At 38.2% G+C, this 121,836-nt stretch overlaps 5 protein-coding genes across 10 annotated transcripts; 3 read left to right on the top strand and 2 right to left on the bottom strand.

Moving 5' to 3' along the window:
* Positions 1-16,014: 16,014 nt before the first annotated feature.
* On the top strand, positions 16,015-24,300 carry LOC124172240. The gene is made up of 3 exons (XM_046551658.1): positions 16,015-16,229; positions 19,904-21,367; positions 23,393-24,300. The coding sequence occupies exons 2-3, from the start codon at positions 20,051-20,053 to the stop codon at positions 23,396-23,398; spliced, it is 1,323 nt and encodes a 440-aa protein (XP_046407614.1). The 5' UTR covers positions 16,015-16,229; positions 19,904-20,050; the 3' UTR covers positions 23,399-24,300.
* Positions 24,301-30,959: 6,659 nt separating this feature from the next.
* LOC124172193 (zinc finger protein 271-like) lies at positions 30,960-82,213 on the bottom strand. 3 transcript variants are annotated; one of them, XM_046551611.1, is made up of 8 exons: positions 81,825-82,213; positions 81,584-81,721; positions 76,548-76,718; positions 74,946-75,065; positions 64,672-64,803; positions 58,655-58,792; positions 52,656-52,728; positions 30,960-35,079 (listed from the first exon to the last, which is right to left on the bottom strand). In XM_046551611.1, exons 1-8 carry the CDS (start codon positions 81,990-81,992, stop codon positions 32,861-32,863), a joined length of 3,159 nt encoding a protein of 1,052 aa, XP_046407567.1. In that variant the 5' UTR covers positions 81,993-82,213; the 3' UTR covers positions 30,960-32,860. The 3 variants fall into 3 exon arrangements, with proteins under 3 accessions (XP_046407567.1, XP_046407569.1, XP_046407568.1); XM_046551613.1 differs by having other exon boundaries at positions 58,655-58,780; XM_046551612.1 differs by having other exon boundaries at positions 76,548-76,715.
* On the top strand, positions 68,233-69,499 carry LOC124172195 (putative nuclease HARBI1). Its single transcript, XM_046551616.1, has 3 exons — positions 68,233-68,603; positions 68,704-68,995; positions 69,360-69,499. The coding sequence occupies exons 1-3, from the start codon at positions 68,413-68,415 to the stop codon at positions 69,390-69,392; spliced, it is 516 nt and encodes a 171-aa protein (XP_046407572.1). The 5' UTR covers positions 68,233-68,412; the 3' UTR covers positions 69,393-69,499.
* Positions 70,942-74,302, bottom strand: LOC124172194. Of its 2 annotated transcripts, XM_046551615.1 has the most exons (4): positions 73,883-74,302; positions 72,985-73,267; positions 72,297-72,625; positions 70,942-71,102 (listed from the first exon to the last, which is right to left on the bottom strand). In XM_046551615.1, exons 2-4 carry the CDS (start codon positions 73,223-73,225, stop codon positions 71,082-71,084), a joined length of 591 nt encoding a protein of 196 aa, XP_046407571.1. In that variant the 5' UTR covers positions 73,226-73,267; positions 73,883-74,302; the 3' UTR covers positions 70,942-71,081. The 2 variants fall into 2 exon arrangements, with proteins under 2 accessions (XP_046407571.1, XP_046407570.1); XM_046551614.1 differs by having other exon boundaries at positions 70,942-72,625.
* Positions 82,214-82,751: 538 nt separating the features above from the next.
* On the top strand, positions 82,752-117,057 carry LOC124172355 (zinc finger protein 271-like). 3 transcript variants are annotated; one of them, XM_046551800.1, is made up of 8 exons: positions 82,752-83,122; positions 83,226-83,363; positions 88,810-88,977; positions 90,468-90,587; positions 94,692-94,823; positions 97,259-97,384; positions 102,014-102,086; positions 113,286-117,057. In XM_046551800.1, the coding sequence occupies exons 1-8, from the start codon at positions 82,955-82,957 to the stop codon at positions 114,815-114,817; spliced, it is 2,457 nt and encodes an 818-aa protein (XP_046407756.1). In that variant the 5' UTR covers positions 82,752-82,954; the 3' UTR covers positions 114,818-117,057. The 3 variants fall into 3 exon arrangements, with proteins under 3 accessions (XP_046407756.1, XP_046407755.1, XP_046407757.1); XM_046551799.1 differs by having other exon boundaries at positions 97,247-97,384; XM_046551801.1 differs by lacking the exon at positions 97,259-97,384.
* The last annotated feature ends 4,779 nt before the right edge of the window (positions 117,058-121,836 follow it).

Raw genomic sequence — 121,836 nt, 5'->3', positions numbered from 1 at the left:
ACCAGGATGAGGAGATCCCTGGGACGGACTGAATGCTTCGATGTTATAATATCATAATGATATTTTGGTTTTCAAATTACTTACTTAACATAGAATTTGTGCACTGTACCTTTCCATTTCAAGGAATGCATAACAACATGGCTGTTTGCTTTTCAATGTAAATTTCCCCCTTGGGCACTATCACTTGAACATTTTTGAGAGGATTAGGATGTATTCGTAACTTTCATTCTGTGTGCTTAATTTGTTGCAATTTTGTTCCATTGCCATTGATTCTGCTGACGCTTCCAGCATGCATTACTTTACATGTATTCTGCATTATTATTTTAAACTTTGCCTAATGATGAGAGCATGCAGACTGCCCATATACATAATGTTATTCAATTTCCCCCTTGGGCACTATCACTTGATCATTTGAGAGAGGATTAGAATGTATTCGTAACCTTCATTCTGTGTACTTAATTTGTTGCACTTGTGTTGCAATTTTGTTCCATTGCCATTGATTCTGCTGACGCTTCCAGCATGTATTACTTTACATGTATTCTGCATTATTATTTTAAACTTTGCCTAATGATGAGAGCATGCAGACTGCCCATATACATAATGTTATTCAATTTCCCCCTTGGGTGCTATCACTTGATCATTTGAGAGAGGATTAGAATGTATTCGTAACCTTCATTCTGTGTGCTTAATTTGTTGCAATTTTGTTCCATTGCCATTGATTCTGCTGACGCTTCCAGCATGCATTACTTTACATGTATTCTGCATTATTATTTTAAACTTTGCCTAATGATGAGAGCATGCAGACTGCCCATATACATAATGTTATTCAATTTCCCCCTTGGGCACTATCACTTGATCATTTGAGAGAGGATTAGAATGTATTCGTAACCTTCATTCTGTGTACTTAATTTGTTGCACTTGTGTTGCAATTTTGTTCCATTGCCATTGATTCTGCTGACGCTTCTAGCATGCATTACTTTACATGTATTCTGCATTATTATTTTAAACTTTGCCTAATGATGAGAGCATGCAGACTGCCCATATACATAATGTTATTCAATTTCCCCCTTGGGTGCTATCACTTGATCATTTGAGAGAGGATTAGAATGTATTCGTAACCTTCATTCTGTGTGCTTAATTTGTTGCAATTTTGTTCCATTGCCATTGATTCTGCTGACGCTTCCAGCATGCATTACTTTACATGTATTCTGCATTATTATTTTAAACTTTGCCTAATGATGAGAGCATGCAGACTGCCCATATACATAATGTTATTCAATTTCCCCCTTGGGTGCTATCACTTGATCATTTGAGAGAGGATTAGAATGTATTCGTAACCTTCATTCTGTGTGCTTAATTTGTTGCAATTTTGTTCCATTGCCATTGATTCTGCTGACGCTTCCAGCATGCATTACTTTACATGTATTCTGCATTATTATTTTAAACTTTGCCTAATGATGAGAGCATGCAGACTGCCCATATACATAATGTTATTCAATTTCCCCCTTGGGTGCTATCACTTGATCATTTGAGAGAGGATTAGAATGTATTCGTAACCTTCATTCTGTGTGCTTAATTTGTTGCAATTTTGTTCCATTGCCATTGATTCTGCTGACGCTTCCAGCATGCATTACTTTACATGTATTCTGCATTATTATTTTAAACTTTGCCTAATGATGAGAGCATGCAGACTGCCCATATACATAATGTTATTCAATTTCCCCCTTGGGTACTTTCACTTGATCATTTGAGAGAGGATTAGAATGTATTCATAACCTTCATTCTGTGTGCTTAATTTGTTGCAATTTTGTTCCCTTGCTATCGATTCTGCTGATGCTTCCAGCATGCATTACTTACAAGTAGTCTGTATTATAATTTTTGACTTTGCCTATTGATGAGAGAATAAAGTCTGCTGATGTAAATAATGCTATTATCTTCTTTTCGGAAATGGAATACATTATGTATATGACAGAAGAATTGAATTTGTAACATTGTGTATTTGGAAATGATGGAACCTTGTCTGTTTGTGCAATTACTATGTGATTATTCCCTTGTTGTCCATCCCTTTGTATCCATTGTGTGGTATGCATTTTTGTTGTCCATTCAATAAAAAGTTGTTGGAAGTGTATTTTGAGATTTTTTTCCACCGTCCTTCGCTGCTTTCTAAATATTTTAAGTGGACTGTTCATATTTTACCGAGAGGGAAGCTATTCTTTTGTAGGAGTGTGTTTAAGTGATTTATTTAGAGTCAGAGCTTGAAGTGTATTAATGCAGTAGGGTGCTGGTGTTGCAATGCAATGTTTGTAGCTAGTCCATAGCATAACGGCTTTCTCGTTTACAGCTTGCCAAGATATGTTTTCAACTAGGTGTACTTCCCCGTGGTCGCGGTTGTGCAGTTTTTCCGGATCTTTTCATAAATCGTTTGTTTTTATGTCAATCCCCAAAAGCGATTTCATCGTTCATTTTTAGGTCTGAGTAATCATCCATGTTGTGCTCTTCGACATGTCTACGCGTTCGGCCAGGTAACTAATGCAATATCTAGAAGCATTAGGTATGTATGATAGAGTATCCTTATAAAGTAATCGGCAAATATAAGCTCCATTCGGTACGCGATTGAAGCGCCACTAACGCATTTCTACAGCGCTGCAAGTCGGTGTTAGCTGCGCTGCCGCAGCAACTAAACGGCGCTGCTGCAGCAGTTCAGCAGCGCTCGTGATGCCCCTCCGTAACGCTGCCGCAGCTGTTCTGCAGCGCTGCAGTGGCGCTCTAGCAGCGCGTGTGACATTCAAAAAACGGAAATTTGAAGGTTGCTGGCGCGCGTCGGCAGCGCGTGGGCACCGTCTGCAGCGCTACGATGTAGCGCTGCTGCTGCGCTTCAGCAGCTATTTATGTTTACAGGGTGGGTTCCAAGTCAGCAATGCATGGAGACCAATATTGAAGTCCCTTATATACAATAATAATGGCGGGAAAAGCACAACACGCGTGAACCAATAAGGTTACACCTGACCACGGATGGGGGTGCATATATACTGGACAAATATTAAAGAAAGGCATTCGGAAGATCCCCTGAGGATGATCAGCAAGTCGCTGATCGAAACGTCGGGAGACATGGATAAAATCAACCCGTGGAAGACCCGAGAAACTTTTCCGCAACATGGATATTGTTGCCGCATTTAATTCGTTAATATTCAGAGTTGAGCTTCGTTCAAAATTTGATGATTCTCAGAATAAAACGAGGAATTCAATTTGAAGTGTGAAATTTACGTTCAAGCAACAATTAAAAAGATAAAGATATTTATTTCACTGCCCCAAAATATTACAACATATGTCATACATTAACAGTGAAATTAGACACCCATTAAGATGAGTCTTGATTAGGGGTTGCCATTACATACAAATAAGGCAATGCTCGGCAGTACATTTTATATTAACTTTTAAACAAAAGTGGCTCTTCTATGAGTCCTCCATAGAAACATTTGTCCATGTGCATGTATACAACCTTGAAAACATACAAAATACGATTAGAATACAGTAATAGGAAAATTAACATGAAATGAAATTATAATAAATTTTGTAACAAAATAAGTTTAAGCAATTAAACGAACCATATATCCATATAGTTATTTCATATAAAAAAGCATGATTGACCGCAAACCAATGCCGCTGGTAGGTTAATGTCAAGGTTCTCCACAATGTGTGTAAAGGTAAAAAGATGGATTTTCTTGAGCAGTTACAAATTTTAAGAGCATGTCGAAACAAAAATGTAAGGGTGGTTAACGACCTTTTGTACCCCTCACACTCCTCCCATTTATTATCAGTCCTGCTGGACTCAGCAAGTTAACCCGCTGACCTTGAGGAAACTATTCCTCGTTAGCTTTTCCCCTCCCACCATCACCACCTCCTCCCTGTCTTAACCCCCCTCTCCCTAAGGTATATGTAAGCTCGCAAAATTTTTGTATATTCACCTTGATAATGACAGTGTGTACTGCCAAAACCTGGGTCGGTATTAAAAGCTCTTGTGGAACATACAAAAGTGTATTTTCATTATGTTTGCCGCTGGTAGGGTTATAAACTCCAAAAGGAGGGAGCACAACTACCCTCAGAGTCCGAGATAGTGCGGAGTCTCCGCTAGGAAGGGTCGAAAAAGGTTGGTGTTCCGAATGTGTGATTATCCGCGAGACCCTTCTTAACCCTTAGGCTACGGGAACGTTTTTGAACGGTCTGGATGGTGAATGCGTGAAAAACTTCTTTCAACGTTTCACCAGATTTTCTTACAACTGGCAGCCTTTCCATGAGATTTTATTGCCGTTCTTTCCGCAGTTGCTTAACCCTTTCGAGACGGCGGAGTTTTCGCCTTAGCATGACTGCTATACTGAGCCCCAAGAGACCCTTCTTTCTCGTGGTACGGAGCATTTTTGGAGGGCATTCGTTAAGCAGGGTCTCGTTGAACCTTTTTAGACCCCTCCACGCTGGGACTTTGCATTATCTCGGACTCCGAGAGTAGTTGTGCTCCCTCCTTTCCGGGTTTACGACAATACCTGCGGCATTGGTTCGCGGTGAACTTATGTATTGCTTATATGTATTTGGCACATGGATAATTGTTGCTTGCACGTAAATTGCAGACTTCGAGTTGAATTCCCCATTTTTTCATTGTTGAATTTTAAACGAAGTTCTAAGGCCATTATTAACGCATTTAATGGAGTAACAATTTCCATGTTAATTTTTATACATAACTCGAGATATAAGTTAATATTTATCGTAGAATTTCGTTTAAAAATTGCAAACGCTGCTCAAAAGACAAATAATTCAATTGTTAGTTTATTTTTCTTGAGAAATGAACAAATATTTATTCCGAAACCTGACTGGATAAACCATTGTATGACCGCTGTCCCTTACCGCTAAGAGGGGTTATAAAAGAGGAGGGGTTCAGGTACTTGCTCCCGGATTCCAAGGGTAAATGCTAAACCCCGCAATGTTGGGTCCCGAGACAAAGACGACGTAAACCCGCGACCATCCTAACAGGGGGAGAGCTAGAAAACTTATATATACGGCTTCCGTTATCCTGGCCAGGAAATGTCACACGTAAATATACGCCCGTCGTCTCCCGGGTCAGGAAACGTCCTCACGTATATATACGTGTATAGTAGGGAAAAGGTTAAACTCGGCCCAACCAGAGAGCACAAAGGCATCTTTCGAGGACTGGGCACCCTCACCACGAGGAGCCCTACCCGGATTATCCCTTCTCCGAGAGAGTAAGAGCTCCATGCTCCCCGCAGCGCATTCGCGATGAAAACAATTCCAACGAATCCTTGAATTTCGTAGGAATTTATTGACTTTGCCACTGTCCATTAGCCGGGGTAGTGGCATAATTATGGGGGGTTAGGGATATATATCTCCCCCAAAACCTCAGAAAAATAACAAAAATATTTAAATCTATTGACTATTTTTGACATATAATAACTGCATCAGCTTTAAGTTCAATTTTTAGAGCTAAAATGTTGTAAAATGTGTTTCCTGGCATGTCATTTTTCTAAAATTTTCCCAGATTTTCCCAGAGGAGGGACTCGCCATCCCAGACCATCCCATCCCTCCAGGCATATACCTTGTCACGCCAGTTAGCCGGGGAAACTTATTTGAAAGCATTGGCCTCTCTTTCTTAAACTATCGGTGGTGGGTCTTCCATCACTGCATAATTACCAAGGACATTATATACGTAGTCTGTCGTCAGGTGGTAAGGTGGGCAGTCCCGGATTATGAGGGTCCACTGTCTGCTAGACACACGCCCGAGGTCGACGGAAAAATATCTTTCCCGATCATGTCCCGCACACAGTGGCAGCAAAAGTTTGACGCTTCCGCAGTTGAAGGGTTAACGAATGTCCTGCAAAAATACTCCGTATGAAGGGAACGGAAGAATCTCTTGGGGCTCAGTTCAACAGACATGCAAAGGAGAGAATTCCACCGTCCCAAAAGGGATAACAATATTCACCGTCTAGCCCTTCCTTCCAATCTAATGCCTAGTCTACAATGGGATATTATACGCAAGGAAACCAAAATGCTATTTCAAAATTAACATAAACCGTATGAAAGATGATTGTGGGCTATTCCACAATAGGGCATTATACGCAGTGCTGGTAGGTGATCGATTTAAGGTAACTGGATCACTTGCAACGATTACTTTTAACGATATGTAATTTTAATTTCTAATTTACTCCTTATAATTACAGAGGAATAGTTACTATCGTTGTGATCGTTACTTGCCCGTAAACAACGATTACTTTAACTGATTTAATTTACCTAGTCCTACAGATAACTACGAGTGCCTGAGTACCATAATTTGCTTGCATAGTTTCAGCCACTCCTGTGTTGTTGCCTACTTATGTGTCGAGGGACTTCAGGGCATAAGGCTCGTTAGATTTATTTCCGCACGGGCGAAAACTAATTATGTGAAAAGAGGGCAATACTAATAGGGTGGTTTCCTATTATTTTATTATTGCCTAAATCGAAAGATTATTACTCTTGGAGTGCGCATTTCATGCTCTTATATTTTCGAATGACGATATCTATTTTTCGCGATTAAATGAAAAGTGAAAAACAATAGGGTGGTTTCCTATTATTTTTTAATTGCATAAATCGAAAGATTATTATTCCTTGAGTGCGCATTTAACGCTCTTATATTTTAGAATGACGATATCTATTTTTCGCGATTAAACGAAAAGTGAAAATTTTCAAGCGTGCAAAAACGTTACGGCTAAGTATCAATGCTGGGAAAAGCCCGTGTGACGTCATTCTGGTTCTGGCTGCCGGTGTGTGAGGCCACCTTGGTGCGAGGCTGTGAGCACCACTACGATACAGGCTGCCAGCAGGTAGCAGAGTGCCCTGCTAGCAGGTAGCGCTTGGCTTAAATAATGTTCCTTATCACCCAATGAAACGAAGGAAACTTTCCGAACTTGGGCAATTTTAATAGGTGACTATTATTATATATTATTAAATAATGTTCATTATCACCCTATGAAACGAAGGAAACTTTCCGAACTTGGGAAATTTTAATAGGTGACTATTAGGACATGTTTCCTTGAGGTCTGTGCCTCATGCGTGCATTGGTAATCTTAGACGATGTAAAACTTCTATCTACTCGTATAGAAACTAGGTCCTTGTGACATCACGTGGAGTGGCATCGCATGGGCGCCAATCTGGCATTTTTCAAACGAGGATAAAATTGACCGTTGCCATTCGTCTAAACCAGTATTTCTAAAACCAAATAATTTGTATATTATGTATATGAAATATGGGTATGAAATGAATATGAATATATTATGAAACGTTTTAGATAAATTCAAGAGTAGTGTCTTTTCTAACGAAGTTAACCATATCTTACGGATGCCAACATACTGCGGAATATCAGATCATATAAACAAAATAAGAGAGATAGATTGTAGAACAGACAGATTCAGAATGTCATTTTTCCCACGATCAATAAGAGATTCTAACGGCAGCGTTAGAACTCATAAATAGATTGCATGACTTGTGGTGTAGCCAACTAACCTATGTAAAACTTAATTCTTGTTTCTTAATGTTATTATTATTTCTAACAGCACATGGTAGTTAAATTTGTTAGCATGCGTAACGTTTTTAGTACTGTGTGGATGCGTGTTTGAGTCCAATTGCATGCTGGTGATTGATCACCCCCTGCAAAACACCCTAGAGGTGGCTCGCAGGGTATTATGTAGATGTAGATGAATGCACTGTTGGTGGATAAGGAATCGCAATCAATGCATTTCGTTTTCTTTGATGAAGGAAACCACCCTATCGAACGTATCCTTCAAAGACTCTCATTCGTTTCAGACATAATTGCCCCCGCTCATTGTTGTCGCAGGCGCCTGCTGAAAGCATTGAGGCAAGGCGGTGATTTTGCGGTGGACCGTCTGCGGGTGACGTCATCGCTCATCTACGCTCTCCACTCTGGCCCCAACACCATTCTCAGGGACACCTTCCTCAAGGTCACCAGCGTCGTCACGCCAGACGACCCACGATACGACATCTTCCTCAAGATGGCGGCCGAAGGACCAGCCGACGCCAGCGAAGAGAGAAAGACCTGCGACAATGTGGCTTGATACAACGTCAAATTACATTGAAAAATGACAGTTCAATACGCTTATCTTATAACAGTATTACCACTTATTCTTGAGATACATGGGAGTACCCAGCGGAGGGGAAACTGCCCCCCCTAGAAAATGCACATTGATCGAAGATCCAAGATGTAATTAACTTGGAGCTAATAACTTCATGAAATTATACGTAACTACTTTCTTCATCGATTTGTCATGCGTATAAATGGGCAAGTTTCTTAACATATTCAACGCAGGACTGATTTTTATGGAAGTCTTTAGAATCAGCAGGAAATTTTTTTTGTTTAGTTTGTGTTTACTACAGTTTGTTGAGCATTTTTATATATGATTTGAGCAATATTTTTAATTATTTTTGCAAAAATTGGCACCAAGTCAATTGACAATTTCCGTATTCCAATATCGCCTGGCAGAAAAAATGAGGGTTTTGACTATATTTCAGGAATAATACAAATGTATAAACCTTCAAAAATTCCTTAAAATTTCTGTTTCATTAACCTTTTCTGTGCAAAAAAGTCAAAACCTGAATGAGAACAGCTAGTTGCCCCCCTAGTTTTTATTCTGGGTAAGCCTTTGTTACGATATATGTAGATTAAATTGACATTTGGCCGACCTGTCCTTATTTGCAGTTTTAATTTGAAACACAGAAAATTACAGTATAGCATACATATCAGCACCTATGCAAGGTTAATTCGAATTGATGATATCATCATCCAAATGCAACTATTTTCACTCATCAGTATTAAAAGTGTTCGTTATGTCATCACATTCTGTATCCAGCCGGAGAAAGTGGTGTAGGGATTAAAGATGCCTTGAAACTTGCGTAATACCCGGTAGATGGTACTGAAGTGTTGAAGCCAGTAGCGTAGCCAGAGAGGGGGGCCGGGGGTCTGGACCAACTCCCCGAAATATAAAAATATAATTATTATCCTTCATAGAAGAAAACAGAATATTGAAAAATCACTAATTTAAAAAGTACTTCTTTCAGAAATGAAGTTTTTTCGATTATGAAGAGTGTTGAAATTAGTTTAAAACCCATTACTTAATTAACCCTTTTTAAAAAAAATTCCCCCTAGTTTTGGACCCCCCCCCAACAAAATTCCAGGCTACCCCACTGGTTGAAGCGTGTTGCGTGTGAAAACCATAGTGAAAAGTAAAAAGGCCATCCATTAAATTTAGTGGCTGATAGACAAGGCCGTAGCCAGAAAATATTTTCAGGGGGTTTATGGAATAGTAGACAAACATACAATTATTTTTATAAGTTAAATAAAATAGCGAATACAGCTAAATATACATATTTATTATAAACCCTTGCAGGAAAATATAAAAATATTATTATAAAATTGAATTTAGCCTTCTAGCTTTTTTTGCAGCGAACAAATGAATTAACTACTCAGGTTCGATGTCAATTCTGCGGTCCCTCAGGAGGCTCATAAGTCACTCATCTCTCTACTAATTCACAGCACTATTATTTCACACACTGCACTACAACTACACACACTGCACCTACAAATTTGCTTAGATAATTATTGACTTAAGTCGCATTGAACTACTAGATGTCCTTGCACCACATTGTAGTATCGTCGTGGGAGCACCAAGCGAGCATAAAGTATCTAGTTAATTTTTTTTCATTTCGGGGGGGGGGATCAAGGGGATTTGTCCCCCCCCCTGGCTACGGCCTTGCAGATAGATATGGGGGGGGCTGAACGGAGCGCCCCACATTGCGGGGCCCAAGGGTCAAGTACATAACTAAGGGGGAGCAAGCCATGGTCTAGGGGGTGGCAAACCAAGTTGTGATATTAGTTTATGAGATTATTAACTTGAAAAAATAGTTTGTTTTAGTCACGTATCTTTTACTAATACATAACATTTTTTGTGGGTTTAAAGGAAATTTGTTGCATGCTTTCGTTTCAATCCAGTACTGATTTTGCTTTAAGACTTTTGCGATCTTTGCTTCTAGGGGGGCAGCTGCCCCCCCTGTCCCTCGCTGGGTACGACCATTGCGGGGCCGCCTGAATTGCCGAACATTGTTGAACCACAATTGTAACATTTAATATTATAAGATGGCATTATTTTGTATATGTGCACAAGCAGTTTAAATAAAAATTTCGTAAACTTTGCATGCTATTTGATTATTTTTCAGTACGATAAAATATAGGTAGCAAAAGATATCTTTGGCTTCCTAAACGCCTCGTTAGGATTACGATTGTCCGAGCGATCGTCCTAACGATAGTTGGCCGAACTAGCAGTGTGAATGCATGTCCTTACAATTTAGTTAATGCAGTTCCTAACGTTGCCACTTTACGATGGTAAGACGCTGGGAGACCGGAAAAGGAAGCGACAAGAGAAAGACGAAAAGTTCGCGAAGCTCTCTTAGTTGTATTTTTTCATGGATTTGTCCTTGGAAGGAAGAATATTGGCGGAAGAAAAATTATTCGGTAAATACACGTTGAACAAAGTAATATCTTTACCCTGCATACCTCAACAGCTTTGCTAACCAACAATTTCTCGTTCACATTAGATGTCAGCACTAGAGGGCAGCACAGGTTTTAACCATCGTCGTGTGAATGCACGATAGTTCCAACGATTCCTGGAACGATTGTTATTTGAACGAGGCAATATTTTTGGCTACCTACACCCCTTGAGTTTTTTCTGTACCCATTACTGATTCAAGAGCAATGGATTTCCACAAAGTGACGGCTATGTGATTATGAAATTTAGCACTGACGCAAATTCTGAATACATGATACTTGATAGCTTTGGTGCAGCTTGCTTGGGCCAATAGAATTTCACGGAAATGTGAAATTTAAATATTCGCCTCAAAATAACGATAAAAAATGGACCGTATTCTGAATAGGAGAGAGAGAGAGAGCCCCGACGTCCACCTACCTTTCACTGCATGCCTTCCCACGTATACCACGATGATTTGTGACGCGGTCCTTGTCACACCACGTAATGCACCGTACTGCTTCATCCACACGACTACACTAACTTGTGAGTCAGTTGAACTCCCTTGCATGGGAGCAAATCCATGGGAGCAATAGGGTGGTTTCCTATTATTTCTTTATTGCATTGATCAAAAGATTATTACTCCTTGAGTACGCATTTCAGGCTCTAAGATTTTTTAATGATAATATATATTTTTCGCAATTAAGTTAAAAGTGAAAATATTCAAGTGCGCGAAAATGCGATGGCTAAGTAGGAATGCTGGGAAAACACCGTGTGACGCATTTCTGGTTCCAGCTGTCACCGTGTGAGGTGACCTTGGGGCGAGGCTTTGAGAGCTGATACGATGCAGGCTGCCAGCAGGTAGCGGATTACCTTTCTAAAGGTAGCGCTTGGCTTATATCAGTATTATGTTTACCCTATCAAACGAACGAAACTTTCCGAGCTTAGGTAATTTCAATGGCTGATAATTAAGAGATGTCTCCCTGAGCTCTGTGCCTCATGAATGCATTGGTAATCTCTGGCCATGTAAAACTCCTGACTACTCGTATAGAATCAAGGTCCCTGTGACGTCACGTGGAGTGGCATCGCATGGGCGCCAATCTGGCCTTTTTCAAATGAGGATAAAATTTGGCCCTTGCCATTCGTCTAAACCGGTATTTCTAAAACCAAATCATTTTTATTTTATGAATACACTAATGGTGGGTAACGAATCGCAATCAATGCATTTTGTTTTCGTAGATGAAGGAAACTACCCTATTATGTGATAGACCGACACCTAGCGGCCTCTCTCTCAATTATTACCAAATACAGATTTTCATTTCCCTTCTGCATCAAAATGACACAATTCTTTACCATAGTCGGTTGAAAGGTACTTAACCCGTTACTTCCCAAGCGGGTCGTTTAAGACCCTTCACTCAATACACTGTAGTAAAGTGAGTGTAGTGTGATCACCCAGCGTGCACCTATATTAATAACTTTCATGTCTAAATAAAGAGAATATTATTTTGCAGAAATTGCTCCATTTTGTTTTAAATCTTAAATATGGGATGACCTGTCGGACCCTTATGCCCCCCCAGAATAAATTTTGAATCCGCCCCTGTTAGCATGTATTAATTCTCTCCTGGTCCATCGCATATCATAGTATTATTCCCTCTAAAATAGGTAAGTTCTCAATTTGCAGGGCAAAGAGGGTGATCGTTCAATTTCTGAATTCATCTGAAGATGAGGGCACTGTCCAAACTTATCTGTGATACCAACATGGAAACATAATGTGGGGCTGCAGGCTGTCGCAAAAAATCATTATTTTTAATTTCAAAATCGTCAATGGGATTTTCCAGTGATCACCCAGAATGCACCAGAACTAATGGTTGCTCTACTCTGGTCATTCCTGAACCATCTGTGTGTACTGATTCAGGTTGTGATATAATAAGCAATGAAAGAGGATACTGTTAGCAATATTTAACACTAGCATGCCCCACCAATCCTTACACTCTATTATGCCTGAGTGGGTCAATTCGACCCAACATGACCATTTGCATATTTTACCCAAAATATTAAATTCCTTCCTAGTTTATTTATTAATATTGTCTATAATGCATTTATGAGGGTAGTAGAAAATTAAATTAGACGAAAAATATTATAATTGTAGTCGTTCAACAATTTCTATGGTGTTCAGGGAAACTAGCTTCCAAAAATTTGTGAACACCTATCACTTTTCCTCGGATGGGTTTGGGAGGTACACTGAATGATTGCAATTAATTGTATCAGTATTCTGTACCAAAACCTGTGTATCATTACAATTAATGGTATCAGGTTAAAAAAAAAATTACAGTAACATTTTGACAAAATATCAGCAATACAAAATATATATAAAACACACCGTTACATTGAATACAAAGGAAATGTAGAGAGGCTTCAAATGGATTATTTGATAGTCTGGGTTAAAATGAGCCATCTGGGTATGGCAGGTATAAGTGATGAGAAAGCATGGATAAAAATAACAATATTAATATCAGGCATAACTTTTGCACAGTGGTAAACCAGACTAAATAATTCAAAGTCATGAAATATGAGTCAAAGTCCTTTCAAAATAATCAACATAAATACTCTCTATTCGAGAATCCAGACCTAAGAGATGCCACCTATCGGCCAACTTTGAAAGAAGAGCTTTGAGGGAACCAACAGAGGCTAGGCATTTACCGCAGGTTGATCAAGCATTGTTATTGTTCACTATTTTCTGATTTCCTTATTTTTTTGTGGACATTAAGCTATCATTATGTCGTAAGCAATATATTTTATCCATTAATATTGTGTATGAGGATTATAAGTTGCTTTTCATTGCTACAATGCGTCACTGTACTGTGACGTTCATAATAAAGAAACCACGTTGCGAAATGATAGGCATTGTAGGGTGTATTCAGTTTTCTCTGGATAAATTTTTAGTACCAAGCTTTGATAACTTTGTAAGTATGGTATTTTATGCATTTGTATATCAGTGTGAGGTTTTTTAAATCTGGCAAATCTTAAAGGAATTCCTAGATGGGTCAATTTGACCCAGCCAGGAATTCTAGTGTGAAGAATATTTCTGGAGTGCAACAGTGTACTTGCCGGTCTCAATTTTCTTCCTCCTGGGAACTGGGGGAAGTTCATGCAACAAAAATGAACTATCATCATCAGTTGATGACACTTCCACAGGAAATGCCTTTTTCTTTGGGTAGACAACACTTATTTTATGCAGGAGAGCTTGCCTTCTTGCCTCAAAGGCGTAACGAGGTTTCCGAGCTTGCCCCAGCTTTCCAATGCACTTCTCATACTCCTTGGCGCCTCTTCGTATGCATCTAAAGAAAGGACGCAATGAAAACACTTAAAAGAGATTTTGATAAAGGTTCGTATAAAATTTTCCAGATTGATTTTCCAGGGGGTATTTGAGGGAAGGTTATAAAGAAAAAAAAACCATTTAATTGAAAGAAACCTGTTAATTCAGTTATTGTATCTATGGACATGAAGTACATGTATGCAACAATCTGAGTGAAAGGCTTCCTTTTTCAGAATCGCCAAACTCTAAACAAATAGGCGATTCCTCTGCACAGTCCAATCAAGATAAATCTACAGAAATAGGGAAATTGCATAGTTTTTATAAACAGTATGCTGATATAAATAAGATAAATCTTCAGAAAAAGTCAACCTTTTGGGTAGACTCAAGCATTAACTTAAGGTTTGATTAATTGAGCAGTATATAATTCCAAACAAATCGAAAGAAAAAGTGAACCTTATACGTACATTCATTGATTTAATCAATTCCTCAGATATAAGATTCAAAAGAAATCGGCAAAAATGTCAACCTTATTGGTAGACTCGTAGAACTTTGAAATTCCTCAGTATAAGATTCAAAACAAATCGAAAGAAAGAGTCAACCTTTTTGTTAGACTCTCACGGTTTTATCATTTCCTCGGCATAAAATGCAGAAAAAATCGACAGTGTCATCCATTTCGGTTGACTCAAATGCTAACTTAAGATATGGCTATTATCTCATGTTTATGATTCAACAAATGTACACTCACTATATATACTGAACTACCACTAATACTAAAATGTAACAATAATGTTGGATGATTCCTTTGGAGGAAATTGTAAAAAAAATCCACAGAAAGAGTCTACCTTTCAGGAATACTCAAATGTAAACTATGATTTAGGATAATTTTCTTTGCAGGATACTGTAAAAAAAATACTCAGAAAGGTAGTAAATTTTGCATACCTTTTTAGTATTCCTTTTTAGTGCGGTACGCGATTATGCAAAGCAGTCCCCCTGAATTTGTACAAGGAAAACAAGTGAGTGGTCGTATGCGCATCATAACACTCGCCCTTATTTCAACTTTTAGTTGTATATCAACTGTTTATTTTTCTAAGGTTTAGGGCACAGTCGTGACACACAATGTTAAAAAGTGTAGACAGCGTAGCGTAGCGGACGACGCGGCTGGAGCCACTACAGCGCATTCTGCGGGCGTTTTCCGTAAACTAGCACCCTCCCCTACCGTACCCCCTCCCCTCCAGTCCCCATTCCACTTTTATTCTTGCTTTGCGTGTTGCATACGGTAGGGATACTATGCGGGATATCATTTAAATAAAATCACAACATGTGCAAAGCAAATGCCCATTTATTTTATAAAAGTTCACATAAAAAGTCACTCACCTGCAAAATACAATGATTTGAATTAGTAAATAAATAAACACTATACACAGGATGGCGAAAGCCTGACAAGAATCTCTCCATGCCTCACTTGTGTACGCATAAGTCCTCGTACCCACACACACAGCGAACTATAATTCCTCAGTGTCATCACAAATTACGGGATAAGAACACCACAAAGAAAATTCCTTTACCAGTGGCCACTTCACTGCACTGAATATGAGATTGTTGAAAAACAGAAATTGGTAAGCAAAATCAAGATCACTATACAAGCGTTAATGGGCTGAATATACGTGACTTTTCGAAAATATAACGTTGTCAACCACTTCACACACCACACGCAGGCTTGAAAACTTGATGTAGAGAGAATTAAGTTAAAATAGAATCAACAACTACATACAAACAACGCCTAAAACCGTACATCGCGATAACACAAGATCTAACCGGTCCACAGTAAGTAGATGTTTTCCTAACGATCAAAACTTTCGAAATGAGGAGACGAAATTTCATTGGCCGATTCATGATTGGTCGATGGGTGAGACAGAGGAAGCACACATATTTCATATTTCCTATTTATTATTAAAGATACCAACTGAGTTACATTACACAAGTTATGAAATAATTTTTTACGCAATAATATTTATTAATCAAAACTATCTTGCGAAACGATAGCGTTAGTTCAAGAAAACGCCCGTCAAGCTGTTGTGTCGCACGCTGTCAACAGTTCGCCCGCCTTGTGCCTAAGCCCTGGTTTAGGGTAGGGAAACATGTGGAGTAAACCGATTTGCTAGCTAGCTCGTGGACAATTCTTGCATCTCCAACTCCTGAACATCCAACGCATTTCCTGTCTGGCGTTGGATATGCGATCATTGTCTGAGAGCTGCTCTGCATAGGAGTGTTCGCATTCCTTTCGTTGCTGATTGCCTTCTTCAACCCTCAATCCATGTTAATTGGATCTGCATCGTATCTGAGTGAGTGATCATTTTCATGTTATTGTTTCAGTGTAAGGAAATATGTATGCACAATGTCTTAGAGTTTTAGGACTATTAAGTATGTGGTGTCATCAACACTTACACTTCCTCTCCAAGAAATTTAGTTTTTGTTTTCTCTTGCTTTTCATCGCAATTGCTTCGTTCATGCGTGAATATATGTGCACTCGGTGGGAGAAGCTACTTCATTGTAGCAAATTAATCATTTTATTACGAATCGTATTGGCTTTATAGTGATTATTTTGTATGCATATACTGGTTTTCATTCCAGATTTTAAGACTTACGGCCACTTGTTGCGAGGACTTACCTTGTGGGAAACGTGCGCTACTGGCATAATTAAGTCTTATATTCAATTCGTAATTTTTCAGCTCGTTCACCCCACTTATATTCAGTTATAGGTGTGTAACAATAATAAATCATAAATTCGCAGTAATGAATTAAAACACTTTTTATGATAATGATCAGTCATATGGTATAAAGATTTGACCTGACGAAGGTAGCATTTTATGAATGGTTAAATTTTAAAGGTTATGGGAATTCGTGTAGGTGGGTAATCCGTCGATAAAGGGTGGGTAAAAACATGGCGTTAATGTAAGTACAGTTATCAGACCTTCGTTGGCAGTCACCTGTATTATTTGAAACTGATTATTCTCTTTCTAATAATGTTGGTTTTTGTTATTTTCTGGCATTTATTTAATACCTATGCTCTTGCCTCGACTTTCTCTTATGAACTGTGAAGGTATCCGTGCTTGTCAATGCAGTGTGTTGCCCCTATATTTATCAACATGGCGATACTAATTCCCATTGCCCGATGACAAACGTGCGGAAACGGACAAAAAACAGCCAGCCTACAAAACGGGAGGTAAAAAGTGACAAGCCGCAATTAATACCCGTCTCCTCATTTAATTGGTTCTCCTGTACAAAACTGTAGCCATTCCCATGTGGAAAAATTTCTGGTCCAGTTCTGGAGCAGTAAACTTTTCCACATGGGATGGGCGTACCCAGAATCAAAACTATGTGGATGGGGCAAAACTAGCTGTGGCCGTTCAAAGTTGTAACTGTTTTGCACAGAAAAAGGTTAATAAAACCAAAATTTCAAGGAATTCGTGGCAGCAATCGGTTACTTTTTTATATTTATTTGCTACAAAAAAATAATGACTTTTATTTGTTCCGATTAATTCCGATCAATTATTTTTCTTCCAAAGGAAACTTTGTTCATGACTTCTGTTTTGAACTAAATTTATTTTCGCTTTAAGGGGGGTTAGTTGCCCCATCCCTCAGCAGGGTACGCCTATGAGTGTAGCAAAGGAAAAGCAGGCATTGAAATGGAACATATAATGCCATGTCCCCCAAACTCCCTGAGACACTTTCACGCAATCGGCCCATGATTCGCATGACTGGGCCATGACAAGCAACAAGGTAACAGCTGGTAGCCGAGGAAGATTAACCAGGGTGCAAAGCATGCAGGTGGGCACTGCTGGCCCATACTGCCAATATATTGTCATTTGCAATCCCGGTTGTTGATTGCAATGAATTTCTTGTTTTTTTTCTACCCAGTTTGTTTAATTGATTCTTGGAATTGAATATCAAAATGTGCGTCAGGTGTACAGCTAGGAATAAAGGCTAGGGGGGTTTCTGGTGTAACTAATGTTGGGGGTATGGCATAGCCACATACCAGGGTAGGCAGGAGGTGTGAGGGCCCTCCGCCATAAAAACTAAAGAGAAATGATTCAAATTTGTGAGTTTTGCGGCATTCTGAGAGATATTTTTTTATCCTTACACGATTCCATAATTAATATTAATCCAATTAATTGAAATAGATTAAACTTTAAAATTTCTCTGAGCTCTGGGGAGGGGGGGGGGGTTTCATCCCCCAAAACCCCCCCCTCTCGCTGTTCCACTACTGTACATTGTGCTGTATTTGTATTTTCTTATTATACTGTTTTTAAAAGGGAAACATGTTCATGATTAGGGCCATAAAGGAAGTTCAGAATCTATATATTTCATCTAATATAGCTTGTTTCTTATTTTTTTTCTGCTTAAAATACAGTTACGCTGTATTTCCTCTAGTTGAGTTAGAATTGGAGATTATTATGAAATACTCAGTAATATTTTAAATTTATTACATGTCGTCGAAGTCACATTCCGTCAAATATGTGCTAAGTGCTAAGTCTAGGTTTCTAACTAAAGATTTGGTTAGATGAGGATGTTGGAAACTATCCACAAGATAGGGCTGTAATTTATGAGTTTCTGAGGTGATTTGTTATTGGGTATTTTCTCTTGTCCACAGTGTATAAACAGTCCTGTTTAGATGGCTGTGTATCACGTGTTTATTTTGCTACTTACGACTTTTACATTGAATTACTAATGAAATAAAGATTAGTATGCCTTGATGGCATTTCAGTCATGGTTCATTTCTACATCTAAATTAGTCTTCTTACCATTGCTCAAAAGACATATCACAGCTCTAGCTGCAGTTACTATATTCATGGAATTTTAACTGTGCCACTACTGTACTGTAGTTTATTTAACTGGTAATAGGCATTTGCAATGATTGTCCTTCTATTTCTACCTTAATGCTTTTTGGGTCAAATTAAGTGGTTATTCAACATTATTTTTGCAGCAATACATTCTAAAATAACTTGCCTGAACCTTGATATTCTCAAAGGGGGTATTATCGTGAAGTTCTTGTAGTTTTGTCTTCTGGATGAAGAGCATGTGGATCTTCCTACTTGCACTTTCTGTTATTTCTTAGTTTGTTATTAAGTGCATCATCTCACCCACTTGGTGCCTCAGCTTGGTGTGATGTTAAAAGTCTTTTATCATCTTGTGTTGGGACAACCTGTAGGTGAAGGTGATGCTCCCTCATTGGGTTGACTTTTTTAGTAATGGCCTGAGGCAGTTCTTTAAACAATCTTCCTACTAGGTTTTGTCAATTATTTAGCCAAATTATATAATTCCCTGTCAAAACTAGTTTTACATTTATAACCGAGGCACATTGCTGCTGATTATCCAAGATGAGATTTCTCTGCTGTATTAAGAATTGACAGGGTAATGGTGTGGGTTAAGTTTGTCAGAAGTTGAAGGATCACTCCTACCGTACCGGCATCAAACAGTTAGCAAAATCAATATACTTCTCTCTGCATATAAAATAAATCATCTTATTCCATTGGTGCAACTGCTACACTCAATGAGGTAGGTACGTCAATTTTTCCCTCGGCTGAGGGGTCCAATTTGAACCATATATGTAATTTTTATTTTAAGAGATAAAAAATATGATCTAGACTGCAAAAATGTTCGTTAATTAATTATTCCTCAAAAGCAGCAGTCAAACTTTTTAAGAGACTTGAGGTTTTTCAGCCAAGGTATTGATTTACCTTAATTCTTTTTAGTATGAGTTCTCTGTGTTTATTACAAATATGTAGTACAGTTCTTTCAAGTTTAATCATGAATCAATGGTAAGTTTTTAAAGAATTCTCTTACAAGTGAACCCCAAATAACTGTTGCACTTAAAGTTTTCTTTTGTCAGTTGAACTAAATTAAGCCTTTATTCCTAGTTGTTTCTCATGTCATGCACAAGCCAGTTTGCTTGTTTTGGCACCAATGCTGATAACTTCTGAGGTAATAATTTGTTTTTCATTTTGTTTCCTTGCAGCCAACATTTCATCCTTTCGTGCCCATTGTGAGATACTACTTTGTTTCTCCTTGCTGACCATCAAAGCCATTCCTCATTTCCATTGGCAACTTACTGTCATCTGAACAGAACAAACTTTTACAATTATTGCTTCATGGTTTTGCAATAATGGCAAACTACGTTGGTGCTAGCAACAATGAGGAGTTTGTCGAGGAGAGGCTCTTGAATGGATTGTTCACTGGTTCATTACTCCAGCATAAAGAGCTGCTGGACAGTCTGAAAGACGTGGATGCCATGGTAATAAAGCAGAGTACTCTTTTGCATGTTGGAGTGAGATTTGGTAAGGCGGATTGGGTGGAAGAGCTTCTGGCAAGAGGGGCGGCCCCAGGCCTAAAGGATGAGAGTCAATTGAATGCACTATCTTCAGCAGAGGAGATGGTTCGACAGTTTCCCGAGGACCTTGACCGATCGCAAGTTCTTAAGTTGGTGAGATTGGTACACCGGAGAGACCAGGTGCTGAGGCGTCACCTTGAATTATCTTACAGTAAGGGTACTACCCGCACAACATCCGTGACTGGGCAAGATCGGGATATTGCATATCTGAAGTCCTCTATGGACGCCTTGCGGCAAGAGATGAAGTCTCTTGTGTGTCAGCTGACCTCCTCCTTGGAGGAACTCAGGGGGCGGGCATGTGGACGTGATGAACTGAGTTGTATAGAAGAGGCAGTGCTCTCAACTGCAGAGGAGGTGATGTCAATGAAGTTTGGCCCAGGAGGGAGGTCTGTGGTGAGTCAGCTTTCGTCTGATCTGGCCAAAGCTAGGCAGGAATGCGTGGATGCCATGATGTGCAAGACTGAGATAGTATACGGCGATGGAGTAGAGTTTATGCGTAGGTTGTATGAGAGACTGTATGATGAAGACGAGTGCACTGCTTGTGTATTGAAGTATCTGAGTGGGGATGACAGGGTGAAGGTTTTGGTGGACTGTGAGTTTAGTCGCATCGGAAGGATGAAGGATAAGGTTGTGGACTTGGGTGGGACTCAGAGGAAAGGGAATGATTGGTATTCGTTTTGTGATTTGGGGACTGATACTGTTTATTTAGGAGCAGAGATTTGTTCGGGTTACAGTGAGAAGGAGGAAGGCGCCAAGTTAGCTCGGGCCTTATCCCAGTTATCTCTGAAGCTGGTGTTTTGCAACGGGGGGAGACCATATGGGCAGGATGCAGAACAGGAGTGTGAGTGGTTGAGGGCTCTATTGGAGGTGGAGGAGGAGAGTAAGAGGGGAAGGGAATTACATCGGTGGATCATTTATGCATTGAATCAGAAGACGCAGTTTGCGAGGGTATGTCACCTTGCAGCCGCAGTACCTGGGATTATCACATTTCATGGATCAACGGCAGGAAGAGCTATTCTGCAGGAACAGGCCCGTCTCCTCTTCTCAGTCTACGCTAAGTATGTGGTACCAGCGCTGCTAGTTAAGGCAAGAGTGAGTTTTTTTTCTATTTCTTTCTCCTTCCTGTATTTTCATTAAATATCTAGTATTCCATATTTGTCGCCTATTTTGTTTTGAGAAATTTCAGTTTCAAATAACCCTTTCGCTGCTGTTCAATCTCTGAAAACCTTCTCCTCGCATGCGGCAAAAAGGTTAAAATGCGTTTTATGGACCCATGGAGCAGGTACTTCAATAATGGGCACGGTACACCCTCCAAAGGTTCGCTGATCCGGGACCCTATCCTCGACGAGCTCACCCACGCAGGACCGTCTCATCGACCCTACCAGTGGGGGTCGAAAAGTGACCGATCTGACTGCAATTTGAAAATCAATCCGATCATCAAAAAATGATTGCTTGCATCGTACTCCTGCCAATGGAGCAATCAAGTACATCTTTGAACCATGTTTCCGCGATGAAAAATAACGGTTTTATAAACTTTGCTAAAAACTTGGCTGTGGGCCACCGGAAAATGGCCAATTTAGCAAAGTTAACAAATTAGTTATTTTTCATCGCAGAAACACGGTTCAAAGACGTATTTGATTGGCAGGAGTGCGATGAAAACAATCATTTTTGATGATCGGATTGATTGATTTTCAAATTGCAGTCATAGTGGTCACTTTTCGGGAGGTAGGCCCCCCTGGTAGGGTTGATGAGACGGTCCTGCGTGGGTGAGCAGGTCCAGGAAAGGGTCCTGGATTAGGGACCCGTCGAAGTGCTTTTGGGAAAGAGCATGGAGGAAGAAAAAGTACGTTCACAGCAGTGGAAGGGCTAAATCAAAACATTCAATGCATTTTATGAAGCCATTGTTCATGAGCCATCAAATCATTAATTTATAGAATTTATATAGAATTTCAGTTTGGATAACAGCAAGCGTGAGTAACAATTTATTTTCCCAAGGTGCTACTTTTTGCCCATTCAGTGGCGGGTAGAGAGGGGGTTAATGGGGGTGCACGCCCCTTCCCTGCAGGTCCGCCCGTCTTTCAGAACATTGCAAAACCACAATTGTAACTTTTTATATCATACGATGGCATTGTCTTTCACATGTGTGTAATCACTTTAAATAAAATTTTCTTGTTCTTTGCCTGAGACTTGATCATCTTTTATTACGGTAAAAGTAAAGGCACCTCAAGATATATTTGTTGTGTCCCCCCTTGAGTTTTTTCTGTATCTGCTACAGCCTTCATGTGAGATCTATAACAAGTCGAAAATGAGAAGGAGACTTTGTTGATTTCCACTGATTTATTTCGTCCCCACGACATGTTTCGAACCATAGAGGTCATCTATGGTTTTAAACATGTCGTACAGACGAAACAAATCAGTGGATATCAACAAAGTCTCCTTCTCATTTTTGAGTATTAACTTCTATATATTTGAGCCTAATAAAATTGAACGAACCATAGCAAGTATTCCTTTCCCATGTGTAGGCCTCTTGTTTTGTCCTCCAGTTGATGTCGAATGCTCTTTGAATCCTGAAAATGGTCCATTGATTTTATGTATTTGCGTTGTAATGAAGTAAAATCTCTGACTGAAAATAGAAATAACTTTTCATTGTTTTATTTGAAAGTGTGATTAAGTAGTTTAAAATTGTTTTAATTTTACCGTATTTCATATCAAAATTGTTATTGACACATTGAATTTCTTCATATTCTGTGTTTGAAAAATTCTTACAAAAAATGTGTGATGGATATAATAAATTCAATGATATCAAAAGATTAAGACGCCAAAAATTCAAATCCATTACACAATCTCTTGAATGTAAATTCTTTATAGTTTTGCAAGTGTCATTGTTTTCCTTGACTCACCAAATCAATGATTCTTGTCACAATGTAGGTTGGTTTTAAGATAGTTTACATCTGTTTGTGTGATTTTAGCTATAGAAGTTTTGTTAGTTGGGCAGATACCTAATCGCACAATGGAAATGGACCTCATATTAATATTTTAATCGCGCATTTTAATTTTATATTCGGTTGTAATTGCATTATTTCTCTCAAGGTGATATCCATTTTTTTCTTCTTTCAGAGATGAAGGCAACCTGACGTAATTTTGACGATACATTGGGGCAATTCCTGAAGAGGATTATTTTATTCATATTCATCAGTTTTTTCATCAAGCCCCTCAGTGTATTGTAAAAGGCTTGGGTTTACCGTATTACTCTCATGTGTTAAGTAATTGTCACACTTTTTATTTATTTTATGCCTGCCGTGAGGAACTGCTTTCATATTTTGTAATCACATTGAAAGGTACATGCTGTAACTATTTTCTGCATCAAAAATTTAATTCTGCAAGTCTTTCAGCGCATTTGCATGCATTTTATCATAGATTTTCCTGTCATTCACTGTTTCATTCTTTAATCTAATTTGATTGATGCATTTTGTCATTGTGAAAATTATTTACATAGAGCTAGAGAACATATAGGTAGAGAAATATCTTCTAGGTTTTCGTTAAATATGCTGCTGGAATATTTGTATTTTTGAATAGTTTCTATTTTATATCTATCTATATATTTTCTTGCAACCACTGTTTGTTGCACAAACAGTGGTTGCAAGAAACACAGCATCCGGCTTAGTAATGAAATTTTATTCAATATGTAACCGAAAGCCCTTATATCTATAAATCCATTTGCTGCTATTTTCTGATTGCCAGGTTTACTCTTGATGATCTTATCTTCGAATAGCCTTTCTGTGAAAATTGATTTCCTTAACGTCATTTCTATGGTTTCACTTGGAAAATGCAATTGCAAGCTTTTGCAGTTGTTCTTTGATGCTGTCAGTTATAATCTTTGTGGAAAATTTTGTTTTTGAAGGATGAATATGTTGTAAGAGCTGATCTGTATTTTTAATCCCTGACTATAAATTTGATTTTGTATTCTTTCAGTGATTTTTTCTGTAGGCGTTTGAAAGATTGGAAATAAAGTGCATTTTTTCACATTTTGGAGTATAATTAAGTCATTTTAGACAGTTATCCTCTTTTAATTCCAATATTTATGCCAGCTTAATCCAATTTTGTCTATAAAGCTGTCTGCTCTTTATCAGATTATCTGTATCATTCGTGTAATAGAGAAGCATTGCCTTCATGCAGGCATTCATACTTTCAGCATTATCCTTTTTCTCGTTAATCAGTTGACCAAAAAGAATATCCTCAAGTCCTTTTTTGTAACCAACTGTGAATTTCACCTAACTCATATGTACAAAGACATTGTATTCCAGTAAAAGATATAGTGAATGTAATGGTTTTGCATGGTAATACTATGCAGTATATCATTTGAAGCTATTTGCATCTTATGCTTTTGTGATATCTTCACTCTTTGGGAACTGCGAACAGTTACAACTGGAAGGAGATGGTAACACTAGTTCTGAATGAATAATTAGCTCTTGATGCTAACAATAAGTAACTCTAACAACCAATGCAGCCCAAAAAGCAAGTTTGATGACCTTTATTCTGAAGGACGGCAGTAGGCAAAGTTCGTTGGTTGGTATGTGTTTGCAAAAATATCCAGGTATCTACAGTGGAACTTGGTTATAACGTCATCAAAGGGACCAGAAGATTTTAAACGTTATATCCCAGTGACGATATAAAAATATCAGCGTTAATTTTTAGTGACACCACAGCTTGACATTGCACAAACAAAACACAACTAACGATGTATAAGATAACTGTCAACATACGCGATGCTCACCCGGAGGTAGGTAGTGATGTGACTTATGATCTACCGTAACTAACAAAACAAACAATACAATATGGTGTGCCAGTGTCAGTGACCTTGTAGAATGTAGGGGTAAAGGGATAAGACCCAGGTATGCGGGACAGCCCCCGCTCCCTCCAGACACCAATTAGACAAAAGAGTTGCATCCCATCACCAGCTCAACGTCCAGCTTGTGACCTGTTATTGCTTCTGATGTTTCTACACATGGTTTCTACGAACTTTGGGACATAATACAATCACACTACCACTTTTGCAACCTAAGAATCGCAAAATTTTTACGCTATACCCGTGCATCGCAATATTTGTTGACGATATAAACGGGTTTTCGTGCAACATAAAATGTTCAATTTTGGCTGGTCCGTATAAAATGTGAAGTTAAACCCAAGTTGACGTTACAGCCAATGCCGTTACACCCAAGTTCCACTGTAGTTCCTCTGGGTATTAAAGGAAGTTAACCATTGATCCAGCCCTCGACCTAATTAACCCTGAGGCTGTGGGAACGTTTTTGAATTGCCTGCATGGTGGGTGCGGGAAAAACATTTTTCAACGTTTGACCAGATTTTCTTACCACTGGCAGCCTTTCCTTAACCTTTTCCCTACTAAAGACGTAAATATGTGTGTGTCAGTTTCTTGACCTGGAATACAAAAGCCGTATATTTCCGTCCGAGATTTTCCTGATCACGAGAACGAAGGCCGTATATATACAGTTTCCAGCTCTCCCCCTTTTATGACGGTCGCGGGTGTACGGTGTCTTTGTTTCGGGACTCAACACTGCGGGGCTTAGGATTCACCCTCGGAATCCGGGTGCAGGTACCCGGACCCCTCTTCTTTTATTACCCCTCTTAGCGGTAAGGGGGAGTGGTCATTCAATTTTTAATCCAGTCAGTTTTCGACATCAATATTTGTTCATTGCTCATAAAAAATTAACTAAATATTGAATTATATGTCTTTTGAGCAGCCTTTACAAATTTAAAACGAAATTCTACGACATATATTAACTTATATCTCGAGTTATGTATAAACATCAGCATTGAAATTGTTGCCGCATTAAATGCATTAATATTGACATTAGAACTCCCTTTAAAATTTGACAATACTCAGAAAAAATGAGGAATTCAATTCAAAGTCTGCAATTTACGTGCAAGCAGCAGTTATCCATTTGCTAAATACATATAAGCAATACATAAGTTGACCGCGAACCAATGCCGCAGGTATGGTCGTAAACCCGGAAAGGAGGGAGCACAACTACTGCCGGAGTCTGAGATAATGCGAAGTCCCTGCGTGGAGGGGTCGAAAAAGGTTCAGCGAGACCCTCCTTGACGAATGTCCTCCAAAAATGCTCCGTACCACGAGAAAGAAGAGTCTCTTGGGGCTCAGTACAGCAGTCACGCTAAGACGAAAACTCCGCCTTCTCTAAAGGGTTAAGGTTTTATGACGAAATCCACGGCTTTTTCTAGGTGTTTTCACGGTAGAAAAAATTCACGGCTTATTCACGGTTTCAAGATTTCCACGGTTGAGTGGGAACCCTAGCCAGTTAAAACAAGTATGTAGAGGACTTAACTGGAATTGACCTCACTGCACGTTGCTTATATCCTAATGATACGGCTTCCTAGCACGACACGGATGTATGCGTGTGTTGCGGGAATTACACTAGGCTTTGTTTACAAATACAAATATAAGTATTTTTGTGTACAAATGTTTCTTCTGTGATATCCATACATGTAAAATGACTTTTGGTGAAATTTCAGCTATGGCTACTCCATTCGGAATACCAAGGTGGATCAAAATAGTCCTAAAGATGCTTATCGACCAAGTGAAATGGATGAGACCAAGTGAAATGGATGAGGAATTCCTATGAAGAGAGGGAGAGAAGGGAAACCTCGCAGAAACCTTGATTGGCCGACACAACAACATTATCAGCCATATCTTGAAGTATAATGGCATAATAAATACAATTAATTGTCAAGGGTCAAGTGAATGGGAAGAACAGAAACGGAAAACCTCGAATAAAATATACGGATTACGTTATAAAGGATGTGGAAGAAAAGAAATGCGTAGATACGAAAAGATAACTTAAAGATCCGTCTCGAAAGGATTAAGGGAATACATTCCCTTGGTTTACGGCCTGGGAAAGACCCGAAAAGTTCTCCTCTTACAACCTCCCCACTTTAAAACTTGCGAGACGGCAGAGTTTTCGTCTTAGCATGACTGCTGTACTGAGCCCCAAGAGACTCTTCTTTCTCGTGGTACGGAGCATTTTTGGAGGGCATTCATTAAGAAGGGTCTCGATGAACCTTTTTCAACCACTCCACGTACGGAATTCGCATTATCTCGGACTCTGAGAGTAGTTGCGCTCCCTCTTTTCCAGGTTTACGACCATACCTGCGATATTGGTTCGCGGTCAACTTATGTATTGCTTATATGTATTTATCAAATGGATAACTGTTGCTTGCACGTAAATTACAGACTTTAAATTGAATTCCTCATTTTTATCTGAGCATTGTCAAATTTTAAACGAATTTCTGAGGTCATTATTAACGCATTTAACGCAGCAACAATTTCCATGTTGATGTTTATACATAACTGGAGATATAAGTTAATATATGTCGTAGAATTTCGTTTAAAAATTGTAAACTCTGCTCAAAAGACAAATAATTCAATTCTTAGTGTATATTTCTTGAGAAATGAACAAATATTTATTTCGAAAATTCACTGTATAAACAATTGAATAACCGCTGTCCCTCATCGCTGAGAGGGGTAATAAAAGACGAGGGGTCCGGGTACCTGCTCCCGGATTCCGAGGGGTAATCCTAAACCCCGAAGTGTTGGGTCCCGAGACAAAGATGACGTAAACCCGCGACCGTCCTAAAAGGGGGAGAGCTAGAAAACGTACATATACGGCTTTCGATCTCCTGGCTAGGAAAATCTAACACGTAAATATACAGCCGTCGTCAACCGGGTCAGGAAACGTCCACACGTATATATACGTGTACAGTAGGGAAAAGGCTAAACCTTCTCTCCCCTCCTCTACAGTTTACTCCCCACCTCCCTCTAGTTCGTGCGTCGTGTATTTTAGATGAAGGATCAATGCACTTCTCACCAGTATATGAAGCGTCGAAACCATGGTAGTGTGTTAATAAAAATTGTGGTAGAACAAAATAATTAACAATTTTTCATTAGATTTAAGTATTGGTGGTGCATGCGAATATTATGGTAACCGCGTCTATTATACTAGGATTGGCATTTCCTTTATTTTTCACGGTGTTTCGTGGAGGAAACGCATTTTTGGAGAAAGGAATTAATGTGGGAGGTGACTTGACATAATGCGAAGGTCACCATTTTTGCTGTTGATCTTGTCACAGTATTATGGGGCTAGAATAATTTAAAGAGAAATTTGGAAAGAACTCCTTATAACAGACATAAAAGCCACAGAGATGCAAGCAAGCCTGCCTTGGACCAAGAAAAGTTAGCCGTGGGGAAGGGTAGGGGTGCATTTCGAAAACATTTTGGCTAAGTGCTCCTTTGCCAGGCACTTTTGGAACTTTTAATTCAAATGATCACCGAGAGTGCCTCATTTATACGAGTGCTTCATGCATAGGAGTGATCTATGAAAATATACTCGTTTATAATGGCATGCTTTACCTATCACTTTTATGTTCATTGAGGAGCTTCAGGTACTTTTTGTTAACTATGTCTACTTTACGCTAAGTATTGTGGCTGTTCATATGTTTGACTTCAGTTTTCCAAAAGTTATGATGTTTAATGATGGGATACAATAAAAAATCAGTAATAATTGTCAGCATTTGTTCATGAAGAGGTTTTTTTGCTTAAGATACATTTTAAGAGTGCCTGTGGAACAAAAATATTCAAGAATTCCTTTTTTTATAAGTTTTTGAGCATAACAAATTATAATGAGAAGTCTTACATCTCTGATAAAATGACTTATATAACTGCGGGAGATGTCAAGGAAAATGTTATGAAGTAAATGTTCCCTCCAATATTAGATGATTTTCAATTGAATAAGAAATAGAAACTATCATACAGTGAAAATTATGTCTTCAATTTCATTACTTGAGAATCATAATTGTCATTTGTTTCAGAAATATGCCTGTGATCATTAAATAGGCTTAAATTACTTCCAATCTTATATGTTGGTGATTATTCATGTTAGCAATTTATTCCTTTTTATACAGATTTTTAACTCTTTAAAAAGACATGCTTAGAAAACACTTGATATTTGGTCTGCTGTTGTTAAATGGTAGTTGGCCATTCACGCAAGTGTGACACTGAAATGCCTGTTGCGTTTCTTATAAATACATTATTTAACACCACTTCTAAAACCTATCCAAAAACTCAACATGAAAATCATTCATGCGATCTTTGGCTTGGGACTTCTCATGCTATGCAATATTATTTGTTGAAGGGTTGATGCAAAATATTATATTCCAGAAAGAATTAACTGGAATCAGTCCTAGCCATGCATAAGCACTCAAGTAAGGTTACAAATTTCCCATTTAATTATCCTTCATGCAGAGTAGGTACTTATATCAACTGATTAAATACCAATCAACGAGACATATTCACCATCGCATTCTTGGAAATTCATGTGAAAATGAAATTCCCAAAATTTCTCAGTGCAAACAATTTTAAGCTCTAGCAATATCCGGTCATACTTTCTTAACCGATACAGATTGCAGATACCAAAATTTCTTTCAATGTTGTATTAAAACAGATCAGGCACATGGATACAGGAAGATTAACACATATCGGAAATCAAGTGGTTGAGTTGTAGCACTATCTCTGTCAATCAATCAATTGATATTTAAGAGAAAATGAACTGGTGACACAGTGCTGAAATTTTTTAAAGAAAGTTTAGAAAGTAACTAGAAAATCAATTGAATTTTGACCATCATCTTTGAATGGAAACTTTTGAAAACAGATAAATAAGAACAAAAATGCAATTATGTTACTTCAAATTGGAAAAGTTACACAAATTTATTTAATTAGCAAAATCAGTTATATGCCTTTTATTGTGAACTAATAGTACTTTATTCTTAGCATAGGGACAATATTTTGTTTATTTCCACCAAGCAATCATGGTTAATGCCAGGCAAATTCAGAACCAATATAAAACCAGACACGAAAATTGAAAAGAGACCTTGAAGAATGCACCTTTGATGGAAAAAAAGGCAGGCCTTCAATAAAAAAATAAGGCAAGCCGGCTGTTTGACTCTTAACTTCTATCCTGGGCATATCCTTCTGCTGCCACAATCCTTCAATACATTCATCCTTACATACATTTCAAAAATAATAATAATAATAATAATATTTATTCCACTTATTCGTAAGTTACAAAGAGCATGTAAATAAAACAATAAAGTAGAATATAGGTACGATGTGATCCTGAATTGGAGGAACCATCGTAACTAAAAGCAACAGCTGGTGCTGATTTATGACCATATAAAATATAAGAGGAAAAAAAAGTTTGATATTCAAACATGCATGTGTTAAGTTCAGCAGCGTAGGGAAAAAATTAAAATACAAAATAAAACATGTATTTCAATGAGATTACAGAATATTTTAGAAAAAAAATTGTAGGAATGATAACTTTACGCAATGAACATACAAAAAAAATGACAAATTAAAATTATCAAGATTACACAACAACTTTTTAACGATTGTTCAATATTTTCATTCTCTTGGGATAGGAAATGCTTTAATTAGCAAGAAACTAAGCCATAGAGTTTTGACTCAGTACCTAAACTGGGCGGGAACATAACACTTTCAGTGCAAGGAAAGTGTATGTACGTTTGAAGGCTTCATTTTGGGGCTTAGGTATACAAACCGTTCCCGAACCTCATAGAGACATATTTTTTACCGGAGTTTACTAGAATATTCAATCTGTTTTGCTCTGTTTTACACACAAATAGAGAACGTCATGAGTACCTCAAATGAAAAAAAATCACTTTAGTCAAAAAACATTTTGTTTTCGGAAAAGAGGCAACGAGAACTCAGTTTTACACTGCCCTTGTGAGTTTCTTTAGGCAATCTGCCAAGGATGAATATGAGGAAGGTAGGCTCCTTCCCAGCAAGAAATGCCATATTGCAGTCTTGATTCAACTAGAGCACAATATACAGAACAACCTATTTTTTGGAAATAAATAACTTAATATATGGAATTTCCTTGAAATCAATCGCATTTCCAATTACATTTTATTGACATTATTTCCAGGTAATATTTTCATCAAAAGTTATCCCAGATTAACTCACAAAGTGAATTTGCTCAATTTCAAAAAGATGTCGAACAGGTTTTTTTTCGTGTCACACTTGAGACATCTGTAGTAAACGCTCCATTTTTTCGAATAATTTATTTTTTACTTAAATGTAACATATTTTATTCATTTGCTTGACACTAATAATATGAATTAAATTTTTTTTTAAATTTCCATCACATTCTATTTGTTTTTGTAAGTATTCATCACTCATATCGTGCAATATGAAAACCAAAGCTGTATTATCCACAAAGGAAGTTAATTTAACATTGAATATTCCAGTTTTGAAATTGTTTACATGTATAAGAAAAAGAACAGTCTCCAAGATCGATCTCGAGGATAGTCCAGAAGGAAGTGATGTTTAATGTCCATAAAAGTCACGTATTTTCTCATTCTGGGTTCTCCCACTGAAGTTACTCAGGTACCATTTAGTAACGACTCCTCTCATTCCAGCTTGCAATAATCTTTTCAATAACAATGACTCGTCTATGCAAGTTTCGTAATGTTTACGTATTACAAAACTGCAACTTTCTAATTATTGTTGAGTGCATCAGACATAGCAGAACAGCCTTAAAATTGCACTTTTACCTTTCAAGAATCCCAATTTCACAGGGATAAGTAGTTATTGGTGTTAATGAAATGAAAGAGCTGAATTTAATTTTTTTCCACGACTTTTGAGAAGACCGGCAACAGTGATATGGGTATATAATTGCTAGCATTAGTTTTACCACCTATTTTGGAAATTGGCACTGCAATACCTGTTTGTTTTCGAAATTCACACTTTATCATACTCAAGTTTGTTATCGGTGTGAGAAAAACGGTACAATACGATCATTTACCTTAATAATATTGATACTGTTTTTATCATGACCCATTGAATTTTTATGCTTCATTTCTTCAATAATTCTACCAACCACTTGAACGGCAGTTGGAAAGAAGTACAATGACTGGGCCTCACCGCAGTTGGAAATCACAGCTTATAATGACTTTGAATGCAAATATTAAAATATTTGGTTCACTTGTTGGTCTTTGAAGAGCTTCACTGAAATGATTGTTGATTTCACTAACTGTCTGGAGTGCAAAATACAAAAAAATGACTTGGTACGATTCCCATGGTATCATGGGAGATGACTCATCATCCCAATAGGTACTTAATCATTATTCAGTCTTCATTGCGAAGGTAAGAATAAGCTAATCTAATCTCACTACAGATTTGCAATCGCTTCATTTAGAACAACTTTGACATTTAAATGGATAATCTTTCCAATGACCAAACATGTTAAGTGCACGGAGGTGGCCCATTTGGGGAAAGCCATACAACTTACGTAGCACAAATATTGTTTATCACTTGTGAGTGCTCATGTGGCGGTTGGGATTTGAACTAACAGTAATAAACTTGGTGCTTACTCTGAATGAATTATGTTTCACAACTGTACGTGCACACTTGCAGTGGTCAAGGCCATTCCTTGCAGTAAAGTACTTGCTGGAGACCCTGTATAGAAATGATTTATCTCATTTATGTACACCCATGTGACGGCTAAGGTGAGAATTAGCAGCAAAAGACTTGCAACAAATGTCACATTGATAAGGTTTTTCTCCTGTGTGTAATCGCATGTGAATGGACAGAGAAGAACTCCGAGCGAAAGATTTTTTGCAGGTTTGGCACGAATATGGTTTCTCTCCCGTGTGTACACGCATGTGAACCTTCAGGGAACTACCTTGAGCGAAGCACCGGCTGCATACGTTACATTTAAAAGGCTTTTCCCCTGTGTGCGTCCGCATGTGACATATGAGATTACCACTGCAAGCAAAAGATCGTTCGCAGATTCTGCATGAGTGAGGTTTCTCTCCCGTGTGAGTTCGGATGTGCATTCGGAGAGCACCTTTCGCAGCGAAAGATTTTTTGCAGATACTGCACTCATAAGGTTTTTCTCCCGTGTGCGTTCGTAAGTGTCTAACCCGTTCTTTACTGCAACTGAAGGATTTGCTGCACATATTGCAGGCATAAGGCTTCTCTCCTGTGTGAATGCGTACGTGTTTTACTAAGTCGGTCTTTGCAGAGAAAGACTTTTCACAATGATAGCACGAATAAGGCCTTTCTCCCGTGTGTGTTCGGATGTGAATTTTAAGATTACATTTATCAGAGAAAGATTTTTCGCACATTCTGCATGCGTAAGGTTTCTCTCCCGTGTGAGTTCGCATGTGAGTTTTGAGAGCACTTCCATAAGTGAAAGATTTTTGGCATATTTGGCACGTATTGGGCATCTCTCCCGTGCCTACACATTCATGACCATTCATGTGACCAATACCATTGAAGGACCTGCTGCATACGTTGTACATAAATGGCTTTTCCCCTGTGTGTGTCCGTAAGTGACTTTTGAGATTACTACTGCAAGTAAAAGATCGGTTGCAGATACTGCATGAATGGGGTTTCTCTCCCGTGTGAGTTCTCATGTGACTTCGGAGAGAACTTTTGTCAGTGAAAGATTTTTTGCAGATACTGCACTCATAAGGTTTTTCCCCCGTGTGTAATCGTATGTGGGTCTTGAGAGTGCATTTCCTGGTGAAAGATTTTTTGCAGATTCTGCATGAAAAAGGTCGCTCTCCCGTGTGTCTTCGCATGTGTTTAACCAAGGAATGCTTATGAGAGGAGGAATAACTGCACACATCACAGATATAAGGCCTTCCTTCCGTGTGTGTGCGTAAATGTCTTACTAAGTGGCTCTTATTCACGAAAGACTTCTTACACTCATTGCATGAATAAGATGTCTCTGCCATGTGTATACGCTTGTGTTTGGTGAGGTCCTTTCTCCGAGGAAAGGACAAAGTGCACACGATGCATGAATATGACTCCTCTTTTCTTCTCACACCCACGCGATTACAAAGGTTTCTATCGCATGATGACTTTGAGGATGAACTCTGTAAAGTTGACTTCTCTTCTACAGTAATACTTCTTCTCACTCGCCTCATTTTTTTCTCATCCCCTTTTCTGCCAGTGGTTTCCTTGAGAGGCCGATTTCCTTTTTTTCTCAGCCCCAGTCTATCTCTCGGACCCCTATTTAAAGTCTTGGAGGTAGTGGGCTCACAGGAACTATAACTACTTCCGCTTGATTGAAGGTTTTTTAAAGACACATCTCCTCCCACTGATGATTTCTCTTCAGCGTCCAAATTATCACCATTCAAATGAATTTTCATGTGTTTGATTAAGTCATTTTTGTTGTTAAATACATCTCCGCAGTTGAAGCAATGATATGAACTTTCGTTTGACTTGCAACTATTCTCAGGATTTTTGATCAAGCAATTGTTTATCTCTTCATTGTCTCCCATGACAATCTCACAGCCACTTGTGTCATTTCCCCTGATTATGATTGACCTGAGGTTATGAGTGGTGTTTGATGCATCACGACCACCTCTATCCCCGACAAATGTCAATGTCGCTCCGCCTCCCTTGCTTCTAAGTGATTCGATGTATTTTGTATTGCATTGTCTATAATCAGGAATTGAGCTATTTGTTTTCTTATTAGTATCTAGAGTGCCACATATTTCCAAGTCTTCATCAATCAGATTTCTTTCTATCCCAAATTGGGATGCTCCAACCTTGGAATCAATTTGTCTCACCAGAGATGTGGGATCAATGCATTCATCAATGGAATGATTCATTACATTTCCTTCCGCAGACAGATATGAAGTTGATGTCGCTCCAATGGGCAATCCTTTGGCAGCCAGGAACCCTAGAAAAGAATTTCACATTAAACCCAGACAACACAAAGTAAGAGAGTTAACAGTTTCTTATGGTTTTCTTACGAAAAAAATATATAAGCAGCTTATCGTAAGCTAAGGGGCTTATATAAGTAAAGGGTAAGATATTAGGGAAGAATAGGTAAGGAATGCCGTCAAATATCCTCAGGCAAGGTTATTTGCTTATGTTGGAACGTTAAAGGCGTCTGAACAGTCCCAGCCGGCAGAGCCCATACTGCATCTATATGTGAAGTGGATGCAATGTGTGACAGGATGCGTTAGAGTACCAAATATCCTTCTGTCATCCTTTGCTAGTTGCGCCTATGTATGCCATATTTTTCATGATGTGGTTTAATACTTAAAAAATATCTGCAAATCCTCGCATTAATTATTATAAAACTTCAAGAACTATTATTATTATAATTATTCATTGTATTCAAGATTTTCACGAACATAAGGCACTACCAATGACTACAGCAGTAGGTATGGACTTGTTGTCTGGTAGCCATCTTTCCCTATCTCGACGTGTTGGAGCCTCGTAGATTGAGTGTGGTGTTGGGCGTGTTTTATAGTGATATTTTATAATTCTGACCATTGTAGCAATTTTGACTAATCTCCCGGTGCCGACCCTCGCTCACTCATTGGCCTCCACTCTCCTGGATTTGAAATCTGCGTTTGTTTTGGATTCCGATGGATAGCTATGTTATACCTCGTAGATTGAGTGTGGTGTTGGGCGTGTTTTATAGTGATATTTTTTAATTCTGACCATTGCCGCAATTTTGTCTAATCTCCCAGTATCGACCCTCGCGCACTCATTGGCCTCTCCTCTCCCGGATTTGAACTCTTGCGTTTGTTTTGGACTCCGATGGATAGCAATGTTGTACTTCTCATATGTTGTCTTGTGTACGCCTTTATTCCTTTGTTCGCCTGTCTCTTGTTTTATGCTGAGTCATTAAAGTTATACTCTTGAAATAAAACGTGCACTGATTTATCCCGAGTAGTGTAAAACAATCATGAGACACAGAGAACCAGACAAGCAATATCGGAAATTAGTTCGACCGAGTTCAATTTTCGTCAGTTAGATGGCAGCGCTTTCGTGCATCCTCATCCTCACGGCATCTCTCTAAGTGCGGCGGTATCTCTCTTCCGCATCCCCTCGGCAGCGGACCGGCAAATGGATGGCATCTATATGAAAGGATGCGCTCATACTCTTTGCATCTGGAAGACATCCAGCTGCCAAAAAGAAATTTGATGGTTTGTGCCGGCTGGGGTGTACTACATATACTACGCGGCTCATCCCGACATGAATTTAAAGACTACCGGTGAAATTAAGCGAGTCTTAACAAGGGCTTAACAACTGATAACTGATTTCCCCGTGAATAGAAAAAAAATTAATAACTGGAAGCGACTGGCTAGTGAAGATATAAAGTATAATGCAAGTACTTTATCCTTGTGACGGAAAGGAAAAATAAACATCAGGGAGAACCGAACACACGACCTATGTATCTGTTGCTCTGTCCTCTCACCACTACACCACGGAAGCTGATGAAAGAAACTGGTTTAGTAACCAGCTTAAAATCCAATTATGTAGAAAAACTTTCTGGTATGTTCATGAAAAACTGAAATTATTCGAAGTCCACACATTTTAACATTTATGAATTTTAAGTTATGGCTTGATGACTCGATTGCTACAATATGTATATTAGACATTCCTTCCGATATTTTTTATATTATTCTGCGTCGCTATTCTTGTGAAATTTTGTGTTTTTCTTATGACCGTCGTTTCGATATCAGTTCATACATGTGAATGATTTTCAAATTATGGCAGTATGATGATGCCATTAGGGCATCATGGCTGAGATACGGCTCGCAAGTAGGGGAGAGTGTTGCATCACGAAATAGTTTTTCAAATTTTTCATAAAAAGCAAATATATTTACTTAAGATTCAGTCAAATGGTAAAAAATCAATCCATCAGGATTTCTTAACTAAAGTTCTAAGTTTTAGACTCGTACCTTTACTGTTAATGGATATAATTAAAACTTCTCAAAGTGGTTTTTATTATCCCTATGTACTATCATTTGCAAAAGTCTTGCAACAAATCGGTCGTCGCCACTTTCGCTCCTCAAAGATTGCACTCGGAATCTATACGATTTTTGGGTATATTCAGTAAACCTACACTAATCTTAATGGTTCAATATATGGAGAACGGGTCATTAGGTGGGTGAGATATTTTTTCATCCTTTTCAGTCTTGGGATTTGATTGCTTCCATTTAAGTGAAATTTGTGTTCATTATGCTCCCCCAAACACATTGTAGCATTTAATGCAGGTGGAAAGATCGAAGGTAATTCCTCGGAGAGATTTTAAAAAGTTTGTAGCTTGGCTCTTTTTGAGTGATATTAGCTGTTTTCAGAGAGCAGGAAATCACGAGTCGTTCACTGTGAACATGGCAGACTTTTGTTTACATCTATCGACTCGGGTTGATGTTTTTAATACAATATCTACGGCATAAGATACGAAGCAGCTTTGATATTCCACGTGTTTCATCAAATAAATATCTGAGCAAACACGTAAAATATGAAATTAGTTAAGCTGATCGGCATTAATCGTTGCGTAAGTAACAACATAGTTCTCCGACGTCCGTCAATCGGTAAAGATGTATTCCTTTCCACATATTCAAAGTATTTCCAGGAAAACTCCATTCCAGCCAAAAGTCCCATTTTTAATGATTTTCGGATTTCAACAGGTATTGTTTGATAATATGTTCCACTGCTGAATTAGTGTGAATGCATATAATAACTCTACGCTGCTATGTGGTTGATGATGAAGTAATCATATTTAGCTGCAATCATTTACATATACTCTGATGAATACCGGATAATGTAGGATACTTTCTCAGCATCATTAATTAACTTCTGTACTTAAATTAAGTAGGTTACATGGTATTAGGAAATTCGTTCAATTGAGAAGCACATGAAAGCAGCTCAGTGTTACAATGACAACAAATAATTAAAATTATCACCACTAAACGTCAATATAGGAACAGCGCAGTAGATGAATACTTGGCTGGCGACTGGAGGGGCCCGCGTTCAAGTCCCTCTCATGCCCGAAATTTTTTATCCTCCTCACAGCCGTATTACATTTTAAAGTTTTTCTATTTTTTAAATGTATGTTAAGAGGGTACCAAATGTTGAATTTGAGCATTTTTTACAACAACTTCTACTTTAAATGTTTGTGCGACGGGAATCCTACGTTGCTAGCGTGATAGCACAAATCATTGCGTTTCCCTTTAAGGAACTCCAATCAGAATCACTGATGAATGTGGTTCCCAGTGCTATAAGATTTCCTTTACAGGTCTGTAACTGCTCCTTAACCTTTAACCTTTGGGATGAGAACTATCGTAGTAATATAATGTCCCATATACGTAATTTCATAAATAGATCAATTTCAGCTGATTAAAAAGAAAATTATGAATGATGTTTTGCATCGATTATGCTGTCTGTCTATGTAGTATGATGCCCAATTGTCATCAACTTGTTGCCATTTCCTACTGCGTTAATTTTTCCAGTAAAGTTTATCAATAATTTTACCCTTTTCCGTTTCGTAATTGAGCAGTGACGGAAACTTTTCTTAGAGATAGAAAAGATATACATTAAGAGAAGAATTTTACTTTTGAACTCAAGGCCTCAATATTCTATAATCAGAGTTTTTATACAGTAATTTTGATGGAAAGGGACAGAATGTGAGACCAGCTGATCTACTAAGTACAATCCTAGGAATAACCTATGTAATAGTAATCCTTAATCGTGCACCTACCCCGGTGCTTATTTTGAAACATAGGAAAGGGTTATCTTGAGGTATTTATCAACTATTCATCTAGTGCTTACTTTCTTCAAGCAAATTATGGCCTCAACATATATGATATGATAGAGCTACAAATTGTCCCTATTTACACTATTTTGGAAGTTTGTGAGTTTCACGGCCTGCAAGTTTTACCCCAGGTAATTTGCTTCCTCGTCCCTGGCTGGTAAAGTTGCGATAGAGATGTAGGGCAAGACGAGGTGCAGGACTTATCAGCTGACCAAAACTACGGCCCGGGAGCACCCGATTGTGCGTTAAGAGCTGAGGGAGTGGCTACTTTCTGCGCAAAATATTATACCTCTAAAATCGATAGTCTGGAATTTAAAAAGGGCGAATATTGGTTGAAATTGACTTTCAATTTAATCTCTGTCCGTTGTTGTCATTGGAAACCTTACCTATGGCAGCATACCTGGATAGGGAAAAGTTGTACTATTAAGTCACTCTTCAAGTTGGCTGTCCTTAATAATATAGTAATGACCTAAATATTAAAATGGAAACAATAACTAATTTATTATAGCAAAAAAGAAGATTAATGCGACATGATCACTAAATATGTTAGTGCTATCATAAAAATGTAAGCCTCTCCTAGATATGCAAATATAAAAATAGAGACACATTCTGCTAGCAACAATGTAGCCTAGCGATTTTTTTTTGGCAATGAAGATTCCATTTTTTTCCGAGGAAACATTACCATTGGTGTAATTATATTTATCTAAATTTTAGTTTTAAGGTCTAATAATAGTGCATAATAGTGCTTATATTTATCTAATTAACAAAAATTGATAATTAATGAAGAAGATAGCTTATCGTGCTATCTTTTTCAGCTTCAAACTAAGTAATGAACTATTTAATGTGATTCAATTTAAGATGGTGGAGCCGTGTTTTTTCCCGAAAAATTGCCAGTTAATTTTTTTTCATTTATAAATTCTCCTATATCTAACATATATTTCAACAACTTAATATAAAGTCTCCTGAATGACATTGAATCCCTAAAAAGTGTTAGGAGCGAGTTGATTTTCGTGTTCCTAATGGCGAAATCGTGCCCCCAGCCGGCTTTATGGGGTTTACCATTGGAAGCCAGGCCTCATAGGTACCCACTCTTTTAATGGGTAAATATTTTCAAGTATCTACTACAGTCAACTACGAGGATAAAAATAATTTCAAACGCCGCAACGACGCAACAAAATTTACGCTGATTTACTCAACTGAGCATCGTAATGGTTTCCTACATCTCACCCGAGTGCCACGATGACCCGTTCGTGAGTCGTTCCCGAGCTACCATGAAGATTCATCCCAAGATAGTGATCATTCAAATGTAATGGTGGCCAGAAATCGACAATGGAGCGAAAGTAGCGCCACTCGATTTGTTGCAAAACTTGTGCAAACGATAGTACATCATGTCCATGTACCTAAGAACACTACCTATTATACCAAGGAACACAAGTAAGATTGGTGGGAAAAGTAATTAAACAGTGAAAAAAGGAAATAAATTTGATTTGTTAATTAAATTTGAAAATACATTAACGTGTCTTATAAGGAAAATTAACGTAGCTCAGGTAAGAACACAATTTTAAAATATAACTCCTTTCTTGTAAAAGTAAACTTAGGTTTATGCCTCCTAAGAGCTATCTTTAAAGTCCAATTATACTATGAATTTCACACAAAAAAGCAAATCATAAGACCATATATTACCAATGACTACAAAACTTACAAACACAGTAACATGTTCCGAGGAACATCATGGGCTTGTGTTCCTTGGTACAAGAGGTTGCCATTTTTAATGTGGGCTGAATTTACTGTTCCATATAACGTCTAAAATACCATATAAGTATGGAAAACCCACAGAGGAAAATCATTCACCTTGACTGGGATTCGAACCCGGATCCCTCGATTTCAGGCCGAGTGCTTTAGCCAGTTAAGCTACTGAGGCGTCATTCTCCCCTGTGGAAATTTGTGGACTATACCGGATAAGGTGGTATGGACTGCTGAGCATTACTATGCGACTAGCAGTATAGGTAGCACAGCCGGAGAGCAAAGCCCGAGCTTTGAACACGAAGAGTTGTTCGCTCTATACTTATTTAAGTATACCGGGACTAGACACGGCGATAACTTTTACGGAGCCACCCGTAACGCACAAAACCACTGTGGATGACTCCATAAAAGTTATCACCGTGGCTATTCCTGGCATACTTAAATAATAAGTAGCTAATACTGATAACCATTATGTTGATTTTGCTGATGTTACTATAGCAACTGTTGGAGTGATCAATTTTTGGTAAAAGACGTCGATACGTAACCAAAACTTTTTACTTTTCAGCGTCAAGAACTTCAAGCTAGTATTTTCTCTGGAAACATCATCTAAATAAACTGAAATTGACCTATGCTACACTATAGTGCTTCTTTCGTGTAATGGCTTACTCTTAAAGCCCCCAGGTCAAAGCACTTGCCGATAGTTTCAAGTGTTCCTAGGTAAACTATACCCTAAGTACACCACGTACTTGCAAGCTTGCACTAGCTATCTGCCCTGTGGATGGAACACGACTCGAGTTCGGAAACTTCAGCAGAATGGAGGAAGACCACCCGACTGGAAGCCCGAATAGCCTTCCTTGACTTATTTAAGAGGATGAGATTGACAGCTTTCTAGGTTGTTCACTAAAATACAATGTAAAAATCTCCTGACTTACTATAATCACAAACCCATTTCCTGAAAAGATCCCCACTGCTCAATCTATTACTGAAATTTGGAATTTCTCCTGAATGAGTTTTCAATTAACTATTAACACGTTTGAAGATAAAAGGAATACCATAAAGTAGGAATAGACGGATGCAGGATTTTTTTCGGATCCGAATTCGAATCGTATCCTTGATTTTAGGAGCCCGATCTTTCGGATCGGATATTCTCGGATCCAAATGGATTTTCAAATTCCTGACGCTGAGATTCCTCTGATGATTGCTCAGTCTCTCGGGAAGAGTCACACCATATCCAGTCGTATTTTGCCTTTTTTATTTTCCACTGCTGAAATTCTCCTACGTAACCTCTGCGAGACCTTTCAAACAAAACGGTTCATGAGTAGGACAAGAATCGCATGCGACGGCGCCTTTGAAGATAGAATCGGAACACTTTCCACCCTTATGGGTTGCGTTCACTGAAGCTATGATTCAAAATTTCGTATCCAGATCCGATGTCTTCGGTGACTTATGATCAGATGTATCCAATGAAGGGCAATATCCGCGGATATTTGGATCCGAGGTATCCGATCCGACCATCCCTAATTAAAACATTTGAAGATAAAACCAATACGAATAAGGGCTGAGCTGAAAAATAAATGCAAGTAATCATGTACCACCAGTGGCAAGACATAAAACTGAGAGCTATGAGGGCATATTGAAAAGTTAGGTCTCAAAAAAACACCATTTGCAAATCCCCAAGTCGCCATATGGAATATGACAACAGCACTTCATTTGAATCAATCGATTCAGCTTTGACTTTGTGAAAATCCTTGTTGAAATGAAAAATAAACAACCTTGGTAACTTGAAAATGATGACTCAGCATTGAAACGTGTCGTAACAATCAAAACTTCCAGTGAAGAGTTACCAAAGTTGTGTATTTTTTATTTCAGCACTACATTCCTTGGTTTCTACTACAAAGAGTAGAATCACCCATGTGGTCATAGTATGTTCAGTAGCTACATAGCTGTACTTTAGGATGGAGCTCCCACTTGGCTCACCCACTGCGACGGCTGCCTGTCCTTACGCTGCTGCACTCACAGTTTTTTTTGTCTTCATAGTGCGTAGTCCAGTACACGCTCCCAATGCTCCCACGTGCTCACGCTGCAGACGCTACAGATTCGTGGTCCACTTTCGCTCCTATCGCTCCCAGTGCTACCCTACTGGATCACGGCTGGAGCGATTGCAGCATTTGTTAGTCGTTTGTTTTACTAGTATCGTCTGCTCAGATATTAGATCGCCTGAATTAGGGATTTTTATAGCCCCTTGTACTTTACTTAGCTTGTTAGAGAGGTCAGTAATATAAATGACAAAAAGAATATGACCATGGGGTACACCACAAGAAACCTAATTAATATTAGATCTTCATTGGATACCATGATCGAACACCACAACAGACCGATGTTTGTCCTGAAGATTTTACCTACTGGTTTGCAATTCCTTCAAACGACAAGGTGATAAACTTAAACTAAAAAGAGCAGATCATATGATACATATAAAAAAAGAAAAGACTGATTAAATACCTTATTAGAGAAATTTCAATGAACCAAAATAAGCCTAATTAACTTAACTCGTCTAAAAGCCTGCGTTTAAACGATACACGTACAAGTTAATGCCTGTTTGCGTGAATTATTTTTGTGGACCGAAACGGAACATGTACGATTGTTTGAACCAAGCTAAAATAGGTTCAATTTGCAGTTCATGTATTTGCACAAGTTGAGTGGTTACACGTGTAACCACTTAACGTGCAACAACGCGACCGTATGGTACATTTCGTGTTCATTCTCGCGTTCATACATTTAGACTTGTACGGGTTTATGTAGGTGTAAAAAGGCCTTAAGTGGAGTGTCCTTTCAACGATTTATCAATTGCACTCGTGACATTGTATGGTAGTCTCAAAAGCAGTCCTGCACTTGAACCAATCTCGTCAACAGCAAGCCTTAAGCATAAATGCAATGCGTGTCAACCTGACCTTAAGAAAATTACACAAGTAAAATACAACCGAAAATCAATAAATTATTAAACTTAAGTTGAAGATTAGAGGAAGATATCATCATTTGACAGATAATACAATCTTCATGGAGAAAGGTTGGCCGCCACAAAGCAACAAACGGTATACTTTGACTAGAAGTTCACGTACCCTAACCTAAGAAGTCATAGTCTATCTCAATTTCACGCAATATCAAGTTAAAATAACTAATAATTGATCTAAATAACAAATAAATCAAAATAACTTACAAAATTAATAGAAGTAACAGACGGAATGCTTCCACTGGAAAGTTCACTCACCACATGCCTTATAAATTTCAAATAGCCATTTTCTATCTCCACTTCTCGCTAGCTCAAGGTTAAACCACTAATAATTAAATAATATTATATATAATTAATTATCACAACAACAAAGTTTATAAGATATCTTGGACTTGCCGCTAAATTTCTTCCTCGATCTGGCCCATGGCGAACATTGACTCTGAATTGTTAAACCATTGAGTTACAGCCATTTGCCTCACCGTAATATACCCCGAATAGTTCTTTAACCATTTGTTTTTAGCATTTACCATCCTGGATCTCTTAGCTACTTCTTCCATCAACTCCAAATGGTCATATTATCGCTGGCCAGGTCCACAATTTTTATGAATACCATTTTCTTTTGCATTCCTTCCCGCTCAAATTCGCGCTGAAAACCGGTTCACTCCAGCTCACCCACCTATTTCTCGGGAGCGTTTGTAGCGAGAGAGAAGCGAATATAGTGACGTCATGCGTGACGTACGAGAGCACCACGGAAGCTTTTGTAGCTTGTACTGGACCACGCAAAGACTCACTTCCAGTGCTTTGGAGCACTGGGAGCTTGTACTGGACTACGCCCCTATGATTCTACCCTCGAACGCGGAGGGTTCAGCAGGCGATGGTCGGAACGTATATCCCGAGTGGCAGAGGGAGAGAGCAGGGAGTCGTTGCGAGGAGACGTGAGCACGAGGATTACCGTAGGCAGTCAGCTATTTTTACTGGGAGTGTTTTTTTTGTCGAGGCTAGTGCTAGGAGTGTAGTTAGTTGAGGTTAAGTGTATCCCTTATTTGTTATCCCATGTCCCCTTCCATATTCCCGGTGATGAAAAGGGAGTGGTTTGGATGCTAGCACAATCCTCTCAACTTTCTGAGGGAATTACTCCCTCCAACAGGGGAGTTGTCACCATTCCGAGTACGGGCGGAATTATTTCTCCACTTCACGCTGCATCCCATTATGGTGCCCAGAAATCCGACGCCTTATGACGAGCATAGACCCACGGGTTAACCTGCGGCTCAACCGTTACACCACCAAGTGCGAACTACGCTCAGTCACTCGATGAAAGATTTTCCCGATTGACATTCATCCCTTGTTAATAGTAGTGTATGGTGAGAAGTGTATGGACATCAAAAATGTGAGCAAATGCTGCCAGGAGTTTCCTGTTGGATGGAAAAACGTCCATGGTGAGCAGAGCAGTCAGGGCGGGGAATCAACTGCAGCTTCAATTGACGAGATGGCATACAATAACCAGAGATATACTCTTCATGGGATAAAGAAATGTCTTGATGAAGCCTGTAGCTACATCTCTGTGTGGAACACTAGGTCAGAGGTGTGTGTTCACATGATTCATACCAAACGACCACACTATTCCATGAATTTATTTGGTATATCATACGCCACCCTCTTTACCACTCCGACATAGGCTGAAGCGAATACCACTTGTTTCCTGTTCTCAAAAAACACCTAAGGGGACAGAAATTCAGGTCAGATGATTCAGTGCAAGAAGTCGTCAGTTAAAAATACAGGAAGAGCAGTACAACACGAGAACTAAAAAGCTAGATATAATAATGCCAAAAATTAATTTACCCTCAGGGCAAATATTTTGAAAAATAGCTTAATCTTTCCCGTTTCCAATGATGGAGGCAAAGTTAAAAATATACTCATTTTTCAGGATTAAAAAAATAGGAAACCTTAAAAATTATTACGGAGGCTTCTGCAATGAGTTAATTGGCGATTGTTTTTGGGGTTCCTTCCATGTTGACTCATATTTGTGGACAACGAAAAAAAAGTAACTAATCCCAATCAATGCCTTTCGTTTCCTTTGATGAAAGAAACTACCCTTTTCTTTGTTAAACCAAACAAAATACAAAAGCCAACCCCTTTAAAAAGGCAAATATGATAATGCTTGTTTTACAGTTCTACCTAATTTTCCAACTTATTAAAATTGGACCAAATATGATGCTAACTTTTGCACTTATTTGACCAGGTTCCATGCTAACGTTTTCCATGAGCGCTGATATTTACTTATGGATACTTGATTCGCAGCCAAATGCTTTTTCTGGTTAATTATTGCTATTTTTTCAATAGACCAGTCCTAAACCTTAGCTCAAATAATGCGTACGAATCTTAGTAACAATCTTCACTGCAAAAAATGCTGCATTTCAATAAGCTACAAAGAAAATGTTCCTGGCCACTGATCCAAGTAGTTAACCCCTTCAAGACGGTGGAGTTCTCCCCTCAGCATGACTGCTGTACTGAGCCTCAAAGAGACTCTTCCATCCCCTCCGTTCGGAGCACTTTTGCTGGACCTTTGTTATGAAGGGTGTCACAGATAATCACACACTCTCAGCACCAACCCTTTTCCACCCTCCCTAGCAGGGACTCAGCAATAATTCGGACTCCAGAGGGTAGTTCGGCTCTCTGCTTTCAGGGTTTATAACGCTACCAGTGGCATTGGTTTGCAGTCAATCATGCTCTGTTTATATTAATTAGCTACATGGACAACTGTTTCTCGAACGTAAATTACAGACTTTCAATTGAATTCCTTGTTTCACTCTGAGAATTATCAAATTTTGAACAAAGCTCTAACATCAATATTAATGCAGCAAAAATTTCCATGCTGATGTTTATACCAAAATCTGACGTATGTTAATATGTTCCATTTAATTTCATTCAAAAATTGTGAACGCTGCTCAAAAGGCAAATAATTCAATTCTTAGTTTATATTTTTTGAGAAAGGAACAAATATTTATTTTGCGACATGACTGGACGAACAATTGCATGACAGCAGTCCCTTACCACTAAGAGGGGTGATATAAGACGAGGGGTCTGGGTACTTGCTCCCGGACGTCAAGGGTAAAGCCTAAGCCATGCTGTGTTAGGTCCCGAAGCAAAGACATCGCAGACCCACGACCGTCATAAATGGGGAAGAGCTAGGAAATGTATATATTCAGCATTCGTTCAACTGTGTAGGAAAATCTTCGATCAAAATTTGTGGCTTTTCATCTCCCCGGTCAAGAAATGTCCACACGTATATTTTCGTCTTTAGTAGGGAAAAGGTTAAATACAAAAAAAAACAGTAGAAAAATATTTTGCTTGGGAAAATCATTATAAAAAACCACATAATTACAAAATCATTGAAAAGATAACTTCTCTCCCCATTTCAATTGGCAAGCAAACTAAAAAAAGAAAGTATGGATGGACTTCTAATTCATAAGCTTCATCCTCCACCATCATTTACGACAATAGGGTAGTTTCCTTCATCAAAGAAAACGAAAGGCATTGATTGCGATTTGTTACCCACCATTAGTGTATTTATGATACACTGATAAAATGATTAGGTTTTAGATATCCAAGTTAATGCGAATGGCATTGGTCAATTTCAACCGTATTTGAAAAAGGCCAGATTGGCGCCCATGCGATGCCACTCCCCGTGACGTCACAGGGACCTAGTTTCTATACGAGAAGATAGGAGTTTTACATCGTCTGAGATTACCAATGCATGCATGAGGCACAGAGCTCAGGGAATCATCTCTTAATAATCACCTATTAAAACTGGCTGAGGTCGGAAAGTTTCCTTCGTTAGATAAGGTATTATTAATCCATAATTAAGCCAAGCGCTACCTGCTAGCAGCCTGCATCAGCAGCCTGCACCTAGCAGTGCTCAAAGCCTCGCCCCTAGGTCACCTCACTTTGCAGCAGCAGGAACCAGAATGACATCACACAGGCTTATCCCGGCATTCATACTTAGCCGTCGCATTTGCCCCGTGCTTGAAAATTTCCACTTTTCATTTAATTGCGAAAAAATAGATATCGTGATTTAAGAATCTATAAATGTGAAATGCATACTCAAGGAGTAATAATCTTTTGATTTAGGAAATAAAAAAATAATAGGAAACTGTTAGAGAATGCAATTTCTCATATGTTTAATGTTTCTCATTTGTTTATAGGTTACCATGTCAAGGTAAAATATTGTTGTCGTTGTTGATTAAGTTCTTGTAATGGTTGTATCTGTATGACTTCTTAAATATCAAATAATAAGAATATTAACGAAATACAACAGGTTATGGGCCCAGTCACGATATAAAAGAAGAAAAGTTTTATGTGGATCTGCTTAACTCAGTACCTGGCCGCGGTGTCTCGTGCGTTTTGTGGAATATTGAAGATAGTGAACATAGATTATTCGGTTTGACTGGAGACCTTAAAAATGGAAGAAGAAGACAGATTTAAGATGCAACAATTTGACGGGAAGGATTACGATAGTTGGAAATTCTTAATGGAATTAATACTGGACGAAAAGAACGTAAGGTATATAATAGAGAAGCCGTATTCAGAAATAATAGCGCCTTGCGCAACTGCCCCAGACGGTGAAACCACAGCAGCGAAGAAATTAAGAGAAGTGAAATTGGAAGAATATGAGAGAGATTATAAGAGAACGAAGAGATATATCGCTGAAAGAATCAAAATGGAGCTTTTGGAAATAGTTAAAGGTTTCGTCACTGCTCACGAAATGTGGATTGCACTGAAAAATAGATACGAGAAAAGGTCCATGGCGAGTGTAATTAGTCTCATCAAGAAATTTCAAAATCTAAGATATTTGCCTAACCAAAACACTTTTGAGAAATTTTGCACAGAATTCGATAAGACTGTTCGTGAAATTTATGAAGCGGGAACCAAGTATGATCTAAGGCAACAGATTATCCATTTTCTCATTACTATGCCAAGTGAATTTGACAGTGTAGTAACTTCATTACGAACTGTTGCTGCAACTCAAGATTTAAATATGGAAATCGTGAGACAGCAAATAGAAGAATATGAGCAAGGCGATGACAGAAAGAAGAGACTGAACAATGTGAATTTCCAGCCAACGGCGTTTGCTGGTTTCAGAGGAAGAGGAGGTATGACTTCACCAAAGCCAATTTTCCGATTCCTATGCAATAATTGTGGAATTGTTGGACACAAGATTGCTGACTGCTTCCGACCAGGAGGTGGTGCCTATCAACAGCATCAAAGACGCAGTGGACGTGAGGGATGCGGTACCTTTCGGAGAGGCCGTGAGAATCAGCATCAGCAGTGCAGCGGTGGCCATCAGGATCGGAATTCAAACAGCTATCGCAGCCGAGGTGGTATGAATAATAATAATAGAGGTAGTCATCAAGCTCATCTTACAAATATGAGAGTTAATGCTAATTCAAATATCCAAACTAATGAACTAAATACTGAAGAATTAACTTATAATTTTGTTACTGAAGTTGAAGCATGCTATATTGAGGGTAAAGCTGATATGGAGAATGCATCCAAAGATGACTGGATTATGGACTCTGGTGCGTCTGAACATTTGGTGAGAGCTGATACCCTAGCTAATAATATTAGAATTCTTGAAAAACCAGTAAAATACTCATTGCTAGAACCAGAGATTTTATAATTGCTGAAAAGATATGTGACATTCATGCTTCCACACTAGTAAATGGTAACATTATAAATATTAATTTCTTAGATGTTTTGATGGTTGACCAATTGAAGTGTAATTTGCTTTCTATTTCTAAACTTGAAGACAAAGGTAATAAAATGTTCATTGATGATGGCGAATTTACAATAGTTAATAAGAAACATAATAGAGTTGTAGGGGTTGGTACAAGGGATGGTAGTCTGTATAAATTAGAGTTGAATCTAACGGGTCAGTGTTATAATGCTACTATTTCTGATGATTTATGGCACAGGAGACTTGGGCATATCAGTGGTGGAGTAATGAAGAAATTAGTTAAATGTTTGGACGGTATTGATTCCATTGATAAGGTATGTCAAGATTTGTGTGAAATTTGTATTTCAGGAAAACAAACTAGTGTTCCACATACTCAAACCAGAGATAGAGCAACAAGGGAACTAGAAAGAGTTCATTCTGATTTAACTGGCCCTTTTACTCCAACTGCCCATAATGGAGTCAGATATTTGATCAGTTTTGTTGATGATTTTACACATTTTTGTGTCACATATGGACTTAAGGAGAAATCAGAAGCTGCAGGATTTGTAAAACAGTATGTAGCAATGGCAACAAGTAGATTCAATTGTAAAGTAGTTCACTTTAGATGTGATAATGGTGGGGAATATGTAAATGAAGAATTGATTAAATTCTTTGAGGAACAAGGGATTCAATGGGAACTTACGATCCCTTATACTTCTCAATTAAATGGAGCAGCTGAACGCATGAACAGAACAATTAAGGACAAAGCTAGGTGTATGTTAATTGGTAGTAACTTGAATAAATCTTTCTGGATCGAAGCAGCTTTAACAGCTGTGTATTTAATTAACAGAATACCGACTAAAGCTATTGATCCTTTAAAAGTTCCAGCGGAACTCTGGTATGGTACTCGTCAAAATTTGAAGAAACTGAGAGTTTTTGGTTGTGTTGCCTATGTCAAAAAGAACAAAAATGAACTTAGAGGAAAGTTTGATGGAAAGACTAAGAAATGTATCTTTATAGGTTATTGTCCCAATGGGTTTAAGTTGTGGAGTTTGACTGAGAATAAAATGATCTCGGCATAAGTTGTTATATTTAATGAAAATAAGACTAAATTTGATGGGGAAAATTATGTAGAACTCTGGAATGAGAGTAAGAATGAAAATGTAGAAGATAGCGGTAGTGAAACTGAAAATGCGGAAGAAGATCAAGGATTGAGGAGGAGCACAAGAGTAGTAAAAAGACCTACTTATCTTAGAGGTTATGTGACATTAGCTTATAATGACTTGATTCAGAGAGAGGATCAAGATAAAATAGATCACTGCTTGTTGGCTCATTTTCTTACTGATGAAAACACTAAACCTCTAACTCACGCGATTGAAGAAAATTCTAATTTAGTTTTAAATGCAATAGCTTTTTCTGAGAGTGTTCCTGAAACTTTTGATGAGATAGAAGGCAGGAGTGATAAAAAGGAATGGATGAGGGCTGTTCAGGAGGAAATGAATGCACTTCAGAAAACTAAAACTTGGGAATTAGTTCAATGTCCACCTGATAGAAAACCGATTAAATGCAAGTGGGTTTTTGCTCTAAAAAGAGATGGTAATGGAGAAATAATTAGATATAAAGCTAGGTTAGTGGCAAAGGGATGTTCACAAAAACAAGGTATAGATTATACAGAGACATATGCACCTGTAGCAAGATTGTCATCACTTAGAGCTCTGTTAAGTGTAATTAATCATAAAAATATGTATTCCCATCAATTGGACGTAAAGAACGCCTTTTTAAATGGAGAGTTGAAGGAAGATATATATATGATACCCCCTGAAGGTTTGAAAGTTAAAGAAGGCTTGGTTTGTAAATTAAAGAAAACATTGTATGGACTTAAACAGGCTCCTATGGAGTGGAACTTTAGATTTCATGAGTTTATAACCAAACTTAACTATAAGCAGTGTGTAAGTGACAAATGTTTGTATGTAAGATGTCTAAGCTCTACTATTGACTATGTTTTGTTGTATGTAGATGACATAATTGTCGCCAGTAATGAAAAGGTGTCAATTGAGAGTACTGTAAGAAAATTAAGAGAAGAATTTCAAATGAGAGATCTTGGCGAATTAAACTATTTCTTGGGTATAAAGATAGAAAGAAGAGAGGGAAGTATGTTTCTAAGTCAAACTAAATATATTGAAAAATTACTTGAGAGATTTAATATGGTTACAGCAAATCCAAGAGATACTCCTTTGGCATCTGGCAAATTCTGTGATGTTCAATCAGAACCAATTCAACATAATAGATATAGAGAGTTGATAGGAGGACTTATGTATGCATGTGTAGCAACAAGGCCAGATATTTCGGCATCAATTAGTTTTTATGGTCAATATCAGACCAAACCCACTAAAGCTCTTTGGACTGGTTTAAAAAGAGTTCTGTGTTATTTAAAAGGAACTAAGAACTATGGGTTGTTCTTCAAAGGTCTTAATGATAGCAATGTTGTTGGATATGCTGATGCAGACTATGCTAATCATAATGATAGAAAGTCTGTGTCAGGCTATGTTTTCAAACTTTATGGAGATGCAGTTGTTTGGGCTTCAAGAAAACAGCGCACAGTTGCACTTTCATCTACTGAAAATGAGTTTTATGCCCTAGCTTCAGCTACTGCAGAACTGCTTTGGTTGTATAATTTACTAGTTGAATTGAAAATTCAGGTGAAACATCCAATTGTTTTATATGAGGATAATCAAGCTTGTATTAATTCTTTGTCAAAATGGGATCAAAAGAGAATGAAGCATATTGATGTAAAATATAATTTTGTAAGGGAATTAGTTAATAAGAAGTTGTTAGATGTTCAATATATACCTACTGATTGTCAAGTAGCAGACATTTTCACCAAAGGGTTACCATATACATCATTTTCAAAACACAGAGCAGAACTTGGTCTGGCTGAAGGTTAATGACTTAAAGTTGTATATTGTGTTAAATGAATAAAATTAAAAGATAGGGGTAGAGATGAATGAGAAATTGAGGAGGAGTGTTAGAGAATGCAATTTCTCATATGTTTAATGTTTCTCATTTGTTTATAGGTTACCATGTCAAGGTAAAATATTATTGTTGTTGTTGTTGATTAAGTTCTTGTAATGGTTGTATCTGTATGACTTCTTAAATATCAAATAATAAGAATATTAACGAAATACAACAGAAACCACCCTATTCCTCCATGTATTTATTTCCCTTCCGAGCACTCACCCAATGCTTCTGTTGTAGACTCATGGGCCATAGTAATTCCCTTAATTGGCTCCCCATCCTCCATAAATGTTGGCTGAAAGTAAGAAGTTTATGACTTTTTATTAAAGCCTCGATAAACTTATTTATAAAACGTATTGCATCAAAATTTTTGAGGCCCTCCAAAATATTTTCTCAACAAAATGACTTTCTTTCAACACACAGAAAGTTCAAAATTTTCCCAGTACCCTCAACCAGGAAGTGGTTATTGAATAATATTACGTCTGCATTGTTATATTATATTTATTAGATTACTCTGCCAGTGATGTCTTTTTGTACGCTACCCTATCATAACTAAGGTAATATAGGAGATAGTTACATCTCTGAATTACATTTATAATTATAATAATATGTAGTTCAATTCAGTAGGAAGGAAAAGGAGCTTATAATATATTACCAACAAATTAAAAGTCATTATTCTCTTGCCAGAAAAAGTGAAGGCATAATTTTGAAACAAGGCAATATTTTTGAAAAAAAAACATCACTGTCAATAAAGTAAAAATCTGTACAAACACGACAAAATGTCGTCTTTTTTTCCAAGTAAAAACTGGGACAAACATGCACTTATTAATTAAATACTCTTGATCAATAGTTTACGAAACCTCAGTTGAAACCAAGGTCATAACCCAGCTACTGCAAGATGTCCAATGGACATCCATTTGACATCCAGAAGTCTCTTATGGACATCCTTTGGATGTCATTTAGATGACATCCTATGAGGGTCACTACAAAGACATCCATATGGAGGCTCTAGAATGATATCCAATGGACATGATGTAAAATAGATAGTAAATAATATAAATTATATTAATTTATGACTTCTTAACCCCTCAACGCCGTCATGCATACGCAGTACGCGCCCTTTAAATTTCGTATGCCACCGCCATGCGTACCCAGTACGCTTCCTGACCTACTGTATATAATATTTTTTCTCCGCCAGACATTGCATGTTAAATTAAAACTAATTACTCTATCGCTTGAAGAAATGTTTTTCCTCTCCAATAACATATCCATAACGGCTTTATGCCTTCAAAATGTTTTTAAAATGCTTCGATAAAATTCCGTTTTAAACCACAGTTGACGACTTCGGTCAAAAAACTCAACGCCTTCCTTCAACTGTTCTATCATGAAAACTTCCGCCTATTCTGCTTGAGAGACGTCGAGAAGGGTCAGCTACTTTAGCTTGAGATACGGTATCTTCAGAACTGAATGCCTTCTTTCCGTCTTCTGCTTGTTTGTCGTCACCTCGAGCCCCAAGTGTGTTTGGCCCGCCTCGTTAGTCCTTACGGTCCTAGGCGAAGGGGCCATGTGCCTCGCTCTGCATTTATTTTTTTATATTGTTTTTCTGGACAGTAATCAACGAAGATAAGATTCCATCTAAACAGTCAGCATATACCAGGGCCCTTCGAGATATTTTCTCGTCTCTTGAGGGAGCTTCCAAACCACCAGCTTCAGTCCACTAGAGTCATTCATGCTGTGTGGAGTTCTTTCAGGCAGTGTGTTGAAATTCTCATCGGGTGTACTTACTGTGGGTGGTATTTTTTTACAATTGGGGATCCTACGAAATGGGAATAGTATTGAAAGGCAAAAAAGAGACTCGGAAGTCTGTTAGTGTGTTAGGTTATAGTAAATTCATTGGTTGGGTGAATTTCAAGGACCTGTTATTGCATTCGTAACTAATGGAAAGAAAACGCCATTACAAGTGGTGTATGAAGTTATTTAGGAGACAATTGAATGCGGCAGTCCTAAATTCATATGTTGATCATAGGAAAAACACGTATAAAAATTTGACTAATCATTTCGCGTGCCATTGGTCGAGGTAATACTTTTGAAATATCCGACGTCATACGAACTGTTTGGACATGGCCGTCACTCATTGCACAGTTTAGTACCAAGACTCACAGAAATACATTCCCTAAAGAAAATTCCTGCAGCTGGGAAGAAATCAAAGTCTCAAAGGAGGTGTGCAGTTTGTGCCTAATATGGGTAATGAATAGACTGCGTGTACTGGTGTGAAAAATGTGCAGTGGGATATGTTTGGATTGCTTCAAATCATGCCACACAAAGCAGATTTTCTAAGGTAAATCATTTGAATATTCACATATTGACGTTTGAAACATTAGCATGTGATTACCTAAATGGAATGATACGGTAATAATGGAACGAAGTCAGAGAAGTGGGCGGAGTGGTAAATTTCAAGTAGGCGAAACGCGTAATCCTATCGAAAGTATCCAATCTGCTATGACATTTACAACCCCAAATAACTAAATTACATCATGTAATTGTATTTTTTTAATGCATGGAATGTTAGACATCTTGTAGCTTATTCGAAATCAAATTAAAATCTTTCGAAATTGAAAATTTATTCATAAGTTCGTAAAAGAAGATACATAAAACAATAAATATTCTTTCAAATCGCTCGAAAAATTATTATGCAGTAGCGTATTATATTACGCAGGTTCACTCAAATTTTCAACGATACACATCGTATATTATGAAAGATATAAATTATTGAATGATAGTGTGCCAAAAAAGCGAAGTCATTTAAATCTCATCCGGCCGCTGAGATGGGATTAAAATTTAATGCCCGCCGCGCTTGAGGGGTTAAAGGCGCTGGAGATGAGTATTTCCACCAGCATTTCAAGTCATCAGTCCGAGTTTTCCAATTCCTGAAGGCCAATGTTGGAACTAACACCCATGACTTACAACTATCAATCTATCTACTTTGATCGATTTAGTCAGAAATCAGGTCCCATCAACACAAGATGTCTAGTGGCAACATATAACCAGTGCTATGTGTATTATCATGAACAATGTTGATGTACTGTCACCCAAATACAGTAGCAGTTATCAATTGCGAATCAATGATCATCTGACAGTGCAATGTTTTTTTTTGGATTCTGTGGAATTTTTCCAGATTCCTCCAAAGGGTATCAACCGCTGATCGGATAAGCAGAGAGTTCATTATTAAAATTCGTATTTGGCAGAGTTGATACTAATCATATAATTGTGAACCTGTTTTTACCAAGTGGATTTCTTACATGTGTTGACTATGCAGATATCTAGCAGGCTCAAGTTAAACTTTGATAACTAATCAGATGTTATCAATACACTGAAATCAAAAGCTTGCTTTTTATCAAATTATAAGTTTACTTTGAAAGTGCTATTCCTCAAGGCTGGAATCTACAATAGAAATACAGTAGCCTATTATAGAAATTCCAGGTTTGAGACTGTGTGCTTTTGCAGAGAACATAAATGCAAAAAAATAAGGTTATGCAATTACCACAATGACAACATCTGATTCTACGAGGAAATTTGAGTAGGAGGACAACAGTTTTTGTCTCACGGCATCAAAACTTGTAATATTTTAGGGTAAGTAGGATTACAAACTATGTATTTGCCTTGAGTGCAATCAATGGATGTGATGAAAGCCTGTAAGAATTCCCAGTAAAATTTTGAAACCTGGTAAGCCCAAAGAAAAATATTTGGGCCACATTGTATTAATGTTTCACTTTTAAATCTCATCACTTTGATATTACTCTAACTGTCAAAATCTGGTTGGACAATTCCATTAAAAGAGTATTCAATACAATATCTTAACGATGATATGCTTAATAAGAAAATGCAATCAACAGTTTCAGAGTTTGTCTCCAAGAGTTTGGCGTGGACTATATATACTCAAGAAATCCGCTTGATGAAGGTCCTCAATATATAGAATATAAAATCTGGTTAGCAGGAATTTTTATCATCTAATAACCTAGGAGCTGATGAAACAAGTAGAAGGACTTCAGTGGTTGATACCCTTTGAGGGACCTAGAAGGATTCAAAAAAAGGCAAACAGAAGGGGGAAAAAGCCTTCCTTCCCTTTCTCTAGGGTTGCGTACAGAAGGCCCGGGGCAAAACCCCCGTCGATATAAGGCCGGGCGACAAAATCCCCTGCTGACGATATGCCCAATGACAAAATCCCCAGGTGACAAAATACACAATTACTTTTCAGTTTTCTTGGGCTGAATCATGCTTTCACATCTTTTACCATGTTTCTATGGACAAAAATATCACTTTTTGTGAATTATTTTTCTGAAACCTAACCTAACCTGAATGGGCTGAAGTATCCTTTCAATTTTTAAAACAATTAGGAAAACAATTCAGTAAATGATTGAAATTGATATTTCAATACAAATTTAAATATTTTTAAAGAATAAATTATTAGATAACTCAAGTTTAAGCAATTAGGTTGTTTTTTTATTTTTGTTAACTTATTTTTTAACTTTTTCAAAACTTTACATTTGTAGCAACACCTTGTAAGTAGCTGCGGGGATTTTGTCACGGCAATTTTGTCCTGGGCGTTTTGTTGCTGGGAATTTAGTGAACTGACACCTTTCTCTCGACTTATCTCTCATCCTCAGGGGATCCTCTCCTGAGGATGCTTTTCAAAATGTCGGGAGAAAAGGACGAAATTACCAGGTGGGAAGCCCAAGAAACCTTTCTTCAATTGCCAAATCCTGAAAAAGTCATGCGATGGATGTATAGAAGTGCGACATTTGGACATCTGCCATAAGTACAAAGGACATCAAATGGATGTCAGCTGGTACATCCAATAGATGTCCAATGGACATAATTTCAGTGGCTGGGAACCACAAAAGACTAAACCATAGGCTGCTCCTTATTTTTCAGAATTGAGAAAATTTATGTTTTCCTAACCTCAAAACGATCCAAATGAGGTTTATATTCACATGCTAAAATTTGGTAAATTTAAAATTGCAGGAGACTATGCCAAAGGGGCAATTAGTACTGAGGAACTTCAATTGAGCTTTTTGGGACAAAAAAGCACTGTAATTGCAGAAAAATGAAAGTGGAATCCTAAATGCCAAATTTCTGTTTGTTTTGACCTATCTCCAATCGTTTCAGAGATATCCACTGTCATAATGTCAGCCTCCATTGGAGTACTACCCCACATTGTGGCACTGCTGACATGGCCAGTAGAAACTTCAACTCAACCCCCTCCCTACCCTTGGCAAAGTCTTCCCTCACAGGTAAATTAACATTCACTTGCTAAAGATTTGAACATGCTGTTTCTCTTGTTCCATTATTAATATTGGTAAAGCTTATAACATAACTTTTAAGCTTTCCAACACCATCCTACATGATGGGTACCGCCCCTTTAACCTCAAGTTGAGTTGCAACATAAAAAGGAACAAACAGCTTATTTTGAGATAAAAACACTTATTTCAGCTATTTGTAACTTTGAATCAAATGAGTGACTAATAATATTGTGTAGAAGGAACAATATTCTATCATTTACAACGATTAACTCTTTATCTGTGGGAGCGTCAACATTTTTCTGCCACTGTGTGCAAGACAAAAGCAAGGAAGATATTTTTCTGTCGACCCTGGGCGTGTTAAAGGTAGTGGACCCTCAAGGACTGCCGACACTACCCCCTGACGACAGACTACAAATTTAATGTTCTAGGTAGTTACACAGTGATGGAAGAGCCACCACTGATAGAATAAGGAAGAGAGACCAAGGCATTCAAATAAGTTTCCCCGGCTAATGGACAACAGCAAGATAAATAAATTCCTTGGAAATGCAAGGATTTGTTGGAATTGTTTTCATCGTGAATGCACCGTGGAGAGCAGGGAGCTCCCTCTCTCTCTGAGAAGGGATAATAATCCAGGTAGCACTCCCCGTGGTGAGGGTGCCCAGTCATCGAAAGACACCTTTGCGCGCTCTGCCATTAGGTTGGGAGGAGTTTAAGCAACTGCAGAAAGGACGGCAATAAAATCTTAAGGAAGGGCTGCCAGTGGTAAGAAAATCTGGTGGAACGTTGAAAAATGCTTTTCCCACACTCACTATGCGGACTGTTTAAAAACGTTCCCACAGCCTAAGGGTTAATATTTAGATTTATCACCAAGTACCTCCTTGATCAATTAATTTAATTGGATTACAGGAATTTCATACATACCTCGGCATTATCCTTGGGAGATGGTTCCTTCTTGGCCCCAATCAGCTTCCAATTGAGGTCTGTCAACATGGCTCCTGAGCTCTCGACTTCCATCTCCTTACCATGGGAAGATGTAGAGGCTTGGGCCTGCAAGAGAATCTGCAAGCATCATCATCGACATATTCAGTGCAGAGTGTGTCAATTGACGTGGTCCCGTCTAAGCTGAGATAGGGAGCACGTCAATTGATGTGCTCTCCCTTTCTCCACTTCCGTACATGACCTTTCTCCACCTCCATACATGACTAATATTGACTTGCGTCTTCCATTTGCATGTAAGGCCTTCAGCAAGCTTCCCTCTTTCAAAGTATGTGCACCGCTTTTGAAAAAAGCTGTATTTGAACTGAAGTTATGGAGTGGAAACCTTCGACTATTTTTCATTCTTATTTTAACGGCCAATTCTGACAACTTTTATGAAAATCAGGCCCGCATTGAATGTGTTAATTATTGAAATACAGAAATATAGCAATACTTTTGGGAATTTGTCACGGGAATAAAATTAAAGTTTGATTTTTATGGATGCATTCTTCATACCACCTTGCGTAACAATACTGATAATGCATATGTACTCTACATAGATGTTTAATAGGCACGAAGCAAGCTGAAACTGCCGCTTCAGTCCACACTGGTGTGGACTTGCGGGTGATAAATACTTTTGAGAATTTGTAACAGGAATAAAATTAAAGTTTGCTTTTTATGGATATATTTTTCACACTACCCTGCAAGCTGCCTAAAGGTAATCCATAAATGAATGAATACTTTTAATATGATTCAGGTAGAACCTGTGATAGATAATGAACACAAGATACATGTCTTGCTCCAACAAAATATTAAACAAATAAATAGCATTTTGACAAAAATATAACAACAGTGTTACAAAGAGTCATTGTTCAGCTTTTGTGATTATTTACAATCATTGCTAGGCTTAACAAGCTGTTAATTTTCAGACAAAAACAGTGACATATTCAATATTAAATAACAAAAAAATATAGGTTCTACCAAAAGATAATTATGGACACACATTTGTGTAAATTAATTTATAGAAAGTTTTGATAGCCTCGTAAAATGAAGATGATAAACTAACCTTAGCCCTGGATTTCAAATGGGAGCAAAGCCTTTCTTTAAATGATTGAAGTGAACAAGTTAATTTTCTACTCAGTGGTAGAGAGTTCTAGAATCTGGATGCTGTTAGCTGAACCGAAATATAGGAACTTTGATCATGTAAAATTAGGTTTTTTGAATTTACCACTTTACTATATGCCAAATACCTCTCATTTGCATTGCAAAATCCTGGCAAAAGCCATGTGATCAACCTCTGAGCATTAGTTTCCGGAGTTGCAAAACTCCAGATATAACTTCACTCATAACAAAAACTAGTGTGTAAGTAACGCTATGCAGGAGATTCCAGAGACCATAGATAATGAAATAGATGCAATAAATGTAAAAATGGTCTATAACAAAGATTTAGTCTATTTTGGGTTATAATTCAGTTAAATAACATCAAACCCTTTGGTTAGTAAAATAACTTGGGCAGTTGAGATATAACGGAAGGACATGCTACGTTATCGAAAAAGAGAAATCCGTAGATTGACTCCTTATTAGACAAAAGGTAAATAACTTCAACGGGGAATTGTGAATGATTTGTTTTACTTTTAATGCACAGTTAACAAATTGTGCATCCTAGAGGTGCAGTTACATCCATTGACTGAATACTGATTCTATAATGTCTGTTTCAGTAAAAAACCATCAGTTCGACTGGAAATAACTGAATCCTTCACAATTTATTTGCTCAAGAGGTATCAGACAGTGCTTTCGAATGTATGATATCAACATGGTGGAATTGCAATACATCTGTGATAAAATATAAATAACAAATTATAATAAACAAATTTAAATATATAGCTCTACTATCGACCACAGTTTCAACACTCTCCGTCATTTTCAAGGTCTCATATCCTTACAGTGAGACAAATTATGCGGTATTGAGATTAGCTATTAGTGATGCATGATGGGAGAAAGAAACAGTCAGTATAATAGCATGGACACAAAGAGCATTCTACAAAAAAGAATATAATCACAGCTGAGAATACAAATCCAGAAGTAATGAAACCAGGGTTCCCACTCTACCTGAATAATGAAATTCACGGCTTTTTCCAGGTTTTCACGGTTATTTTTCACGTTTTCACGGTTTTTTCAGGTTTTCACGGTCACAATTTCGCTAAATTCACGGTCCGTTAATAAGCCAACAATAAGAAAATCACTGGCCGTATATCAACAGAAAATTAACGTACGCGGCAAACGCTGTGAATGTTAACGCCGCAATGAAAAGTGATATCTGTTATGACGTGATCTATCGTTTGCAAAATTCAGGGCCGACTAAAGGACCAGCCCAACCGCGAATGTCCGCAAAACTAGTCTATTACTTGAATTGTTCCTGTCTAATGAATATATTTTTAATATAATAGAGGTAGTGTGTAAAGCGTGAACAATGTTGCCTTAATCGTCAGTGGCACGCTCATCTGGATCTTCGCCTTCATATCTCTACTTGTTTTCTCCAGGTAGCTCACTCAACCCCCACCCCTACCGTCATGTGCTAGCGGACAACCCAAGGCGCTCTGCAATATTCACGCGCATCTAGCCCGGATTCTTTTCTTCGTGTTCAATTATTTTCAGTCCATCTCTTAAAGTTCTCAATAGTTTCTTCGGAGTGGCCAAGGTCCGAAGACGAATAAAATTAAACTAGTGAAAATGAAACCTGACTTTATTAAACCCACATGGAAAACACTCGGTGGTTCGAAGTCCAGCCGCCCTGGAAAGTAGGGAACCACTCGTACGAGGTGAAGTTCGGAACTGATGCTATCGCGTACGGGGGTACGCAGAGCATACTGCAGAGGGCGAAGCGTGACCATATGACTGCGCCATCAAATTTTTTACCCTAAAGATACCCATTCTTTTCTAACTATCGTAGCGCCAGATGAGCAGATGAATTCGGATCGTTAGTAGGGAGAAACAAAAACCCTGAGAAGATATCCCTTCGTCAGTAACTCTGACAAGTGAGACTTATAGTATAGCTCGTAAATTGATAACTGATAACAACCTGATATCATGTTTCCGGGACAAAATGCCGAATTAACTGCCGAGAAGCTCACTGTCAGCTACGAGGATATCGCGTTTCGCCAAAAATCACCATTGTATTTTTTCATCTATTTCCTTGCTTAAAATACGTCGCGTTTGGTCTCGTTTTTTTTAATTACGTGCAAATTACTAACATTTCAATCTAATAAAAGCATAATAGCAATTGCTGAATATCATTGTTAGATACCTTTTGGGCTAATAGGGGACTCATGCAGCAGTTGACCTCCAGGAACTGGGAACTTTGAAGGAGTTAGGCTGAAAAAGGTCAGTGGGTGAGAAGAGGGGGGAGCGCGAAACACGTTTCTATTGTTCTCGTGTAACTCGATATTTTTTTCGAAGCTAAGGTCTTCGTAATACAATCCCTGCGCGAGCTGGGGCCTTTTTTTATTTTGAAGAAGAGGAAAGCGTCGGAAGGGGGGAGGCGAATGCTGAATGGAGGGGGATAACGGATCTTGGGAAATGCGCTAATGTTACTTTCCCACGGCACTGAGCTTCTCCCAATGGTAGTTCCATCTCTTAAGGAAGATTCCAACTATGTGCTATTCGTTATTAGCCAAAAATTACACATTGTATTCATTTCGTCTCATTTTCGTCTAACGATGGATGCGGGAAAATTATGCGTCGGAACCACGATCTTCAAACGATCAATGCGAGAAACGATACTTCGGGGAACGATAGATGCGGGAAAAAATTACTTTGTCTATAAGGAACTTTATTTGGGATCAGAAACGGCGAACGATCAATGCGGGAACGATAGATCGAGGTTCCACCGTATAACTTTTCTTTTGAAAGCGGCAGTGTAATGACTTCTCTGCTACCGTAATACTCTGAAACCAAAACTGAATCGATCTCTCTAATCAGAGGCAAATCATGTTCCCTTCATACTGTTGTTCTGGAAAAAATGGAACGACTTTGTAGCAGTTTATATCGCGACGGCATTGAGGCTTTAACGTTACGATCCTAGGCGGATCTAGGGAGGGGCACGGGGGCACATACCCCCCAGACACTTAAAAAATATGCGAGATTTTGAATACGGTCACATTATCATTGCGCTCGTTTTGTATCATGAGGTATCCTTGTGCCCCCCCCCAGAACAAAATCCTGGATACGGCTTTGCTTGTGCTCCCCACTCCCCAGAAAGAAATCCTGGATCCGCCTCTGGTTAAAATTTAGGGAAATTGTAATCAATCACACAAAAATTTTGTTAGTTGATCAAGCTCTAACTTGAATGCATCCGAACCCAGGGGGAAAGCAGGCGATCTCGCGGACACGGCAGAAGTGCACCCGGCGACTGATTGGCACGCACGCTTTACCTGCTGCCTAAAATGGCAATAGTTTTTCACTTAAACACAAAATTAAATAATCTAAATTACTGTTCAGGTATTTTTGACGTTGATTTTTCGTTGTATAGCTATATATATTAGGTTGCAACCTCAGGTATCCATATTTTTTTCCGACGAAAATTATGCAACCCGATTGACGTCGAGAATTTTGCATTCGATTATAAGACGAACCCTCTTTTCTGCAGGAGTTAGGAGGAAAAAAAAACTTGTTTTAGATAGGTGCAAATAGGTACATTATAATTCACTTGGTTTGAAATACATATATAAAGACATAATAAATACCTGCTGAAACATGTTATTTTCACTTTCACTTCACTTTATCACTCGTCAAATATTTCCACAAAAACCTTCCGGTTGCGACGTAAAACTGGCAAGGCCCAGGTCGACGCATGCGTAGATCGTGTAATGCTGTGTTGCCATAAGCGGAAATCTTCTCTCGTTTTCAGGCCGCAACGCGCGAGAATTAGTAACCTCGCGCCGAAAGCTCGCTGTCGCCCGGTTCAAACGCAAGGAGTGTAGTGTCCACAGCGCATAGCAGGTTGTCCAGGTTAGCGGTCTTCCAATCACAGGTTTGAGGGTGTTGAATAAACGTTCAAATTTTTCAAAACAAATGCCATCTAGATTTAGTTTTGAAAGTGATCGCTGCAGCCAGTGGGAAGCCTAATTGGGTGGAAGGGGACTAAGCAGTGACCGAGGGAGGGGAAACCAAGACAGTCGAGGAAAGTAAACAAGCTGATGAGAAGTGGTGTCATATTTCAGGAGGGGGGAGAGAAAAGGCCTGCGCTGGGAAAAGATGTTTTTTTCTCTTCAGGCAACATTCGTTCCCACGCTTTTCTGACCCATGCGACGATGCTCGCCACAATGAAAGAAGTGCGCTCGCCACGAACGAAGTTGAAAATTTCTGGTAAGGTATTATTATCAAGATTGAGAGATTTTTAAGGTTTTAGGACGAAATTCACGGCTTTTTCCAGGTTTTTTCACGGTAGACGAAATTCACGGCTAATTCACGGTTTTAAGGTTTTCACGGTTGAGTGGGAACCCTGGTTCGATGCACCACACACAACATATGGAGCATATTTATAAATGACAGCAAGGCTTCAAAATTGACAGCTACAGAAAAGTAAAGAGAGGAAGCTTTCAAAATGTGTTGCTCCTGAAGAATGTTGAAGATAAAAGGGGTAGTCAGAGTAAGTACCAAGGAAGAGCAGAGAATAGGAGATAAAGGAATTCTCTTAAAAATGATGACCTGATAAAGATAATCAGAAAAAGAAAAGGACACGTGTGCTGTAAGAGGGGAAAGTAATGCTTCTGAATGTGTTTCATGCATCAGATAATTAAGAATGTAAAAGAGAAGAAGACCGTATAAATGAAAAAAAGAAGAGATAGCTGAGAGCAATGGAGGGCTATATAAAACCAATTTTAGAATTGCTGACTTATGATGGCAATAAAGTTTAGATGCAGTTCTAGTTAAACTTACAATAAATAGTTCATAAATAGTATTACCTGATCAGAGGATGCTTCATTCGCCAGTTTGCTTGAGGTGCCATCAGTAAAATCATTGTCCACACATCCACCTTCATTATCACTGATCTGATCTTCTTTAACATGAGATGACCTGTATATTCCCAAATCACCCTAATGGAAAGAGAAACACTCATAGATAAACATTTTAATCAATTGTTACAATCAGTTGTGTAACTATTTAACTTCTGGTCATTATTTAACTCAAAACGGAAATCAACCCAAATACCAACCATCGTTAAATCAGACCAAGGGTCTTTCTCGGGAGTAGAGCGACCTTCGGCTTTGAACAAATACTTTTCCTCAAACTTCACCCCTCCCACTCCGCAATTCGAACTTCCAACACCTTATCCAGTTGCTCTCACTCACTTACCATGGTCTCTGTTATGCCTGAGGAGAGACTAAGCCTCCCAACAAAGCCACTGGAGCCGACAGCCTCGGATCACTCTTTCTGCACCAAACAGCTGATTCTCTCCACATCCCCCTCTGTATATTATTCAACCGATTCTTTTCATAGGGATCATTTCCTTCAACTTGGAAAACAGCACTTATTACTCCCATTTCAAAATCCGGCAAAAAAGATGATGTAAGTAACTATCGTCCTGTGTCTATCCTCCCTATTCTTTCTATTTTATTCGAACGTGTTATTCATGACCAACTTCTATCATTTACTATCGCTTACATCTCATCCCAGCAGCATGGCTTCCTTCCAGCTAGCTCCACTGTTACGAACCTATCTATCCTACATCAGCATATCACCGCTGCTTTTGAAACCTCTTCACAACTAGACGTTTGCTACATTGACTTTGCTTAAGCCTTCGACTCCGTCAATCACACCCTTCTTATCCACAAACTGTCTTATTGCTACATTATCCACGGCTCTTTCCTATCTATACTCTCGAATTTCCTAACCGACAGCACTCAGCGAGTTATTCTTGACGGAGCGTCTTCTCCAAGCACCCCCATCCTTTCAGGCAACCCCCAAGGCAGTGTTCTCGGACCTCTTCTCTTTTCCCTCTTCATTGACGATATTATGAGCTGTGCACTTTCTAACGCATGCGGAATTCTCCTCTTTGCAGACGACTGCAAAATATTCAAAAGAGTTGAGAATACTTCTGACTCTCAGTCTTTGCAGTCTTCCCTTCATTCCGTCAAGGCCTGGTGCCTTCAGTGGCAACTCAAAATTAATACAAGCAAATCAAAATACATACCCTTTTCTTTAAAACGCACCCTCAATCCTCATAAATATACTATTTTTAATGAAATTGTTCCGATAAAGTCCACCATTAATGACCTGGGTGTTACTTTCGACCCCAAACTAACTTTTCTTCCGCACCTAAATAAAATGAAATCCAAGGCCATGTCAGTCGTGGGAGTTCTTTATCGACTCACTTCTGTTACCAATCCAATCGCCATGAGAGCTATTTTCACCGGTTGCGATCTCCCAATCCTCGAATACTGCTCCATTATTTACTCCACTGCCAGCCCCTCCAACCTTAAAATTCTTGAACGCCCTGTTAATTTCTATATTTCAATAGTGCGACACTGTATACCTCACCTCCGTAATTCTTCTCGCTCTGAAGTAATGTCTGCCCTATCATTGGTCCCACTATCCTCCCATTGGAATTTGCATGATATTTCCCTCATTTACAGTGCCTTAAATGGCAAGTTCCGATACTCAGATATGCTGCCTTTCTTTTCACTCCACATTCCCTCCCGCACCTTCCATAATAACCACTTACTACACCAACCTAAATTCCTTCTTTCTCTCTCTCTCAGAGATCACTATTTTACAGACTCCCTACCTCCTTCAATGCCATTTCGAGTACTCACCCTTTCCTGGATCTTTCAATGCCCGTAAGATTACTCAAGGGGCAGCTTCGAAAAGACATCTACTGAATCCCTTTGCTTTTCTTTTTTATATCCTTTTTAAAGTTTTTTTTATAGTTAATAGTTGTTAAAGCTGCAGATTTTATGTTTTGTATTCAATGTAAAGGCCATTATGGCTGTGTTTGAATAATTTAATAAAGAAATAAATAAAAAAGTGAAAATTTTCAAGTGCGCAAAAACACGATGGCTAAGTACGAATGCTGGGAAAACCCCATGTGACATCATTCTGGTTCCAGCTGTCGCCATGTGAGGTGACCTGGGGGAAAGGCTTTGAGCTCTGATACGACGCAGGATGCTAGCAGGTAGCAGAGTACCCTTCTAGCAGGTAGTGCTTGGTTTAAATAAGGATTATTATTCCCCGATCAAATGAAGGAAACTTTCCGACCATAAGCAGTTTTAACAGGTGACTATTAAGAGATGTTTCCCTGAGCTCTGTGCCTCGTACATGCATTGGTAATCTCAAACCATGTAAAACTCCTGGCTGCTTGTATAGAAACTAGGGGCCGTATTTTAAGACGTTCCTAGAGGAACGACTCTTCCCGTATGACGCGTTACTAGGGGGAAGTCAACCTCTAAGCGTTTTTTAAACGAACCTCTTCGTTTGTAGGACCAGCTCTATCTACAAGCATACCGATTGTCTCCCTACTATTTTGAGCATGGCTCAGACCATGCTACTAAATTGTGGGAACGGTTTCAAGGCCTAACATGGCGGAATGCGTTGATCACCTCCGGATTTTGGCATTTTTTTTTAGACACATGTGGCAATATGCGATCATAATGTAGTTAAAATGTCGCTTCTTTAACCGGTTGATGTTTATTTATTTCATCATATATGCCTGTTATAAGGAAACGTATAAAAAGAACGAAAAAGTGAAGTCCGTAATAGCAATGAAGTAAACAAACATTGCATCAACATGGACGCAGCATTTGCAAGGTACGTGATGGAAGAGCCGTATATTTATGTTGGAAGAATGCACCTAAGGGATAGGCAGAATCCCATTGAGTTTTATTCAGAAGCGGAATTCCTCCAGAGGTATCGCTTCTCGAAGAGAACGGTCTCAGACGTTTTATTACCTTATGTGAGGAGTGAGCGTTTAAGCAACCGTGGTTTGCCGATTCCGGATATTTTGAAGCTGCTAATTGCCTTGAGGTTTTACGCCACCGGGTCATTCCAGGTATGTGGTATCTTTTACGTAATATTTATAAATGTTTTTTTGTCGCGTTGATCATGTAATACATATTCAAATCCCTTTTGTAGTTAGTTTGCGGCGATCTGGCCGGGGTTACTCAGGGGACGGTGTGCAAAATTATTAAGGTATGCTTTCTCCTTAGTTTGGTACTTGTATGAGCGTAAAATTTCCATTTGTGGGGGGAGAGTTATAAGGCGTTTCATGACAAATATTTGGTAATCATTACAGAGCATCAGTAATGACCTGGTGGCAGTATTACCTCGGCACATGAAGTTTCCAAGTTCAGATGAAGATACTGCTCGATGCAAGAGATCCTTTTACGAAAAAGGTCAATTTCCTGGAGTGGTGGGTTGTATCGACTGCACCCATGTTCCGATTGTGAGTCCGGGGGGGGGGAGTTTGGCGAGTTGTACAGAAACCGTAAGGGGTGGTTTTCCCTAAATGTGCAGGTATGTATATTTTATTTACCAATTTATCGTCATCATGTTGCACCAAGTTGTTAGATTTCTCGATGTTACACTACTATTTATTCAAGTTTCTTCTGCACTACTATTTAGAATGCAATTTCATTGTTTTTATGTCAACAAGTGCTAAAGTGGAATCTTATAATTTCATTTTAACTTAGGTCGTTGCCGGTCCAAATATGGAAATAATGGATATAGTTTGCAGATGGCAAGGTTCAGCTCATGATGCTAGAATTTTCCACAATAGTCGCCTTAAGCTGAAATTTGAGACCAATGAGGTGAAGGGCATCCTTCTAGGAGATAGTGGGTATCCTCTATTGCCATATCTTTTCACACCAGTTTTAAGACCAGAGTCTGCTTCTGAGAGGAGGTAAATAAAGAGAGAATTTGTGATTCACGTTGTAATTTTGACAAAAGTTATAGCACCTCAATGCCTTAAGTATGGTGTTTTATGAAAACTAACCTTTCAGGTACAACATCTCCCACATTAGGACAAGGTGCACCGTGGAGCGTACATTTGGGGTGTGGAAACGTAGATTTCCATGCCTCAGTATGAAGCTCCGCGTGAAGTTATTTACCGCACAGAAGGTCATTTTGGCTTGTGCAGTTCTTCACAATGTGGCTATGCAGAATCATGATCCTATGCCTGATCGTATGCCAGCTATGCCCAGGTTGGAAGTCCCTGTACAAAGACTCCAACCTGTTCACGGTCGCCCAAATGCCATCCGGGCGGCATTCATAGAGAGGCATTTTGGTGAAGAGGTAATTATTTTTGGGAAAATTAATATGATATGAAAATTACCATTTCAACTCCATTTGGCTTACTTTATGTGATATCAAAGAAGGAAATGATATGCAGAAATGGAGATATGTATGACAATGGCTGGAAAGATTTCAATTTTAACTTCCATAATTTCATTTATTTTGAAAGCTCACTGATAAAATATGATTCGATTTGATTTAAGATTATATTCAGTGTACTCCATTGAGAATTCACCATGTTAATCTTCAGATCTAACAACAATGTACTATTGACTTAGATTACTCATTATATGTAGCCCTGAAATTGTAAGGTACCTATGCATGTTCTAACGAAATCATACAATGTCATTTTTCTTTTAAATAGGTCAATGTTCTTGAACCTCAGAACGTGGCATAGGATTTGATTCTGCATAAACACAATGAGAAGAACTTCACGGCACCAAAAATCTTGTGTGAAGTAAATAACTTCATGTGGCATGGCACCTTGTCCCAGGAAGCAGACCTAAGGATATCATTTGTCTCATTGGTCTATGCATGCCATCTTTTTTGGAAAATTTTGCATCATGAGCTTCAACTTGTCATTTGTAAACATATCCATTATTTCTATTATTGGGTAAAACATCTCTTCAACATCAAAACAATTCGCCGAGTAGGGAGCATGGTTGCAGTGCAATCCACAACTCCAGGACTGCTTGCATTGCGCAGTATCTTATGCTGAAATTGGCAACTTCATCTCGAGGCAAATTATGGTTTGAAAATATCCGGATGAGGCAAACCGCGGTTGCTGAGGAATTCTACTTCTGAATTAATGGGATTCTGCCAATCCCTTTTGTGTATTCTTCCAACATAAATGCATCTGCCATCACGTACTTTCATAGTGAATTGTTCAATTGCAATGGATCTTAATAAATAAATTATGTTATTCTGATTTAAAACCATGTATGTAGTTCCTTCATTTCCCTTTTTGCTCTAGGCTCCCACAAGTTTTGCATGTTCCTTGCAATGCATGAATATGGATAGCAAAATGAAGCATATGAAAAGAGCTATAATTACTTCTCATGGCTATAACCCTAATTTCAGGCCTCTATCTGCGTGGAAATTAATTTAATGTTTTATGTATTATACATACTAAAATTTATCTAGCAGGCACATCCATGGACAATCGGACCATGTTATGCCCTTTCAATTTGTCCATTTCATATTTGTGAGGAAATACAATGTCATGGAAAAATAATCATGAACGATGAATATGAACGAGTAAGCATAGTATTTCATTAGCATTAAATTATTTTCATTCATGGGAGGTATTAAGAGAGATCGTTCACATGAAAGCAACTATATGCTAGAGTCACTATGGTTAACCATGATGCATTAATGGCTGACATGTCAACATAAATATTACTCACTCAATTTGCTAAACGAAAGTTTTTCCAATGAATAGTTTGTGTTACCTTCAGCAACATGTTAAAGTGATCCAAAAACTGCTTTGTATTAAACCACAAAACTACACCTTTAATGGTGACCACTCATGGTGAGAAAGGAATGCATAAAATTAAATATAATTATTACATTACGTATTGCTTTTACCTACGTCACCGAATTACCTGAACAGATTGAAAGAAAGAGTAATTAAAGGAATGGGAAATGCAGCTAAATAACATTATCCATGTTCAATTGAATTAAACTTTATTTAAAATTTAAAAATAAATAAATAAATACAAAATAATTACAAAGGAAGGACGAAGTTGTTGGTTGACAGACAAAACATATTTCTGAGAGCAAGAAGACGATGCAAAATCAAATGCAAAGAAGGCAAAATTGCTGGTTGGATGTGCAGAATTACATGAGGAAGAGTTGGGATATGGCTAATGAAAGGCAGGAGTCAAGCAGGATGGAAAATAGTCATGCAGGTGCAGAGGATCTCTTTCCAGTTACAAAAAGGGCACCATCACCAGGGGAAATGGTCCATGAGAAGGCATGGAAGCAGGCGGGAGCAATGGCATCTTAAATGACACAGACGCATCCAGCAGTCCGGGAGAGAGAAGCAGGAACAGGAAGCACACCAACGCCAAGATAGAGGAGGAATTCATAGAGGTGTATCTGAAAGCTTACAAAGAAGTTGGCATGTAAGCATATGATGCATACAAACTCCACACAATAATACAGATGTAATTTGGCCCCTCAAATCATGCATTACAACTTCATATCAATATGCAAATACAATGGTCATTCACATGCTTTTATTTACAATCATTCATTTAAGGGAGCATTGCATGGATTAAATGTTATCATGCTGGGTTTCATAACTGCAAGACTTCATACAATGAAAAGTTGGCTATGCATTTGAAAGTTTGAGTTCCCACAACTAATATGCCAATTCTGCAGAAAACTGAAACATGCATCAAACTTAACATACATATATTTTGTTTTCATTATCCCTAAAATTGGCTGATTTTAATGAATGTACTTTCCTGAATAGCCATTGGATTAGAATCATAAGCAAATAACTTTACAGATAACAAGATAATGGAGAATTTTAACAAGAAAGACGCTGGCAACACCTTTACCTAGGTGAAAGAACGCACATATTAGGGATAATGAGTAACCAAGTAATGAATCCAGTAAGAAATAACTTTTTTATTTTCCAGTATTTTAAAGTTATTGAAAAATAAAGACATGCCAGTCCTATAATTAAAAGCTATTAAGAGAAAATAGAGAAATCAAAAAATAAAAAAGATGTGTGACCATGACATGCATTATTCAAGAACCAATGAGAAAGTACCTTAAGCTTCATTGTCAATTCCTGTCAATACACACTTCAGTGAAATTTTAAATAAAACCAAATTAAAGGAAGTACTTCATACCTTAATGAATTTAATCTTTTAATGGGGGATAATAAAAAACTTCAATAACGGGCAAATGGAATGAGTGGAAACAGAAATGTGTTCATGAAGAACTGGAGGTATTCCCTCCAAAAGCAGTCTGCCACTGGTAGAGATATTATTTCATGCTGTAGATGTTTCATTTATCACTATTCCAAGCACATCATCAAACAACAAGATAAAGAACAATGGAATGTCCTAGAAATTAAAAGGAATGCTATGCTTATTGTAAGTTAGCTATTTGCAGAAATGTTATTCATCAAGAGGTGTATTAAAAATTTTGGAATGAACACTGATGCATTATGAACTCACAATAGGAATGATTATTGCCTCACGTTCACATTTAAGATTCTACTCATGTATTTGGCTGTTACTAAACTTGTTTCATCTTCAGCATAGTAATATATCATAACAAGTACCACACGCTTCCGCTTCGCCTCCTCCGTTTGAAGCTGTATACTTAAGATACGCCTCTTAAATTCCTCCTCCATCTGGATGGTCTTTCCAGCAGCCTTGGCGTTGGCTAGCTCCTGTTCCTTGATTGCGCATGCAATCTCTGCTTCTCTCTTCCGGATCCGCTGGATGGCATCCTCCTTTTCATTATAAGATGCCATGTGCTCCAGCCTAGCTTCCATCTCCTTCTCAATGGCCGCTTCCCTGGTAAATCGTGCCCTTTTCGAACTGGAAGAGGTCCCTGCACCTTGAATCCTCGCAGTGTATGCTTCCTCTACCGGTCTTTCGTCACAATCTGAGGAAACATCATAAAATACACCATTGATTAATGAAAAACATGAGATACTTAACATTCCTGGAAATGGTATCAAGAAACTCAACTTAAACTTGATTATATTTGATATCCAATAACAACTTCCATAAGTCGCAGGAAAATAAGAACATAATACACAAAGGCTAGTACGATACAGTAAAATTTCTCTTTAAAGAAGTGTTATTCTTTCATGGAAAATCATGATACTGTACACCACTACTAATTTTTGGCTGGCAGATGTTATATGTGATACTTTTTTGATTGTTGTTTATCTCAGTGTGACACTATGGAATTCCCGTCATTAATGATAGGTACATAATCCTTATTTTCAATCAACTTGCCTGATATCTCAGAAACGTTGGGAGGAAGCAAACACTCCGAGGTCCCAACCCTACCCACCGTGGAAACGCTGGGGACCGGCAATGCATCGCAGTCTCCAGCATTCGGCGGTGAGTAGGAGATGGACGACATGGCAATTTCCATCTCTGGTGGCAAATCTTCCCTGCTGGTGGACGGCATAGGTCCGCCACCAGTCCTCATCCTCTCCTGCCTTTCATCAGCCAGCTCTTTCCTCTTTCTCATCTTCAGGTTATCCCAACTCTTCCTCAATTGCTTGGCGGTGCGCTATAATGGCGAGAAATTATCGCTAACATTGAGGTTTACGACACAAAATAAATTACTGGACAAACTAAAAATCAATATCCATCAATACAGCCACAATTTATGATGCTACGTTTATTAAAAAATTACTTACTTTAACAATTACAACTACTCCGCCACCATTGTGGAGTAGTTGTAATCATTACCGCTACCACGCCGATACCAAAAGCTCACAACAATAATTCCAATAGCATTCCATAACATGGAATTATTATTGTGAAGCTTTTGGTCTCGGCGTTGGAAAGTAACATTTATTTGTATTGCATGGCGTGAATCATATTTCATCTTGCATTGCTAATGAAGGGAAATACGTTACAAGTAAAATCTCTGACAGCGACTTAATCACAAAGGTTTTTTGCAATCTACTACCAAAATGCACTTAAGGATTCCAGCAAAGAATGGAAAACAAACTTCAAAGTTTTATCAACCGATTCTAAACCCCGAAGCCAATGAATGATCCAGGAACTTAAGTAGCGTTCAAAAAAGTCCTTCTTCTGAACAGAGTTATACGAGTTATGCAGAACCTTTCCTACAATCGCACAATACATTCATAACCATCATACTTCCAAAGTTACTTACCTTCCGCACAAATTCATTAGAATTAAATTCTTCCTGCACATCCAACCAGGCTTTCGCCTTCTTCGCATTTGATAATGCATCCGTCTTCTTGCTTTACAAAACCTCCTGATGCTTAACAATGATGTCAACCAACAACTTCGTCTCTTCCTTTGTGAGCCGAACCATACGGCGGTCCTCCATCTTTCTGTCTGTTTCTGTTTCGCGCAATGAACTGTGGGCAGCAAACGCCACACGAAACGTCAAGGACGCGTGACGTAGATATGAGAATTTCAGCGAGCAGCTCAACACTCACTACTTCGAAGAGGAAGAGATTGCTTTCGTTGTAGGAACGTTCTTGACTGCGAATAGTAGGTGGAGATACATCTCTAACTCTCCCCACTCCGGCGAAGAGTAAGAGAAAGAGATTCGTTTAAAAATACGGCCCTAGGTCCCTGTGACGTCACGAGGAGTGGCATAGCATGGGTGCCATCTGGCCTTTTTCAAATGCAGTTAAAATTGACAATTGCCATTTGTCAGAACTGCGATTTCTAAAACCAAATAATTTGTATATTATGAATACACTAATGGTCGGTAACGAATCACAATCAATGCCTTTCGTTTTCTTTGATGAAGGAAACTACCCTATTCTTTCATCACTCATATTAATCCAATGTTTTACATTCCATATCACCGATTCTATACATCTCATTAGAGGCTTTCAACTTTTCTTAAGATCTATAATTTACTCACATGATCTTTCACAATTTTAATTCGATGTTTCCACCTTCAAATCCCAACGACTACATGCGTCCGCAATGTTCACAAATTTGAGACAAGTGCCATCTACATGCTCGATTAAATAACAAATGACACATGAATTTCGACAAGTAGGGTACGATTTGGGGTCAGGAAGTGGGGAATTGATTTGCACCTCTCGAAAATCTCTCGAAATAGAAGATGTTGATGTTTAATGAAGTGAGGGAAAATGTTTTGAGTTCCTGCTGAAAGGTGTTGGGAATATTCCACAATAGAATGAATTTGTATATTAGCATAACTGTGCTAAAATAGGCAAAAGAGCACTTACCAAATCATCAGTGGCCAATGGGTCTGGGGCATTATCCGAATTTTCAGCTGTATTTGGTGTGTAAATCACAGGATAATCCCCTTTACCAAGTTGGTCTTCATTCTCCACTTTCATATTAAACTTGAAGAGAATAATAGATGTCACCCATTAAATGCAACATAATAACAATAGTGCATGTCCAATAATATTTAGAAATGGTCAGATCAGATACCTCGGATCCAAATATCCGCAGATATTTCCCTTCATTGGATACATCGGATTCAAAGTTGTGGAAGACATCGGATCTGGATCCGAAATTTTGAACAATAGCTTCAGTGAACGCAATGACCCATAAGGGTGGAAAGAGTTCCGATTCTATCTTTGAGTGTGCCATCGCATGGGATTCTTGTCCTAATCATGAACTGTTTTATTTGAAAGCTCTTCAGAGGTTACGTAGGAGAATTTCAGCCGTGAAAAATAGAAAATGCAAAACATGACTGGCACATAGTCTGACTCTTGCCAACAGATTTTACAATCATCGGGGGAATCTCAGCGTCAGGAATTTGAAAATGCATTACGATCCAAAAATATCCGATCTGAAAAATTCAGCTCCAAAAATCAAGGATGAGATCCGAATCCGGATCCAAGAAAAATCCTGGATCCATCCATCCCTGATACTAAAAATAACAATAATAATATAATAATAATGATAATTATAATCCCTAAAATAGTAAAAACTCTTATACTTAAAACCACTCAAGCAGGCCAATATACTCATGAGATTCTTGTGACTCAAATATCAAACTCCAGAATATTAACATTCAGCTACTGCAATATTTAACCATCCTTTCACTTATTCACTATAGATATTTATCCCCAATGCCTTTTCCTCCTTCATTCACATGTACAAGTTCATGAAAATTAAAAAGATTTCCATATGAAATCAAATTTTAATAATTTGGACATGCAGTGTAATCCTAAAGGTGTCTATTCATGATCTAAAGAGTCACTTTTGTATTGTTTCCAATAATTGCAAGAACAGTTTCTTTGACTTGGTCCATAAAATACTCTACTTGAGTGTTTTGACTTGCCACCTCGTAGCACCACTCTCTCAGCCCTGTTCTGGGAAGAGTAGGAAGTTAGCACACGCAATGAACATATGCTAACAACCTAGGCAGGGACACGTAGGGATCTCATACCCTGAACACATTTATAAATTCATTAATTATCAATATATAAAAGCATTTGCACAGATTTACTGAATGACTAAGGAAGCATCGACATATGTTGCAATGTGTTCCAGCGAATACTATCATCGAAAGCTTTGGCCGCAAAGAAAAACATGTACTTATTGCTCATTCTCATCCAGTGTTAAGCAAACATAGTTTATGCTGCGGAAGCTACGGTCCTGATTTGACATATATTGCATTAAAATTCTCAAAAAAAAAAGAAGTGTACTACTTTTCCTGCGTGCTGAAGACCAGAAATCCAGAAACCCTTTCCTCCCAAGCTTTCTGGATTTGAGGTCCTCAATTATGTTCACAGCAACTACTGACATTCAACCAAGGAATTTGTACAACTGAAGGTCTTTCAACTCTATACATATACGAGAATAAAACTTACCAACATATTGTCCAAGGGTGGTTCACACTCTGGCACAGGAATATATATTTCAGTCACCTGAACTGAGCATGGGACCGATGAAGTATCTTCGGATGCATCTCGAATACAGTCCTTTGTCTCTAAGGAAGATCCTGGCTCATCTTTAGCTGCACCCTCTCCTTTGATACTCTGCTGAGAAAGTTACACTATTAAACAAATGAACTCCATCTGATTCAACAAATAAGGGAGGCTCCTAATCTTGATGAAACAGGGGGTTTAACCTCTTAGGCCCATTTCTCATGGATGCGGACGGTCCGCCTTACACATGCAGATAAGGTTCTGTCCATCCAAGTGGCCACTTTGCCCCCGGATCATCCACTCGAGTACAGGGCACAAATACAGGTTTGTGCTTACATATGCATGCAGACGGCTGATGTGGACCAAGCAGATTTGTCAATGGAAATAGGGTGAGCTTGGAGATAACAGTGCGAGCGCCTCTTTTTACCTTGTATGTGTAGTGAAAGTGGACATGCAAAAATAATGGAAAAACTTTCATCTCGACGAACTGCAGTAAATGTGGTCACGAAAGCGGCTTTTAATTTTCTTTGTGCCACAACAGGGTGCACCCTAAACCTCCTTTTACAGGTACTTGTTTAACGTTTTTAATAATGGCGCTCCACACGCGTAGTGCGGACCATCTGCATCCATGTGAAACAGGCCTTAACTATGGTAATGTTAAATTGGAGTGGTGCTTGAATGCCTGTTAATACGTCACTCAAAAACTACAGACCAAAGTACTACAAAGTTCGGCAGGAATATCATTGGTACACTGAGTTCACTTGCAGGCTATATTACAACATCCTTAGAGCCATGGAAGGCCTTCAAGTGACAAAAGGTATACCAGTTGTGGAAGTAAGAAACCAAAATTTCCCTATTGGTGGTGTGCGCTATCAGTTTAAAATTTGAGAAATCACTTCTGCAATGCCATCACCCGCAATACTTATTAAGTAAGCACTCGGGAACTTAGCATGACATTTGTAGCAGTCCGTAAGAAAGAATACATTTCCCTTATATCTTGAGTGCACTGCATTTAACCACTTATTATTTGCAGTGTATGTATGGTATGTAACCTCTTCTAATGGTTTTACCCCTGATTCTTTGTGTGCAATCTGAGAGCATATGGCAATAAACCTAAACGTAAACGGTACCCTCGCTCCCCAAGCCCTTTGTCCTTGGCGACTACCCCTATATGCACCCAGATTTTTTTTATGCGAACACGTGCAAATGTTTCCATTCTACAAATTGTGATTTCCCAAAATATGCCATTTATTCAATTGGCTCGCTCACGTGTAACCAAGAGCACAACATTAGTCTCCCTTCAGTATTCCTTGTTGAAGTATGTGCAGAAATACCTTCACAGAGAAGTTGATAAGTTATGAATACAACAAAAGTGACTCGCCAAGATTAACATAGGGCAATATTGGCAGAGTTGAGGTTTAGAGGGGGTCTATGAAGCAGAATTAATCATTCACGCTGGAGTTTTTATGCAATAAACCTTATTTTGGAAGGAGATGAGTAATTTAAAACGTTGCTTACAGCCTTTATTTAAAAAAATGTTTTTTCATCAATATTTTGGAAAGTAGGATGGGTTCTTCAGAATAAATAGTAGATTTCTGACAACTGGTCAGCTCAGTGTGTTTTCTTCGTCATTAGTTTGGATGTCATTATTGCGTGATTCGGTTAACTATTAGCAATCGACAGTCCTAATACAGTGCCATATACATTCCTATTCAGGAATGTCGGAGGATGTAATTAATCACTTCTCAGTAATTTTGAGAGCTGTAGGACTTTGAGTAAATAATTTGCTTTACTCAGCTCATTGCCTTAAAATTACTTAATTGTATGTAAAACTTTATCCATGGTATCACATGCCACCAACTATTCACAGTTTTAATACTTAAAGTGGAAATTGTGAAAAATGCCATACTTCCTATTGGGCAGCTTTTTGAAGAGGCGCTAGAAGCCCACCGTAATGATATAAGTAGATATCGTGAAAAACACAGCAGGAAAGTTTCTAGGATTGCCACGAACCATGACCTTTTCCATATGCTTCTCCTCACATCAGATCCCTTTATTTCTTGCTCTGTGAGGGTACCCCATTAAGTAAAATAATTATCAGAGTAGGTGAAAAATCTTCATTAATATTAAAAATATTTTAGAATATGAGAAATTTTCTGACTCAGAATGGGATATAAATTGGCACGTCTTAATTTTTGAGACAGTAGCAATAGAAATATTTGTAAATGGCATTCTTCCTTTCTATAACTCTTCAGTGACCAATATTTATAGTTTAAAAGGCTCAATAGCAATTTTCAACCATAACTTACCTCATGAAAAGCTATCAGATAGCTAAATGGTTGTTAACAATAGAAGAAATACTATCTTTCCCTTGATACTCCCGCATCAAATTTTTGAGTCACCCCTGGCAACTACGATTCCCGCATCACTGTTACCTATTTATAATTTTATTGCCCTCCAAAAATAATTTTATAGACTACATTATCCTAAATATATTTCATTGTATCCTTAAAATATACAATGCGCAAAAAGTTTCATTTATTCAGCAATATTAAAGCCTACAGCAATTTTTGGCCACCTTTTTTCAATTTCAGGCCACAGTGCGACTGTTATAGAATGTGTCCAATGCAACTAGCCACAAAAACTTCTGAATCCAAGAAAATAGTACAACTGCTATGCTTCTAATTGTTTTTGATGGATATATGAAGTCATTGTACACACATGAACCAAAAATCAAAGGCAAACTCTTCTGGCAAATATTTATAGGAGCGATTCAAAATTATGAACACTCATTTTTTTAATGTCTAGTAGACACCTATCTAGAATATGTCTATCCTATGAAAGTACAACTGTTGCTTAACCTTAGAAAATGCCGACAATTTAGATACTGAAAGTAATTTAAAGAAACGGTACATACCAGACAAAAAATTTTTTGTGACAAAATGGTAAGCATTGACAATTAATTCTTATAAAATTAACCCTTTCACACTCAACATTAAGTGAAGCTGTCTTGGGATCTTCATACGCATAAGACCCAACGTCGACTATAGCTGTCGTGATTTTATCATCAAAATCGACCAGACGCTGGCTCTAGCAGCTGCATGGGGAAGAACTTTATTAATTTATGAAATCATTTGCTTGAAAATATAGTTTAATTTTAGTTACATATCTCATACTGAGTAATATCATTTTTCTTGGGATTGAAAAAAAATTTGTTGAAAACTTTCATTTATATCCAGTCCTGCTATTCTGTAAAGACTTTTACAATTTTTACTTCTAGGGGGGTAGCTGCCCCCTTTGGTCCCCCACTGGGCATGCCCATAGGAAGTGTAGTAACCGCTTAGGTAGTATTGTCCAATGCATTTGTGCCCGGCCCGACACCCAGCTTAGCGGGAACTTAGGGCCACTACTTGGCAATTAAGCCCGACCCTCCCAATGCATTTGTGAACAAACAGCAATTCATTGCTGACTGAATAAATTGTCAATGGTTTTTGCAATGATTTATTTTGTAGAATTAGGTATGCTAAAATTTTGTTTGAAAATTGCTTATGCACAGAACATAACCAAGAATTCATTTCAAAGTATTAAAGAATTGTAGTATGCAACAAAATATATCAATGAAAAAAACCAATGACAATATATAACCACTTTGCAACGGTGAGGATGATTACAAATGAGTGGGAGGGTTGGGCTTAATTGCCGAGGAGTGGATCTCAAGGCCTGCTTACGCAATACATCAACACGTACAGGTTAATGCCTACATGTATGAATGCAAGAATGAACGCCAAAATGCACCGTGTAGCCACCCCACTTGGGCAAATGCATGCACAGAAAAAAAGAACCTGTTCTTATTTGGTTCATGCATTGGTAGTATGTACTGTTATGGTCCACCAAAATCATTCATGCAAACTTACATTTACTTGTATGTGTTAATGTACCGCGTAACCAGGCCTTCAGGCCAGGCCTGAATGTATCCGACAATTGCTACCTCGACAGTCACCCCCCTTCACATGCGTCAGCCATAGTCGACATCCAGTTGTTAGCGATAAAAAATCCGGCGTCCAGCACGAAAGAAGTAAACTTGATCACTTTTGCATTTGTTGTACCCTCATTGATTCATATAAAATGCCTTGAAAATGGACATTAAATTTCTGAAACGTCAGCTACTATGTTTAAATTACAAATGACTTAAAACTTCTGAGATCATAGTTCAAGATAAACAAGAGGTCCAGATCAAAAGATATGTTATAATATGTTTAGGTGCACTTCAGTCCATGCTTGACAAATGATAAACAAACTCATCTCCAGGTCGGTCACAGTTCATTATTTGCCAGCCAATAGTAAATGTTTGTTCAATTTTATATGCTGCGGTAACCAAATCGAATATTTTAAAAGGAAGTGTGGTATATACGTAATGGCCTAGTGGGTATATTGCTTACATCACTTGATCAATGGTGAACTTGGATGCCTCACTTTACCAGAAAGATTGTTTAGTACACACGAAATTGTACCAGAAGACACCACGTCTTCAGTCGTTGCCGCTAAAACGCCTACTGCATCATAACAAGAACCTTGCCAAGGCTTCACAGATTGCGATAATTACAGATTGTAGGAAATTGGACGTTTTTTTAAGAGATCCGTCGACAATGTAAGAGGGCCTTTCATGTCCCCTAATGTTGTTGATTAACAAAAGGTACGACCAAATTAACTTTGGATCACTTATAGAAGTGTCTTCATAGTTTATGTTGGATTTAGTGGCCTTATGAAGTCATACAACATTATGCCTCCGCACTAGGGTCAATTATTTCAATATTGAATCAATCGTTTCAAATTCATTTTATATATCTATTAGGATCCGCAAATAATAATCTTCCTATATTTCTTACTGCCGTCAACACAAACCAAATATTGTAACTTCTAACTTTCCGAAGCTTATAATTGCACCGGTCTTCTATTGGGAAAATATGAAAACTACTCACCCCGCAGTTATTTCTCGACGATATTTTCCTCAGTTCTGTGTCCGATTCTAAGCATGTCTTTTTGAAAAGACTGAAATCCTTGAGCTTTCTCAGACAAGGTGAACAAATGGTGGTGGGAAGGCCATCTCCCTCATCGACCTAAGAAAGCAATCAACCAATTCGTTAGAGACATACGGGCATAAAAGATATAAAGCAAACATTACGAAAACGAGAAATCTAAAAGATGAAACGTGGCACTTACTTGTAAACCGACTAAATCATGCAGGACATGCTTCACACTTATTTCGTATTCTACATTCGAAGTGAATAAGTTGCAAAAATAATAATGATTCTTCCTGCAAAGTCTGCAAACGTCACTCTCTGAATTCCTTTCTGTCGAATTCGTGAAAATCCCGATGGTACGACTCATTTCTTCACTTCAATACTCCACTCAATCTTAAAATCGGCTCAATCATCCACTCAACACTGACAGAGATCTCAAAGTCTCACAAGAAAACTATATACACCTCGATGATGTGTGAAAGTGAAAACACTAAGGAATAATCTAGGAAATATACAAAAATATCTAAAATTAATAAATCAAATCTAAGATAAATGACAACACAATAGAATAGTTTGAGAATATTTCAACAATTTCAATGCTCGCCCAACACGTTAACGGAGTTTGTTAATATGGGACGATAGCGGACAATGTGAGAAGATATGTGTGTAGTATAGTTCTTAGTTCTAGTTTTTTCCGTTTGCGGCACCCCTATAGAACAGGCTAACTGTTTGCGTTTTAAGATTAATTTCTTTCTACCTCACTAAAAATGGAATTTTCACAGTAAATTATCAATTTTGCTTATGTAAGTGGTAGAAAAACAAATATTTTGCAGCGATAATTTAATACTTCTGTCAGAAATGGTATTAGAGCGCCACACAGGTGCAGTGACTTCATGGAATTTTCCATGGTGCCATTGCGGCCTTGCGGAGATAAATAGGTTAAACCAAACTTTAGTATAATGCATAAAAAATGTTTTAAAGATAGCCATATTAGCAGTCATGCAGTTAAAGTCAAGAATATACAAGTCATCAATCAACGTCATTTGTCGATATTAGGCCTGTTGTATACGTATAATCAGTCAGCGGTGAGATACGTAACTAAAGACCTCGAATTTAAACAAACCTTTGCTTGCCTTATCTTATATAAACATGTGAACCTTAAAGATTTGATTTACTGCAGTGGAGTCTACGAAAAGGTTGACTCTTTCTTCCGATCTGACCATCTACATAATCTGCTGTTCATACCCGAGTCAACCTTAATGATCTCTGTCAGTGTTGAGTGGATGATTGAGCCGATTTTAAGATTGAGTGGAGTATTGAAGTGAAGAAATGAGTCGTACCATCGGGGTTTTCACGAATTCGACAGAAAGGAATTCAGAGAGTGACGTTTGCAGACTTTGCAGGAAGAATCATTATTATTTTTGCAACTTATTCACTTCGAATGTAGAATACGAAATAAGTGTGAAGCATGTCCTGCATGATTTAGTCGGTTTACAAGTAAGTGCCACGTTTCATCTTTTAGATTTCTCGTTTTCGTAATGTTTGCTTTATATCTTTTATGCCCGTATGTCTCTAACGAATTGGTTGATTGCTTTCTTAGGTCGATGAGGGAGATGGCCTTCCCACCACCATTTGTTCACCTTGTCTGAGAAAGCTCAAGGATTTCAGTCTTTTCAAAAAGACATGCTTACAATCGGACACAGAACTGAGGAAAATATCGTCGAGAAATAACTGCGGGGTGAGTAGTTTTCATATTTTCCCAATAGAAGACCGGTGCAATTATAAGCTTCGGAAAGTTAGAAGTTACAATATTTGGTTTGTGTTGACGGCAGTAAGAAATATAGGAAGATTATTATTTGCGGATCCTAATAGATATATAAAATGAATTTGAAACGATTGATTCAATATTGAAATAATTGACCCTAGTGCGGAGGCATAATGTTGTATGACTTCATAAGGCCACTAAATCCAACATAAACTATGAAGACACTTCTATAAGTGATCCAAAGTTAATTTGGTCGTACCTTTTGTTAATCAACAACATTAGGGGACATGAAAGGCCCTCTTACATTGTCGACGGAGCTCTTAAAAAAACGTCCAATTTCCTACAATCTGTAATTATCGCAATCTGTGAAGCCTTGGCAAGGTTCTTGTTATGATGCAGTAGGCGTTTTAGCGGCAACGACTGAAGACGTGGTGTCTTCTGGTACAATTTCGTGTGTACTAAACAATCTTTCTGGTAAAGTGAGGCATCCAAGTTCACCATTGATCAAGTGATGTAAGCAATATACCCACTAGGCCATTACGTATATACCACACTTCCTTTTAAAATATTCGATTTGGTTACCGCAGCATATAAAATTGAACAAACATTTACTATTGGCTGGCAAATAATGAACTGTGACCGACCTGGAGATGAGTTTGTTTATCATTTGTCAAGCATGGACTGAAGTGCACCTAAACATATTATAACATATCTTTTGATCTGGACCTCTTGTTTATCTTGAACTATGATCTCAGAAGTTTTAAGTCATTTGTAATTTAAACATAGTAGCTGACGTTTCAGAAATTTAATGTCCATTTTCAAGGCATTTTATATGAATCAATGAGGGTACAACAAATGCAAAAGTGATCAAGTTTACTTCTTTCGTGCTGGACGCCGGATTTTTTATCGCTAACAACTGGATGTCGACTGTGGCTGACGCATGTGAAGGGAGGTGACTGTCGAGGTAGTAATTGTCGGAGGCATTCAGGCCGGCTTGAAGGCCTGGTTACGCGGTACATTAACACATACAAGTAAATGTATGTTTGCATGAATGATTTTGGTGGCCCTGGGCAGTGCATGTTTGAATGCATGAACCAAATAGGAACAGGTTCTTTTTTTTCTGTGCATGCATTTGCACAAGTGGGGTGGCTACACGGTGCATTTTGGGGTTCATTCTCGCATTCATACATCTAGGCATTAACCCGTACGTGGTGATGTATTGTGTAAGCAGGCTTTGAGACATACTCCTCAGCAATTAAGCCCAACCCTCCCACTCATTTGTAATCATCCTCACCGTTGCCTAGTGGTTATATTGACAGTGGTTTTTTTCATTGATATATTTTGTTGCATGCAACAAATTTTTTATACCTTGAAATGAATTCTTGGTTATGTTCTGTCCATAAGTAATTTTAAAATAAAATTTTAACATGCCAAATTCTACAAAATAAATCATTCCAAAAACCATTGACAATTTATTCAGTCGGCAATGAATTGCTGCTTGGTCATAAATGCATTAGGAAGGTCGTGCATAATTGCCAAGGAGTGGCCCTAAGTTCCCGCTAAGCTGGGTCTCGGGCCGGGCCCAAATGCATTGGACAATACTACCTAAGCGGTTACTACACTTCCTATGGGCATGCCCAGTGGGGGACCAAAGGGGGCAGCTACCCCCCTGGAAATAGAAATTGTAAAATTCTTTATGGAATAGCAGGACTGGATATAATTGAAAGTTTTCAACAAATTTTTTTTCAAACCCATGAACATTGATATTACTCAGTATGAGATACGTAACTGAAATGAAAATATATTTTCAAGCAAATAATTTTATAAATTATTAAAGCCCTTCCCCATGTATCTGCTAGAGCCAGGGTCCGGTCGTTTTTGATGAAAAAATCACGGCTGCTATTGTCGATGTTGGGTGTTATGCGTATGAAGATCCCAAGACAGCTTCACCCAATGTTGAGTGTGAAAGGGTTAATAACATAAGAATAAATTGTCAATGCTTACCATTTTGTCACAGAAAATTTTTCTCTGGTATGTATCATTTCTTTAAATTACTCTCAGTATCCAAATTGTCGGCAATTTATATGGCTAAGAAACAGCTGCACATTCATAGGGTAGACATATTCTAGATAGGTATCTACTAGATATTAAAAAAATGAGTGTTCATAATTTTGAATCGCTCCTATAAATATTTGCCAGAAGAGTTTGCCTTTGATTTTTTGGTTCATGTGCGTAAAATGACTTCATTTATCCATCCAAAAAAAGTCAGAAGCGTAGCAGTTGTACTATTTTCATAGATTGAGAAGTTTTTTTGGCTAGTTGCATTGGAAGCATTCTATAACAGTCACACTGGGGCCTGAAATTGAAAAAACCTGGCTAAAATACTGCTGAATAAATGAAACTTTTTGCGCATTGTTTATTTTAAGGATGCAATGAAATTTATTTAGGATAAGGTAGTCCATAGTATTATTTAAGAAGGGCAATAAAAATTGAAAACAGGTAAAAGTGATACGGGAACCCTAGTTGCAGGGGCGACTCGAAATTTTGATGCGGGAGTATCTGGGAAAAGATAGTATTTCTTTTATGGTTAACAGCCATTTAGCTGTCTGATAGCTTTTCATTTGGTAAGTGATGATTGAAAATTGCTAGTCAGTCTTTTAAACTATAAATATTGGTCATTGAAGAGTTATAATAAGGAAGAATACCATTTACAAATATTTTTGTTGCTACTTTCTCAAAAATTAAGACGTGCCACTTAATATCCCATTCAGAGTCAGAGAATGGAGATTTCTCATATTTTCACTATAAATAAGAAGATTTTTCACCTACTCTGATAATTATTTTACTGAACGGGAACCCCCACAGAGCAAGAAATACAAGGATCCCATTTAGGGGAAGCGTGTGGAAAAGGTCATGGTTCGTGGCAATCCTAGAAATGCTACTTTATCCTTAGTGACATTCCATTTCAAATCAACCCGGCCATGACGCCCACCGACTCCGATTTTCATGAAATTCCCATGGCCCTACATTCTGGTGAATTTAGTAATATCGTACAATTTTAACCACCAATTGCCAATGGTTAATGAAATATGAGCAATTGAAACTTGGGAGTGACCCCTAAAGTGCCGCAAGGTGCAACACATGGTGATTTTTATTTTCATCCATAACTTCATTCCTGTGAGATGAAAAGGCATTGTTTTTTTTCTACAGCTCAGTGGTCCATACTGATCCCACGATTATCATTAAATATTCACTGCATGAAGTATTTCCGCTGCAAAAAAATAAAGTTTACTAAAACATCTCGCTTGTACCATTTTTCATTGTCAGCATACACAGGGAAAGGCCATGTAAATACAGACTCATTGTTCAGTTAAAGTAATCATTAATGTATGAGCAAAGATCCTGATGAAAAAAAAATCGTGAGTCCGATGTTCCTTTCAGTGCCCTACTCTGCCCCAGCCTGGGGCCGAGAGGGGCACTTTTATGTCTTAATTTATTTACATCAATAGGTGAATTATACATGAAAGCAAACATTTTAATATGGAAATGAACAAGAAATTTTTATTAAAGGTACATGAGCATTCAAATTGTAGATGGGTAACGAAAAATTTGTATCACTGAACGAAATGTTTTTCATCAAAATTTAATTAATTTTATGGCTGAAGTTCTGTCTACTATCCTTTTTTGGTAAGTTTATTCACTTTACTCTACAATTATAGCTTTTTCTTCAATTTTGTAATCCCCTTTTTAGCTGTTAACTATGAAACTCTTTAATTTTCTTAGCAGTTGAGTTTGTTACTCAAGGAGTGTAATGGTGAGCAAAATCTTTACATGATCCTTTTCATCTTTCAAATCTTTATCTCTCAAACATGGGCAGATGTTGAAGAAAGCTGTGACACTTTTTCTACACTACCTGGAAAATTTCAGAAAATAACATAGGCATTCAGATCCTGAACATTGCTCTCGCAATTTCCCCTTGTCAGAAAATTATAATGGTGGAACCAAATTTAGCAGAAGAATAAGAAGTTTTTTCTTCATTCCCTCATGAAAATTACAACCCTCTATCTCAACATTTAGTAATGTCAGTGAGGGAATTAAGTAATCTCTGCACATCACCTCATATTCTCTTCCAGGGCCATCATGTATTTTTTATCGAACCAGTAGAAAAATATGCTGATGTTTTAAATTTAGCTTACTCCATGTCGACAAACAGGGGGGATCCAAGATTTTTTTCTGGGGAGGCACAAGGGTCTGACAGGTCATCTTATATTTGAGATTAAAAACAAAATACAACAATTACTGTGAAAAATATGTTCTTTATTTTGATATGAAAGTTATTATTAAATGTTATTTTAAATTAAATGATTTAGGCTCCGCAATAAACAAAATAAAATGAACGTAATGATAACTGTAATGAAAGTCTTGTCTATTTTTTAAGCAAATGGGGGAAGCACGTGCCCCCTCCCCCATTTCTGCCTATGTTGAGAAACTTTGTCAGTTACCTTGGAGATGATGGCATTGCAGAAGTGATTCCTCAAATGTTAAACTGATAGCGTACACCACCAATAGGGAAATTCTGTTTTCTTTCTTCCACACCTGGTACGCTTTTCGTCACTTGAAGGGCTTTCCATGGCTCTAAGGATGTTGTAATATAGCCTGCAAGTGAACTCAGTGTACCAATGATATTCCTGCCAAATTTTGTAGTATTCTGGTCTGTAGCCTTTGAGTGACGTATTCACAGACATTCAGGCACCACTCCATTTTGACAATAGCATAGTTAAGGCCTTTTTCACATGGATGCAGATGGTCCGCACTATGTGTGTGGAGTGCACGTAGCCCATGTGTCCACAGCCAGAGTAATATCAGCTGGTGCAGCTTGCATAGGTAAAAGAACACCGTATTTCAAAGTGATTTCCAAGCAAAATTGCTGTGAACCATGTTAGAAAAAACAGAAGAAAAGTCCCCCTCTAAGGAGGTTTTGGGTGCACCCTATTGTGGCAGAAAGAAAATTAAAAGCCGCTTTCATGACCACATTTCCTGAAGTTCATCGAGATGAAAGTTTTTCCATTATTTTCGCATGTCCACTTTCACTTTACATACAAGGTAAAAAGATGCACTCGCACTGTTATCTCCAAGCTCACCCTATTTCCATTGACAAATCTGCTTGGTCCGCATCAGCCGTCCGCGTTCATGTGTAAGCACAAACCTGTCTCTGTGCCCTGTACACGAGTGGATGATCCGGGGGCAAAGTTGCCACGTGGATGGACAGAACCTTATCTGCATGAATATGGCAGACCGTCTGCATCCATGAGAAATGGGACAAAGATGTTAAACCCCCTGTTTAATTAAGATTAGGAGCCTCCCTTATTTGTTGATATAAATGGAGTTCATTTGTTTAATAGTGTAACTTTCTCTGCAGAATATCAAAGCAGAGGGTGCAGCTAAAGATGAGCCAGGATCTTCTCCAGAGACAAAGTACTGTATTCAAGATGTATCCGAAGATACGTCACCTATCCCATGCACAGTTCAAGTGACTGAAATATATATTCCTGTGCCAGAGTGTGAACCACCATTGGACAATATGCTGGTAAGTTTTATTCTCCTATATGTATAGAGTTGAAAGACCTTCAGTTGTACAAATTCCTTGGTTGAATGTCAGTAGTTGCTGTAAACATAATTGAGGACCTCAAATCCAGAAAGCTTGGGAGCAAAGGGTTTCTGGATTTCTGGTCTCCAGCACGCTGGAAAAGTAGTACACTTCTTTTTTTTTTGAGAATTTTAATGCAATATATGTCAAATCAGGACTGTAGCTTCCGCAGCATAAACTATGTTTGCTTAACACTGGATGAGAATGAGCAATAAGTACATGTTTTTCTTTTGGCCAAAGCTTTCGTTTATAGTATTCGCTGGAACACATTGCAACATATGTTGATGCTTTCCTTAGTCATTCAGTAAATCTGTGCAAATGCTTTTATATGTTGATAATTAATGAATTTATAAATGTGTTCAGGGTTTGAGATCCCTACGTGTCCCTGCCTAGGTTGTTAGCATATGTTCATTGCATGTGCTAACTTCCTACTCTTCCCAGAACAAGACTCAGAGAGTGGTGCTACGAGGTGGCAAGTTGAAACACTCAAGTCGAGTATTTTATGGACCAAGTCAAAGAAACTGTTCTTGCAATTATTGGAAACAATACAAAAGTGACTCTTTAGATCATGAATTGATCAGTGACACCTTTAGGATTACACTGTATGTCCAAATTATGAAAATCTAATTTCATTTGAAAATATTTTTAATTTTCATGATCTTGTAAATGTGAATGAAGGAGGAAAAGGCATTGGCGATAAATACCTATTATAAATAAGTGAAAGAATGGTTAAATATTGCAGTAGCTGAATATTAATATTCTGGAGTTTGATCTGTGAGTTGCAAGAATCTACATGAGTATATTGGCTTGCTTGAGTGGTTTTAAGTATAAGAGTTTTTACTATTTTAGTGATTATAATTATCATTATTATTATATTATTATTGTTATTTTTAGTATCAGGGATGGATGGATCCAGGATTTTTCTTGGATCTGGATTCGGATCTCATCCTTGATTTTTGGAGCTGGATTTTTCAGATCGGATATTTTCGGATCGTAATGAATTTTCAAATTCCTGACGCTGAGATTCCTCCGATGATTGTAAAATCTGTTGGCAAGAGTCACACTACGTGCCAGTCATGTTTTGCCTTTTCTATTTTTCACGGCTGAAATTTTCCTACGTAACCTCTGACGAGCTTTCAAATAAAACAGTTCATGATTAGGACAAGAATCCCATGCGACGGCACACTCAAAGATAGAATCTGAACTCTTTCAACCCTTATGGGGCACTGCATTCACTGAAGCTATTGTTCAAAATTTCGGATCCAGATCCGATGTCTTCCACAACTTTGAATCCGATGTATCCAATGAAGGGAAATATCCGCGGATATTTGGATCCGAGGTATCCGATCCAACCATTTCTAAATATTATTGGACATGCGCTATTGTTATTATGTTGCATTTAATGGGTGACATCTATTATTCTCTTCAAGGTTAATATGAAAGTGGAGAACGAAGACCAACTTGGTGAAGGGGATTATCCTGTGATTTACACTCCAGATCCAGCTGAAAATTCGGATAATGCCCCGGACCCATTGGCCACTGATGACTTGGCAAGTGCTCTCTTGGCTATTTTAGCACAGTTATGGTAATATAAAAATTCATTCTGTTGTGGAATATTCCCAACACCTTTCAGCAGGAACTCAAAACATTTTCCCTCACTTCATTAAACATAAACATCTTCTATTTCAAGAGATTTTCGAGAGGTACAAATCAATGCCCCGCTTCGTGCCATCAAATTGCACCCTACTTGTCCAAATTCTTGTCTCATTTGTTATTTAATTGAGCATGTTGAATGCACTTGTCTCAAATTTGTGAACATTGCGGACGCATCTAGTCATTGGGATTTGAAGGTGGAAACATTGAATTGTGAAAGATCATGTGAGTAAATTATAGATCTTAAGAAAAGTTGAAAGCCTCTAATGAGATGTATAGAATCCGTAATATGGAATGTAAAACAGTGGATTAATATGAGTGATGAAAGAGTAGCATAGTTTCCTTCATCAAAGAAAATGAAAGGAATTGATTGTGATTTGTTACCGACCATTAGTGTATTCATAATATACTAATTATTTGGTTTTAGAAATCGCAGTTCTGACAAATCGCAATTGTCAATTTTAACTGCATTTGAAAAAGGCCAGATGGCACCCATGCTATGCCACTCCTCGTGACGTCACAGGGACCTAGTTTCTATACAAGCAGCCAGGAGTTTTACATGGTTTGAGATTACCAATGCATGTACGAGGCACAGAGCTCTGGGAAACATCTCTTAATAGTCACCTGTTAAAACTGCTTATGGTCGGAAAGTTTCCTTCATTTGATAGGGGAATAATAATCCTTATTTAAACCAAGCACTACCTGCTAGAAGGGTACTCTGCTACCTGCTAGCATCCTGCGTTGTATCAGAGCTCAAAGCCTTTCCCCCAGGTCACCTCACATGGCGACAGCTGGAACCAGAATGATGTCACATGGGGTTTTCCCAGCATTTGTACTTAGCCATCGTGTTTTTGCACACTTGAAAATTTTCACTTTTTTATTTATTTATTTATTTATTACATATTTCAAACCCAGCCATAATGGCCTTTACATTGAATACAAAACATAAAATGCGCAGCTTTAACAACTATAAACTATAAAAGAAACTTTAAAAAGTATATAAAAAAGAAAAAAGGATTCAGTACATGTCTTTTTGAAGCTGTCTCTTGAATAATCCTACGGGCATTGAAAGATCCAGGGAAGGGTGAGTACTCGAAATGGCATTGAAGGAGGTAGGGAGTCTGTAAAATAGTGATCTCTGAGAGAGAGAGAGAGAGAGAAAGATGGAATTTAGGTTGGTGTAGTAGGTGGTTACTACGGAAGGAGCGGTTGGGAATGTGGAGTGAAAAGAAAGGGAGCATATCTGAGGATCGGAACTTGGCATTTAAGGCATTGTAAATTAAGGAAATATCGTGGAAATTCCTACGGGAGGATAGTGGGACCAATGATAGGGCAGACATTACTTCAGAGCGAGAAGAATTACGGAGGTGAGGTACATAGTGTCGAACTATTGAAATAAAGAAATTAACTGGGCGTTCAAGAATTTTAAGGTTGGAGAGGCTGGCAGTGGAGTAAATAATGGAGCAGTACTCGAGGATTGGGAGAACGCAACCTGTGAAAATAGCTCTCATGGCGATTGGATCGGTAACAGAAGTGAGTCGATAAAGAACTACCACGACTGACATGGCCTTGTATTTCATTTTATTTAGGTGCCGAAGAAAAGTTAGTTTGGGGTCGAAAGTAACACCCAGGTCATTGATGGTGGACTTTATCGGAACAATTTCATTAAAAATAGTATATTTATGAGGATTGAGGGTGCGTTTTAAAGAAAAGGGTATGTATTTTGATTTGCTTGTATTAATTTTGAGTTGCCACTGAAGGCACCAGGCCTTGACGGAATGAAGGGAAGACTGCAAAGACTGAGAGTCAGAAGTATTCTCAACTCTTTTGAATATTTTGCAGTCGTCTACAAAGAGGAGAATTTTGCATGCATTAGAAAGTGCACAGCTCGTAATATCGTCAATGAAGAGGGAAAAGAGAAGAGGTCCGAGAACACTGCCTTGGGGGATGCCTGAAAGGATGGGGGTGCTTGGAGAAGACACAAGTCAAGAGCAACTCGCTGAGTGCGGTCGGTTAGGAAATTCGAGAGTATAGATAGGAAAGAGCCGTGGATATTGTAGCAATAAGACAGTTTGTGGATAAGAAGGGTGTGATTGACGGAGTCGAAGGCTTAAGCAAAGTCAATGTGGCAAACATCTAGTTGTGAAGAGGTTTCAAAAGCAGCGGTGATATGCTGATGTAGGATAGATAGGTTCGTAACAGTGGAGCTAGCTGGAAGGAAGCCATGCTGCTGGGATGAGATGTAAGCGATAGTAAATGATAGAAGTTGGTCATGAATAACACGTTCGAATAAAATAGAAAGAATAGGGAGGATAGACACAGGACGGTAGTTACTTACATCATCTTTTTTGCCGGATTTTGAAATGGGAGTAATAAGTGCTGTTTTCCAAGTTGAAGGAAATGATCCCTATGAAAAGAATCGGTTGAATAATTTACAGAGGGGGATGTGGGGAGAATCAGCTGTTTGGTGCAGAAAGAGTGATCCGAGGCTGTCGGCTCCAGTGGCTTTGTTGGGAGGCAAAGATTTAAGGAGGCGTAGTCTCTCCTCAGGCATAACAGAGACCATGGTAAGTGAGTGAGAGCAACTGGATAAGATGTTGGAAGTTTGAATTGCGGAGTGGGAGGGGTGAAGTTTGAGGAAAAGTATTTGTTCAAAGCTGAAGGTCGCTCTACTCCCGAGAAAGACCCTTGGTCTGATTTAACGATGGTTGGTATTCGGGTTGATTTCCGTTTTGAGTTAAATAATGACCAGAAGCGTTTAGGGATAGAAGCCATGTCCTCTGTAATTGATTTGATGCTATTGCTATAATCGTGGCGTAAGAGATTCCGTGACACACTACGGAGGGAAGAAAATGAGGCATATGTGTGGGGATTTCATTTCATCTTTTTTTGCACCTTTCATTTCATCGCGAAAAATAGATATCGTCATTCAAAAATCATAGAGCATGAAATGCATACTGTAGGAGTAATAATCAAGTTCGAATTAGGTGATTAAAAAGTAATAGGAAAACACCCTATTGCTGATAGTAGATGTGAGTGTTGATAAGACATATCAATCTTCGGACGGCTGGCTATTAATTAATAATCTTGATAATTGCAGAATGATATTTGGAGGAGGCAACGTACAGCTTAGGTCATTTGTGCTGTGTGGAAACGATAGGTAAGGAAGGGTGGAGAGAAACCCAGCATTGGTATTAGCCTGCTACTAACGAAAGGCACCAAGGGGACCACGGCTTAACGTCCCATCCAATGGAGGGAATGTTGAGCTTGTAACACTTTCTATTTATTTGGTTTCGTCTTACCTTAGGGTATAGAAACACACTTCATTATGAAATAACATTCAAAAAATCAATTTTACACTTTTGTATTTAAAACATCATAAAGGAAGACTACCTAATTGTGCTCAATTTACAATTGGGCATTATAACAAGTGGAATCCATAACTTCCCTTTCTATTCTAATGGGCTTTTGCCTCTTCTTGTCTTCCTTGTGTATTTATAACAATGATTTAAGTTCCACTCATCAAGTTCTAGTTATTCCATCAAATAAGAAAGAAAAATAAATTCATTGGCCAAATAATGTTGGTTAAGTTATTGTTTTCTACAGAGGCACCAGAATTGTTCACGAGGGATTATTTAATTTCTACTGAAATCCTGTAATTCAAGTTTTGTGCATGATCAATTTTGTTTCTTATAACCAGTGGTGTAACTAGGTATATGCTTTGGGATGGATGAAGGGGTCGTGGTGTGAACCCCGTAGGCAATTGGGGTCCTGGGAAATTTTTGAAAATGCCATGCCTGGGAATATATTTTACATTATTTTGGCACTTAAAATTTAACGCAGATGCAGTCATTATATGTCAAAACTAGACAATAGTTTTCAATATTTTTTTATTTATCTGAGGCTTTGTGGGGATCTATCCCCCTTATACCCCCATAGTTACCCAACTGCTTGTAACAATTGATTAAAATGTTTATCTGTGGTGTTTCTCTTTCCATTAGGGTGATTTGGGAATATACAGGTCATCTCATGTTAAAGAAGATCAGATCAGTGATAATGAAGGTGGATGTGTGGACAATGATTTTACTGATGGCACCTCAAGCAAACTGGCGAATGAAGCATCCTCTGATCAGGTAATACTATTTATGAACTATTTATTGTAAGTTTAACTAGAACTGCTTCTAAACTTTATTGCCATCATAAGTCAGCAATCCTAAAATTGGTTTTATATAGCCCTCCATTGCTCTTGGCTATCTGCATTTCTTTCCATTTATACGGTCTTCTTCTCTGTTACGCCTTAATAATCTGATGCATGGAACACATTCAGAAGCATTACTTTCCCCTCTTACAGCACACGTGTCCTTTTCTTTTTCTGATTGTCTTTATCAGGTCATCATTTTTAGAATAATTCTATTATCTCTTACTATTCTCTGCTCTTCCTTGGTACTTACTCTGTCGACCCCTTTTATCTTCAACATTCTTCAGGAGCAACATATTTTGAAAGCTTTCTCTCTTGACTTTTCTGTAGCTGTCAATTTTGAAGCCTTGCTGTCGTTTATAAATATGCTCCGTATGTAGTGTGTGGTGCATCGTATCCTTACTTCTGGATTTGTATTCTCAGCTGTGATTATATTCTTTTTGTAGAATGCTCTTTGTGTCCATGCTATTATACTGACTGTTTCTTTCTCCCATCATGCATCACTAATAGCTAATATCAAAATGACGGAGAGTGTTGAAACTGTGGTCGATAGTAGAGCTATATATTTAAATTTGTTTATTATAATTTCTAATTTATATTTTATCACAGATGTATTGCAATTCCACCATGTTGATATCATACATTCGAAAGCACTGTCTGATACCTCTTGAGCAAATAAATTGTGAAGGATTCAGTTATTTCCAGTCGAACTGATGGTTTTTTACTGAAACAGACATTATAGAATTAGTATTCAGTCAATGGATGTAACTGCACCTCTAGGATGCACAATTTGTTAACTGTGCATTAAAAGTAAAACAAATCATTCACAATTCCCCGTTGAAGTTATTTACCTTTTGTCTAATAAGGAGTCAATCTACGGATTTCTCTTTTTCGATAACGTAGCATGTCCTTCCGTTATATCTCAACTGCCCAAGTTATTTTACTAACCAAAGGGTTTGATGTTATTTAACTGAATTATAACCCAAAATAGACTAAATCTTTGTTATAGACCATTTTTACATTTATTGCATCTATTTCATTATCTATGGTCTCTGGAATCTCCTGCATAGCGTTACTTACACACTAGTTTTTGTTATGAGTGAAGTTATATCTGGAGTTTTGCAACTCCGGAAACTAATGCTCAGAGGTTGATCACATGGCTTTTGCCAGGATTTTGCAATGCAAATGAGAGGTATTTGGCATATAGTAAAGTGGTAAATTCAAAAAACCTAATTTTACATGATCAAAGTTCCTATATTTCGGTTCAGCTAACAGCATCCAGATTCTAGAACTCTCTACCACTGAGTAGAAAATTAACTTGTTCACTTCAATCATTTAAAGAAAGGCTTTGCTCCCATTTGAAATCCAGGGCTAAGGTTAGTTTATCATCTTCATTTTACGAGGCTATCAAAACTTTCTATAAATTAATTTACACAAATGTGTGTCCATAATTATCTTTTGGTAGAACCTATATTTTTTTGTTATTTAATATTGAATATGTCACTGTTTTTGTCTGAAAATTAACAGCTTGTTAAGCCTAGCAATGATTGTAAATAATCACAAAAGCTGAACAATGACTCTTTGTAACACTGTTGTTATATTTTTGTCAAAATGCTATTTATTTGTTTAATATTTTGTTGGAGCAAGACATGTATCTTGTGTTCATTATCTATCACAGGTTCTACCTGAATCATATTAAAAGTATTCATTCATTTATGGATTACCTTTAGGCAGCTTGCAGGGTAGTGTGAAAAATATATCCATAAAAAGCAAACTTTAATTTTATTCCTGTTACAAATTCTCAAAAGTATTTATCACCCGCAAGTCCACACCAGTGTGGACTGAAGCGGCAGTTTCAGCTTGCTTCGTGCCTATTAAACATCTATGTAGAGTACATATGCATTATCAGTATTGTTACGCAAGGTGGTATGAAGAATGCATCCATAAAAATCAAACTTTAATTTTATTCCCGTGACAAATTCCCAAAAGTATTGCTATATTTCTGTATTTCAATAATTAACACATTCAATGCGGGCCTGATTTTCATAAAAGTTGTCAGAATTGGCCGTTAAAATAAGAATGAAAAATAGTCGAAGGTTTCCACTCCATAACTTCAGTTCAAATACAGCTTTTTTCAAAAGCGGTGCACATACTTTGAAAGAGGGAAGCTTGCTGAAGGCCTTACATGCAAATGGAAGACGCAAGTCAATATTAGTCATGTATGGAGGTGGAGAAAGGTCATGTACGGAAGTGGAGAAAGGGAGAGCACATCAATTGACGTGCTCCCTATCTCAGCTTAGACGGGACCACGTCAATTGACACACTCTGCACTGAATATGTCGATGATGATGCTTGCAGATTCTCTTGCAGGCCCAAGCCTCTACATCTTCCCATGGTAAGGAGATGGAAGTCGAGAGCTCAGGAGCCATGTTGACAGACCTCAATTGGAAGCTGATTGGGGCCAAGAAGGAACCATCTCCCAAGGATAATGCCGAGGTATGTATGAAATTCCTGTAATCCAATTAAATTAATTGATCAAGGAGGTACTTGGTGATAAATCTAAATATTAACCCTTAGGCTGTGGGAACGTTTTTAAACAGTCCGCATAGTGAGTGTGGGAAAAGCATTTTTCAACGTTCCACCAGATTTTCTTACCACTGGCAGCCCTTCCTTAAGATTTTATTGCCGTCCTTTCTGCAGTTGCTTAAACTCCTCCCAACCTAATGGCAGAGCGCGCAAAGGTGTCTTTCGATGACTGGGCACCCTCACCACGGGGAGTGCTACCTGGATTATTATCCCTTCTCAGAGAGAGAGGGAGCTCCCTGCTCTCCACGGTGCATTCACGATGAAAACAATTCCAACAAATCCTTGCATTTCCAAGGAATTTATTTATCTTGCTGTTGTCCATTAGCCGGGGAAACTTATTTGAATGCCTTGGTCTCTCTTCCTTATTCTATCAGTGGTGGCTCTTCCATCACTGTGTAACTACCTAGAACATTAAATTTGTAGTCTGTCGTCAGGGGGTAGTGTCGGCAGTCCTTGAGGGTCCACTACCTTTAACACGCCCAGGGTCGACAGAAAAATATCTTCCTTGCTTTTGTCTTGCACACAGTGGCAGAAAAATGTTGACGCTCCCACAGATAAAGAGTTAATCGTTGTAAATGATAGAATATTGTTCCTTCTACACAATATTATTAGTCACTCATTTGATTCAAAGTTACAAATAGCTGAAATAAGTGTTTTTATCTCAAAATAAGCTGTTTGTTCCTTTTTATGTTGCAACTCAACTTGAGGTTAAAGGGGCGGTACCCATCATGTAGGATGGTGTTGGAAAGCTTAAAAGTTATGTTATAAGCTTTACCAATATTAACAATGGAACAAGAGAAACAGCATGTTCAAATCTTTAGCAAGTGAATGTTAATTTACCTGTGAGGGAAGACTTTGCCAAGGGTAGGGAGGGGGTTGAGTTGAAGTTTCTACTGGCCATGTCAGCAGTGCCACAATGTGGGGTAGTACTCCAATGGAGGCTGACATTATGACAGTGGATATCTCTGAAACGATTGGAGATAGGTCAAAACAAACAGAAATTTGGCATTTAGGATTCCACTTTCATTTTTCTGCAATTACAGTGCTTTTTTGTCCCAAAAAGCTCAATTGAAGTTCCTCAGTACTAATTGCCCCTGTGGCATAGTCTCCTGCAATTTTAAATTTACCCAATTTTAGCATGTGTATTTAAACCTCATTTGGATCATTTTGAGAATAAAAAAACATAACCTTTCTCAATTGTGAAAAATTAGGACCAGCCTATGGTGTTGTCTTTTGTGGTTCCCAGCCACTGAAATGATGTCCATTGGACATCTATTGGATGTACTAGCTGACATCCATTTGATGTCCTTTGGACTTCTGATAGATGTCCAAATGTCACACTTCTATACGTTCGGAGCATGTCTTTTTCAGGATTTGGCAATTGAAGAAAGATTTCTTTGGCTTCCCACCTGGTATTTCCGTCCTTTTCTCCCGACATATTGAAAAGCATCCTCAGGAGAGGATCCCCTGAGGATGAGAGATAAGTCGAGAGAAAGGTGTCAGTTCACTAAATTCCCAGCAACAAAACGCCCAGGACAAAATCACCGTGACAAAATCCCCGCAGCTACTTACAAGGTGTTGCTACAAATGTAGTTTTGAAAAAGTTAAAAAATAAGTTAACAAAAATAAAAAACAATTAATTGCTTAAACTTGAGTTATCTATTAATGTATTTTGTTAATAATATTTAAATTTGTATGGAAATGTCAACTTCAATCATTTACTGAATTGTTCTCCTAATTGTTTTAAAAATTGAAAGGATGCTTCAGCCCATTCAGGTTAGGTTAGGTTTCAGAAAAATAATTCACAAAAAGTGATGTTTTTTTGTCAAAAGAAACATGGTAATAGATGTGAAAACATGATTCAGCCCAAGAAAAGTGAAAAGTCATTGTGTATTTTGTCACCTGGGGATTTTGTCATTGGGCATTTTGTCAGCAGGAGATTTCGTAGCCAGGCCTTATGTCAATGGGGGTTCTGCGCAGGGCCTTCTGTTGGTAAACCAAGAAAAAGAGAAGGAAGGCTTCTTTCCCCCTTCTGTTAGCCTTTTTTGAATCCTTCTAGGTCCCTCAAAGGGTATCAACCACTGAAGTCCTTTTACTTGTTTCATCAGCTCCTAGGTTAGTAGATGATTAAAATTCCTGCTAACCAGCTTTTATATTCTATATATTGAGGACCATTTTCATCAAGCGGATTTCTTGAATGTGTGTATATAGTTCATGCCAAACTCTTGGAGACAAACTCTGAAACTGTTGATTGCATTTTCTTATTAAACGTATCATCGTTTTGATAATATATTCTATTGAATACTCTTTTAATGGAATTGTCCGACCAGATTTTGACAGTAAGCATGAAATCAAAGTAAAGTTTGAAAAATGAAACATTAATACAATGTGGCCCAAATATTTTTCTTTAGGCTAACCAAGTTTTAAAATTTTACTGCAAATTCTTATAGGCTTTCATAACATCCATTGATTGCACTCGAGGCAAATTCATAGTTTGTAATCCAACTTACCCTAGAATATTACAAGTTTTGGTGCCATGAGACGAAAACTGATATCCTCCTACTCAAATTTCCTCATAGTCAGATGTTGTCATTGTTGTAATCATAAAACCTTATTTTTTTGCATTTATGTTCTCTGCAAAAGCACGCTGTCTCAAACCTGGAATTTCTAAAATAGGCTACTGTATTTCTATTGTAGATTCCAGATTTGAGGAATCGCACTTTCAAAGTAAATATATAAGTTGATAAAAAGCAATCTTATGATTTTAGTGCAATCATAACATCTGATTAGTTATCAAAGTTTAACTTGAGCCTACTACATATCTGCATATTCAATACATTTAAGGAATCCACTTGTTAAAAACAGGTTCACAATTGTATGATTAGTATAAACTCTGCCTAATATGAATTTTAATAACAAACAATCTGGTTATCCGATCAGTGGTTGATGCCCAAATATTTTTCTTTAGGCTAACCAAGTTTCAAAATTTTACAAGGCAAATACATAGTTGGTATTCCTACTTACCCTAAAATATTACAAGATTTGGTGCCATGAGAGGAAAACTGTTGTCGTCCTACTCGAATTTCCTCATAGAATCAGATTTTGTCATTTTGGTAATTGCAAAACCTCAATTTTTTGCATTTATGTTCTCTTTTAAAAAGCATGCTGTATCAAACCTGGAATTTCTAAAATAAGCTACTGTATTTCTATTGTAGATTCCAGCCTTGAGGAATCGCACTTTCAAAGTAAACATATAATTTGATAAAAAACAAGCTTTTGATTTTAGTGCAATGATAACATCTGATTAGTTATCAAAGTTTAACTTGAGCCTACTACATATCTGATTAGTCAACACATTTAAGGAATCCACTTGGTAAAAACAGGTTCACAATCATATGATTAGTATAAACTCTGACAAATACGAATTTTAATAATAAACAATCTGCTTATCCGATTAGCCGTTGATACTCTTTGGAGGAATCTGGAAAAATTCCACAAAATCAAAAAAATACACTGCACTGTCAGATGATCATTGATTCACAACTCAATGCCGATAACTGCTACTGTATTTGGGTGACAGTACATCAACATTGTTCATGATAATACACATAGCACTGGTAATATGTTGCCAGTTACCATCTTGTATTGATGGTACTTGATTTCTGACTAAATCGATCAAAGTCGATAGATTGATAGTTGTAAGTCATGGGTGTTAGTTCCAAAATTGGCCTACAGGAATAGGAAAACTCAAGACTGATGACTTGAACTGCTGGTGGAAATACTCATCTCCAGCAACTTTAAGAAGTCATAAATTTATATAATTTATATTATTTACGATCTATTTTATACAATGTCCATCAGATAGCATTCTAGAGCCTCCAAATGGATGTATTTGTAGTGACCCTCATTGGATGTCATCTAAATGACATCTAATAGATGTCCATAAGAGACTTCTGGATGTCAAGTGGAAGTACATTGGACATCTTGCAATGGCTGCATTATGACTTTGGTTTCAAGTGAGGTTTTGTAAACTATTAATCAAGAATTTTTATGTAATAAGTGCATATTTATCCAGTTTCTACTTGGACAAAAAAGACGACATTTGGTTGTGTTTGTACAGATTTTTACTTTATTGACAGTGATGTTTTTTTTTCAAAAATATTGCCTCGTTTCAAAATTATGCTTTCACTTTTTCTGGCAAGAGAATAATGACTTTTAATTTGTTGGTAACATATTTTGAAATCCTTTTCCTTCCTTGTGCTTTGCTGAACTTCCTACTGCAAATTGAAGTACATATACTTATAATTGTAATTCAGAGATGAAACTATCACCTATATAACCTAACCTAACAGATGTAATATTATTCAATGACCATTTCCTGGTTGAGAGTTGTGGGAAAATTTTGAACTTTCTTAGTGTTGTAAGAAAGTAATTTTGTTGAGAAAATACTTTGGAGGGCCTCAAAAATTTTGATGCAATACGTTTTATAAATTATTTGGTCGAGCCTTTCAAAAAAAGTTCTAAATTTCTTACTTTCAGCCAACATTTATGGAGGATGGGGAGCCAATTGAGGGAATCACTATGGCCCTTGAGTCTACAACAGAAGCATTGGGTGAGTGCTCAGAAGGGAAATAAATACATGGAGGAATAGGGTGGTTTCCTATAATTTCTTTAATTTCCTTAATCGAAAGATTATTACTCCTGGAGTATGCATTTCACACTTATAGATTCTTAAATCACTAAATCAATTTTTTCGCAATTAAATGAAAAGTGGAAATTTTCAAGCACGCGAAAATGCGACAGCTAAGTATGAATGCCGGGAAAAGCCCATGTGTTGTCATTATGGTTCCTGCTGCTGCAAAGTGAGGTGACCTAGGGGTGAGGCTTTGAGCGCTGCTAGGCGCAGGCTGCTAGCAGGTTGCAGGGTACGCTGCTAGCAGGTAGGGCTTGGCTTAATTATGGATTAATAATACCTCATCAAACGAAGGAAACTTTCTGACAATAGCCAGTTTTAATAGGTGATTATTAAGACATGTTTCTCTGAGGTCTGTGCCTCATGCATGCATTGGTAATCCTGGATGATGTAAAACTCCTATCTACTTGTATAGAAACTAGGTCCCTGTGACGTCACGTCATGCTGGAATCGCATGGGTGCCAATCTGCCCTTTTTCAAATGCGGTTAAAATTGACCAATGCCATTCGCATTTACTGGGATTTTTAAAACCAAATCATTTGTTTATTGTAAATACACTAACGGTGGGTAACAAATCGCAATCAATGCCTTTCGTTTTCTTTAATGAAGGAAACTACCCTATTGTCGTAAATGATTGTGGAGGATGAAGCTAATGAAATAGAAATACTTCCATACTTTCTTTTTTTAATTTGCTTGCCAATTGAAATGGGGAGAGAAGTTATCTTTTAAATGATTGTGTAATTATGTGGTTTTTTTTAAATGATTTTCCCAAGCAAAATATTTTTCTACTGATTTTTTAGTATTTAACCTTTTCCCTACTAAAGATGAAAATATGCATCTGGACATTTCTTGACCGGGGAGGCGTAAAGCCACAAATTTTGATCGGAGATTTTCCTACCCAGGTGAACGAATGCTGAATATATACATTTCCTTGCTCTTCCCAATTTATGAGGGTCACGGGTCTGCGATGTCTTTGCTTCAGGACCCAACACAGCATGGCTTAGGCTTTACCCTTGAAATCCAGGAGCAGGTTCCTGGACCTCTCGTCTTATGTCACCCCTTGCAGCGGTAAGGGACTGCAGTCATGCAATTGTTTGTCCGGTCATGTCGCAAAATAAATATTTGTTCCTTTCTCAAAAAATATAAACTAGGAATAGAATTATTTGCCTTTTGAGCCGCTTTCACAATTTTTGAATGAAATTCTATGGTAAATATTAACATATATCTCGATTTTGGTATAAACAATACATGGTAATTGTTGCTGTATTAATATTGATGGTAGAGCTTCGTTCTAAATTCGATAATTCTCAGAGTAAAACAAGAAATTCATTTGAAAGTCTGCAATTTACGTTCGAGCAACAGTTATCCATGTAGTTAATTAATATAAACAGAGCATGATTGACTGCAAACCAATGCCACTGGTAGGGTTATAAACCCTGAAAGCAGGGAGGTCAACTACCCTCTGGAGTCCGAGATATTGCCGAGTCCCCGCTAGGGAGGGTAGAAAAGGGTTGGTGCTGAGAATGCGTGATTATCATCGAGACCCCTCTTAAGGAATGTCCAGCAAAAATGTTGAAAATTATATATACAGTGGAACCTTGATTTATCGTTTTTCAGGGGGATGGATGAAAAAAACGATCAATGCGGGAATGTTTGCCCGGGTTGCCTTTGTCCCAGGAAACGCTGGATTTTTTGCGAATTATGACATTCATTAATGGATTTAAAAAAGATTTTAGCTGATTACAGGAATATTATTCCTTTATCGAAACACTTAGGTCATATTGTTGATTCGGATTTTATCTCTTTCAAATATCCTGAAGGAACACGCCGCCTTGCTAAAAAATGTTTCACTCCACTCGGAATTTTCACTGCTATCATGCCTTTCTGTCCGATGTAAAAAATCTTATCCATCAAATGCCATTTCAAGTACACGTATTTACGAGAGAAATGTGCATGTTATGCCTCAAACAACCGATTTCGCCGTCGCAGTGATTGGTTATGAGATGGATCAAGAAGGCCAAAAATAGTTTATTAATTGAAATGTTCCTTTATAGCAATTAAATTTTTAATATGATTGAGGCAATGTGGCGTTAATCGTCAGCGGCACGCCCAACTGATCCTCGGCTTCATCCCACTTTTTGTTTTCACCAGGGATCTCGCTTTACCCCTACCCCTGCCGTCATGTACTAGCGGACATACCGAGGCGTGCTGTAATATTCACGCATTTCTAGCCCGGATTCTTTTCTTTGTCTTCAATTATTTTCAGTGTATCTTTTAAAGTTCTAACTCGTGTCTTCGAATGGGCCATGGTCCGAAGACGAATAAGAATAAAACTGATAAAAATGAAACCGGACTCTATGGAACCCACTCGGAAAACACTCGCCGGTTTTAAGTGAACCCACCCTGGAAAGTACGGAACCACTCGTACGAGGTGAAATTCGGCACTACTAGTAATGCCGTAGCGATAGCATTTTTTAGTAATGCTATCGCGTACGGCGTAAGCAGAGGGTGAAGCATGACCATAAGACTGCGCAAATTTTTTATCCTACAGAGAAGGCAACTTACCCACTCATTTCTAACAATAAGTCGCGTAGCTCTAGATGAGCAGATGAATTCAGATTGCTAGTAGGGAGAAACAAAATATCCTGTGAAGACATCCGCTTCGTTTGCACCTCAGGCAAGTGAGACTTGTAGCGTAACTCGTAAATTGTAACCAGACGCCCTGTTTTCGAAAAAAATCCGCATCAACTCCCGTGAAGCTCACTATCAGCTGCGAGGATATCGATATTCGCCAGAAATCACTATCTTATTATTCCAACTATTTCCTTGCTTAAAAAGGATAAATAACGTTAGAAATACGTCGTGTTTGGTATCATTCTTTTTTGAATTACGTTCACATCACTTATATCTCAATCTAATAAAAATATAATACCAATTGCCGAAATTCATTTTTACACACCTTTCGGGCTAATCGGTGATTCATGCAGCAGTTGACCTCCAGAAGTGGGGATCTTTGAAACGAGTCTGCTAAAAAAAAGTCAGCGGTCGAGAAAGGGGGAAGCGTGAAAAAGGCTTCTTTTGTTCTCGAGTAACTTGATATTTTCTTTCGAAGCTAAGGTCGTCGTAATACGATCCCTGCTCGAGCTGGTACCTTTTTTTGTTTCGGGGAAGAGGAAAGCTTCAGACAGGGGGAGACGAGTGCTGAATGGAGGGGGATACCGGATCTTGGGAAATGCGCTAATGTAACTATCCCACGGCACTCAGCGTCTCCCTATCGTATTTCAATCTCCTGGGGAAGATTCAAACTTTGTGTCTGTCGTTATTAGCCATAAACAACACGTTGTAAACACTTCGTCTTATTTTTGTCAAACGATGGATGCGGGAAAATTAAACGACGGGACTGCGATCTTCGAACGATCAGTGCGGGAAAACGATACTTTGGGGAGCGATAGTTGCGGGAAAAAATTACATTGTCTTTATGGAACTTAATTTGGGACCAGGAGCGGCGAACGATGAATGCGGGAACGATAAATCGGGGTTCCACTGTAATATAGGTAGAATTGTAAAACAAGCCCAATCCTATTCACTTTTTTCCAGGGGTTGGCTATTGTATTTTGTTTGGTTTAACAAAGAAAAGGGTCGTTTCCTTCATCAAAGAAAGCGAAAGGCATTGATTGGGATTAGTTACTTTTTTTTTGGTTGTCCACAAATATGAGTCAAAGCGTAAGGAATCCGAAAAACAATCACCTAATAACTCACCGCATAAGCCTCTGTAACAATTTTAAGGTCTCCTATTCGTTTAATCCTAAAAAAATCAGTTTATTTTTTACTTTGCCTACATCATTGGAAAGGGGGACCATTTAGCTATTTTTCTAAATAGTTGCCCTGAGGATTAACTACTTTTAGGCATTATTGTAACTAGCGTTTTAATTCTCGTGTTGTACTGCTCCCCCTGTATTTTTAACTGACGACTACTTCTTGCACTGCATCGTCAGGCTTCAATTTCTGTCCCTTAAGGTGTTTCTTTAGAATGGGAAATGAGTGGTATTCGCTTCGGCCTATGTCAGAGTGGTAAGGAGGGTGGCGTATGATATCCCAACCAAATTCATGGAGTAGGGTAGTCGTTTCATATGACACATGTGAACGTGCACTGTCATGATGCAGACATACTGCTATGAGACTCATCTGGCAGAAAACGCATCGTAACGGAGGGCCTCTGACCCAGTGTTCCGCACAGAGATGTAGCTACAGCCTTCATCAAGACCTTCCTTTATCTCATGAAGAGTAACTCTCTGGTTATTGAATGCCATATTGTCAATTTAAGCTGCTGTTGATTCCCCACCCTGACTGCTCTGCTCACCATGGACGTTTTTCCATCCAACAGGAAACTCCTGGCAGCATTTCCTCACATTTTCGATGTCTATATACTTCTCACCGTACCCTACCATCAACTAGGGATGAATGTCAATCGGGAAAATCTTATCGAGTGACTGAGAGTAGTTTGCACTTGGTGGTGTAGTGGTTGAGCTGTGGGTTAAGCCATGGTTCTGGGTTCGTCGTAAGGTAACAGATTTCTGGGCACCTGTAAGGGATGCAGCGTAAAGGGAAAAAATAATTCCGCCCGTACTCGGAATGGTGACAACTCCCCTGTTGGAGGGAGTAATTCACTCAGAAAGTTGGAATGATCGCGCTATCGTCCAAACCACTCCCTTTTCATCACCGGGAATATGGGGAAGCGAAATGGGATAACAAATAAGGGATACACTTAACCTCAACTAACTACACTCGTGGCACTAGCCTCGACAAAAAGAAAAAAAAACACTCCCAGTAAAAATAGCTGACTGCCTACGGTAATCCTCGCGCTCACGTCTCCTCGGAACGACTCCCTGCTCTCTCTCTCTCTGCCATTCTGGATATACGTTCCGACCATCGCCTGCTGAACTCTCCGCATTCGAGGGTAGAATCCTATGAAGACAAAAAAAAACTGTTGAGTGCAGTAGCCTAAGGACAGGCAGCCGTCGCAGTGGGTGAGCCAAGTGGGAGATCCATTCTAAAGTACAGCTATGTAGCTACTGAACGGGCTATGACCACATGGGCGATTCTACACTTTGGTGTAGGAACCAAGAAATGTAGCACTGAAATAAAAAATGCAAAACCTTGGTAACTTTTCCCGGGAAGTTTTGATTGTTACGACGCGTTTCAATGCTGAGGCATCATTTTCAAGTTGCCAAGGTTGTTTATTTTTCATTTCAACATGGATTTTCACAAAGTCAAAGCTGAATCGATTGATTTCAAATGCTGTGCTGTTGTCATATTCCACATGGCGACTTGGGGATTGGGAAATGGTGTTGTTGGAGACCTAACTTTTCAATATGCCCTCATGGCTCTTAGTTTAATCTGTCTCGCCACTGGTGGTACATGATTACTTGCATTTATTTTTTAGCTCACCCCTTATTTGTATTGCTTTTATCTTCAAATGTTTTAATTAGGGATGGTCGGATAGGATACCTCGGATCCAAATATCCGCGGATATTGCCCTTCATCGGATACATCTGATCCAAAGTCGCGTAAGACATCAGATCTGGATCCGAAATTTTGAATCAAAGCTTCAGTGAATGCAACGCCCCATAAGGGTGGAAAGAGTTCTGATTCTATCATCGAATGCGCCGTCGCATGCGATTCTTGTCCTACTCATGAACCGTTTTGTTTGAAAGCTCTCGCAGAGGTTACGTAGGAGAATTTCAGTCGTGGAAAATAAAAAAGGCAAAATACGACTGGCACATGGTGTGACTCTTCCCAAGAGATTGAGCAATCATCAGAGGAATCTCATCGTCAGGAATTTGAAAATGCATTTGGATCGGAAAATATCCGATCCGGGCTCCGAAAATCAAGGATCCGCCCATCCCTTCTTATTTGCATTGCTTTTATCTTCAAAAGTTTTAGTAGTTAATTGAAAACTCATTCAGGAGAAATTCAAAATTTCAGTAATAGATTGAGCAGTGGGGATCTTTTCAGGAAATGGGTTTGTGATTATAATAAGTCAGGAGATTTGTACATCATATATTATTGAACAACCTAGAAAGCTGCCAATCTCATCCTCTTAAATAAGTAAAAGAAGGCTATTTTGGCTTCCAGCTGGGTGGTCTTTCTCCATTCTGCTGACGTTTCAGAACTTGAGTCTTATTCCATCCACTGGGCAGATAGCTAGTGCAAGCTTGCAAGGAGGTGGTGTACTTAGGGTATATTTTACCTAGGAACACTTGAAACTATCGGCAAGTGCTTTGACCTGGGGGCTTTAAGAGTAAGCTATAACGCGAAAGAAGCACTATAGTGTAGCATAGGTCAATTTCAGTTCATTTAGATGATGTTTCCAGAGAAAATGCTAGCTTGAAATTCTTGACGCTGAAAAGTAAAAAGTTTTGGTTACGTATCGATGTCTTTTACCAAAAATTGATCACTCCAACAGTTGCTATAGTAACATCAGCAAAATCAACATAATGGTGGTTAGTATTAGCTACCTATTATTTAAGTATGCCAGGACTAGCCACGGTGATAACTTTTACGGAGTCATCCACATTGGTTTTGTGCATTGCGGGCGGTTCGGTAATAGTTATCACTGTGTCTAGTCCCAGTATATTTGGATAAGTATAGAGCGAACACCTCTTCGTGTTCAAAGTTCGGGCTTTGCTCTCCGGCTGTGCTACCTGTACTGCTGGTCACACAATATGCTCAGCAGTCCATACCACCTTGTCCGGTATAGTCCACAAATTTCCACGGGGGAGAATGACGCCTCAGTAGCTTAACTGGCTAAAGCACTCGGCCTGAAATCGAGAGATCCGGGTTCGAATCCCAGTAAAGGTGAATGATTTTCCTATGTGGGTTTTCCATACTTATATGGTATTTTAGACGTTATATGGAACAGTAAATTCAGCCCACATTAAAAATGGCTACTTCTTGTACCAAGGAACACAAGCCCATGATGTTCCTCGGAACATGTTTTTTTGTTTGTAATTTTTGTAGTCAGTGATAATATATGGTCTTATATTCTATGATTTGCTTTTTTGTGTGAAATTCATAGTATAATTGGACTTTAAAGAATGCTCTTAGGAGGCTTAAACCTAAGTTTACTTTTACTAGAAAGGAGTTATATTTTAAAATTGTTTTTTAACCTAAGCTACGTTAATTTTCCTTATAAGACACGTTAATGTATTTTCAAATTTAATTAACAAATCAAATTTATTTCCTTTTTTCACTGTTTAATTACTTTTCCCACCAATCTTACTTGTGTTCCTTGGTATAATTGGCAGTGTTCTTAGGTACATGGACATGAAGTACTATCGTTTGCAAAAGTTTTGCAACAAATCGAGTGGCGCTACTTTCGCTCCATCGTCGATTTCTGGCCACCATTACATTTGATGATCACTATCTTGCGATGAATCTTCATGGTAGCTTGGGAATGCCTCACGAACGGGTCGTCGTGACACTCGGGTGAGACGTAGGAAACCATTACGATGCTCAGTTGAGTAAACCAGCGTAAATGTTGTTGCGTCGTCGCGGCGTTTGAGATTATTTTTATACTCGTAGTTGACTGTAGTAGATAATTGAAAATATTTACCCGTTAAAAGAGTGGGTACCTATGAGGCCTGGCTTCCAATGGTAAACCCCATAAGGCCGGCTGGGGTCACGATTTCGCCGTTAGGAACACGGAAATCAACTGGCTCCTAACACTTTTTAGGGATTCAACGTCATTCAGGAGGCTTTATATTAAGTTGTTGAAATATTTGTTAGATATAGGAGAATAAATAAATGAAAAAAAAATTAACTGGCAATTTTCCGGGAAAAAACACGGCTCTTTTGTCTCCACGATCTTACATTGAATGACATTAAATAGTTCTTTACTTCGGTTGAAGCTGATAAAGATAGCTCCATAAGCTATCTTCTTCATTAATTATCAATTTTTGTTAATTAGATAATTATATTTACACCAATGGTAATGTTTCCTTGGAAAAAAATGGAATTTTCATTGCCAAAAAAAATCGCTAGGCTTCATTGTTGCTAGCAGAATGTGTCTCTATTTTTACTGTTTGCATATCTAGGAGAGGCTTAAATTTTTACGATAGCACTAACATATTTAGTGATCATGTCGCATTAATCTTCTTTTTTGTTATAATAAATTAGTTATTGTTTCCATTTTAATATTTAGGTCATTACTATATTATTAAGGACAGCCAACTTAAAGAGTGACTTAGTAGTACAACTTTTCCCTATCCAGGTATTCTGCCATTGGTAAGGTTTCCAATGACAAAAACAGACTGAGATTAAATTGAAAGTCAATTTCAACCAATATTCGCCCTTTTTAAATTCCAGACTATTGATTCGGGAGGTAAAATATTTTGCGCAGAATGTAGCCACTCCCTCAGCTCTTAACGCTTAATCGGGTGCTCCCGGGCCGTAGTTTGGACAGCTGATAAGTCCTGCACCTCGTCGTGCCCTACATCTTTATCGCAACTTTACCAGCCAGGGACGAGGAAGCAAGTTACCTGGAGTAAAACTTGCAGGCCGTAAGTGATTCTCACAAACTTCCAAAATAGTGTAAATAGGGACAATTTGTAGCTCTATCATATCATATATGTTGAGGCCATAATTTGCTTGAAGAAAGTACGCACTAGATGAATAGTTGATAAATACCTCAAGATAACCCTTTCCTATATTTAAAAATAGGCACCGGGGTGGGTGCACGATTAAGGATTAACATTACATAGGTTATTCCTAGGATTGTGCTTAGTAGATCAGCTGGTCTCACATTCTGTCCCTTTCCATCAAAATTACTGTATAAAAAACACTGATTATAGAATATTGAGGCCTTGAGTTTAAAAGTAAAATTATTCACTTAATTTTTATATTTTCTATCTCTGAGAAAAGTTTCCGTCACTGCTCAATTACGAAACGGAAAAGGGTAAAATTATTTGAAAAACTTTACTGGAAAATTAACTTAGTAGGAAATGGCGACAAGTTGATGACAATTGGGCATCATACTACACAGAGAGACAGCATAATTGATGCAAAAAATCATTCATAATTTTCTTTTTAATCAGCTGAAATTGATCTATTTATGAAATTACATATATGGATCATTAGATTGCTACGATAGTTCTCATCCCAAAGGTTAAAGGTAAAGGAGCAGTTACAGACCTGTAAAGGAAATCTTATAGCACTGGGAACCACATTCACCTTTGATTCTGATTGGAGTTCCTTAAGGGTAAACGCAATGATTTGTCCTATCGCGCTAACAACGCAGGATTCCCGTCGCACGATCATTTAAATTAGAAGTTGTTATTAAAAAATGCTCAAACTCCACATTTGGTACCCTCTTAACATACATTTAAAAAATTAAAAAACTTTAAAATGTAATACGGCTGTGAGGAGGATAAAAAATTTCGGGCAGGAGAGGGACTCGAACGCGGGCCCCTGCAGTCACTAGCAAAGTATTCATTTACTGCGCTGTTCATATTTTTACGTGTAGGGTCGATAATTTTAATTATTTGTTGTCATTGTAACACTGAGCTGCTTTCATGTGCTTCTCAATTGAACGAATTTTGATCAAAATAATCATTTTCTCGGTATCTTAGTATTTTATTCGTTTATATGATTATAACTTGAGCGTGGAGGCTTTCGCATACTTTATGTTTCGGCTGGTTAGTGTATACAATAGGAATATTATGATGATGTCGCCTGCGAATTCGGTATGGTATCGTCCTTATAAGTTAATATTATATGCAATTATGTTTCTAATTCGGTATTTGTATTTCTAATGAAGCAAGCGTATACATTCATTTCAAGCAGAAATTCTGTAAGGATTTGCTTACGTCCTTCTTACTCGACTTCAAAGGTTTTATGAAATGAGCTGCAGTTCCACTGATTTCAATCTTGCCTTAAAAATAAAACGTATTGCCAACAAACGCATTTCCTAATACCATGTAACCTACTTAATTTAAGTACAGAAGTTAATTAATGATGCTGAGTAAGTATCCTACATTATCCGGAATTCATCAGAGTATATGTAAATGATTGCAGCTAAATATGATAACTTAATCATCAACCACATAGCAGCGTAGAGTTATGATATGCATTCACACTAATTCAGCAGTGGAACATATTATCAAACAATACCTGTTGAAATCCGAAAATCATTAAAAATGGGACTTTCGGCTGGAATTAAGTTTTCCTGGAAATACTTTGAATATGTGGAAAGGAATACATCTTTACCGATTGACGGACGTCGGAGAACTATGTTGTTACTTACGAAACGATTTATGCTGATCAGCTTAACTAATTTCATATTTTACGTGTTTGCTCAGATATTTATTTGATGAAACACGTGGAATATCAAAGCTGCCTCGTATCTTATGTCGTAGATATTGTATTAAAAACATCAGCCCTAGTCGATAGATGTAAACAAAAGTCTGCCATGTTCACTGTGAACGACTCGTGATTTCCTACCATGACTTAAAATTCATAAATGTTAAAATGTGTGGACTTTGAATAATTTCAGTTTTTCATGCCCATACCAGACATGTTTTTCTACATAATTGGATTTTAAACTGGTTACTAAACTAATTTCTTTCATCAGCTTCCGTGGTGTAGTGGTGAGAGTACAGAGCAACAGATAAATTGGTCGTTTGTTCGGTTCTCCCTGGTGTTTATTTTTTTCTTTCCGTCACAAGGATAAAGTACTTGCATTATGCTTTATATCTTCACTAGGTAATCGCTTGCAGTTATTATTTTTTTCTATTCATGGCGAAATCTGTTATCAGTTGTTAAGCCCTTGTAAAGACTTGCTTATTTTCACCGGCAGCCTTTAAATTAATGTCGGGATGAGCTGTGTAGTATGTGTAGTACACTGTTCACCCGCCTTTAAATTTCCAACAGAAGCGAATAACCTTGCCTGAGGATATTTGACGGCATTCCTTACCTTTTCTTCCCTAACATCTTACCCTTTACTCATATGAGCCCCTTAGCTTACGATAAGCTGCTTATCAATTTTTCCGTAAGAAAACCATAAGAAACTGTTACTCTCTTACTTTGTGTGATCTGGGTTTAATGTGACATTTTTTCTAGGGTTCCTGGCTGCCAAAGGAATGTCCATTGCAGCATCATCAACTTCACATCTTTCTGCGGAAGGAAATGTAATGAATCATTCGATTGATGAATGCATTGATCCCACATCTCTGCTGAGACAAATTGATTCCAAGGTTGGAGTATCCCATTTTGGGATAGAAAGAAATCTGATGGATGAGCTGGGTGAAAAAGGGGATGGGCCTCTCAAGGAAACCACTGGCAGGAAAAGGGATGAGAAAAAAATTAGGCGAGTGAGAAGAAGTGTTACTGCAGAAGAGAAGTCAACTTTACAGAGTTCATCCTCAAAGTCATCTTGCGATAGAAACCTTTGTAATCGCGTGGGTGTGAGAAGAAAAGAGGAGTCATATTCATGCAGCAAGTGCACTTTGTCCTTTCCTCAGAAAATGGACCTCACCAAACACAAGCGTATACACATGGCAGAGACATCTTATTCATGCAACGAGTGTGAGAAGTCTTACGTGGATGAGAGCCACTTAGTAAGACATGCATGCATACACATGGGAGAAAGACCTTATATGTGCGACGTGTGCAGTGATTCCTTTTCTGAGAAGAATAACCTGGTTAAACACATGCGAAGGCATACAGGAGAGAGACCTTTTTCATGCAGAATCTGCGAACAATCTTTCGCTGACAAAAGTTCTCTCCGAAGTCACATGCGAACACACACGGGAGGGAAACCCTTCTCATGCACTATCTGCAAACGATCATTTGCTAGCGGTAGTAATCTCAGAAGACACATGCGGACGCATTCAGGAGAGATGCCTTTTAAATGCGACGTGTGCAGCCGGTCCTTCGCTGGTATTGGTCACCTCAATCGTCACGTGTGTGTAGGCACGGGAGAGATGCCTTACGCGTGCCAAATATGCCAAAAACCTTTCACTCATAGAAGTGCTCTCAAAACTCACATGCGAACACACACGGGAGAAAGACCTTATTCTTGCTATCATTGTGAAAAGTCTTTCTCTCTAAAGGCCGCCTTAGTAATACACGTACGCATTCACACAGGAGAGAAGCCGTATACCTGCGATGTGTGCAGCAAATCCTTCAGTTGCAGTAAAGAACGGGTTAAACACTTGCGAACGCACACGGGAGAAAAGCCTTATGAGTGCAGTATCTGCAAAAAATCTTTCACTGAGAAAGGTGCTCTCCGAACTCACATCCGAATTCACACGGGAGAGAAACCCCATTCATGCAGAATCTGCGAACGCTCCTTTGCTTGCAAAAGTAACCTCAGAAGTCACATACGGACGCACACAGGGGATAAGCCATTTAAATGCAACGTGTGCAGCAGGTCTTTCGCTCAAGGGAGTTCCTTGAAGGTTCACATGCGTGTACACACGGGAGAGAAGCCATATTCGTGCCAAATCTGCAAAAAATCTTTCACTCGGAGTTATTCTCTGTCCAATCACATGCGAGTTCACACCGGAGAGAAACCTTATCAATGTGACATTTGTTGCAAGTCTTTTACTAAAAGTGCTCACCTTGGCCGTCACATGGGTGTACATAAATGAGATGAATCATTTTTATACAGGGTCTGCAGCAAGTCCTTAACTTCAAGGAAAGGCCCTTACCACTGCAAGTGTGCACGTACAGTTGTGAAACATAATTTATTCAGAGTAAGCACCAAGTTTTTCACTGTTAGTTCTAATCCCAACCGCCACATGAGCACTAACAAGTGATGAGCAATATTCGTGCTATGTAAGTTGTGTTGCTTTCCCCTGATGGGCCATCTCTGTGCACCTGACATGTTTGGTCATTGGAAATATTATCCATATAAATATCAAAGTTGTTCTAAATCAAGCAATTGCAAATCTGTAGTGAGAAGCCCAATACCTTATTCTTACCTTCGCAATGAAGAATGAATAATGATAAAGTACCTATTGGGATGATGGGTCATCTCCCATGGTACCATGGGAATCGTACCAAGTCATTTTTTTGTATTTTGCACTGAAGACAGTGAGTGAGATCAACAATCATTTTAGTTGAGCTTTTCAAAGACTAACAAGTGAACCCAATATTTTGATATTTGCGTTGAAAGTCATAAGCTGTGAATTGAAGCTGTGGTGAGGCTCAGTTATTGTACTTCCTTCCAACTGGCGTTAAAGAGGTTATTAGAATTATTGAAGAAATTAAGCCTAAAAATGCAATGGGTTATGATAAAAAGAGTATCAATATTATTAAGGTAAATGATCGTACTTTACCGTTTTTTACACACATTGCAAACTTGATTATGATGAAGTGTGAACTTCCAAAACAATTAAAAACAGGTATTGCAGTCCCGATTTCCAAAATAGGTGATAAAACTAATGCTAGCAATTATATATCAATATCAATGTTTCCTGTTTTCTCAAAAGTCCTGGAAAAATTTTAATTCAGCTCTAACATTTAATTAACACCAATAACTACTTACCCCCGTGTAATTGGGATTGTTTGAAAGATAAAAGTACAGAAGATGCAATTTTAAAGCTCTGTTCTGCTATCTCTGATGCACTCAACAATAATTAGAAAGTTGCAGTTTTGTAATATGTAAATATTACGAAAGCTTGCATAGACGAGTCATTGTTATTTTAAAAAAAATTGGCAAGCTGGAATGAGAGGAGTCATTACTAAAAAGTTCCAGAGTAACTTCAGTGGGAGAACCGGGAATGAGAAAATACATGACTTTTATGGACAAGAAACATTACTTTCTTCTGTAGTGCCGTGGAGATTCAATTTTAAAATAACTTCCCTTGTGGATATTACGGCTTTGGTTTCTATATAGCACGATATGAGTGATATATATTTACAAAAATAGAATGTTATGGAACAAAATTTTAATTTTATTCATATTAATTTATATCAAGCAAATGAACAAAATATGTTACATTTAAATGAAAAAGAAATATTCGAAAAATGGAGTGTTTACTACAGATGTCTCATGTATGACATGAATAAACCTGTTCGACATATTTTGAAATTGAGAAAATGAACTTTTTGAGTTAATCTGGGATAAATATAGTGGATAATATATTGATGAAAATATTACCTGGAAATAACATGTCAATTAAATCGAAATGGAAATGCTATCGATTTCAAGTACATTCCTTATATTAAGATATTTATGTCCAAGAATAGGTTGTTCAGTATATTGTGCTCTAGTTGAATCAAGACTGCAATATGGCATTTCTTGCTGGAAAGGAGCCTACCTTCCTCATATTAAGCCTTGGCAGATTGTCTAAAGGAACTCATAAGGGCAGGGTAAAACTGAGTTCTCGTTGCCTCTTTTCCGAAAACATAATGTTTTACGACTAAAGTGTTTTTTTTGCATTGAAGGTACTCATGACGTTTTATATTTTTGTGGGGACAGAGCGAAAAAGATTGAATATGCTAGTAAACTCCGGTAAAAAATACGTCTCCATGAGGTTCGGGAACTGTTTGTATACCTAATCCCCAAAAATGAAGCCTTCAAACATACATACACTTTCCTTGCACTGAAAGTGTTATGTTCCCACCCAGTTAAGATACATTGTGAAAACTATATGGCTTAGTTTCTTGCTAATTAAAGCATTTCCTATCCCAAGAGAATGAATATATTGAACGATTGTTAAAAAGTTGTTGTGTAATCTTGATAACTTTGATTTGTATTTTTTTGTATTTTCATTGCGTAAAGTTATCATTCCTACAATTTACTATGACCAACAAGAATGTACTGTAAATTGTAAATTTTATGAAATATGTACTCCTTTAGTTTGTTGTATGATAACTTGCCACATCTTATATGTATATTCGTTGTTTTTGTAAAACCTATTATGAAATTATAATTGATTGAAATGTACATAAGTTATTTCTTTTTGACAAAGCCTATGTCTACTTAATTGTATGATCATACAGGTGAATAAAATTATTATTATTATTATTAATGAAATGTAAATGAGACAAAAGGTGATCATTTGAATTAAAAGTTCCGAAATTGCCTGGCAAAGGAGCACTTAGCCAAAATGTTACTGTTTTTGAAATGCACCCTTACCCTTCATCACGGCTAACTTTTCTGGGTCCTAGGCAGGCTTGCTTGCATCTCCCTCGCTTTTAAGTCTGTTACTAGGAATTTCTCTTTAAATTATCCTAGCCCCTAAATGCTGTGACAAGATCCATATAAAAAAATGGTGACCTTCGTATTATGTCAAATCACCTCCCACATTATTTCATTTCTCCAAAAATATGTTTCCTCCACGAAGCACCATGAAAAATAAAGGGGATGCCAATCTCAGTCCATAGACGCCGTTACTATAATAATCGCATGCACCACCAATACTTAAATCTAATGAAAAAGTGTTACATCCGCTAACATCTATTTAGAATCTATGTTGTTAACAGGTAGGCAAGTCATTGATTAGTATAAAAACAGCCAGGGACCCCAGTTAGATCCTAGGAGTACTCCATGAATAGCAGTGTACTCAGGTGAATTGCATTTCTTAAACATAATATATTGCAGAGTATTTCTTAGTTGGACGAAAAAATTCTATCCACTTAGGAGATGCATATATACCTACAATTTTGACATAATTAACTCATGGTCTACAGTATTAGAAGCTTTCTCAAGTATGACATGAAATTGACTGCCCTCATTGCCTCTAGCACAAACAAATTAAGCAAAGTAACCAAGGTTCGACATTGCATATCCAGGTTGTGTAAACCCATAATGAAATTAGGGCATTCCTTTTTTAAAACCATACTACAAACACCAAAAAAAACACTCATATACCTTAGAAAAAAACAGAATTTACAGGGGCTAATAATTACTGTGAAAATTGCAGATATTACATGAATTATTATAAAAAGTCCACAGCAGTATTGTAAGTATCAAAAGTGGTAAACATTTTCCTATTAATCCTTAGAATGCGGGAACATTCTTGAGAGCTTTGCACGCTTACTGCAGCATTTACCCAAACTTTTATCACTACTAGGATATCTTACACATGGGCACTTTTCGTCACAAGAAGCGCTAGAGGGCTCAACTCTACCAGACCTGACCTCGTGGCAGGGGGTGCGTCTTGCACAGGGGGTGTCTTTTACACTGTCTGGTAGCTAAAATAGGGAAAAATTAGGGAAACTAACCTAAGGTGATTACTGGAAATGCATACTCACTCGTGACCCTGGTGATGCCAGATGCTTACCTCATCACTGGCATGAAATAGGTATACATAATTCTAATTACAAAATCAGAACAGAGTACAGCGGACTCTCAATTATCCGGATGCGGATTATCCGTGCACAATTCCATTATCGCTCAATGGTTCGCGATCTTTATTAAAAAAATAAAACCTACCGCAAAATCATCGGAATTACTTCATCAATGCAAGGATACATCAACAGTGTCATTTCCCTTAAAATCTCCTTCGTGAAAGGGAAGCAGTCTCGCGCAAGCTGCATTCACGAGAGCTCTGAGTTCTTGTTTGCCAAGCGTCTCAGTGCGCGACCGCGCTCCGTTATCACGGATACACGTCCCGCAGCAGTCGCAACCCGGACAACTTGTGCGAGAGAGGCGACTACGTGGCGCGACTCCATGGCAAAGAATCGCAAATAATGAAATTAATAGAGACGTGGGTTTCAACCACAGAAAATCGTGGAATCCCATGATCAAAATAACGAGTAAGCTAAGAGAATGAAGGACACCTAAAGCTGATCCACCACAGTCGACTTGACCGCCCCAACTGGGTATATATAAGCCAGGCACTAACCACATCCATCATTCGCCCTGAAGACGAGGGCAGAGAAGGCCGTTGAAACGTTGGTAGCGATGTCCATCCTCACCCGGCTAATTTCCCGAGAAGACTTCATCTACGTGGTATATATACTCATAAGGTGCTGGCCCTTGGTATATAACCCGGGGTAGCCAGAATCGTAAGTAAAGGGGGGTCAAGCCATGGTTTAGGGGGGCGCCAAGCCATGTTCTGGGGGAAGACGTGCAAATCAAGTTGTGACATTGGTCTATGAGATTATTTCCCCGAAAAAATAGTTTTATTTTAGCTACATATCTTATGCAAATACATATCAATTTTCGTGGGTTGAAAAAAAATTGTTGAATGCCTTCGTTTCAATTCAGCACCAGACTTATAAAAAACATTGGGGGGCCCCAAACGGGGATCTTGCAGCGGGAAATTTTATAATTAGTGGGTCTTAAGCTTTTTAGATGAGTCTTATGATCAACATTAGAACCCTGATAACTCGAATCTCGATATCTGGGCACTCCGGGAAAAATTTACAGGCCTGAAACATTTTCTCCTCACCCCATAACGAATTTTTGAGGGGGCTCAGGCCCCATGTAGCCGGCGTAACTGTTCAGTACTGATTATGCTTGGTAAATAACCCGGGCAAAATTTGATGTGGACGGCCGGACGGAGTCAACACTCGTAGTCCTGAGGAAGATTGCAGAGTCTGAAATCGAAACGTCGGCAGTGTGGAGGAAGCAAACCACATTTTCAACACAATAGGGTGGTTTCCCATTCTTTTATTATCTCAATCGAAAGATTATCTGTTATTCCTTGAGTACGTATTTCACGCATTTAGATTTTTAAGTGACGATATCTATTTTTCGTGGTTAATTGATAATTGAAAATTTTCAAGCGCGAGAAAACGCTACGGCCTAGTATGAATGCTGGGAAAAGCTCGTGTGACGTCTTCCTGGTTCCAGCTGCCGCCGTGTGAGGCCACCTTGGTACGAGACTATGAGCGCCGCCACGATGTAGACTTCTATCAGGCAGCGCTTTGTTTCATTAGGATTATAAATACCCCATCAAACGAAGAAAAATTTCTTACCAAAGGCAATTTTAATAGGTGGTTATTAACCCTTACCTGCCGGAGACTACGAAAGCAAAACTTTACCACGCTACGAGTAGCATAAGAACATTTTAAAACTCTCCGTATGGAGCTCTTTTTTGGGGGAGTTGCCCGGTTACACTCGTCCCTTGGATTTGGGACCCAACTCAACGGGACGCCCGGCCATTATCCCTGCCTCTCACATGACCCTCGGACCCTTTCATAGCGGGAGTCCGTGGTCAACTTATTATTTTACCGGTGTTTTTTATAAATAATTATTGATTACGATTTCTGAGAAATTACATTTACATAATAATAACACATATTTTTAACCCTTGCGCCCCCAATGCCACACCTGTGCGGCGAGGATTTTCTTCCATAAACAACGAATGCCACACCTGTGCGGCGTTAATTTTCCTAACCTAAGCAACGAATGCCACGCCTGTGCGGCACAGGTCGAAAAAAGTGACCGTGGTGGACACAATAGACCCACGGACGCGGTCGCCCCTCGTGATCCGCCTTATCCGCCCCAGTCCCATCTTCGGTCACTCAGGTCGACCCTTTCTTATCCTCTCCATGCGGTCAACTACTGTTATTTGCAGTGAGTTTTCCAAAACTATATTTGTTGCTTACTTTTTATATCAATTGCTATAAATGAATTCATATTTTTTTGCTGACCACATGGAAATTTCAAACAAAATTCTAACGTTAATATCAACGGAGTCATAGAACAACTAGTAAATATACGAAATCCGTCTATATAAACGTTAAAACTTCGTTTAAAATTTCTGCGGGCTTGAAAAAAACACAAAATTCATTTTGAATGTAAAAATATCGGTGCGAGCAACAAATATTTTCATATATTTTGCTTTAATATTTTAGCCAGTTGACCGCGGACTCGTCCTAAGAAAGGGCTTTTAATCCCTCAAGGGCCTGGGACAGAGGCCGAGGAAAGGGATCGGCGCCCCACTGAGTTGGGTCTAAAAATGGTTAGGGAGGGAACCACTACCTTCAGTCGATAGGAAAAAGCTTCGTACAGTGGAGTAAAGAAAACTTTCAAGAGACTCGTATTGAGGAAGAATTTCCCTCAACGAAGGTCCGGCGCGAAAGGGTTAAGCATTGTGAAATTTTAAACGGGATTCTAGCGTTGATAACAACATAGTAAGGAACTTTTCATTTTTCAGAAGGTTAGATTTTTGAAGTTTTTTAGAAGGTAAGGTGAGAAATTAGAGTGGGAATGCATTCTCGTATGGGCAGGCATAAGTACTAAGAAATGGGTTTTAGTGATAACGTTTTCATAGAAGTTGAGGTTGCATTCAGCAATAAAGGAAAAAGGGTAGGGAAAAAGGGATGCAAGCCTGAAAACCCTTGAAAGAACTAGCACAATAGCATATTGAGGATCGCTTTTCTTAGAATCGGAGAGGGCCATCGAAAAATTCGGCGAAAATGTCATTAGCGCTCAACACCTGGACTGTATGAATGCACGTGCGATATCATTGTGAGAGTGGAAGGTTTGGTTTTTCCGCGTAGTTTACCCGAGACATCGTCAGTAAGCTGAGCACAGGTTCCACCCAAAATGAGTCGCTAACACTTGGGCATATATCGCAGGTACGAAGTTGGATGTACATTACTTTGGAATACCGGCGCATTAGTAATTACTCGGGGGAAAATGAATGGATCAGAAAATAAAGGGTACGTAATGTAGGAAGTTATTTGGATTGTAACATTCATGAGC

The sequence above is a fragment of the Ischnura elegans genome (assembly GCF_921293095.1).
Source record: "Ischnura elegans chromosome 13 unlocalized genomic scaffold, ioIscEleg1.1 SUPER_13_unloc_1, whole genome shotgun sequence".
NCBI classification, from domain to species: domain Eukaryota; kingdom Metazoa; phylum Arthropoda; class Insecta; order Odonata; family Coenagrionidae; genus Ischnura; species Ischnura elegans.
Note: the sequence above shows the minus strand (reverse complement) of the source record. Positions and strands in the feature narration are given on the sequence as shown.

Bases quoted from the DNA above. Each gene is read 5' to 3' on its own strand.
- LOC124172240 (XM_046551658.1), top strand. From the start codon at position 20,051: ATGGCAAACTACGTTGGTGCTAGCAACAATGAGGAGTTTGTCGAGGAG.
- LOC124172195 (XM_046551616.1), top strand. From the start codon at position 68,413: ATGGAAATAATGGATATAGTTTGCAGATGGCAAGGTTCAGCTCATGAT. The intron at 68,604-68,703 runs GTAAATAAAGAG...CTAACCTTTCAG, and splicing joins GAGTCTGCTTCTGAGAGGAG to GTACAACATCTCCCACATTA. The intron at 68,996-69,359 runs GTAATTATTTTT...TCTTTTAAATAG, and splicing joins AGAGGCATTTTGGTGAAGAG to GTCAATGTTCTTGAACCTCA.
- LOC124172194 (XM_046551614.1), bottom strand. From the start codon at position 73,225: ATGAGAAAGAGGAAAGAGCTGGCTGATGAAAGGCAGGAGAGGATGAGG. The intron at 72,626-72,984 runs GCAAGTTGATTG...ATGTTTCCTCAG, and splicing joins CAACGTTTCTGAGATATCAG to ATTGTGACGAAAGACCGGTA.
- LOC124172193 (XM_046551611.1), bottom strand. From the start codon at position 81,992: ATGAGTCGTACCATCGGGATTTTCACGAATTCGACAGAAAGGAATTCA. The intron at 64,804-74,945 runs GTAAGTGCTCTT...TCTTTCCATTAG, and splicing joins CATTGGCCACTGATGATTTG to GGTGATTTGGGAATATACAG. The intron at 58,793-64,671 runs GTAATACTATTT...TGATGCTTGCAG, and splicing joins ATGAAGCATCCTCTGATCAG to ATTCTCTTGCAGGCCCAAGC.
- LOC124172355 (XM_046551799.1), top strand. From the start codon at position 82,955: ATGAGTCGTACCATCGGGGTTTTCACGAATTCGACAGAAAGGAATTCA. The intron at 83,123-83,225 runs GTAAGTGCCACG...TTGCTTTCTTAG, and splicing joins ATGATTTAGTCGGTTTACAA to GTCGATGAGGGAGATGGCCT. The intron at 88,978-90,467 runs GTAAGTTTTATT...ATTCTCTTCAAG, and splicing joins CACCATTGGACAATATGCTG to GTTAATATGAAAGTGGAGAA.